The 117,439-nt window shown below is 36.5% G+C and overlaps 22 protein-coding genes, 1 long non-coding RNA gene, 2 other non-coding genes and 1 pseudogene across 37 annotated transcripts; 16 read left to right on the forward strand and 10 right to left on the reverse strand.

Moving 5' to 3' along the window:
- The first annotated feature begins 4,516 nt into the window (after window positions 1-4,516).
- BAM2 (beta-amylase 2) lies at window positions 4,517-7,765 on the forward strand. The gene is made up of 9 exons (XM_048102805.2): window positions 4,517-4,853; window positions 5,209-5,265; window positions 5,421-5,624; window positions 5,697-5,891; window positions 6,149-6,313; window positions 6,433-6,693; window positions 6,768-6,986; window positions 7,081-7,300; window positions 7,399-7,765. Exons 1-9 carry the CDS (start codon window positions 4,611-4,613, stop codon window positions 7,464-7,466), a joined length of 1,632 nt encoding a protein of 543 aa, XP_047958762.1. The 5' UTR covers window positions 4,517-4,610; the 3' UTR covers window positions 7,467-7,765.
- A 391-nt stretch (window positions 7,766-8,156) lies between these two features.
- Window positions 8,157-13,017, reverse strand: LOC125207695 (alpha/beta-Hydrolases superfamily protein). 4 transcript variants are annotated; one of them, XM_048107147.2, is made up of 6 exons: window positions 12,888-13,017; window positions 11,594-12,304; window positions 11,156-11,214; window positions 9,166-9,294; window positions 8,760-8,895; window positions 8,157-8,559 (listed from the first exon to the last, which is right to left on the reverse strand). In XM_048107147.2, exons 2-6 carry the CDS (start codon window positions 12,296-12,298, stop codon window positions 8,347-8,349), a joined length of 1,242 nt encoding a protein of 413 aa, XP_047963104.1. In that variant the 5' UTR covers window positions 12,299-12,304; window positions 12,888-13,017; the 3' UTR covers window positions 8,157-8,346. The 4 variants fall into 4 exon arrangements, with proteins under 4 accessions (XP_047963104.1, XP_047963103.1, XP_047963102.1 ...); XM_048107146.2 differs by having other exon boundaries at window positions 11,594-12,412; XM_048107145.2 differs by having other exon boundaries at window positions 11,594-12,471; window positions 12,888-13,015.
- Window positions 13,018-16,428: 3,411 nt separating this feature from the next.
- On the forward strand, window positions 16,429-20,108 carry LOC125208156 (serine/threonine-protein kinase VIK-like). 2 transcript variants are annotated; one of them, XM_089060698.1, is made up of 12 exons: window positions 16,429-17,057; window positions 17,254-17,519; window positions 17,692-17,766; window positions 18,032-18,107; window positions 18,314-18,408; window positions 18,596-18,719; window positions 18,793-18,872; window positions 18,975-19,037; window positions 19,124-19,233; window positions 19,321-19,406; window positions 19,501-19,619; window positions 19,720-20,108. In XM_089060698.1, the coding sequence occupies exons 1-12, from the start codon at window positions 17,022-17,024 to the stop codon at window positions 19,853-19,855; spliced, it is 1,266 nt and encodes a 421-aa protein (XP_088916824.1). In that variant the 5' UTR covers window positions 16,429-17,021; the 3' UTR covers window positions 19,856-20,108. The 2 variants fall into 2 exon arrangements, with proteins under 2 accessions (XP_088916824.1, XP_047963689.1); XM_048107732.2 differs by having other exon boundaries at window positions 16,436-17,057; window positions 17,254-17,493; window positions 18,032-18,112.
- Window positions 20,109-20,394: 286 nt separating this feature from the next.
- On the forward strand, window positions 20,395-20,468 carry TRNAV-CAC (transfer RNA valine (anticodon CAC)). Its single transcript has one exon. It is a non-coding gene; the product is annotated as a tRNA-Val (tRNA).
- Window positions 20,469-21,069: 601 nt separating this feature from the next.
- Window positions 21,070-23,467, forward strand: LOC125204202 (uncharacterized). The gene is made up of 3 exons (XM_048102776.2): window positions 21,070-21,248; window positions 22,417-22,471; window positions 22,944-23,467. Exons 1-3 carry the CDS (start codon window positions 21,129-21,131, stop codon window positions 23,237-23,239), a joined length of 471 nt encoding a protein of 156 aa, XP_047958733.1. The 5' UTR covers window positions 21,070-21,128; the 3' UTR covers window positions 23,240-23,467.
- An 862-nt stretch (window positions 23,468-24,329) lies between these two features.
- TRNAC-GCA (transfer RNA cysteine (anticodon GCA)) lies at window positions 24,330-24,401 on the forward strand. The gene has a single exon. It is a non-coding gene; the product is annotated as a tRNA-Cys (tRNA).
- Window positions 24,402-25,062: 661 nt separating this feature from the next.
- On the reverse strand, window positions 25,063-30,321 carry LOC125208532 (protein pleiotropic regulatory locus 1-like). Its single transcript, XM_048108167.2, has 17 exons — window positions 30,048-30,321; window positions 29,890-29,914; window positions 29,255-29,366; window positions 28,866-28,947; window positions 28,587-28,649; window positions 28,207-28,291; window positions 28,024-28,116; window positions 27,157-27,220; window positions 26,991-27,076; window positions 26,809-26,910; window positions 26,647-26,730; window positions 26,470-26,530; window positions 26,317-26,383; window positions 26,163-26,240; window positions 25,761-25,825; window positions 25,528-25,605; window positions 25,063-25,446 (listed from the first exon to the last, which is right to left on the reverse strand). Exons 1-17 carry the CDS (start codon window positions 30,167-30,169, stop codon window positions 25,274-25,276), a joined length of 1,440 nt encoding a protein of 479 aa, XP_047964124.1. The 5' UTR covers window positions 30,170-30,321; the 3' UTR covers window positions 25,063-25,273.
- Window positions 30,322-32,935: 2,614 nt separating this feature from the next.
- On the forward strand, window positions 32,936-33,805 carry LOC125207981 (uncharacterized). Its single transcript, XM_048107511.2, has 3 exons — window positions 32,936-33,070; window positions 33,164-33,225; window positions 33,398-33,805. Exons 1-3 carry the CDS (start codon window positions 33,013-33,015, stop codon window positions 33,521-33,523), a joined length of 246 nt encoding a protein of 81 aa, XP_047963468.1. The 5' UTR covers window positions 32,936-33,012; the 3' UTR covers window positions 33,524-33,805.
- Window positions 33,806-35,231: 1,426 nt separating this feature from the next.
- Window positions 35,232-38,323, forward strand: LOC125207919 (AT-hook motif nuclear-localized protein 11-like). Of its 2 annotated transcripts, none has more exons than XM_048107440.2 (6): window positions 35,232-35,518; window positions 36,195-36,630; window positions 37,083-37,147; window positions 37,345-37,470; window positions 37,633-37,791; window positions 37,918-38,323. In XM_048107440.2, the coding sequence occupies exons 2-6, from the start codon at window positions 36,228-36,230 to the stop codon at window positions 38,080-38,082; spliced, it is 918 nt and encodes a 305-aa protein (XP_047963397.1). In that variant the 5' UTR covers window positions 35,232-35,518; window positions 36,195-36,227; the 3' UTR covers window positions 38,083-38,323. The 2 variants fall into 2 exon arrangements, with proteins under 2 accessions (XP_047963397.1, XP_047963398.1); XM_048107441.2 differs by lacking the exon at window positions 35,232-35,518 and adding an exon at window positions 35,538-35,709.
- Window positions 38,324-38,785: 462 nt separating this feature from the next.
- Window positions 38,786-39,468, reverse strand: LOC125207922 (kiwellin-1-like). Its single transcript, XM_048107443.2, has one exon. The coding sequence runs from the start codon at window positions 39,466-39,468 to the stop codon at window positions 38,905-38,907; it is 564 nt and encodes a 187-aa protein (XP_047963400.2). The 3' UTR covers window positions 38,786-38,904.
- A 1,269-nt stretch (window positions 39,469-40,737) lies between these two features.
- Window positions 40,738-42,262, reverse strand: LOC148923273 (kiwellin-1-like). Its single transcript, XM_089060945.1, has one exon. It carries the CDS (start codon window positions 41,554-41,556, stop codon window positions 40,993-40,995), a length of 564 nt encoding a protein of 187 aa, XP_088917071.1. The 5' UTR covers window positions 41,557-42,262; the 3' UTR covers window positions 40,738-40,992.
- LOC125207921 (kiwellin-1-like) lies at window positions 42,183-42,911 on the forward strand. Its single transcript, XM_048107442.2, has one exon. The coding sequence runs from the start codon at window positions 42,265-42,267 to the stop codon at window positions 42,823-42,825; it is 561 nt and encodes a 186-aa protein (XP_047963399.1). The 5' UTR covers window positions 42,183-42,264; the 3' UTR covers window positions 42,826-42,911.
- Window positions 42,912-43,272: 361 nt separating this feature from the next.
- Window positions 43,273-44,816, forward strand: LOC125207917 (UDP-glycosyltransferase 73C6 pseudogene; annotated as a pseudogene).
- Window positions 44,817-45,734: 918 nt separating this feature from the next.
- Window positions 45,735-48,080, reverse strand: LOC125207918 (putative ubiquitin-like-specific protease 2B). 5 transcript variants are annotated; one of them, XM_089061901.1, is made up of 8 exons: window positions 47,932-48,080; window positions 47,377-47,541; window positions 47,125-47,296; window positions 46,836-47,003; window positions 46,581-46,712; window positions 46,419-46,500; window positions 46,227-46,340; window positions 45,735-46,126 (listed from the first exon to the last, which is right to left on the reverse strand). In XM_089061901.1, exons 1-8 carry the CDS (start codon window positions 47,987-47,989, stop codon window positions 46,049-46,051), a joined length of 969 nt encoding a protein of 322 aa, XP_088918027.1. In that variant the 5' UTR covers window positions 47,990-48,080; the 3' UTR covers window positions 45,735-46,048. The 5 variants fall into 5 exon arrangements, with proteins under 5 accessions (XP_088918027.1, XP_047963391.1, XP_047963395.1 ...); XM_048107434.2 differs by having other exon boundaries at window positions 47,092-47,296; XM_048107438.2 differs by having other exon boundaries at window positions 45,735-46,153; window positions 47,092-47,296.
- A 3,887-nt stretch (window positions 48,081-51,967) lies between these two features.
- Window positions 51,968-53,266, forward strand: LOC125207548 (actin-depolymerizing factor 10-like). The gene is made up of 3 exons (XM_048106939.2): window positions 51,968-52,102; window positions 52,467-52,732; window positions 52,827-53,266. Exons 1-3 carry the CDS (start codon window positions 52,100-52,102, stop codon window positions 52,975-52,977), a joined length of 420 nt encoding a protein of 139 aa, XP_047962896.1. The 5' UTR covers window positions 51,968-52,099; the 3' UTR covers window positions 52,978-53,266.
- Window positions 53,267-53,507: 241 nt separating this feature from the next.
- On the reverse strand, window positions 53,508-55,684 carry LOC125208006 (uncharacterized). The gene is made up of 6 exons (XM_048107546.2): window positions 55,481-55,684; window positions 54,877-55,403; window positions 54,590-54,782; window positions 54,438-54,502; window positions 54,113-54,323; window positions 53,508-54,035 (listed from the first exon to the last, which is right to left on the reverse strand). The coding sequence occupies exons 1-6, from the start codon at window positions 55,592-55,594 to the stop codon at window positions 53,685-53,687; spliced, it is 1,461 nt and encodes a 486-aa protein (XP_047963503.1). The 5' UTR covers window positions 55,595-55,684; the 3' UTR covers window positions 53,508-53,684.
- Window positions 55,685-55,976: 292 nt separating this feature from the next.
- LOC125207461 (uncharacterized) lies at window positions 55,977-61,105 on the reverse strand. 4 transcript variants are annotated; one of them, XM_048106819.2, is made up of 8 exons: window positions 61,076-61,105; window positions 60,847-60,951; window positions 59,636-59,696; window positions 57,317-57,837; window positions 57,054-57,246; window positions 56,914-56,978; window positions 56,618-56,828; window positions 55,977-56,544 (listed from the first exon to the last, which is right to left on the reverse strand). In XM_048106819.2, exons 3-8 carry the CDS (start codon window positions 59,684-59,686, stop codon window positions 56,173-56,175), a joined length of 1,413 nt encoding a protein of 470 aa, XP_047962776.1. In that variant the 5' UTR covers window positions 59,687-59,696; window positions 60,847-60,951; window positions 61,076-61,105; the 3' UTR covers window positions 55,977-56,172. The 4 variants fall into 4 exon arrangements, with proteins under 4 accessions (XP_047962776.1, XP_047962774.1, XP_047962775.1 ...); XM_048106817.2 differs by lacking the exon at window positions 61,076-61,105 and adding an exon at window positions 58,752-58,933 and having other exon boundaries at window positions 60,847-60,924; XM_048106818.2 differs by lacking the exon at window positions 61,076-61,105 and adding an exon at window positions 58,752-58,933 and having other exon boundaries at window positions 59,636-59,693; window positions 60,847-60,915.
- A 526-nt stretch (window positions 61,106-61,631) lies between these two features.
- On the reverse strand, window positions 61,632-62,294 carry LOC148923274 (uncharacterized). Its single transcript, XM_089061220.1, has one exon. It carries the CDS (start codon window positions 62,106-62,108, stop codon window positions 61,809-61,811), a length of 300 nt encoding a protein of 99 aa, XP_088917346.1. The 5' UTR covers window positions 62,109-62,294; the 3' UTR covers window positions 61,632-61,808.
- A 4,325-nt stretch (window positions 62,295-66,619) lies between these two features.
- On the forward strand, window positions 66,620-68,689 carry LOC125207463 (remorin 1.4-like). Its single transcript, XM_048106824.2, has 5 exons — window positions 66,620-66,996; window positions 67,565-67,615; window positions 67,869-67,956; window positions 68,123-68,204; window positions 68,300-68,689. Exons 1-5 carry the CDS (start codon window positions 66,864-66,866, stop codon window positions 68,498-68,500), a joined length of 555 nt encoding a protein of 184 aa, XP_047962781.1. The 5' UTR covers window positions 66,620-66,863; the 3' UTR covers window positions 68,501-68,689.
- Window positions 68,690-68,791: 102 nt separating this feature from the next.
- LOC125207462 (transcription factor MYB17-like) lies at window positions 68,792-71,101 on the reverse strand. Its single transcript, XM_048106823.2, has 3 exons — window positions 69,771-71,101; window positions 69,551-69,680; window positions 68,792-69,480 (listed from the first exon to the last, which is right to left on the reverse strand). The coding sequence occupies exons 1-3, from the start codon at window positions 69,901-69,903 to the stop codon at window positions 68,871-68,873; spliced, it is 873 nt and encodes a 290-aa protein (XP_047962780.1). The 5' UTR covers window positions 69,904-71,101; the 3' UTR covers window positions 68,792-68,870.
- Window positions 71,102-74,693: 3,592 nt separating this feature from the next.
- Window positions 74,694-77,813, forward strand: LOC148923275 (uncharacterized). Its single transcript, XR_016132806.1, has 3 exons — window positions 74,694-75,900; window positions 76,330-76,420; window positions 77,159-77,813. It is a non-coding gene; the product is annotated as an uncharacterized LOC148923275 (long non-coding RNA).
- A 3,081-nt stretch (window positions 77,814-80,894) lies between these two features.
- On the forward strand, window positions 80,895-83,216 carry LOC125198106 (protein FAR1-RELATED SEQUENCE 6-like). The gene has a single exon (XM_048096547.2). It carries the CDS (start codon window positions 80,895-80,897, stop codon window positions 83,214-83,216), a length of 2,322 nt encoding a protein of 773 aa, XP_047952504.2.
- A 5,770-nt stretch (window positions 83,217-88,986) lies between these two features.
- LOC125208073 (LIM domain-containing protein PLIM2b-like) lies at window positions 88,987-90,394 on the forward strand. Its single transcript, XM_048107624.2, has 5 exons — window positions 88,987-89,235; window positions 89,304-89,403; window positions 89,523-89,545; window positions 89,651-89,740; window positions 89,817-90,394. The coding sequence occupies exons 1-5, from the start codon at window positions 89,095-89,097 to the stop codon at window positions 90,162-90,164; spliced, it is 702 nt and encodes a 233-aa protein (XP_047963581.2). The 5' UTR covers window positions 88,987-89,094; the 3' UTR covers window positions 90,165-90,394.
- Window positions 90,395-92,186: 1,792 nt separating this feature from the next.
- Window positions 92,187-100,714, forward strand: KEA2 (K+ efflux antiporter 2). Its single transcript, XM_048104358.2, has 21 exons — window positions 92,187-92,354; window positions 92,866-94,429; window positions 94,614-94,785; window positions 94,886-94,976; window positions 95,323-95,459; window positions 95,551-95,610; window positions 95,718-95,837; window positions 95,982-96,050; window positions 96,189-96,254; window positions 96,492-96,581; window positions 96,767-96,871; window positions 96,982-97,110; window positions 97,415-97,624; window positions 98,100-98,249; window positions 98,654-98,707; window positions 98,829-98,887; window positions 99,128-99,194; window positions 99,349-99,525; window positions 99,673-99,729; window positions 100,152-100,226; window positions 100,319-100,714. The coding sequence occupies exons 2-21, from the start codon at window positions 92,871-92,873 to the stop codon at window positions 100,436-100,438; spliced, it is 3,567 nt and encodes a 1,188-aa protein (XP_047960315.1). The 5' UTR covers window positions 92,187-92,354; window positions 92,866-92,870; the 3' UTR covers window positions 100,439-100,714.
- Window positions 100,715-108,221: 7,507 nt separating this feature from the next.
- Window positions 108,222-110,836, forward strand: LOC125203222 (bifunctional protein FolD 4, chloroplastic). Its single transcript, XM_048101531.2, has 5 exons — window positions 108,222-108,573; window positions 109,421-109,746; window positions 109,829-110,065; window positions 110,154-110,321; window positions 110,388-110,836. Exons 1-5 carry the CDS (start codon window positions 108,381-108,383, stop codon window positions 110,556-110,558), a joined length of 1,095 nt encoding a protein of 364 aa, XP_047957488.2. The 5' UTR covers window positions 108,222-108,380; the 3' UTR covers window positions 110,559-110,836.
- Window positions 110,837-113,005: 2,169 nt separating this feature from the next.
- On the reverse strand, window positions 113,006-116,572 carry LOC125204096 (N-terminal nucleophile aminohydrolases (Ntn hydrolases) superfamily protein). The gene is made up of 11 exons (XM_048102651.2): window positions 116,308-116,572; window positions 115,969-116,019; window positions 115,580-115,700; window positions 115,402-115,486; window positions 115,115-115,196; window positions 114,881-114,953; window positions 114,417-114,580; window positions 113,830-113,993; window positions 113,604-113,724; window positions 113,427-113,531; window positions 113,006-113,324 (listed from the first exon to the last, which is right to left on the reverse strand). Exons 1-11 carry the CDS (start codon window positions 116,440-116,442, stop codon window positions 113,211-113,213), a joined length of 1,215 nt encoding a protein of 404 aa, XP_047958608.1. The 5' UTR covers window positions 116,443-116,572; the 3' UTR covers window positions 113,006-113,210.
- Between the last annotated feature and the right edge of the window lie 867 nt (window positions 116,573-117,439).

Here is a 117,439-nt window from a genome sequence, read left to right on the forward strand (position 1 = left end):
TTCTCCATTTTTTTGTGTTTAGGCGTATGTATTGGGTTGTGTAGGTGTTTATATTGGTTGATAATGTAGGGTTCAATAAGTTCAATGAGTTCGTTGGAAGTTGGATGATTTGAATGCATATTTGGATGATCACTGGGTACTGATCGAATTAGACATATCATATACAATACCAATATCAGTTCGAAACTAATATCATATTTGGTTTGGAAAATAATATCATCTTTATTAACTAATATCATATTTGGTTTTGAAAATAGTATCATCTATAGTACAAAGGGAAATTGTAATATCAGATTCTCGGTCACATTCATTTCAGAGAATAATATCATCTTTGGTACTAATATTAGAAGATTGCAAACACTACTACACAAAATAATATCATACTGCATACTAGTAGTAATCTGGCCATAGTGGATGCCACAAAAAGATATTAGTTTTAATATACGAAGGTTTAAGTACATCAGTACTCCTAAGTTATGCATGCAATCCTACATAAATGCATACCAAAATCATCATCGATCTGCACATCCCTTTCTATTCTATGGGCAAAAACAAACAAAAAGGAGTTGCAACCCAAATAGTGAAGGTTAGAAACACAGATTGTATGTGATTTACACCAACAAAATCATAAAGTTTCAGTATTTGTAATGCCATTCACCAAATACACCATTTGCAAGGCCAATTCAATCAGCCGTCTTGCGACGACCAAATTATATATAGAATTTTTATTAATATAATAATTGATAAATAAATTGAAAACTTCAAATTCACTAAAAAAATATTTAAATTTCTAAAACATGCATTTAAATTCTACGAAATATCTCAAATATTAGTATTTGATCATGTTTATGATTGAGTTAAAGCACGTATCTCAAAAATATCACAATTAAATGTTTTACATTGTATGAATATTAGTAATTTTATTGGATTGATCGCATGTTAATATTATCGGTAGCAATCCGATTAACCAGCTGGGCTAGCCTGAAACTCGAGCTTTTAGGGTTAGGGTTGAACTTTAATAACCCGAAAGAAATCACAACTCGATTAGCCCGTATCTGATTGGCCCGAAACCCGATTGTCCGGCCCGATTGACATCCCTATCTACTAGGGACTGCAATTGATATTTCTTCAAACCCAATATGATATTAAATTTGGGACTACACCGGATACAACTATCAGGTATCAAATATGATATTATTTCTTCCTTGTTGTCCTAGTACTTCATATGATAATATTTGTGTTGATTAAGTCGAGTACTACATCCGATATTATTTCAACAAGATTCATTTCAGTAACATCTCCAGCCCATTCTCTAACTAGTGAACTGCTTTTTTTTCGATGAGTACATGTCGTATCCATTTCATACCCATTGAAGAAAAAACCATTCACTCATGCCATGATTAATTTCATTACTCAATTTAGAAATATCTGAAACAAATTTGAAACTTCAAAAATTAAGACTTAAGATTCGGTACTTAGAGCACATAAATCAAAATCAAATTACATTGATTTGAACACTATAATTCTTCCCCAACTTTCACGCACTACTTCACCAAATTTTTTTCCCACAAATTGCAATCTACGGGTGAAAACCTACTTCATCAAACTCACCATAATGGCTACAAACGAAACAAACAACGAAAACCCAACAAATAACACCAAAATACAATCTTTAACTTTACTTCCACCTTCAACACGATTTGGAGATAATTCAGAATCAACTCCATCTTGTCTTCCAACTTTGTCTTCACGCCTACCATGCTCAACCAAGTAATTGCAGCCTTCAAAATCCACACACTTGGGATGACACCACCGAAAATACTTGCTGCCTCCAATCTTCCCCTTTTTCTCGCAAACGAAATACAACATTCCATTAGATTCCTTTATTGGGTCGACAACGATTTTGAGAATCGCTCTTTGCTGGCACAAACAATTTTCGTACTCAAATCGGAGCCACCTACAACCAGTCCCGCCTCCTCCATCACTCGATTTTGTATCAGACAACGAAGACATTTTTATTTCTTTCTTGAGTCGAGATGTTTTCTCGACTTTTGCAGAAGGAAGGAAGGAAGGGGAGGAAGAAGAAGGGAAGAGAAGAGAGATAGAGGAGAGAAGGTGAGAGAGAGAGAATGAGAGAGAGTTATTAATATAGGGAGACAACCTGACCTGCACAATTATTAAATGCCCTGACAACTAAAAAAGTGAATTATTTGAACTTCCGAAAATGCCCAAACCCCTAAAAGGATAGTTTCGGTACGAAACAGTGAAAAATGACCAATTTTGAGATAAACGCTTAGTCCAGGGTTGTCTGGGGATATTTTTAAAGTCCAGGGTTGTCTGGCGAGATAAATGCATAGTCCAGGGACTATTTTTGTAGTTCACTCTAGTTTATATTGTAATATTATTCCAGCTTGCAATCTCTCTCACTAAGATTTGATGCGTTTCATATGTAAATGGATGCGTTTTAACCCACCGCAGGGCCTGCTGTGTTATTAAACACAGCAGGGGATCCTCCCCCCTTAATTTATTACACACTCCACTATCTCACTTCATTTATTACACACTCCATCTCACTCATCCATATCACTTCATTAATTACACACTCCACCAATTCCTTAAAACCTGTGCCCTAACTAAATGTGACTATAAATCTGGGACGGAGAGAGTAATTTTTTTTAGGATGTAACTTTTTTTAATTTATATAAAATTATTGCATTTTTATTGCATTTTTTAATGTATTTTTTTAAAAAATTAGTGAGGAGTAGAGTGCGGCGGGGGCTCGTGCGTGGAAGCTCGGTTTTTTTTAATTATGCAATTTTTTTTAATTAATGTACTTTTTAAAAAAAATTAAATTAATGAATTTTTCCGTATATGTGTCGTAAATTTAATTCTGTATTTTTTGTTTAATTCTGTAAATTTAGTTGTTTTTTTTAATAGTGTTGGTGATGTGGCTAGCCTATTGCTTGTCCAGTTGCTGATAAATTTAATTTCGTAAATTAATATGTCTTGTAAATTTTGTGTTTAATTCCGTAAATTAATATGTCTCGTAAATTTAATTCCGTAAATGTAGTTGTCTTTTAATTATTTTTATTGCGGCTAGGCTTAGGCTAGCCTAGCCTATTTGCTTAAAATGATGATGTGGCAGGTGGAATTTTAGTGCTGATGACGTGGCAGGGAGAGAGAGTGGCTATCTTGTGGCTGGCCTAAGCCCACAGTAAGAACCATGTTTGGATTATTATTATTATTATTATTATTATTAGTATTATTATTCAGAATTAAATATCAAAATAATTTAACAGATTCTTTCCAAGTTGAGAAATTATGTATGCATATAAGAGATAAGACTCATAATTTGTTCGAGTTGAGATCCCCCACGGCATCCCCCCCCCTCCACCCCCGCGCTCCAGCCATCATCCCCATCAACTGATTCCAAGAGACGTTAAATCCTGGGCCCATCTGCCCGCCCATCTGGCCTCATCCAGATCCCACACTCGTCGCTGGACTGGACTCGTTGTGATCCATCGCTCGATGATGCTCTTGTACAGAAATTTAGAGAGAGAGAAAACTCGTTAAAACAAGTGGTGCAAATGAAAATGAAATTAAAATCGCGTTTATATAGGTTTTCAAAAATTTAAAAAAAAAAACGAAAAAGGGCGCTGGCCGATCGGCACGCCACAATGGCGGCCAGCGCCAGCCAACCAGCTAGCCCACGCCGATTTTCTCGCCGATTTCGGGCTGGCCGCTTGTAGTGGTTCGGCTAGCCGGCTAGCCGGCATTGTGAATGCTCTAACGACCCAAAATGTTGATGTCCAACCAGCGCTAATATTTCCTTCGGTCTTTTTTAAAAATATACTACGTTCGTCCCTGAAAGTTTGTCTCAGTTTTCTATTTCTATCCGTTCCATAAAGTTTGTCTCATTTCAATTTTTACCATTTTTTATAGTGGACCCTATATTCCACTAACTCATTTCTACTCACATTTTATTATAAAACTAATATATAAAAGTAGGACTCACATTCTATTATTTTTTTCAAACTCACTTTTCATTACATTTTTTAAAAACTCGTGCCGGAACAAAAAGTGGGATAATATTTGGGGAACTTACGGAGTACTAATTAAAAAGATGAAGTAGTAGGAGTATTATTTTTCATTTATCTTACTATACATTCTTAAAAGAATAAACAAAAGATGGTAAATAAAAAGGTATACATATAAACAATGACTTAATCATAATGGAGGTCGGGACATGAAAATAATTGAAATGAACATGAGCAAGGACTGAATGTCAACATGTTATTAAAAATATATTTTGAAGTGATTTAGATTATTAATAAAGGATTTTAATATTTACTAAAATATAGATAAATTTTAAAATTTTGTTTTTAAAAAAAAGATTAACCTGAATATTGATTGGCGAGTCTTTAATTTCTGTTGGACCTGAAAATAAAAACCTTATCATACGGTTTTACTGATTTCTAAAATGAATCTTGATTGTTTGAAGTTTGAAGTAAGAGGGGTCCTCGGATCCCTCAAAGCTCCTTCCGTATATATATGTCACTCGCTAATGCAAAATCTTAATAAACTACAGACACATATATAACTAATTAAGAATGGCTATTAATCTTTCACGCACCTCTACGCTATTCCGCGCAGCGAATTCTGCTCCGTCAGTGGCGCTTCCGCATCTCTCTCCGATTGTAATTCGCAGTGACCGGAAAGTAGTTCAACCCTGTTCCGGAAAATTGAGAAGCGCTACTCTGAAATCTGCCCTTCTCTGTCGCGCAATAGTCGGACAAGCTGCGGAGGAAATCAAGGAAGATGATCCGCCGTCTGCTTCTCCCAAGAACCACCAGGTTAATCTTTTTGTTCTGATGGAGGAGGACATGAAAATTTATATTCTTTGCTGAGACTTACAATGCCTTGATTTTTTCCGATACTCATTTTCGAAATTTAAGTTGCAGTGGTGTTTAGTTTCAACTTTTATGTTTTTATGAATAGCATTGTGTAAAAATCAGTTAACGGAGCTTATCTTAAATTAACTTCTGAAAAGCAAATGTGGAACTTGCATTCCACTTTGTTTATAATTTCAATTAGCTTTCGTCCATCTATTTAAGTTAGAACTTCTATCAGAAATCAGTTCCTGAAATAGTAGTATTTTGCTGGTTTTGCTCATCTTTGATGTCACCAATGACCATCGTTGTTCCACAGGTTCAGGAGCGAGACTATACTGGCACGCCTTATGTTCCTATCTTCGTGATGCTACCTGTGAGTTGCAAATCACCTCTTATATGTTACATCACTTTCATTAATTAACTTTTGCTTAAATGTATGCAATGACTTCATCTTTTCTTCTTTTTTTTTCCGTTTAATCTTCTTTAATATTGAACTTAAGTAGTAACACTGATTCATTTCTGAAATAGTTGGGACTCATCAATATGGAGTGTGAGTTGGTTGATCCTGATAACTTGATAAACCAACTGAGAATCCTCAAATCGAGTAATGTTGATGGTGTTATGGTTGATTGCTGGTGGGGCATAGTTGAAGCACATACCCCTCACAAGTATAACTGGTCCGGCTATAGGAAGCTGTTTCAGATTGTACGAGATCTCGATCTCAAGCTGCAAGTGAGTGATTTATATAGCATAGTGGCATTCTTTTAGGCTACTTTGGTTTTTACTGTGTATATGTTCACATAGGTGGTTATGTCTTTTCATGAATGTGGAGGCAATGTTGGCGATGATGTTCATATTCCGCTTCCAAAATGGATCATGGAAATTGGTAGTAAAAATCCCGATATTTTCTTCACAGATATAGAGGGAAGACGCAACCATGAATGCCTCACTTGGGGAATTGACAAACAACGGGTTTTGGAAGGTAGAAATGCTATTGAGGTAAGAACTTCATTTAGCAGCTCAACCCTATTGACATATTTGTATGCTCTTACTGTGACATTTGGCTTAATTTTACAATATTTTAGTCCATTATGCTAATTCCTTTTCCAACTGGAACGATGTTCTCTCATAGGTAAAGTTGTTCATAAGTTCACAAGCCACTGATATTTTTCTTACTCTTGCACTTTTGGATTAGCTGTCTGAATTTGAAATTAATATTATAGAACTATTAACTTGTAAATGATGACAATTTGTAGGTTTATTTTGATTATATGAGAAGCTTCCGAGTAGAGTTCAATGAGTTCTTTGAGGATGGATTTATCTCTGAAATTGAAATAGGGCTTGGAGCATGTGGGGAGCTGCGGTATCCATCTTATCCGGCGAACCATGGCTGGGAATATCCTGGTATTGGTGAATTTCAGGTAGTTTTTGGTTGCACTGTCTTGAATATCATATCAGGATTGTTCGTGTCGTCGATCCTTTAGATTTAGCATATTACTATAATGCAGTTTGTGAAATGGACTTTTCTTTTTTCTCCTAGTGCTATGATAAATACTTGATGGAGAGTTTAGTAAAGGCAGCAGAGGCAAGGGGACACTTGATTTGGGGTAGAGCACCTAATAATGCAGGTTCCTATAACTCCAAACCACAAGATACACGATTCTTTTGTGATGGAGGTGAATACAATAGTCTCTATGGTCGGTTCTTTCTAAAATGGTATTCCGGAGTCTTGGTTGACCATGCTGATCGAGTTCTAGCCATGGCAAATATTGCCTTTGAAGAGACGCCTATTGCAGTGAAGGTCAGTGAACTATTTCTTTATGATCTCTGATATGAACATCACCGTTAATCACTGCTGTTTTTGTTGGTTATCAGCTCTCTGGCATCCACTGGTGGTACAAAACTGCTAGTCACGCTGCAGAGTTAACTGCGGGTTTCTACAATCCTGCCAATCGCGATGGTTATGCTACTATAGCATCAGTACTAAAAAAGCACGAGGCTACTCTTAATTTTACATGTGTTGAGCTACGAACATTGGATCAACACGAAGACTTTCCAGAGGCACTAGCAGATCCAGAAGGACTGGTGTGGCAGGTTAGCATCAGAAATTGAACTTTGGTATGTGCAGATATGTATATGTCTGTGTTCGAGAACAAGGTCTGAAATGAATTATGTATAAACATTTTAGGTGCTAAATGCTGCTTGGGATGCCGACATACCAGTTGCAAGTGAAAATGCTCTTCCATGCTACGACAAAGAAGGCTACAACAAAATACTTGACATTGCAAAACCTTTTGGGGACTTAGATGGAAGACATTTATCTGCATTTACCTACCTCAGGCTAACACCGCAGTTGATGGAGGAACAAAATTTCATGGAGTTCGAGAGATTTGTCAAAAGATTGCATGGTACTTAAGTCCCTCTACATATGATGTTGCTTTGATTATGCAACGACATTTTTTCACTCATCCAAATCTCCCATCCCCGAATTTTGTGATATTTGCAGGGGAATTTGTTGAAAACGTGCAACCTCATCATGAAGAGGAGACGGAAGAGGCAGTAACTGTAGATTAGTAAGTCACTCGATCCACAATCAAAACGAATAAAGATGATCATATCAAAATATCAGGAGCTGTTGAAAGCCTGGAGCAGAAGCAAGGAAAATGGTTGTAGCTGATATTTTATGCAATCTCTTGGATGTAGTAGGCTAGTGATATTATAACTGTTGTTAGTATAGTGAATTAAGCAGTATAGATAATTAGATATCATTACTAGCTATAGGATTGTATTTTCTTATGTATGTATGTAAACGTGTGAATTTGTGATAATTTTACATTATTTATATTTTAAAGAAATTTTTAAATTTTAAATCAGATTCACCCTAATCTCAATTTTGTCTAATCTGATATTCTTAGTTTCAAAAAAAAAAATGTACTAAGTATCATTTATTAATTTCTTATTTGTGTTCCACTACTAATTGTCTTTAGTTAATTTTGTGTGGTACTTGAGTTTAATTTTGCATTTATCATTTAGAATTAAACAATTTAGAGCTTATAGCATTTGAATAAATTATACTAAGAAATGGGTGTTTTGGTGCATACATGCAAGAGTATAAATTATTGGTGAAGATTACTTTGGGGCCGACATAGTTATAAATTAAAATAACTCAGAATTAATTCATTTTAATAAATCCAATTCTATTGATTTTAGTATTAGTCAAAACTTATTATGAGAAACAAATAAGGATACTATAGCATAGAAACATAAAAGAATAATTTTCCTTTTTATTGGTTTTGGTCGCCGGAAAACTCAGGTGATAATCCCTTGCACGAACTGCGTGGGTTATTACACAGATACATGAAAATTACCCACTGAATATGATCAAAGAATGAATCATCATTCGATTTTTCTCACACGCATTTTCTGCAACAAATTTACCAACTGAATCCAAAAGCTATGAATAATCACTGGGAATGCTCGAATTCTGACCTTCCTCCATGTCTCTGAACGTTCCGTAAGAAGGTGAGTGTGCGCGGGGAATATCCAGAGCAACGGCCCTCTCCAAGGCCGCCCTGTACTCGTCCCTATGTTCTTTGGCAAGCGACACCTGCCGCTCCATCCTCTGCTCTGCTGGAATGCTCATCACGCGCTCCTTTTCCATCATACACTGCACTAAGAGAAGTCAAAATCATTGGATCGGAGAAGCAATCACTACGTTCTTCGCCTTAATTGCCACAAAAAACACAACACAACCTTTACCAGAATTTGCAATTGCCACCTACTTTTACAACGTTGCGTTTATAGCATCACTAGTTACATTTGCAACAATTTAAAACTAGTGTGGCAATTACAAATGACAAAACTTACGTCGAGTGCTTTTTCTGATTCCTGTAGAATCCAAATGATAGCATGATCTGATGTTATGTTGCAGGAGAGAACCATGTGCTCAAACCGCCCATCCACAGGAACTGCTGTTCTTACAAGGGGCGTGATTCTTTTGCATCTGCTCATACGATGAAGAAATCATGATATTCAATTTACTATGTTTCCGTAATCACTTAGGACATGTTGATTAAGCCTTATAATATGATATGTACGTTCATATTCTAGTTGCACGAACAAATTTTGAGGAAGATATATATCAAAGGGTGGAAAAAGCATCTGCTTTCGTGTTGTTTTAGATGGGTATAGAGTTATTTTTCTTGGTCTTCCAGTTCCTTGAATACAAATTTTAAAGAAGAAAAAAGTAGATTTTATGCATGTTGAGACAAACCTGAAGGGTTTTCTCACAATTATGTGATAGAGACGACCGGGAGCGTACAGTCTCCTCGGGTCTTGCAGCATCTTCTCCTCGACTGTGCACGTATCTTTTAAACACGTTATGCACAACAAGCACGGGAAACTACCAAAGAGAACATCAGATTGTGTGATTAATAGAAATCCTACTTTTTGTGCAATCTGAAATTACCTTATTATGTAGCAGTAATTAAAACCCAGATCACGTATGGATAAGTTATTCTCTTATGGGGCGTCTACCATATAGATTGCATCGACAATAGTACAATACACGCAGTAGTTAAAACTTAAAACCAAGATCACATGTGGAAGTTATTCTCCTATGGGGCGTCTACCATATAGATTACTACATCGACAATACACGTGATTGAGTATTTAAACGATAGATGATCAGACAAGCTCAAAATTATCCAATCTGTCAAAAGTATGCAGTGAGCACCCTCTTCAAGGAGCCTAATGACAGTTATTTTTTTTTTTTTTATCAAACTCCAATACCAGTAGTTTTCAATATAGAAATACGAATGAAGTTAACTGCAAAACACTACACAAACCTTAGAGCAGTTTGGAGTTCAAATCAGAACTTCAAATTTTTGCATTTTCAAGTATGAACACTTTACTATTGCAAATTAGTACACAAAGACAGTGCGTGCCATCAAACCTAAAAGTGTTGCATCGGATTGAGGCTGCCGACTGCTGGGTGGCAGCCATGACCAGACTCCATGACCTCCAACTTTTACCAAGACCAGTTTCAGTCTCTAGCATTGTTCGAGATAAAATTACAAACCTAAATTTATCCTAGCCTCCTATATTTCTTTTTCCTGAAATTACCTAATGCAGTTTTTACAATTAACCCTTCTGAATATGAGGATGCTAGAGAATTCAATAAATCATCTTGACTATGGGTGACATACATAAGAATTGGTTGTTTCCTTTATTGCATTAAAACGGCGAACTGAGAAGAAACCAAAAGGAGGAAATTTAAGATACAAGTAGTGTCAAAAAGATTTTCTGGCATTTACAATTAAAACAACTTCTGTGATTGATAGAAATTCTACTTTTGTGGAATTTGAAATTACCTTATTATGTAGCAGTAATTAAAACCAAGATAAGTATGGATAAGTTATTCTGCAATGAGGCGTCCACTATATAGATTATATCGACAACACACGTGATTGAGTACTTAAAGGATAGATGATCAACCAAGCTCAAAATTATCCAATCCGTCAAAAGTATGCAGTAAGCACCCTCTTCAAAGAGCCTAATGAGAATTTTTTTTTATCAAACTCCAATATCAGTAGTTTCCAATATAGAAATACGAACGAAGTTAACTGCAAAACCCTACACAAACCTTAAAGCAGTTTGTAGTTAAAATTAGAACTTTTAAGTATTTTACATCTTCAAGCATAAACTTTAACTATTGCAAATTGGTACACAAAGTTTGCGTGCATTGGATTGAGGCTACCGACTGCTGGGCGTCAGCCATGACCAGACTACATGACCTCCAATTTTTATCTCAGACCGGTATAATTGTGTTGCGTTGTTTGAGCTAAAATTTCAAACCCTAATGTATTCTAGTCCCTTATATTCCTAGTTGCCTGAGAATACTTATAGAGTCTGTGTGCAAAATTGCAAATAACATAATGCAGTTTTTACGATGAAACGTTTTGAATATGAGGATGCTACAGGATTCAATAAATCATCTTGACCATGGTTGACAATTGACATGCATAAGAATTGGTTGTTTCCTCTATTGCATTAAAACGTCGAACAAAGAAGGAACCAAAAGGAGGAATTTTAAGATAAAAGTGTAAAAAGTTATGATTTTGTGATTTAAAAAGTTATACTACTAGTATTAAAGATATCGTCTAGCAAATCAAATTAATTAAAGATCACCACCTCATACAGTAAAACTCGTCTTGAGAAAGATAAACTAATGCTAAAATCAGGCAAGAACTGAGATCTTTTACCAAAAAAGTGATTTGTATACATGTTCCAGCGCAACTGTTGTCCGTGGAAGGAAATCATCCTGAACAAGAAAGGTGAAATTGGATTTATATTATTATACAAAAATGTGCAGGCAGAGTATGCTTAGAAATTTGAGGAGTATATAAGCCGTAGTTCGGCCATTCATATCATCTTGGAGGAGTAAGGGGATGAGTAATCCTAAATAATCCCTTATTAAAAGAATGCACTCAAAATAAACTTACAAGTCATCCCATTCCGTAATCTTTTAGTTTGTGGGCAAGCAGAAATTTAACGAGGCACCTAAAAGGCCACCAGCTATAGTTCATCTAAACTCAATCACTTAATTATAACCATGTGCTCATGTTGATTAACACATTATCATTGTGACCTTAATGAAGCAATACAACAAAATTAAATCACAGGAATGTAACATTCGTTACCTGCAGCACAACTGCATTTATGACATCTGCGTATCTAACTGCTAAGTTCAGAGAGATACACCTTGCAGGAGCAATAGCAAAGCACCTAATCCTCTTCCTCTCAATGTACCCCAATTTATCCCTACTCTTAACTGCCAGCATTGTCAGCAACGTCACGACCCCTGCTCCCAGCGAATGCCCAGCAAACGTCAAACTATAATCTGGATACTTCTTAACTAGCTCCCTCAACACCTCACACTCCTCCTCCAAAACGTACTGAGCCGCCTTCAACAGCCCGTTGTGCACATACCCCCCATCAAATGTCGTCTGCCCCAGCTTGTTATCCAGTAACATAAGAATATCACTCTCCTTCCCCATATTAAGACCCCTGATCGCCAAAACTATATCCTCATTGTCATGATCGAGGTAGATCATGTAGGGAGACACTTTCCCCTCAGTGTCCGCGTAGTCTTTCTTCTTCAACATCCAGTCAGGGTTCATCCCATACCCTCCATGGGGGGCCCACATGGGGTTCCTGAGATCATCCTCGTAGACAGATAGAATGTACTTACAAAGCCGAGGGACGGGCTCGAATTCGCTGGCCGTTGCCAGCCCCCAATTCTCACTTTCCTTGCCAGCAGTGTAGAGGAATTTCTTCCACACCCAACGAATGCAGGCTAAACAGGACACACATTCAACTAGAGGTACACAGCAGGCAACAGACATTGATGCCTATGATTCCAATCACACCAACACAAATTTCTTCACATCGAAAAATTAAGAAAATTGCATAGGATGAACAAATGGAGTGTATTATCCCTTTGGGAAGGGAGATAGCATCTGTAAGACAAAATCCAAAAAGGGGCAATATTCTAATCTGTTTACTATACTAAACAACACTGCAAGAAAATGGAAACAAGCAAACAGTAAGGATCAAAACCCAACTCTAACAAACGGTTGAAAAAAAGTAGACAACGTCCAAACTCAACCAAAGCTACTTGAAATAGTAAAGTTTTAATTTTCAGATCAAGTTGCTACCAAAAATATTCAGCAACAAAGCGTAGATACAAGCAATTACGCTTTGGAAAAAACTAGAACTTTATGGTAAAGAGCAAGTCTTTATAGCATTCTCAAAACAAAATCAAGCAAACTAGCTGGGTAAAAATCTAATAGAAAAAAAAAAAAGAAAAAAAAAAAAAAAACATTAACTTCCGCAAAAACAATAGTAGTTAATTTTGAGAGGGCCACATAACTAAAAACAAAAACAAAAGGATAAAATGGCCAAGGATAAAAATCTTTGAAAGACGTAGCATACCTGCTACCTCCAAGCTTTTAAGTCAATGCCATAGTTGAACCATGGGTCTCGTTCGAGTTCTTTTATTTCTTTTTTATTTCTTTTTTGTTTCTCGAATCTGCTTCTTAATTATGCGTTGTGCCTTCTAAGATTCTAGTTTATGTCTATGTTTTTATTTCTATTTATTTCGAAATGTATAAGAAGCACGCAGCCCACGTGCTTAAGCGAGGTGCAATAATTTCGAACCACCTACATATTCATTCATTACATTTAATTTTTTAAAACTGTATTTTGAGAGGTGTAATAATTGTTTTTTTTTTTTAGTTTCGAGATGTAAAATTATTGCATATATCGAACTCCATTTGACAATGTTAACGAACTTGTGGAATTCTGAAATTATTTTTACTATATTATTTAAATCTAATTAGCTAATAGACATAATAATTAGATGAATATTTTCTAATTAAATTATAAGATAGTACTACAGAAAATTTAATTCATATTTTTAAAAATTATTAAAATTTATTACTAGGAATAATTATTGTTAAAATGATTAAGTATGTTAATATTAATAATTATTATTATTTTATTATTTTATTCTAATAAGATAGTATTAAAACTTAAATATGAAAGAATCTAAGTAATGAAAAATACTCCCTCCGTCCGCAATTAGGAGTCTCATTTTCATCTGGCACGGGTTTTAAAAAATGTTAAGAAAAGTGGGTGGAAGAAAGTTAGTGGAATATGGATCACACCTGTATATATTAGTTTTAAATGATACTCCCTCATTCCGTGAATAGAAGTCCCATTTGTTTTCGGCACGAATTTTAAAAAATGTTAAGAAAAGCGGGCGGAAGAAAGTTAGTGGAATAAGTGTCTCACTTGTATATATTAGTTTTAAATGATGTGTGAGTGGAATGAGTTAGTTGAACGTGAGGTCTCTTTACCATTTATGGTAATTATGAATCAAGACTCCTATTTGCGGACGGACTAAAATGGAAAAACGAGACTCCTATTCGCGGACGGAGGGAGTACCTGGGAAAATAGAAACAAGAATGCTAGAAAATTGTACAAATTTCCTTTTTTTCAATATTTTTATTACTTTTCTTGTCAGGTAAAAAAGTTAAACAAATACTCTCCCGTTCGCAAATAGAAGTCCCGTTTTTCTATTTTAGACCATCCATAAATAATAGTTCTGGTTCATATTTAGTATAAATGGTAATAGGGCTTCATATTCCACTGACTCATTACATTTCATTAAAAACTAATATATACTACAAGTGAGACCCGTATTCTACTTTTTTTTTTCCATCCACTTTTCTTAATATTCCTTAAAATTTATGCATGAAAAAAATGGGACTCCTAATGACCGACTTAAATTAGGAATCTAAGTTATTTTTTCGGATTTGAATCCTGACAAACAAATTAGATTTTCCTTGATTAATTTTTCAAATCAAATCTTGACAAAGAAACAAACTCTTCGTGTATAATATTTCATAGTATGATGTAATTTAATATAGACCATGGGTTAAAGTGGTTGACAGAACAATTACGACACACGAAAACAATATCAAATAGATGGACGAATTAAATTGTAATCGCAAGCTAGCAATTCTTAATTACGTTAATAAATCCCTCTTCTTATTCCATCTCTCAACATTCTCTTTTTTCTCGTATAAGAGATATAGTAATATTTTTATAAGGTGGTGCAATTTCACTCCATGCCATATTCCTCTTTTCTAACAGAATAAATGTTAGTATTAATTCATTAAAGTACTACTCCATGTTTTATGATAGGGTAAGTAACTAACATAAATCCAATAAATGTTAGTAATAATTCATTGAAGTACTACACCATGTTTTATGTTAGGGTAAGTAACGACTCCCTCCTTCCTCCGTTCCACAATAAAAGTCATATTTGATGTGGGCACGAGTTTAAGAAATGTAAAGAATAGTGAATTGAAAAAGTCAGTGAAATATGAGGTCCATTTTTATATTAGTTTTACAATAGAATGCAAGCGAAGTGAGTTAGTGGAATGCAAGACCTACTTACCATTTATAGTAAAAGTGAAACGTGTGACTCTTATTATGGGACAGAGGGAGTAATAAAAACCGTAAATTTGGCCAAGTTTTGATATTTCCTATGAACTTTAAAATTGGTCTATAATATCATAAACTTTACATTTTATTTGTTAATTTCTGTCGCGGCTCAATCACCATATCCGACTAACTTACGTGCATTTTTTAATCCTACTTGGCACTACTAAATCAAAGTGCTTTTCTACGTGACTCTTTATCCTACTTACCACGAACTTAAAAATAGTCTAAAATAATATACTCCCCCCATCCCACTTTAAGAGTCCCGGTTGAGTTCGGCACGAGTTTTAAGAAATATAAAAGAAAGTTGGTGAAAAAAGATAGTGGAATATAGGGCTTATTACCAATTAAGGAATATTCTAACCGGGACTCCTAAAGTGGAACACCCAAAAGTAGTAAATTGGGACTCCTAAAGTAGAACGGAGGGAGTAATTATTTCATGGTTGCACACATAGAACAAATAAACAAATACACCATTCATTGGAAGAGTAGAATAACAAAAATTAGGATTGAATTTTGGAATTTATATAACTTTTTGATTGAAAATATAATTTTATAAATATTAACTATTACGAGAAACCAATCTCTGAAAAGTTATATCTATGCGCTTAAATTATTGGTGATACACTAAATGGGGTAGTTAATGTTTTATTTTATTTTTGGAGGGTAATTGTGAAGAGTGGGTGATAAGATATTGTTGAAAGCGTCACATGATTTCGTCATTGATTATTTAGTGGGGCGCGAATATATTTTGGAATTTTATTTTACGTGTTAGGTTGGCTTCAGGCATAATTAATAGATTACGACTTTCATATAATGATTCATGTGGGCATATTTGAAACTTGGCGTGCCTGCAGATCTCCTGCTGGCTCTAATACTAGTATACTACTATGAGGATCACTTTGATAATTGAGTCTACATCTTTTATTTTCTGCTTTAAGATGCTAAAATGTCGTCGAATATGATCCCTCAAGAGTCAAGTCGGACATGGCAGCCGGCTGAAGCTAACATGAATGTTGGTGTGGTCCGCCAGTTGTGCTAGATGATATCTTAGACTAACAATTTATTTTTAACTTTGAACTTTAATATAATATCACGAACTTAAATAGTTATTGAATTTTTTCCACCGACAACAAAAGTCGACTACATTAAAATGATGAGATTGATAATCATATATATCTTGATTCTAAGAACTTTGTAATCACGTTACTATCATTTTCAAATTATATTATATAATAAGTAACACTAAAATATCGACAAATATGATGCCTCAAGTCTGTCAAAATTGACTACATTAAATAAGATCGATAGCCATATTATTTTGTAGGTTATTGATAACCATATCTTATGTGAATAATAAATGAAATATAATCGTATTTTGTCATCGGTTAAAAATTCTACAACTATCTAAGTTTTGTAATATTACGAGCTAAATTTCAAATTTGTGGAAAAAAATAAAATTTCGTCATATATAGATGTTAGTGTTGATAGAGAATTGTGGATACAAATTATATATTTCTCTCGTCTCTCCCGTTGCCTCTTCTATTTAATTTATTTTTTTCTTTATCACTTTTACATTATAGAAGAAGGTGAGCAAAAATTAGTTAGTTGAACCTTGGTTGAGAATACGAAGGTGTGTGAAGAAGTAATGCAAATGTTGTGTTGAAGAACCATCTGTGTTTGATAAATGTCCTCGAGGTTTCATGCATGGAAAATGTTACTATTCTTCATGAATTATTCATGGCAGAGATAGCAATTAGCAAAAACTCCAATTGCAGGGAAAAGAAGATGAATTTTCGTCCAATTATTTTCACAAAACAGTCAACGACGATGAATCCAAAGTTTCCTGATTTGATTTACAGTTGGAATTCATCGCAGCCAAAAGCAATCACGAACTTGTCCCTTGGATAAGCCGACCTCTGACTACGACTCTTTGGACTGTACCTGCGCGCTACAGTCAGTCATGATCAAACTCTATTAAGCAATGCTTCGTATCTTTCAAGCTGTTCCACCAACTGTTCGTGGAATTGTCTCTTTGACTCTGTTTCTCTCGCACATATGGAAAATCATAGCCTTGAATCATCTCTTACTAAGGTAATACACTTGGCAATATGTATATTGTGATATCAGAATGGATAAATTGACAGAAATCTTCAAGAAAGAGGAATTTCAAAACCATAGTTTGCATTTGTATTAGTACTATATGAATATCCTTGTAAGATATCACTTGGCAATAGTTAGGGGAAAAATAAACTGAAGGTTTTGTTTTCTTCAATCATTTTTGCCCCAGCAACTGATGCCATCTCAAAGGAACGAGTGGAGGGGTCCGTATCGCCTTCTCTTTTGTTCGAGTAAGGGTGATAAAGCCGGTGTGATGGAGGAGCTCGCGAAAGGTGTAAGTGCTAATCTGGCTGACTATGACAGGAGAACAGCTCTTCATTTGGCATCGTGCGAGGGTTGCACAGAAATAGTTGTTCTCCTTCTTGAGAAAGGAGCTGACATAAACTCCTTGGATCGCTGGGGTCGAACTGTGAGTGCAAACCTCACATTCCTGCAGTAAAGTTTCATCTCCAGTAAATTGCATTATACTAGTATAATGTTGCAATACTTTTTGTTATGTTATCAATCCCGTCTTTATGTCAAATCATTGTTTTATTTGTTTTCAAAAACTTCAACTGTAAAAAATTATAGGCATACTAAATGAATCATGCATTGGAATACCTTGCAGCCACTCTCTGATGCTCGTAGATCTGGCCATCCTGATATTTGCGAAATTCTCGAGGCCAATGGGGGAAATGATCCGGTATATTTCTTCAGTAGCTCCTTGCCAGGATTTGGTTCTAATAATAAAATGAAAATTGACCTTTACCTGATTGTACTACTGAGATTTTCCAGCAGCTCTTTGTCAACATAGTGAGCTTTGATTTTAATAGCCCTTCCCATGTCATGGGATGAAAGTCTACTTTGTCATTGTTGTTAATTAACTCTGCTAAAATTTGCACAAAAAAATAACTGTTTCACTCTGGTTAAACAGTAGAAAGGGTCTCACTTCAACTTGCTTGTTACAGAATTTGGTCGATTCTCAAAGTCCATGTTTGGAAATTGATTCAGCTGAGGTCGACTGGGATGGAAAGACTCTCATTGGTGAAGTAATTTCTCTTACCTGATCACCGATTCAACCTCCTGTAGATCCATTCAAATTTATCATATGTTTATTGTATTTTTTTATCCCCTTTCTCCTTCCAAAAGTTACCCCCTAGCAGGATTAAAGCTTTCACCACATACTTGGCTATCTAGTTTCCTTTTAAAGTGACCTGTTAAGTGTTGTGTGTGCTCTCAATTAACGCCAGGGCGCTTATGGTGAAGTTTACTTAGTCAAGTGGCGTGGTACAGAAGTTGCTGCAAAAACAATCCGCTCTTCCATTGCTTCAAATAAAACAGTGAAGTGAGTTCTTGTGATATCTGTCCAATTATTTTGGATCAATATATGTAATGTAATAGAGATGTTTCTTTAAGTATGAAGTGAACTGTGGACGGTGTTCAATGTTATAGTTCACTCATAAATATGAGATGTGGGCAACTTTTATTTGTCCTTGATTATATGTTTTAATTTTGTCTGCTCTTTGCTCCAGGGACAACTTTCTTAAGGAATTCACGTTGTGGGCAAAACTGCGTCACCCTAACATAGTGCAGTTTCTTGGTGTTTTGAAGCAACCTGAAGGTCGCCTAGTGTTCCTCACCGAGTACCTACGAAATGTAAGTCCTTCTCAGTACTCGTGATAGTTCTCGGACATGTGTTCCTTAATGCTTACGTAAGTGGAAATTTTAGGGAAGTCTATACGATATACTTAGAAGGAAAGGAAAACTCGACTCACTAACTGCAGTTGCATATGCTTTGGATATAGCAAGGTACACGTTACTGACCCACACTATATCGCAAAATTATACTAGTATATATTGGCCATGTGCACTTAGGGTTGGGTTGATTTCCGTTTCTTGTATTTTCTTCAGAGGTATGAATTATCTGCATCAACATAAGCCACACGCCATAATCCATCGAGATTTAACACCAAGGTACAACTAGATTCAGTTTTGCTTTCGCAATGGCTTTCCTTCAACTTGCAGCAGACATGATTTTCGAGTTACATCACTTCTTGCAGAAACGTTTTGCAGAATGAGGCGGGGCGCCTTAAAGTTACAGATTTTGGATTGAGCAAAATTGCACACGGAAGAGATTTTGGCTACAAAATGACTGGGGGAACTGGATCATGTACCTTCTTTTTACTTGAGCAAAGAGATTAGTAGATTCAACCAATTTGCAAAAAAATGTTATAAAATGCTTGTGATATTTTACCAGACCGCTACATGGCTCCAGAAGTATTCCGCAGGGAGGCGTATGGTAAAAGTGTCGACGTTTTCTCCTATGCTCTAATAGTCCACGAGGTAATTTGACTGCATCTCATAATATAACTAAATTTTCATTGCATTTCTGAATCTAGAACCAAAAACTTATCAACCCGATTACATTTGTCTCTAGATGTTCCAAGGAGGGCCATCAAACAGGGAAGAAGAACCTGAAAAATTGGCAGATAAACGTGCATATGAAGACGAACGCCCATATCTACCCTCCATCGTCTATCCTGAACCAATTAAAGGGTGAGCTGATTCATAAACACAGCATAAAATTATTAGAGTCCAAAGCCTGAAATGGAAACTGTAAGTGAACCCTATTAGTAAATCTTGCTCATAACCGCAGGCTTCTACAAGATTGTTGGCACAAGAATCCAGAGCAACGACCCACTTTCGAAGAAATCATCATGCAACTGGAGATCATCCAAGAGGACATGCAACAGAAGGCCATAGGTAACTGCTGTAGCTGTGGTGTCTTGTAAAAGGGAGGCCTCTGCAATGTGCATATTTCATGCTGTGTTATTTCAGAAACACCATTTCTGCTTGTGTTGAATTTGTTCTTAAGACTGGGATATCAATGCCTTCACTCTCTGTAATTATTCATATATATACACTTAAAAGTTGATAGTGTAGAGGAAAACCAGAAGTGTTTTAGAAGCTTTTTAGTGGCTAAGTGCACTTTGTGACAATTCTGTTTCCTTGTAATAAGCTGAAAACTGTGGCAGACTTCATTTAGCTTACTTGCCTTCCTTATAACTTTGATGTTACGGTTGCATGGAACCTACAATTTATTTTTTATATATTTAGTACTCCCTCCAATCTAACTAAATGTGAAGCATTTGTTTTTCGACATGAGATTTTATGTTGTGTTATTTGTGAGTTAAGTGGAGAGGTAATTAAGTAGAGATGACGCTGTTTCAAACTTAGGAAATGCGTGATTGTAAATGGGATAACTTAAAAAGTTTGCATTTTCTGGAACGGAGAAAGTATAAAATAGGCATGTAGTTGAGCATGTCATACAGTCTGGGTGGTGTAGTCGGTTATCACGCTAGTCTCACACACTAGAGGTCCCCGGTTCGAACCCGGGCTCAGACATTTTTCAGCAAATGCACAAAAAGAGTATTCATTTTCCCTAAACACAAATTCACTTTTTCCCAACTTGACTATCCAATTTTACGGACATAATATCGAACCACGTATATCGTTGTCCTTGTGTTCTTCGTTATTCAATTTTGGTTGATTGATTGTTCATCGCAACTTGATCGATTCTTCACATTTTTCATCTAAGCATCTCACGTTTATCACTAATGTCTACTACGGGGGGGACACTTCATCAGCGCAAAAGGCTTAAATATACAGTAGCTTATAATTTATTCTCTTATGAATGCTTATGAGAAAAAGAGAGAGGGCATTATACTGGCTTTGGGCTACCAAAGAATTTTCTTCGGTTGATAGAATTAATTTGTTATGCTTAAAATTAAATAAAGAATTGAATATGTATCATCGATGAGTTTATTTGACATACAATCGCATTTAAAAATTTATAAATTAAAAAGAGGAAACTTTTATTTGTGAAATACTAGTACTAAGATAGTACTCTACAACTGTAACTGTCCCCAATTTTGACATGTGAGGGTCGAATTTGTGATTAAATACATTTTAGAGGGTCAATGTGAGAATTTAGCAAGTTTGGGCAAAATTCCCAATTTTATCACGGTTGGGACGTCAACTGAGTGAGAGAAACAGGGAGCTTCAATGGAGGAAGCCAAACCCGTGCCTCAGAGCAGAAAAAGGCATCTTCAACATGAGATTCAGGATTCTCCCTACTACAAGATGCGAGGACTTCTCAAAGACCTTCGGCCCCATTTCATTGAGGTGCGGTTTTTCCTGCCAATTTCTCTTTTTATTGTTTCGTCAGTTAACAGAATTCTGTTGCGATTTTTCTTTACCTGTCCTTTAGCTTTCCTGCACCTCCTCTATTATTGCAGAACCTTTTTTGTATAACCCAATGATTAAAGGGGGAATTAGCATAATAGCTTCACTAATTAGTTCCTGCGTAGCTCGATGTACTATGATTCCTTTTTAAGTTTCAATTTTCCGCGTTTATTAATTCATTAAGCTAGGATTTGTTGCTTAGAGTAAATTCTCAGTCTTGAATTTTGTTTTGTTTTTTTATTTCCTCAGCAGTATACCTAATAACTACTCCTAATTGACTATTATATGTATTTTCTGCGAAATTTCAGAAAGGGCGTTTTAGTTGAATTGAAATTCTCAATTTTCATGCAATGTAAAAACTGTGTCTTTGAAGAGTTGGAGCTTAATCTTCTTGAATGAGTAGACAAGTGTTACTACATTAAGCAAAGGGATCACTGAAGAACACTACAAGAATGTAGGAACTCCATTTTTTTTCATTTTCCTTTTCCAGATAAATATACAATAGTGCTTGTTGTCTGCAATGCCTCGGTGATTTGGGAACAGGCTGATCAGTAAAACTAATTTTTCGGCAAGTATGTTTTTTTCTTTTGACATGGCTTCTTTTGCTGAAGTTTCTTAAGCTTTTGAAGAGATGCATGTTTGAGAGTTTTATCTTTATGCGTGAGCATTACAGCAATTCTTATTAATAAACTCGGTTATATGGTAATGTGATCTCTAATCTCTACGCATGAGTACGCCACCAAATGGTTGGTTCATTAAATTTTATTGGTTTGAAAATTTGAAAGTTCCTGTCAAGAGGGTATTTATTCCATTCAGCCATTTTCTTTGGTCAATATTCCTGCAGTAGTTCCAACTTCCAAGTGATATGGTAACTGCTTGTTATATGAGAAAAAAATCTGAAGTCAAAGTTCTGATGAGCACAACTTAATAGAAAATTTGCTGGCTATGCTTTGCAGCGTTTCAAATTAAGAAATAAGAAGTGCACATTAAGTTTGTTGTTAATTAAGCTATTTAACTCCATTGCTAGTGATATCTCTAAATGTTCTTGTAGAGTGTGAGTTAATAAAGTGCATTGTCTGATAATTTTGTGATGCTTGCAATCTTGCAGGTGCTCAAGACCCCTGACTTTCGAAATTGCAAAGCAGCTGATGATATTCGTCAAGGTATGGTTTGTCTTCCACAAATTATCTCTATGGTTCTCTTTTCAATGGGTGGACTATTTGACAACACTTATCAAGTTATCATCTTGATTGGCTTTTATTTAACCAAATTGATCCCTTCCATTTTTTTGCATCCTTGCATTGATTTATTCAACTTGCACATGAAAGAGTTTTTTTTCCTTCAGGACCACGAGCTTACTTCCTAATCATTTTAAAGTTCACTTATCTTAATACTTGTTAGAGCGTATTTCTGTAATATCACAAAAATTCATTTTTCTACCATAACTTCTGCCTCTATATACCTTATTCCAGTCTAGTGCTAACACTGGTTTTATTTTCTTCATTAAGCTTGCCCAAAACATGCTACATTGCTAAAGAGACCACATCTATCTTTGTATTCATGCAATGATGAAAAAATGCAGATTTTATGCTGTTCTACAGTAGATCTCATAATCATCTAAAATATGCCCTTCAGGGATGAAGCTTCTGATGGAACTACACCAAGAAATGACAGAAAACTCCGTTAAGCTGAAAAAATGTAGCAACGGTGACGTTGGTGATGCCAAGAAAGCAGAGGAGCATCAACAAGATGCTGGCAATCCTTTGGTGGACGATGTTACATCTGTCCCGCCTCCAGATAGTCAGGTACAAGGATCTTACATTGTTGGGGGTTCTGCTTTCGGGTGGAACTTCATAACATACAATAGCAGCAAAGCTGTCTACTACGGTCTAACAAAGGAGGCTTTTCGAGTTCTAAATCCCCTAGTCTAACTGAATGAGGAACTCCCCCCCCCCCCCCTTGTCTGGTACTAGAACAAATGGATTTGGTTGTAGATGTGGAACATGTTTAAAGTTTAGGATGATGTACCAGTTTGTCAGACGCACTATTTTGCAGGTCTGCTATACATTAATGTAGAGAGCGTGAGAGAATTGTTGGACCAAATTTGTGGTGATGTATTTTGCGTTATTATATGCATTTCTTGTGGCAGTTATGCTTCATGTGTTGATGAGTGGTAATACTTGAAAAATACTCCCCATTTTTCATAAAAGTATGAGTTTTTTTGGCTCTATTTATAAAAGCGTGAGTTTTCTATACCATTTAAGTGGAGAAGACTAAGCTACCTCTGCTTTTAAGTTAAATGGGAAATGACTCCTTTTGGTTTGTCATCAACTGATCTCTTGTTATCATCTTATCGCAATCTCTCACATTTTGTTGATCATACAAACAAGAACACAAATAACCTTTTTATCTTACAAATGAAAGAGAATGAATCAAAGCCAAATAGAGAAGGTTAAGTTTTAACAACAGCTCGACAGAAATCGTAGTTAGCCTATTTACAGGTGTGCTTTCTATGTTTAGTTTGTTTTTATTCACCGACAAAGTTATGGAGTGTTCTTTTTAATGTGATTTTTCAAGAATGTTTATGATATCCTATGTGTACTGTGTACATTTAACCAAGTTGGTTGAAGTCTTTAAGTTTATATTCAATCTAGTTGAAGTTGATTGGAGTTTTAAAAATATCATTTAACCAAGTTGGTTGAAGTCTTTAAGTTCAAATTCAATTTAGTTGAACTTGATTAGAGTTTTTAAATTTTATCGTCGAAATTAAACACAGTGCTTTTGTTAGCTGATTTTTTCGATAAATTTTGTAATATTGTAAAGAATATTGAATACTATAATTTTTTTAAAAAAAGTTATTTTCTTTATCAGGCGAAACGAGAACTTCTCTTTTCTACCGAAAAGGTATGGAAATATAGAATACTCACATTTTTATGAATAAAAATGGTATTACTATGTTTAATAACTAGTTTCGAGTGTTGCATACTACTAGTTATACATATATAAGGATCTCACAGCAAAGGGTCCATAGCTCAGTGGTAGAGCAATTGACTGCAGATCAATAGGTCACCGGTTCGAATCCGGTTGGGCCCTTCTTTGAAAATAAGTTGAAAATTTATGTTAGTAGTATTTATATTTTTGGTGTAGCCCGTTTGGATTATTCCTGTTGTAAGCAAACAAATGGAGTACAATTTTTACGTAAGCAAGATACTTGTAACAAACTGATAATTGCATAATTTGCATGAGCTGAAAATTTAACAGAACGCTTAATGCTGGACAATTTTGGCACCAAATAAGTCTTGTTCCAATAATGTATTGAAGAACAAAAAATACTCAAATAGTTGTGTTGATTGGTTAATTGATCATATTTTATTCATGTAATGACTTGGATTGGTATATAGTCTAGAATCTAGATACGGCACAATCTTTCCATTAGATCGAATAAGTATAATCAACCTAATAACTAATAAGTAACCTTGTATCAGATTTTAGAAATTCTATGGCTCGATTCTTTAGTAGTCTCTTATTTATTACCTGTGTCTACTATTTAGGCTGAATACCGCCACCTCTTTTTACTAAGAAACTCAAAGAAAGTTCATTTGAGAATTGTGTTATGTTTTCACAGCAGCCAAGCCAAGCCAAGCCGTACAATTTCTAATGAATTAGCTGAATACTACTGTATGAAAATTTTTAGATTTTAAAAACTGCAGTAAATAATTTACATAAAGACGAAAAACTAAAATAAAAATCAAAATAGTAAAAAGTAAAAATTTAGAAGTAGGAGGGCAAAAGTTATACATAAACTTAAATATACAAAAAAACTACAGATCGAAAATGAAGCTGCCGAGCAAATTGAAGAGCCCATAAAAATATTAAGCCGAATTTTACAACATAGATCAAGCCTCCAAAGAAGATGAGACATGAAAGTGAACAAGCAAGTCAGAAAATCTGTGTAGGAAACACGATCAGAAGCGTCGCATGTCTCTGGGTGGCTTGAAGTGCAGGGGATGAGTTTCTGGGGTTGCTGTCTCATCTTCTTTCCACATTTTGATTGTTTTGTCTGCCTCACAAGTGATAAGCCTCGACCCAGTCAGATCATACATAATGGAATAGATACCAGCTTCGCTCTCCAGCGACCCTGAAATAATATCCGGGTTAGGTTTGATGCTTCTCAAGCAGATTTAATAGATAAACAAATGTCTACTTTATAAATGCATACCAGGTTGAACAATTGTTTGTGCTTGTTGAAAATTGTGACCACTTGTCCAGTCCCAGAACCATAGACTTCCATTATCCCCTAAGATAAATCAAATGGAAGGAAACGGAAGTAAAAAATCGTGTCTAGTATTATCGATTAATTGTAGAAAACAGGAAAGGTGGAATGAGCTGAGCACAAAAAGGAAACCCTTTGAGAAGGGGGAAAGACATTTTTTCATGTTTGCTGTAACTCACCAGCTGTGGCCAGTACACCTTCCTCGTTGACTGCTGCGGCATTAATAATGGTTTTCTGTTGGGAGCTGCATGAAGAAAAAATGTAATTAGGTACTCAACTATGAGTTTGGAATACATTTAGATTCACGTGAATCGGGAGAGAATTTCAATTGAAGAAAATTATCATCTATACGCAACCATATATACTCCAAGCATGAAATGACTTTGGATGGTATTAGTCTGGATACATCAAATAATTCATTCTCTTAGATCACTTAAGTATATTCGATCGAATAAGCACCTTGTATCAGAATTGAGATATTATATGGCTCGGATCTTTGGTCTTCTCTTATATAGTATTAGTACTTATTTGTGACAACTATTTAGAAAGAAACCATCCTCCCTTTTAACTAAGAAACTTACAGCATGTTGTGCATGAATTCTCCTCTTGGAAGCCTAAACTTCTTGATATTCTCAGCGGATGCAGATACAAAAGCATCCCTGGAAAAGGAAATGTGAACTTAGGCCATATGGGCAAAAAGGTAGTACAAGTTAACTCCCATATATAAATGCTTACTCTGTAGGATGTGGAGCCATAGCTCGTACAGATTTCTTATGGTGTGTCAGGGTTGACATTGTTTTACCTGAGACAACAAGGACCTTGACTTTAGAAAAGAGAGATGAAATAATTACAGTATCAAATTGCACAAGTACTTTAAAAAACAAATACCAGTTCTAAGATCCCACAACTTTATTGTTGAATCATGGGAACCTGTAATGACTTGTGGATCCTGCAAGAACAAGTCATGCCATGAGTTATAACTGAAAGAGTAATTGTTAGCTTACGCCTTACAGCAGATACTTTTGATAGTAATGCTACTTTCCAAGGTACAAAATAAGCACTTGCCGTAGGTCTCGTGAATACTGAACAAACAGTATTATCATGCCCAGGAAGTGTACGAATTTGTGCTTTGCTACGGATATCCCATACCTAAAACCATCACTGAAACTAGATTACTACATAGTCAGCGAAAAGAAGTACCATGCGAGTGTAAAATGTAATACATACCCGACACACAGAATCTCGACCTCCCGTAAGCAAAATGTCAATAGTAGGATGAAGCGCCAAGCAATAAACACCACTAAGGTGACCGTGATAAGAACGGATAACCTAAAAATAAAAAGTGAGCAGCATTACAATTATCCAATAGATGTACTCAGCTGAAGAAGCTGTAAGATTGCATGACCTACCTTATTTTGCTCTAGGTCCCAACATTTTACTAATTTATCATCACCGGCAGAAAACATATATGTATGCTTGTTGCTAACAGCCAAACCTGTGAGAAAATTTTGTTCTTATATTCATATCACCAACTGATTAAAAAATTGAACAACACAAAAAGAAAAACTAAACTACCTCGTACTTGGTCAATGTGACCAGTAAGTGTTAGTTTCAATCGGCCACTTGCTAGGTCCCATATCTTGCCACAACAGAAGAAAGAAAATTTAATGAACGGAAAGAATACAGCAGAAAGGAATTGAGGACATGACTTGCACACATATCAATAAAAAAGAAAAGAAAAAGAAATGCTTGAATATGGGAACAAAATGTGTTGAATTTTCTGGATGATGACATATTAGCTCATGACAAATATAACCAACTACAAATAGGAAGACGGGCAAGAGGCATTCGCAAATCATATGGACCTGAAGTATTAGCATGTACGAGGTCTCTTTCCTTCGAAGTAAGATAGTATCTATGTATCTGTGTGACTAAACTGAATACACAGGTATTGTTGTTTATGTTACTCCTGCTCTTTTATGTGACTGGTTTTATGGGAACATAAACAGAACATGAATGTCAAATCTTCAATCACTAACAAATACTTAGCCCATTCAATTCAGATTCAACAGCAAAATGCCCAGCAAATAGAAATAGACAGTTGATTTTCCAACAAGAACAATTATATAATGGCATTAATTGTCCATGGATGCGTGGCCAGATTCATTCAAAATATTCCCAACTCTCAAGTACCAAATGATATGAAAACGAACTTCAATATCTCTCTTACTATTTGTGTTAGGCTCTGTATTATGTAAGCAATATCTTATCCAATCACAACTTCAAGAGCGGAAAAAAAGGGAACTGTTCGCACCAAGTCTTTAGAGTGTAACCAGGTCCTTAAATATTCACATCACTTAACTTATCATCTCCATTCAGTAAAAATTTCTCAGGGCGCGGAGGTGAACAGTTTTAAAGAAAAACAAGATATGTAAATCTAACCTTGATTGTCCGATCAGCAGATCCTGTGCAAAACCAAGTGTTACTTGGGTCAATGGCAACAGACCGCACCCATCCCAAATGGCCACTGATTACCTAGAGAGATCAAAGCTTGTTTAAGACATGTTGAAAGATCAAAAGGAATCGCTACCAGTGTATCAGTGAGACATGGAAATAGAATCTCACTCTGTAATTCTTCCAGGGTGCATGCCAAACAGGACGAGGCCATCTGCTTGGAATCCTTTCCATGATGGCAGAAGTTGACATGTTCCTGTTCATCCAACAGAACAAAATATTAATCGCAGGGATGATGGTGCCTTCTGCCTTCCCAAATGCGACAAAGGTGAAGCTTAACGCTTCTTCATTTAAAACTAATGATAGATTATAGTATTCATTATTCAGCTCAAGCAAAGTCCTTGTAGCTAGCTAGTGATCCTTCCGAAGTGTACAATTTGAATGTTGAGACATTATCCCGTGACCATTAAGCATGTGTGTTCAATACTTCATATATAATAAATCTGTATATTTAACATTATAGAAAAAAGTAAAAGATACAAATAGAAGACCTTTCAGATGAGATATGGGAAGAAACTATAGCTGAGCTCCTTCCTTGACCACCAACATCCGCTCTGCACCAAACATCCACAATTTCAATAGCTGTATGTTACAGAAAGATGCAGTGTGCAGTGAGTGTACATTTTTAATATGGTGCTTTGAGAAATACACCATAATTATTTTTTTTAAATCCTAAATTTCTGCACTAGTAACTAGTAAGTGATGAAGGTATATAGGGGTGTAGACAAAAGTAATATTCAGTAGGAAAAGAAGTCCTAAAAGTTACATACGAGCCCCTGGGTTGCCCTGTTGAACTAGACACCAGATCCTTCGGTGGCCCTCCCATCTGGGTATTATTTGATTGTTCAGGACCTGCAGATATGTTTACAGATCAATACCAGGTATAGACCAAAACAAAGACGGGACATGGGAAATAATAATGGAAGCGTTAATGTGAAAAAGCCCGTGTAACTGCTGCAGGTCTTAACAGATAAAATCTGACATGTAGCTAACCCTTCGGCTTATCTATATCGAGTAGAAAGATAGTGATGGTAATTGTGTTTCAGTGAAATTCCCAATTCAATAATTTTGTGTGATCGCTTTAGATAGATGAAAATAAAAGATGCCAATCAACAAACTAACGGCTATAAGGGTTGAAAATTGGCAGTGGTTGCAATACCTGGAAGTGCAAGGGCATTGGAGGGAGTAGGTGCTTGCTGTGCTTGACTCTTTGCAGCATTAGCAGCATGTTCAGATGACGAGGTCTTCACTTGTACATACTCGGAATTCAGCTACAGCACAAAACACCATAAAAATGAGAATCGAAACTCTCTAAAGTAACCAGTATAGTTGTATTTATGCAACGGCGAGAGGGAGATAGCTGTAGACGTTTCAGAAAATAATGTTCAGCTGTCTCTACAGGGGCCTAACTCGTATAGCCACATCACAGTTGAGCCACTAAACGGAACTCATCCAATTACTAAACGGAACTCATCCAATTCTTGACATCTACACCAATACAAACAAGTTCCCAGTAAAAGGCACTTCTTTCCCTTTCAAATTAAAATATTTGGTAGGGTTTTGCCTCCAAAGCAATATTTAGCATCAAGAAAGGGCTTGATCACCCGAATAGAAGCGAAATCCAAGTAATTCGTAATGGGGGAGAGTGGTTTGTGGGGTCGTAAAGCCAGGTACACTTCGCCTATACTCTTAATAGAAAATGTACAACACCCAACTTTTCGAAAGACACATTTGATACACATCTAAGCATGGGTTATTCAGCACTGGAAAAAACATGAGTTATTCAGCACTCACCTTATGACTTATTCGAATCCTGGCGCTGCAGACGGAGAAAAGAAAAACTAGTTATTTATTCAAATTAGGGATACATTGCCCCATTATCTAATGAAACTCCAAAAATACTATTCAAACGGCAATAATCGATGAAGTTTAAATTTGAGGTTCCCACAAACCTTTGGGCATCGGGTGGCGGAATTTGAGCGTGGGTAGGAGAGAATAGATCGAGCGAACGCTTTAGGGATTTGAAGCTTAGCTTCTTCAGCGACTGCGGCTCTATGGGCAGCTCGGTTTCCATCACTTCTCCCGCCGGGAGTCAGAACTGACTGTAAAGTCTGATCAACGGCAGCTACTCGACGACTAATCGGTAAACCAAGGCGGCGGCGCCACGACGGAGCACGACGGTGGATGGGTGTAAGGGCTTCGGGGTTTAATTTATGGAGTATTTATTTCTTGTATTACTATTATTGAAAAATTAAAACATTTATAAGTTGATGGAGTAATACACAATATTAATAAAAAAATTCATTTCCAATAATTTTTAGCAATATGGCAACTAAATTAATTGTAAAATATACTACTAGAAAAACTATTTTAACTAAATCAAGATATATTAATTAAATAGTGAACTCTATTAAATATAGATCCAAACAAATTAAAAATAAAAGTATATAAATCTTTTAAATTAAAGTCCATTATTATAAAGACACAATGAAATAAAAAATGTAAAATAATTTAATAAAATAAAATTATATTTGCACAAGGATCTTATTATTTTTCTTAAAATGACCTAATGAAACAAAACGTATTTAGTACAAGACCTTGTTTGTCTAAAAATTTAAAATTGGACAATATTGAATTTTTTTATATTAAACATAAGATTTATTATATAAATCTCTGTATAAATAGACTTAATTTTTTTTTCCGTTCATCCTATAAGAAATACTCCGTTCATATATATTTATAAAAATTAACTTATTTTATCATTTACGTATCAAATTTTGTACCATTTATAAATGGCCTATTTATATGCAACCGAGGAAGCATTTTATATTAGTTTGATTTAAATTTAGAGATCTAAGAAAGTTTGGAATTTGATGGATCATAATTACCATGACTTTCAGGACTTCGGAGGCTTCAGAAGACTGAAAAGAACTTTGAGGGCTTAGAGCATCTTCAATGGCGGCTAGCGGGCCGGCTAGCCGACCATTGTAACCGGCAAGGACGAAATCGGCGAGCTCACGCCGATTCCCGACCGCTAGCCGGTCGCCTCGCCGCCATTGTGGCGACCTGGTCGGCTAGCCCTTTTTAAAAAAATAAAATAAAATAAAATTCAAAACTCTATATATACGCGATTTTAACGTCATTTTCATTCGCACCACTTGTTTTTACGAGTTTCTCTCTTTCTTAATTTCTGTACAAGATCAATATCGCGAAATGAGTAGTGGTGGTGGTAATGATGGTGGAAGTGGTGGGGATGGTGAGGAGTTCAAACGACGATTGAACGAAGAGTTCGACACCTATATGTCCCGCGAGGTAAATCGGCTGATACAAAGGGCCTTGCAGCAGCAGCAGCCGGCGGTACCTCGACCCATTGTCCACCGCCGAGCTGTGGTTGATCGGGATCACGTCGCTGCACATCAACGGCTATATGAAGACTACTTCGCTCCGGAGCCGCGGTTTGGGGCCAACCTTTTTAGGCGGCGTTTTAGGATGAGTAGGGAGCTGTTTATGCGCATCGTTGACGCTTTAGAGCGTCGATACATGTGTTTCCGATTCAGGTACGACGCGGCGGGCAGACCCGACCACACAGCTATACAAAAGTGCACTGCGGCAATTAGACAGTTGGCCTATGGAGGCGCGGTAGACATGTAGGACGAGTACCTCCACATCGGCAAGACGGCTGCCCTAGATTTTTTGAAGTATTTCTGTCAGGGCGTAATTGAAATATTACGTGAGCAGTATCTTCGAAGCCCTACCCCCGAAGACTGCCAGGATTTGATGCAGATGCACTGGGAGAAGCATGGGTTCCCGAGGATGTTGGGCAGCATAGATTGTATGCATTGGGAGTGGAAAAACTGTCCCGCCGCCTGGAAAGGGTTCTACACGACCGGCTACATGAGAAAGAATCCCACGATGATCCTCGAGGTCGTAGTTGATTACCGACTGTGGATTTAGCATGCGTATTTTGGGGTAGCCGGGTCGAACAACGACCGCAACATCCTCAATTCATCTCCCATTTTCAATGAGCAGTGCCAGGGTTCAGTCCGACCATCAGTTTTGTCACCAACGGCAATCAGCATGATATGGGCTACAACTTGGCGGATGGGATATACCCTAGGTGGTCCGTCTTTGTGAAGACGATCAGATGCGCAGCTGATGAAATGAAGACCTACTTTGCGGAACGGCAGGAGTCGGCCGCAAGGACGTGGAGCGGGCATTTGGTGTGCTCCAGTCCCGATGGGCGGCAATTAGGGGTCCGCGTTTGTGGCATATCGACTGTATTGCTGATATAATGTACGCTTGTATTATCATGCACAACATGATAGTCGAAGATGAAGGCGTGCAACTGACTAGTTGGGCCAATGACGATAAAGCCGGTCCAAGCCACGACGTGGCCACCCCCAATGTACGAAGGGGGTACCTCACGATGAAGCCGGCCGCCTCAAGGCATATACCGACCTTCGCCAAGTGGATGTTCATATTCGACTCCAAAAGGATTTAATTAAAGAGTGGTGGTCGCGGAAGACTGCACGACGATAGTTTTTTTTTATGTAATTTTTTAAATTTTGTAACCTTTTTTTGTACTTTTTTTAATTTAAATAAAATTCTCGCATCTGTGTCGTAAATTTAATTCCGTATTTTGCGTGATTGTAAATTTATTTGTTTTTTTATAATTTTGCTGGCTTATGGCTAGGCTATTATTTGTCCAGTTTCTTGTCCTGATAACGTGACAGGAGAGGTTTCTTGTCCTGATGATGTGTCAGGAGAAGTTTTTGACAAAAAAGAAAAAGTACAAAAGTACAATAAAAAGAACTTTGAGGGCTTAAGACAAAAAAAAAAATAAAGTACTGCCTGTACCTCAACTGTCCTAAATTGAGAAATTGAAATCCTAGGTTTTGTAATCGTACCCACTGGGCAATGTCGAAGAAGAACGATTTAGGTCGGAGAAAAAGGCTGTATGATTTCGATCTTAAAAGTAATGCCTTTATATTACGTTGAACTACTTTGCTTGTTTATTTAGTAATTCCGCTAAAATCAATTCTCTTTGTTGATTATCAATTGGAAACAGGAGAAAAAGAAGCCAAGGAAAAGAGAGAAAAGAAGCTAAATGCGAAGAAAAATAAGATGAAAGTATGAAATTATTCTTCAATACAAAAGCGATTATTGTCAATTTCGAATACAATATGTGACTATTTTGATTATCTGCATATTACTATAATTTCAGCTAGATTAGTTCTGTTTTTCATGATTTAGCATGCTAGATTAGCCATATATCTGATTATTTCCTGATGAAAATGCTTAGGTTGATGGTAGCAGCAGTAAGAAGAAGGGTGGGAATGGATTTCAAGTAGGAAAGAAAAACTTGAAAACGAGGATCACACCATTTGCCAAAGCTAAAGCTGCCCAAGCCATGGAGGTCGACAAGTAAGGTTACCGTGGGAATTGAATTAATTGACTCCAACAGAAAAAAGGAAATTTTGTCGAATCTCATAGATTGTAGCTTAGTAATCTGGAATGTTTGCACACTTCCTTCATCTATCATTGATGCTTTTTGTGTTCTTAAATTTTGGATTGTCCCGCTTATGTGGGAACATTGTGTAGATATTCTTGGGTGTCCCATAGTTGAGGGAACTCTACAAAAGGGATTATGACTTGTAGTTGACTGTGCGAATCTGGTTGAGAGTGCAGGAATAGTGTGACCTTATGTTTATGTCTTACGGCAGTTCCTTGAGGTCAAGAAAATCCCCCGTCTCACATGCTTGACGTTGTTGTTCTATTACTATTGCCTGTTGCTGTGTCCTATTGTAATTAACCATCTGTCTATGAAATTGTGAGAGCGATGATAGGAGGTTGTGCTCGTGCGATGGTTCTGATAACCTAACCTGAGCTGATGGTCTCTTCCCAGGGTAGCTAATGTTAGGACTATATTTCTTAGCAATATAGATGATGCTTAGGTGTAGCTGTAATCCCTCTGAAGTGGAATCTATGCTGCCTTGTTATCACCATTTCTGATGGTTAACATGTTTATGGTTGAATGCCACTCGTTCAATCTTAGCATAGAGAAGCCTAAGATGTGTATTTGTTGAACCGTCTCATCCCCTCATAGGATAGCACTTTTAAAATCCTAATTTTCCTCTACTTTGTGGGTGCCTAACGAGTAAGATACAAATATTATAACTAAAGTATGTCCTGGATTCATCAAGCATTTATTCATTTCAACTGCTATAGCTTAATCTCATTTTCTGCACTTGTTTAGCCTTAAAAGGGGGTGTTGTTTCGTGCTGGTAGAATTTGTGTGTGATAGAGAGTGAGAGAGGCAAGATGACACTCTCATTCATGGCAATTATTGTTACTTTCCTGCAAATGCTTCACACATGCCCATTTTAGTAGGAGTTCAATAATTTGTGAATCTAACTAAACAAGTTGGGACTCTAGTGCAATAATTCATTAATTATTCTTGCATTTCTCTAAACAAGAGTAGTTGTGTGGGGGAGTGGAGAGAGCGTTATCAAATGGGACCTGACCCTGGCCCGCTCGAACCCAGGTCCCCGATGAGGTCGTTTCAAACGTCTCACCTGTCACCTTCTATTTTCCCAATATGTAAGGGTGAGCGTGTATATTGTTGAGAATGCGTTGAACATAAAGCAAATCAGGCAAACTATTGATTTAATTTTATTAATTGGATTTTTTTTATTTAGATTTTTACTATTTTGATGCATAATTTTGTGTGCAGGTCCGACTTTGAAAAGGTTGATGAATTAAACCGTTGTTAAAATTGAAAGTTTTGTGTTTAAATTATAAAATGTCTAAAAACGTCAATGATTTTAATTGTGCTGCAAAATTAGGCCGAAATTGCCGAATAAATATGAATACAAAAGTCTCTCTATCTTGAAATGGAAGACGATTAAAGTCTACGGCCCACGCAAGCGAGTGGGCTTAAAGGTGTTAGTGATTGAATTGAAGTGTGACAATCACATTCACAATCACATTGGCATGACGATATTAAGATGAGAATTATGGACCAAGCACTCTCTTTTGTCCCGTTTCTCTCTCTACTCCAATCCTCTTTCCAACCATCTTCACAATCTCAACTATGTTTCATTTTTTATTACACCAATACAAAGATGAAGTAATAAAAAAACAAACACAATTTACATTATAGAAAGTCGGCGTGAAGTGTTGAAAATAATTCTCTAAATTTGTATCGATATCATTATTTTCACATGGAAATTATTACACAAGATTTGATTCGTGAAATGTAAATAGGTTTCAAATAGATATTTACAAAAAATAAATAGCTATATCTGACATGGAATTCATATATGTATTGCGGCAAAATATCTATTGGTGTTCTCAACCGGCATTTAGTCAGAAAAAAAAGAAGCAGTGCATATCTTAAGATAAGAACGCTTTCAAAGTTATGGTGAGTTCATCCATGCTTATTTTCTTCTTACTTTCACTGTTTATCTCTGCCAACCCTTTTCCATTTTTCAAGACCATGGCTTCCTTTTGCATTCATTCCTCAAGTTTCAATCTTTCCAAACCATTGTACATGTTTAGTATGTTTGCAAAGCAATGACGTTTTTGTCTGCAAAAGGGCTTCTGTTTCTTGAGGTTCTGCTTAAACATAGTTAGTGAATTGACAAGAATATGAGGATATATTGTTTTCAGTTTTAGTTTGTATGTGTGCCTTCAACTATAAGCATATTTCACTTTCTTTTTTTTGGTTTGGTAGGATGTGAATTTTCTTAATTATTTCCCCTTCATTTTCTTGATTCAAGACCTTGTAGTAATGAGTTCCTCTTATGAATGAAGTTCTTTTCATTTTCTCTGCTCATTGATTATGCCTGGGTTATTTCTTGAATCTTTTAAGTCCTTTATGTAAGTAGATTTTTTCGATGTTTTGCACGTTTGTTTGTTAACTTGTCTGCCCTTTTCATCTTCTTTGTCCATCTTTAAGGATTGTCAAAGGTTTTAATTGATGTGTTTGTGATTATCTGCTGAAATTCTGTGTTTTGATAAAGTGTTGTAAAATTGAGAGCTCGGTATCTAGATTTGATATGATTCTTAAAACTTTTTGACGGTTGGTGTTGTTGTAGTTGTACTAGGAGTAGAAGCCCCAAAGTAAATGCATGGATCAAAGGGATGCTATGACATTAGCAGGCTCGGGTTCGTATTACATGCAGGCCGAGTCTGTCACGGGGCTGCAGAGCTCACCTAGCTTGAGTCCAATGTCCAATGCTGCCGTGCACTTCCAATCCAACACCGGTGGCAGCATGAATGTCTCGTCTTTACCTTTAGATACTTCATCAGCAATGTCTGCTCATGGGGTTAGTGTAGGCCCACATGCTATGCAGCAACAAGGTGAACCCGTACGCAGGAAACGTGGAAGGCCACGCAAGTATGGCCATGATGGTGCAGTTTCACTAGGACTGTCACCCTCTATTTCTAATCCTACACCGATGGCAAGAGCAACTCAAAAGTGGAGAGGGAGACCACCGGGGGTTGGACGTAAGCAGCAGCTCTCGCCTCTAGGTCGGTTTTTCCCATCCTTTTTTAGAGTATTGCACTGGATTACTTATTACTTCCAACAATATAGCTAATTTATTTCAATCTTACAAACTATTGGTTTTTTTTTTTTTTTTTTTTGTCATGAATGAATCTGTACCTTGTATTTGTTGCACTATGCACTTGCTAGTATGGTTTTTATATAAATTCTTTTGGACTCCACATATTTCTGATACTTGGCTATCGAATCACTTGAGATCGCTACTATCTGGAGATCGATGCCTTCTTCTAGTGTGTGTTAAGTCAGTCTGGCTAGAATTTTTCTTGATGAATGTAATGCTGTTGTTTGACAAACCCTCTAGATATCATATCGACCTTTTAAGTGTTTCTGTATTTTACGATAACAATTCGGTTCACAAGATTTAAATGGAATATTTACTATTTCGCTGATTTTTCGAAGAACTAATTACCTTTTTCAGGTGGATCTGCTTTCAGTGGAGCTGGAACAATGACTCCACATATCATCAACGTTGCAGTTGGAGAAGTAAGTATGATTCTTTGCAATTTATGTCAAGAAATTATAGCCTTTTGCACTTGTCTTTATCATCCAGCCAAGACACTCCAACTGCATCTAGGTGTTATATTTGGAGAAAAATAATTTTTTTTATCATTACTGGTTAGTAAGATGTCTTTGCCTTTTCAATTTAAACAAAATGGTGATTCATAGCTATTCTGTTGCAGGATATCAAAAGAAAGGTAATATCTCTTCTACAGGGACGAAGAGGCATAGTTATCTTGTCGGGCGTTGGTTCCATCTCTGCGGCAAATATCAAGATTTCAAATTCTAGTGGAAGTGTCACGTACGAGGTGAGGTGTTAACTGAGCCGTAGGAAATTATATGGGGGAAGAATGTCTGATATCTTCATTAAAGGCTTGATAATACATATAGATTTGCCATTCTTTCTGTAGCTTGTATTCCAGGAATGGGTTCTTTGTCTGAAAGAAACCGTGCTTTTCATCCATCTGTAGGGGCATTTTGATATGGTAAATCTATCAGGCTCTTACATCAACGACATTGATGGTCCTCACGGTCCGACTGGTGGTCTTAATGTCACGTTTGCTGGTCCTGATGGTCGTCTCATAGGCGGCCCAGTCGAGGGACTTCTCATTGCTGGAAGCCCTGTTCAGGTGCCCTTAAAATGCTCTCTCGTGTTGAATTCAAACAACAAGCAGTTGATAAGTTAAAGATATGCTATCTTTCTCCTCTTTTGTTTTCCTTTTCCATTTTGTTTCATTGGTGATGAACTGATCCAGGTGATTGCTGGAAGCATGGTTGCTTTCACTAAGCCCAAAAACAAGGTGCCCGAAGATCTGGAACCTTCTGGAGACCCTCATCGTAGCACTCTTGGAAACTCGATAAATCCAGCCAATGTTAGTCAGAATCTCAACCAGATGCACGCATGGGCGAATTCAAGATGATGGATGTATATGAAACCGTTGTGTTGACATTAACTGAAGCCGGAATGAAAAGAGCAGTTTGGCTCAATGCATTTGTTTTTCTTACATGACATAGGCTGTCCTAAAATGTACATCCCTCCATTAAAAGATTTTCCTTGTACCTGCTGTATGAACAACAATAGTTGTAATTCATCTTGAGAGTACAGCTCAAGAAACATTTGTATACTCGGTTTTTACTATCAAATTGGGAGCCTTTTCTGAATCTTGATGAGTGCATTAATACATTTCTACACTCATGCATATATCACATTTATTACAGAAATATGTGTGAGGATCAGAGTCAGACCAAGTGACATTAAAGAGTAAGTATGTGTTGCTATCATTTCCCTTCTCCGCAGCATTCAGAGTCGTTGGACTTGTGGCATTTGTCTTTTGGTAGCTTCTTCCGGTTGATCTTGCCACCTGATTTAGAGGGTTTGGTCCTCAATTTACAGGATGAATGACACGACGAGAGCAGAGAAGACGATGAAGAGGAAGAACAAGAGAGACTGATTCATTTTTCTCACTAGTAAGCCTCATGATTTGAGCTATTTTTCATGAATGCAGACATTTTATAGAGATTGGAGGATACTGTTTATTATGATTTATGATGCCAAGGTGAATTTTTTTTGTTTGTGAAAAAAACAGAAGCATACATTTCATCACCCATGCCATGATAAAACTGTGACTGAAGTAAAACAAGGAATAACATATACTGTGTAGGGATCTTAACATGGTTTAATATATAGAGATAGTCATATTCTTGCATAATTTTAACAAATCATCAAGAATCAAATGATGTTACTAAGCATCAGACCATGTGATATCCAAGCCGCCCCATTCGCCTTGAGGAACCCCCAAGGCTTTCCAGACAGCCTTTGAGGCATCGACGATGTTGTTAGGACACGGAGGCTGATAGTCGTGAACTTCGTCACATCCCATGGTGGAATCACACTCATCCACCACCATTGCTGTCACACTCCGGCCATTGCCACTTATAGTCACATTGTTTAGGCATCTGCTCCCTCCGCTGTACCAACCAGTTGATAGCGCGACGACTGGAGTGTCATCAGAGTGATACTGATTGTCACATTCTGATGGACCGCCTCCATCTCCACCCTTCTGGAAGCTGTTGATGGTGAGAACTGCTTTCGTGCTTCCAGAGACGGGGGGAGAACATTTGTAAGTGGTGTAGAGCTTCCCTTGTTTACAGCAATCAGAGTCGTTTTCCTGGTTGCATTGCCCCGGAGGTGGTTTCTTTCCTCTGATTTTGCCACTCGGGTTGCAAGATTGAAGACGGCCCTCCAATGCCTGAGCAGTAAGGATGATTAGCAAAGCAAAGATGGCTACTTTCTTGAGGTTCTTCATATTTCTTTTAAGATTAGTATTGAAACACTAAATATTGGATGCAGAATGAGATGAAGTTGAGAAGTATATATAGTTTTATTTTTTGTAGAAACGCCAAGAAAGTACTCAAGGTATGTGACTATCTTGTGTACAAGATGACAGAGATACAGTCTCATGCTCAACTGAAATACCGTCGCAGTTGATCCTTTTTTCACTGTTGTCAAGACTCATGCATTGGCCTATCTCCTATTATTCGACCCCAAAACTTTGAACGAGGAGTTATGATTCCTATCATCTCTTCATTAACCTGGAGCAAAAATTTAATGTAAAACTTTAAGAAGATTTTATAGGTTTCAGCCATTTTGCTCATTTTTGTTTGTAGAATCCAGAAGCTAACCATCCATTAAATGATAAATCCGAGTTTTATTACCACAATCTTACTTTTTTCACTGCCTTGTATACTAGGAGTGTATTTTGAGATCAACCAATGTGATGAAGTCTTGTAACTTTCTATAAATAGTACCAATAGTAGTCTATATTTATTGCATGTATATACCTTGATAAGCTTATGAGGCTACATGGTTAGATTTTTTTGGACCAAAACAGCCAAACCTTTATGCGGTATGCATCAGTCTATACCTGCAATTCAATTCTGGGTCTGGTTATCAGGCCACTTTATTTCCGTTTCACCCCAGGCACTTCCAGAGCTTCCACACAACTTTAGAAGCATCAACAATGTTGTTGGGGCATGGCGGCTGATAGTTGAATCACACTCGTCCACTTCCATGGAAGCCACACTCTTCTCACTGCCATGAATGATGAATCGATTGGGGTGTTGTCTGAGTGATACTTGCTGACGGCTCTCCAGCGTCGTCATTGGTAGTCAGGACTGCTTTAGCCTGGCTAGTGACCAGAGGTGAGAATTTGTAGGTGGTCTGGTACTTCCACTTTCACAGCCATCAGAGCCGTGCTCCTGGTTGCATTAGTCTTTAGGCTGCTTCCTGCCACTTGGTTTGCAGGTTTTGGCTTCAGCGTCGACATGATCAGAACAGAGAAGACCAACAGTGCTAAATGCATATTTGTAGTGCTTGATAAGGTTAAAACATGGTCTGCTAAAAACTGAGCTAATGATGCGTTCGAGGATTTTCCTTGGTGGCATAAACAAGCTAATGATGCTAAATGGAATAGGTTGATTTTTTAACATGTTTGAATCTTGTAAGTTGTAAGATGTGAAAAAGACTGTAATATATTGAGTTTTTTTATTGGAAAAATATAAATGGAGAAACCATTTTCTCAAAGCTCGGACCAGTAGGAAAAGATTCATAAAAATGAACAAGAACTAGAATCACAGTGATTAATCCCATAGCATTTCAATCAATTGTGCTTCTTAAGAATTTTGATATACCCTTTTCACCATGGATGCAATGCAAAAATTAGTAGTAGTAAAAACTGAGATTGACAGAATATTCATAATATGATTTGCTAAGTACATTACACAATACTTTTACACATTTTACACAAGTTATAGAAAATTATCAGATAATATTAAGAATCCGACCAGGTGATATCCAAGCCACCCCAGTCTCCTTGGGGAACCCCCAAGGCTTTCCAGACAGCCTTTGAGGCGTCAACAATGTTGTTAGGACAGGGTGGCTGATAGTCGTGAACCTCATCACATCCCATTGTGGAATCACACTCATCCACCACCATTGCTGTCACGCTCCGGCCATTGCCACTTATAGTTACGTTTTTGAGGCATCTGCTCCCTCCGCTGTACCATCCAGTTGACAGCGCGACGACTGGAGTGTCATCAGAGTGGTACTGATTGTCACATTCTGATGGACCGCCTCCGTCTCCACCCTTCTGGAAGCTGTTGATGGTGAGAACTGCTTTCGTGCTTCCAGAGACGGGGGGAGAGCATTTGTAAGTGGTGTAGAGCTTCCCTTGTTTACAGCAGTCGGAGTCGTTTTCCTGGTTGCATTGTCCCGGAGGTGGTTTCTTTCCTCTGATTTTGCCACTCGGATTGCACGATTGGAGTCGGCCCTCCAACGCCTGAGCAGCGAGGACGATTAGCAAAGCAAAGAAGGCTAGTTTCTTGAGGTTCATCATCTTGTACTAGATTGCTGTATGTTTGATGCTGAAATGGGGCCATGTGATCTGTTTATATAAGCAACTTTAAAGTAAAAATTCCAAAAAAGTGCTCAGGGCATTCAACTTCCAACCAGATCATCAGTGCATAATGTGACATACTTAGAGTCATCATTTGTTACATTCTAGAGTTCAGAACTACTATTTGCATATAGCTTACAATTACATTATCAGTCAAAGTATATGCTGCTGTAGAAAATCAATATTTTCATCATCACGCCACAGACTGATAATTTGACCTAATTCATGAAAGTTTAAGCTTGGTTTTAAAAAAACTTGCCATAAAACTGTTGAAACAAGACAAACGTCCAAGAACCAACAAAGATTCTTTTCTTTTGATATTAAATAAAGAAACCAACGTTAATGGTAGTAGTACTTAATTTTATCACTGTTAAGTAAAAGAGTATCATTATTGTAATGATAAGATAGGTAAACAGGAGTTTGGAGAAACTTGTCTGAACATTGGTTTTTAGTGGCAGCTGGAGATCCAATCAAGGCCTTTTCCTATATGCAAAAGACAGAATATCACCATCTAAAAATATCAAATTTATTTCAGTTTTGACAACAACAATGGCTTCTTCCTTGTGATAAAACTGTATATAATAAACTCATGTATTTCACATCCAATATCAAGAAACTCTGATAAACACAACTAAAACTAGTGCCTTGATGATGAGGAACTGGAGCTTGGGAGCACTTTTTCTTGCACTAATATTCTCCCCTCACTTGTTAGAAGCTCGGCATCAAACCTGCAAGCCGAGTGGCAAAGTGAAGGGCAAGAAGCCGCCTCCAGATTACTGCAACGAAGAGGACGACATCTGCTGCATAAAGGGGAAATACTACACTACTTACAAATGTTCTCCACCAGTGTCTGCAGCCACGAAGGCATATCTCTACATCACCGGTTTTGAGAAAGGTGGAGATGGATACAAGCCGTCAAAATGCGAGCACAAGTACTACTCAGACGACACACCGGTTGTATCTCTGCCTACGGGATGGTACAGTGGAGGGAGAAGGTGCCTGGACAACATCACCATAAGTGGTAATGGGCGGAGCGTGGAGGCTATGGTGGTTGATGAGTGTGATTCCTCAAAGGGATGTGATGCAGACAGCGACTATCTCCCTCCGTGCTCCAACAACGTTATTGGCGCGTCTCCTGCTGTCTGGAGAGCGTTGAAGGTGCCCGTGCAAGACTGGGGTGAACTCGACATCACCTGGTTGGATGCCTAATGAGGACTTGTGCTATCACTTCTTTTTGTTGCATTCTCAATGTATGGTTTGATGTTTTTCATAATTCTAAGTAATATTAATCTTAATGAGGGATATTGGTTCCTACAGTTATAAAATTTTAAAATTGGTTAAAAATATCACAAACTTTACATTTCTTTTGTTATTTTTCATAGGTCAATCACCATATCCAACTAACTTAGATGAATAAATATGGCTTTCCACTTAATTTTTTATCCTACTTGTCACGATTTTAATAAAGTGGTGTAAAATATTATAAGTGTTTCACCGGCCATGTAGAATAAGTTTTTGCCGAAAATATCTTATTCGGATAAGTTTGAGAAATACTAATAAAATGTAAAATTTGTGATATTTTAGATCAATTTTAAAGCTGATAGTTGATAGTAATACCTGATTTTGGGCAAAGTTTTAGAGACCAATATCAGTTTCAAGTGTTTAAAAGGATCAAAGACTTGAGATTGAATACATCCATACAACAAAGTCAAGATGGCCGCTGAAATCCACGTTGTGTTGTTCCCAATGGTAGCGCCCGGCCACATGAACCCCATCATCGACATCGCCAAACTCCTCGCCCACCGCGGCCTCATCGTCTCCATCATCACCACCCCAGCTAACGCCGCCCGGATCAGTTCCACCATCTCACCCGCTCTGCAAATCCATCTCATCCAAATCCCTTTCCCCGCCGCCCAAGCCGGACTGCCCCACGCCTGCGAGAATATGGACTCTCTCCCATCGCTGGACACGAGCTACAAGTTCTTAATCGCATTCGACATGATGCAGAACGACGTCGTGCGGGCCTTCGAGCAGCTGCAGCCGCCCCCGAGCTGCCTCATCTCCGACATGGGCCTGCCCTGGACGGCCCAGCTCGCCGAGCAGTTCAACATCCCCAGAATGGTCTTCCACGGCACCAGCTGCACATCCCTCCTCGCTTCGCATCACAAAAAGGTCGTTCGCGCTGAGGCTCCCGACGCCGCAGAAGATGCAAAATCAGCCGTGATGAAGAAAGTGTGGGAACAAGTGAGGGCGGCGGAGAAGACTTCCTACGGCGTAGTAGTGAACAGCTTCGAGGAGTTGGAGGCGGAGAGCGTGAAGGAATACAGCGAGGCGAAAGGCGGGAGAGTGTGGTGCATCGGCCCTGTTTCCTTGTGCAATGTGGAGACCACGGACATGGCAAAGAGGGGGAACATCTCGGCCGTTGATGTGCGCGACTGCATGCAATGGCTCGATCTGCACGAGCCGGGGTCCGTGATCTATGCGGCTCTGGGCTCGTTAGCGCGCCCGACGCCTGAGCAGATGATGGAGCTGGCACTCGCTCTCGAAGAGACGAATAGGCCTTTCATTTGGGGATTAGGAGGAGCTTCGTCTCCTGCATTAGAGGGATTGTTTGTGGAGAGCGGATTCGCGCAGAGGACTAGAGACAGGGGCTTCCTGATTCGTGGTTGGGCGCCCCAGCTCGTGATCCTATCACACCCTGCGGTTGGGGGATTCTTGACGCACTGTGGATGGAACTCGACGCTGGAAGGGATAACGGCGGGGGTGCCGCTTGCGACATGGCCATTTGTGGGGGATCAGTTTGCAAATGAGAAATTGGTGGTGGAAATACTTGGAATTGGAGTGAGTGTGGGAAATAAAGTTCGTGTTATGTGGGGAGAGGAGGAGAAGGCTGGGGTGTTTGTGGCGAAGGATGCTATCAAGAGAGCTTTGGTGGTGTTGATGGAGGAAGGTGCAGAAATGAGAACAAGGGCAGGAGAGCTCAGGGACAAGGCCAAAATTGCAGTTGCACAAGGAGGTTCTTCTTATGTAGGACTCACTTTGCTTATTGAAGAAATTAAGGCTAGATTTTAATGTTGTACACCTCTCTTTCAATTCCAGTTTGTATTTGCTGATTTGCAAGGGTAAGAGAAAATCGATTGTAACCCATGATTATATATGTGTAGTGCGTTTGATATATAAGATTGAATCACATAACTGAATCATAGATGAATAATTATGTGATAATTAACCATTGTCACTCCTCTCTAACTAAAATAATCTCACAACTCAATACTAAATTACATCTCATAATTATTTTGTCTAATAAACCAAACAACCACTAGGAGTACATATTAATTACTTTGACTTGTTATAACCACCACAACGCTGTATAGTGTAAAATTACATTTGAAGTAAGTTTATTCGTTTGCTCTTTTCTTTTCGCCTAGCAGAGCACAATACAAAGTTTAAGATGTCTGTTGAATTAAACCAAACAAAAGATTACAGATCAAAATAAGAGAGAGAGAGAGAGGGAGAGAGAGTATTCATGCATTATTCATTTATAACTTAAAGTGCAAGCATATAATGTTAACATATAGTGTGCCAATTCTGAAAACCATATTGGTTCATCCGTCAAAACCATGTCTCCTTTACCTCACATTTTTTGCAGGTAAAGAGACAAGTAACCACATTCAAGTACCCATTCCATTTATAAAAAATATCATAGTAAATCAAAGGGCCACAAACAAGTAAACAAACAAGAAAACCCGGTGTTAACTCAAGAGAATATACTGACCGTCGGCTTAAAGAGAGCAGGGGATCTTCAAACGCGCCTTTTGCATATGATACGGCCAATACTTTCACAGTGATAAACATATCAGTATAACATATTGAAAATGATAACAGTATGAAATCAAACAGCTTTTCTCAAACAGTATGAAAAAATGAATATAAAGTACTACTCTATTTCTGCTACCATTGCTGCTAAGCTTTGCTCAAAGTTACTGTTGTAGCAGATAAAATTGACAAGTAACTAATAGAGAGAAGCAGACAATCAAATTCCAAAGATACGGATAGTAAGATCTGCATCTTTGTTGTCAAAAATCACTCGTAAAGATGTCAAGATAAGTAGCACAAGATTAGATACTACAATGTTTATAATATATACTATAATACTAGAAACAAGGCTATTTCTGTTCATAGTCTTACAATAATCTACATCATTATAGAAAATGGAAACAGTCATCCAAATCTTACTCCTAAAATTAGTTAGCCAAAATTAAAAAGACAATCATCATATACCTTCTTATTGCTAAATTTGACTGATTTTCAATACATCATTTACGAAAAGAACTAATATACTGATATCCTATCATTCAGAAAATTCGGTCATTGGGTCCAGTGATTTGGTAAAGCACTCCACATCTTTCTGAGTAAACCAGTGCTCTTTCATCTATACATCACAGATCATTGGGTTTAGTGATTTGGTAAAGCACTCCACATCTTCGTGAGTAAACCAGTTCTCTTTCATCTATACATCGCAGGTTAGAAAGTAACCCTGCATGAGACCTTGAATCCAAAGAGCTGCTTTAAAAAAAATGATAGGATGATGAAATAATAGGAATACTTACAAAGTGTGTGCAGCCTTTCGAGAAGCTAACATTATCATAGGCACTCTTTAGGAATTTATATATGTAGTAGAGAACAAAAAATCCACACTCCTCGCTGTTTTTCTGTTGGGGCACCTGGAATCATGCACTCATTCGAGTGAGTCTACATACTGAATATTGAATATTAGGTACGTGGTAGATGAGTAATGTGACCTTAGGACTTAAAAGCGGGAGTTTCCTAATTAGTTCCTTATTCTCCGGCCGTTCTTCTGTTTTAAATATGTCAAAGACGAAGCTGTAGAGAAAAGGGAGATTAAAAAAGCATGACTACATATCCTAGAAAAGAACTTCACTTTGACCAAAAGAAAAATTTACTTTCTGATTCCAGATTCTAGCTGCTTCGAATGTGCATTTTGCAGGGAATCTAGCAACAGCATGCAGCGGCGTTTAGATTTTGCCTCTGAATTTTCACCAAAGTGGCAGAAAATCAAAAGAAACCAATGACCCCTGCACAATACAACGCCAGTAAGTGAGCCTCAGTGAAATGAGTATATGCAACAGCATAGCCTTTAACTGAACGGTAATACATTCATAATTATAGTGGTTTCATCACAACAACGCAATACATACCACTGAACAATCGGAACAAATACATATTTTTTCGAGAATATATCCTTTCTTTTGATCCAACTCAACACTTTTGATTTGTGAGGTCCTTTAGCATGCAAGGAAAACCACAAAGAGTCAAGATAAGTAAACTCAGTCTTCTCCTCTTCTGAGAGCTTTCTCCACATATTCCTACATCATCCAAAGCAACAGGTAAAGATAATAAATATATACTCCGTACAAAAATATAACAATCATACAAAAAATATGACAATCATACTCTATGTAGATTTCAAACATTTGAGAGCCTAACTTTCCAGTCTCCTGACCCTTGGTGGTGCTGCCACACAGCCTCCTCGATACTCTACCATTACAAACAGATGTGTATACAATGACACAATCACTTTCCTCTATTTCTGCCTTCGATTTATTTCTCTCATCCCTAGATCTTCTGCTTGCCTTGGCAACACATCCAACCAATTTCCCTAATCAAACATTAAGCCTACAATATTTTTCAAATATCCAAAGCAAGAAGCCTATAAGAAAGCCAGATTGTGCAACATACCAGCATTTAGCACGGCTGTTTTCTTCTCCCTCCTGAATACCCTAATTGACCTCTGGCGACGAGGAATCTTATTGAAATTGAATACTCCATCTACATGGATAGTGGACATATAAATTGGATGTAACTTATAATTACTCCCCAATTTTTCTATACTTCCAAGTTCTTCTGCAAAATCAAATTCAATCATCAGTATATACAAGACGATTCGGAAAACAATACATGAACAAGAGATACTATTACATCTAGCATCTCACACACCGTTCACACACATAGATTGGAAATTTTTCGACTGCTAAATCGAGCACAGTTCATCACATATAACGATACAACACCTATAAAATCAGTTGCTAGTCTTCGCGGAAACGAAGACAAGCGACAATCCGTACAAACAAAATATCAGCAATAACGAAACATTGACGTTATTAAACAGAAGCATATTGAGAGAAACCGATCAAAAAAAAAACCTAGCATTTTATGAAACTAAGCTAATCGATCGATTTGTGCATGCTATCTCAAAATTCAACAAATAAAGTTGTTCATGCTGGCGTGAAGTACCAGAAACGTCGTCGTCTGAATAATCTGCGGCGAGTTGGGGCTGCTTTCGCTTCGTCATTTCCGTGGTTCAGTGTTCTTTACTATGGAGTGTTAGTATTTTGGACTCGAAGATTAAAAAATTGGGTTGAATAGTAGGAGAGATAGGAATAAAGTAAGAAAGATAAAAAAAAATTAAAATAGATAGTGGTTAAGAGTGATTGAATGCTTGATTTTAAAAAAATGAAATAATTCAAATTAATTGGAAATTACGAAGAAGAATATGATTCAATTTAGTTGGAATGAACGGAGTATAATTTTGCACCAAAAATGTCCTAAAAAAAAGGTGTAATAATATTTATGGTACTTTTTCACTATTCATTAGTACAATTTTATAATAAAAATGTCCTCAAGACAATATCATGTGTAACATCCCTAACCTAAAATTTGCATCATATTATATAGTAACTGTACCAAATAGTTTTTCTAATAGAATAAACATACAAAATAAATTAATTAAAATATATCAATATGTGTAGTTATGCACGGAAATGTTAGATAAATATATAGTATCTATATATATTTGTATTCAAATGGAAATGAATTAAAGTTTGTATATAATATTTTTTTAATATAGGTTATATGTTTTAATCATCATCAATTAGAGATTCCTATTATTATGCCACGTGCTCTATTTTCCTATGCATGCAAGCATATATGTGTATGCGTGTAGTGTTATTAGTAGGCCACTTTTCACCATTAGTTGTGTAGCAGAGAAATAAGGCGGCTAAGAGAAATAAGTCTTCAATTTCTACAATTCGAAGTATAAAACACAAGTATGGTGGACTAAAGCAGTAAGGAGAGAGCAAAAAGTAGTCCAAATAAATTTCTCTGAATTTCTTGGATTAGGGAAGCAACAAGAATCGTAGATCGTGAAGCAAGGACTAAGTGTTCAAACTAGATTATCTGTCAGATGTGTATAAATTACACTTTTAATTTTTCATGCATTACGTGGTTAATTGCTATGTGTTGACTTAAAGTGAATATTTGGACTATATGATATGAACATGATATAATTATGTGTTATTAGATATTGATTGTGAAAGATGATATGAATATGTAATTTGTGCAATGGATATATAATTATAATGGTATTATTGGATGAAATATGATAGAAATATGTAATTGATGTAATTGATATGTTTGCACATGGTTTGGAATTATTTGAATCACTGAATTAAAGAGGATCTGTGACAATTATGCCCTGGGTCTGATATCAATGACAATGGACCTACGGATCATATACAATTGCAATGGACCTACGGGTCATATATACAATGGCAATGGACCTTCGGGTCATATATATATGTATACAATGACAAAGAGACCTACGGGTCATATATACAATGGCAATGGACCTTCAGGTCATATATATATGTACAATAGCAATGAGACCTTTGGGTCAGATACAATGGAATCCCGGGCAGATGTCAGGCTTGATCTGTCACAAAATAATAAACTGAACACAATGGCATATGCTTATCTATATGGAATCATCTTTTATTTTGTTGAACATATGTTATATATATATATATATATATATATATATATACCTAGGGGGTGCGTTAGGCTCCTTTGCACCCTAAGTATCCTATTTTCTTCTTAATCTCAGCCCTTGGATCCTTAAATTGGATGGTTGTGATCAATGCATTATTAGTCTATAATGTTGCATTATTAGCCGTTGTGCATTATTAGAATGAAAATGTGCATTATTAGTCTATAATGTTGCATTATTAGCCGCTGTGCATTATTAGAATGAAAATGTGCATTATTAAATGACACGTGGCATTAATCTAACCGTCAGATGACAAAATCGTGGGTCTAGGATTAAAAGGAAAAAGGACAAAAGATATGAAATGGATTTGAATACATCCCTATATACCTATATGTATATATATATATATATATATATATATATATATATATATTGGTTAAAGAATATAATTGATTGCTTAGGCTGTGGAATTAAAGGTAAGATTTATATACACTGTGTTGTGGCTCATATAAACCACTAATTTTTTTAGGAATAAGATATAAGTGAACTTTTGGGTTAACGTGAGTCATAGGAACTCCACATGTTATCAGGGTCGGCGGCTGACGCGTTTTGACAACTTTCTCCTCCTCATCATTTTTGCATGTAGATAAATGTGTAGTATATAGAGTGGTGAGAGGGTCCACTACGGTTTAGAATGTTTTGAAATATGTACTTGATAAATGTTGGATTTTGAAATTATATAATACGTGCGGATTGTTTATTCTAAATTTTGAATTTATTTATAGTAAGTGTTAATTAATCCAAATTTTTTAATTTTTAATATTAAAAATAATTAAATCACAATCAAAATTAAATTTAGCTACAAGTTATAAAATTATATTTATAATTTTAATTTTTATAAATAAATTATTTAAGAATTTTATAATACGGAGTATTTTTTATTTAAATTTTTTACTTTTAAAGTTTTAGAGAAAGAGGATCGGACATAAAATAATTGAAAAAGTGAAATAAAAAATATCATTTCAGGTACTCAAATTATAAGAAAATATCATATTCAATACTCAAAAGAGAGAGAGAAAATATCATATCTAGGAGTACTACTATTTAGATATGAAAGTCTAAAAATACTCTCCATGTCAGGGCATTTTTGGTGCAAAATTGTACTAATGAATAGTGAAAAAGTACCATAAACGTAATTACACCTTCATGGACTACCATGATGTCACACCTCAACCCTTATGCCATATAAATTAAAAATTTAGGGCTAATTAAATTTTTTTAATTTTTAATATTAAAAAAATAATTAAATTCATAATTTTAATTTTTTTACTTTATACTATATTTAAAAATTAGTATTTATATTTAAATTTTTTACTTTTAAAGTTTTAGAGAAAGAGAAAAGATGATTTGACAATTGAAAAAGTGAAATAATATCATTTTAGGTATTCAGACTTTTAAACTATAAGGAAAAATATCATATCCAATACTCAAGATAGATATAGTGAAATTATTATATCTAGTATCTATATGAAAGTTTAAAAATGTCCTTTATGACCTGAGAGTATTTTTTGTGCAAAATTGTGATGAATAGTGAAAAAGTAGCATAAACGTGATTACACCTTAATTGTGTGTGTGGGGGTGTTGAGATAAGAACTGTATAGCTGAAAGTCAAGAAATTACTTTATTTTTATGTGACCAATATAGATTTTGTTGGAGCGAAGATGAATTAAATCTGGTTATCTCTTATATACTTCGAAAAGCATATACTTTCCCTATCCTACTCGTTTTGTTCCATAATAGTAGAGTGATTTCATTTTCTACATTCATTTTTAAAAAATGATAAAAAGAATAAAGTAAGAAAAAGAATAATATAGAGAAGAGTCTTATATACAATATTCTCTATATTACTTTACTCTTTCTCCACTTTAACTATTTATAATTATTTTTTCAAAATGAGAGAAAAAATGAAATGACTCCACTACTGTAGAACGAGGGAGTATTAAATAAGAAACATTTATTTTTTCAGCACAAGATTATATTTAGTGTGTTACGTAAGTTAAGTTAAAAAAGAATAGAGTAAAAGAGAGAAAAAGTAAAAATGGGGACAATTTACATTTTAAAAAATATTTCATTTTAATAGAACAAATAAAGTATGCTTCATAGAAAAAGCTAGATAAAAGCGATTAATTCATGAGAAATTAGTAATTTATTTTAGCACCTTTATAAAAAAATCCCATAAAAATCAAACTAACGTTTCGTCCTTGATTACAAATAAACTCATACGTGCGATTGCTAAATTGTTTTATTAAAAAATCATCCAATATTTTTTAAATAAAAAAAAAAATATTTGATAGTAAGAATTTTGAGGCTGTTAGAAAATAAAATGTAGTAATAAAATAAAATTGTTGGATGTGATAAATGATGATCCTAAAAAAGGCAAATGTGATATGTGCCTTTAATTTTCCTAAAAACACACCTAAAAAATCTCCCCTCCTTTTGAATATTTCGTCAACTTCTTTTACCAAAAAACAAGGATCGGTTTGCATTATCTATTCATCTCTCTTTTCCCATTGGATCACTTCCATCTCCATTTTCCATATTTTGAAGTCCCTTTCTCTCATTAGATAGAGACAAAACATGGTATGTTTCTATCTTGCAACTAAGTCTTGAATTTGTTCATGTTCATCTTCACTTTCTATTCTTATTTGCCATAATAGAACATGAATCTTGACATGATATATCATGTAACCTATCAAATTAATAAGTTCTTATCACATTTTGTAGTTGTGATTGTATTCTATCATTATGTTCCAATGTCATGATCATTTGATTGATAAAAAAAGTGTCACCAAAAGTTGCAAAATTCAGACATGGAAAATCCATATGCATGAAATGAACATGAAGAACAGGCCTGATGTGCCATTTTGCTGGTCAAGATTTGAACATTTTATGCTAGAGATGAAACTGTCACACCTTGTTTTCTTTCCTGCAATCTCCATTGCAGGCGAATTCAGCCTCCGGAGTTGCAGTGCACGACGAATGCAAACTGACATTCTTGGAGCTAAAAGCCAGAAGAAACCACAGATATCTGACCTTCAAGCTTGATGATGGCCACCAACAAGTGGTGGTAGACAAGATCGGGGGGCAGGGCGAAAGCTACGAGGATTTCTGCAAGAGCTTGCCTGATGACGACTGTCGCTATGCTGTCTTCGACTATGACTTCACAACAAATGAAAACTGCCACAAGAGCAAGATCTTCTTCTTTGCATGGTAAAAATGTGTTTGTTTTCTTCTTTTTCTTTTTGTTAGTGCTTTCCTTTTGTACGAAAAATGAGAGTTTTTTTCTTCAAATATTGTATTGTAGGTCACCAGATGTTGCAAAGGTGAGGACTAAGATGTTGTATGCAAGCTCCAAAGATAGGTTCAAGAGAGAGTTGGATGGGATTCAGGTTGAGTTGCAAGTAACTGATCCTAGTGAGATGAGCTGGGATATCCTCAAGGCGCGTGCTTATTGAATGCGTTGCACCATCCACCTAGTGCCTCGCGTCTTATTACCAGCTTCTCTATAAAATGTCCGACTTCTTATGGCGGCTCTTTCGACTACATCTGAACAGGGCTTAATTATTTAGTAGTAGTATTATAAGAGGGATAAAACCATAAAACCATCTGTGTGTTTTTCTTATTCAGATTTGTTTATGTTTGTTGTGTTTTTTCTTTGCGACAGTGTTATGGTTATTGATGTATTAGCTGCATCTTTTCTGTGGCTACCTCTTTTTATCTGATATAAACAGTAGTACTTTTCTAGACTGAGTTTTACTTTCCATAGCCAGATTATAATATGCTTGTGTGGAAACAAAAAACAGTAAACAAAGTGAAATTTTCAATAAGATTTTTAAAAACTTAGCTTGATTTTTTTCCAACTTGAGATCGCATTTCAGCAGAATGTTCATTCCTTGCCTTCTTCGTCTGATTGAGGCTTGTAACTGAGAAGTTTTGAATTTTCAGTTCCTTCACAAACATATTATGAAAACCGTAACAACATCTGTTGCGAAAGAGTTGGACATGAAACAAATTATGTATTGAGATTGTACACTTGATAGTATAACATATCAAAACTTGGCAAATCATTTCTGTTGCATTTTACACAGAAAAGGAGTCTGATTTTTTTTTCCAAGGTAGCCTAAAACTCCTATCAAATAGTCCTATCTCAGAATATTCTGCTTCAGTTACCATGAATTTCATTTCTTTCCCACAAAATAACCTGGTTTGTTAGATTCGCTTTCCTCTCAAGGAAAACGCTAACATCTTCTGGCTCAAACGAAGGAGGCATATTGCAAGGAGGTGAATCCGACATGCTTTTCACCATAGAATGTATTCTGTATCGCTTCTTCTGTCCTCTAACTGAGCACACCAGCGCCTCTGAGCATGTCTCCTCGGCCCCTTCAGGGACAGTCGGCTTGTACTTCAAGAGTTTTGCATACTCGTTTAGGAGGTGGAAAGAGTAATCATAAACATAATCCATCACAAGATTTTCTAGAACAAAGTTGCTTCCGGCTCTTCCAATCTCCTGAGCCTGATACAACGACAAACATCGAGTTAAAAATACATCTATTTATATTCAGTCCAAAACTTTCACATGTTCTCAATCACCTTGTCTGTGTAATTGTTGCCCCACTCAACTGCAAATTTGATTGACTCACACTTGTTGTTAGTGTTGATAGGCCAGTAATGGATCGATGGCAGCAGACTTCTTGTGAAGAAGTCGTAGAATTGTGGTTTTATGATCAAAGCCATGGAATCACAAGCTAAGATATACTTCTGGCTAACAGACCAGCTAACTCCTTCAACATAAATCTTGTATCTTCCTTACATCAATCCCAAATATACATCAGAAAAAAGGAGCCAAAAACATGGAAAAATGATCTAAAAACTGCCATAGTTTTATATACTACTATCAAAGTTGTGATCCATATACCTGTAAGTACACTGATTTGCCACATCAGAACTCTTGAAACCTTGCTTCTTCTCTTCATTCCAATCCTACAATGATGAAGCATAACTTAAACCACCCTAAAAAATCTTCGCTTAAAAGGGATATTGCAGAAAGGTACGGCTTTTTTTCTTTACCATTCCAAAGATCCTAGCTTTCCAATCATCTTGATCAGAGGCATTACATTTCGCCAAGTCGCGACGTGCAGCTCCCACCCTTGTGTTCCCTTTCCAGTAAGCGTAAGGCTCTCTATCCTTCCACTTGATTCTTGCGTTGCCTTCGTGAATCTCCTGCTTCAGCACTTCCCATGGCTTGATATTCAGCTCTGGCCTGCAAAGTCCAGAGATGGAATAAATCACCTTTTGCCAATATTGAGGCTAAATTAGAGGAAACATCAAAAAATGAAGAAACAAAAAACAATTACCAACCCCAGAAGGACCAATCAGGGAAAACAATGTCATAACTAGATTCATCTCCAGAGTAGTGGAACAATGGTGGAGGCATGGAAGCTTCTAGACCTCCATAGTCGCGTTTCTTGATCACTGGCCTGTCCCCACACTCTAGCATTAGGTCCAAATCTGGCAGCCTGCCCGGGTAGAGCCTAAGAAGCTGCAAAATCCCCCATATGGTCACAATATCTCTGGTTTGGAAGACTTTCTTGTACCTCAACGTATATAGTCTTCCGTTCACTACAACGATCCTAATATGCGCGACTTTCTTAGCCTCTTCGACCATCTTTTTTGAGATCCCGGTTTCCTTCCAAGGCCTTAGATCTTCATGGATCCACTTGAAGTAGTCTGGACATGCCAAAGCTGATGAACTCTCTACATTATCATTTTTTACAGGTGATGGAATGTTTGAGCAATTGAGATAGCAATCAAATTCTTCTGAATATATATAGGATGAATCTTGGAAACCGAATTTCTTCTGCAGTGATCCTGTGATGATTGACTGGAAAAGGGCCAAAACCTAAGTGTGGCTAATGATAATGATCAAATTACAATAATCACATGAAAAAAAGAACTCACGATGTCAAGCCATTGAGTGATCAGGCCAATGACGATGAGGATTGCAAGGAAGAATACAGCAGTGGATTGAGCCCTCCTAGGCTGTTGTTGCCTGTCTAACATATTCTTGATCATCCAGACAAAACAAAGGTTTGTTTTGATCAATATTTGATCTTTAACACATCAGATTAGATGTGTTTGTGTGCAACAACTGGTTTAGTAGAGTCTTTGACTTGTTCCTCACCTAAAACGCACACTGTGAGAATAATTGTATAATTAACCAGAAGTGGCTGTCGTTAGTGTTTATACCAATTCTAATCAAATTAGTGGCTGTGGTTTGGTGTGTTAATTGTAAGTTCTAATTAAAGAAACAAGTGAAACTTTGCTGATTCAATTTTTTCAAGTGGTTTGTATTTATTTATTCTATTCTATATTTGTTCAATTCAAATGCACCACGTTTTTCACGCATGATATTTTTTTGATATGGACTTGGAAATATATTTAGGATTCAAACTCGTGTCTTCTTCACCTCTGTTGAATCATTTTCATCAACATCAATGTCTGAATCATGGCACCCTCATTTACAAAATCCTAAAAATTATGCTCTTATTCAACATAACTTTAAAAGAGAATAAGACAATAAAAAAAAGACTGCAACTTCTACCTTAAAACAGTATGTGACAAAGTTATAAAAGTCACTGAAAACAGTTTGCTTATAATCGCTGCTTCTTCCTCTTCTGTCTGCCCCAATACTCATTCTCCCACGCCTCCACTTGTTTAGTCCTCTTGATCTTCCCTTCATTGAAGGCTAGGATTTCTTGAGGATTGTAAGGCGGTTGCATCGTGCACGGATCGGACTCACTAGGCCCCTTCTCCAAGGATTCCTCCATGAACTTCCGCCAGATCCCTCGAGCAGCGCAGGCCACTGACTCCGGGCACAGCTCAACTGCACCAGCAGGAACAGAGGGGTTGTACTTCATCAGCTTCCCGTACTCGTTGAGAAGATGGAACATATAGTCGTAGACGTACTCCATCTTTAGATCCTCGTGGATGAAGCGGCTCCCGGCTTCACCAATGGACTTGGCCTAACAATCAAGATTGTGAACTCGTTTAGCTAGGACACTTATTGAGGTTTATACAAGAAGGACAGGGGTTTACAATTTTCGTATGGTTGTTTCCCCATTCGACTGCGAATTTGAGAGACCTGCATTTGTCATCATCCCTCACGGGCCAGTAGTGGTGCTGAGGAACCATGCCTCTTATGAAGAAATCATGCCAACGCAGCGTATTGAGCAAGACGGGGGAGTCGCAGGCGAAGATGTACTTCTCGCTCACCGACCAGGCCCACCCTTCTATGTAGATTTTGTACCTAAATTTGAACAACTTTTTTCTTTTGAGGATTTTGCATAGCAATAGAATCTTGTTAGAGATAAGTATATACTACAATTTGTCACCTGTGAGTGCATTGGTTTCCAAGATTAGATTGCTTGTATCCTTGTTGGGACTCTGCAATCCAGTCCTGAAATGCAAGCAAGCAACAATAAGAACAATGGTAGTTGAGGTTGAGGGATTATGATATCAGATGATTGCATGCCTGAACATAAAGACGAGCGTTCCAGTCAGTTTGAGGGGTGGCATTGCACTTCATAAGGTCAGCCCTCCATGGGCACACATCGGGGTTTCCCTTCCAATACGCATACGGCTCTCTGTCCTCCCATTTTGCCTTCTTGTTTCCTTCTTTTATATCCTTCAACACACTTCTCCATGGCTTTATGTTCGTCTCCGCCCTACACCAACCATTCCTTATGATCAAAAAAAAAGAAATCACATTGGATTGGATTTAAAAACAAACATTACCATCCCCAGAACGACCAGTCAGGGAAGACGATATCCAAGCTGCGCCAATCCGAACAGTAGCGGAACAACGGGGGCGGGGCAGACTCCGGCAGCCCGAAGCGCTCGGCCTCCACTACGGGGCGATCATCGCAGTCGAACATTAGCTCCAGGTCCGGCAATCTCCCCGGATAGGTCTGGGCGAGCTGCGCGATCCCCCACACCGTGAACAGAGCCCGCGTCTGAATGGACTGCCGGAAATTCTCCACGTAGACTTTCCCGTCGAGGATGGTGAGGCGGAAATGTGCCGTCTCCCGCGCTTTCTCCACCATCTCTTTCGTGACTCCGGTCTGTCTCCAGTGGCGGAGGTCCTCGTGGATCCATCGGAAATAGTCCGGGCAGGTCGGAGGCGGATTTGCAGACGGTTGGCGTCTGACCGGGTAGTATCTCGGGCAGGACTTGGTATAGTTCCACGCCGCGCAGTCCAGTCCATCGATGCTATTTTCGCGCGAGCTCCTTAGGTAAGAATAACTTACATAGTTTCCCTTCAAGATTTTGCTTATTCAAATCAATAACATCATTTCTAATTTTATAGTATCCTCTATTCCTTTATCTTACTAATTTTTTCTTTTTTAAAAAAGTTTTCTCCCATTAATATTTTAAATTATATTTTCTCTTCACTTAATACACACCCAAGAATTGATGTATTGTTGCTATTCAGATGGTGGCATATCTAAGTATATCGGTTTTCAGTTATACCAACATAAAACAGAAATGCGGAGAAGCTTTCAAAATTTATGCCTAGATAAACCGCAGAAAATCTCTTCACGGTTCACGCCTTATATTTAGGAAACCGTAATAAGTTAAATTGAACGATTCAATAGTTATAGTCGACAATGTGGACTAGTTCATTTAGGCTGCCAAATTATGAGGAGTTAGTAGTAGTAACTATTAATTAATGTTGACAATTTTTCATGTTAGTCTCGGTGCACACGTACAAGATCCTCGAATTAATACTTGAAATATTTCTTGATCTCCAAATTAAATGTTTTAATGAAGGGCTGCCGGTTGATTTACCCTAGTTGAATGGAATCGACCAATTTAATCTATCCCACTAACTTTTTATAGTAAAAAATCTAAAATAGCAATCCTTTTTTCAATATCGATATTGTTCACTCAATTTAAGTCCACTAATTCTTTGTGCCTGATTAAATTTAGTATGCGAAGAAAACAATCAGACACAATGTGATTGTCCCATTGAGATAAATTGTTTTTCCAGATTTTGTATGAACATAATGAGTTAAAGAAGAGGAAACAAAATTTATTCCGAAAAAAGTAAATCATTTAACAATCATGATATCATGTTCTTATTTCCCAATGCATTAATCTTATGAGGAAAACCAAAAATGATAAATTAAACACAACATATGCATTGATGAGAAGTTTGAAGGAGACTTACGAGGTCGACCTGGCCGGTGAAGACGAGAACAGCAACAATGAGGATGAAGAAGACGAAGAATGGGAGAAGTGAATATGATGAACAGAGTGCCTTGTTAAAGGATGCGCACGAGGGCGACCTCAGAGAATATCTCTTGAAAGCAGGCCTTAGCCAAAATATATTCATCAACTTCTCTTCATGCCCTTTCATGTTTTCCCTCAATGATTAGTGCTTAATCAAAACTCATCACTCAATATTCTACAATAGTGTGTGTGTGAGGAAAGAGAGAGAGAGAGAATTTGAAAGAGGTTTCTGCTCTAAATTCTAAAACAGAGGAAGGAATGTGAATAATTCTTTGCGGTCATTGTACAGAAAACAAGACTGATTTGTAGAATTATGTATGGGTTGAAAAATGAAAATGGAATAGTAATGAGAAGTAAATTTATCTTCCCTTTAGAGGGTAATTCATTGGTTGCTGGTGGACGTCAATTGACTCTCCTAAAATCATGCCTTGTAGATAGGCCGCCGAAGGAAAAATCGGTTATTTGTTAGATGTGATATCTATGTTATGGGCGCGACCTTAATAATCATAGTAACATTTAGTACTATAGATTTTTACTGCTATTAAACAAATAGTAGCCTATCAATTGATTCAAAAAACACTATTTTATAAATTGGGAAAACTCGAAAGGCACCACTAAATTGAGCAAAGTAGGATTTATAACTAGGTGTTTATCGTGAAGGATCATACATTTCTTGGTAGCATGGACAGCATGAAAATGCAATTATGTGGAAGTGAAAAAGCGTGATACTGCGAATTAAACATGTGACTAAGCCCACAATTTCTTCACCTCAAAACACATGCAAACTCATGCTATAGAAAACAATCAAGAAGAATGGATTACCTGGAAATGTGACACTAACACATGATGGCCATTTCCACACTCATTTTCCATCAACGACCTGCTGAACAAAGAGAAATTATAAAAAAAAAATTAGTAAGATGCAAGTTTAATTGTAGATATATACTATGATGCATGCATGTATAGTATATTATTAGAGAAATGATAGTTTAGTTGAAGCAATCTGGTCATGCAAAACCAGACAACTAGTAAGTATTAAGGTAAGGGACAACCAGACAAACATATATTAGTAGGAACATGGAGCATGCTCGAATCAGAAGCAGCTAGAAAGCCATAAATTCTCAGCATAAACTCCAAATATAATTTGAGTTGAAACACAGCATGTCAGAAAAGCTATTTGCACATAAGAATGCCGATCCTCGTCAAATATGAATTTCATTATTGGCGAAACGAAGCACGCAAGTAAGGAAATCGTTTTCCTTGACCATAGTATACTGCATAGCCACTTTAGTTACACAATAAGTTTGACTAAAGCACGATTTGCTGCAGGGAATTTACAGAGAAAAGGATAATAGGGTGCAGTTATAAAATGAATAAATAGAACATTATAAACAACATTGTCATTTACACCCTGTTTCTTGTTATAACGCCTCTAGCAAAGGGGACTTAAAGTTTTGGGGTTTAACCAGCCAGTTTCTAAAATGTGGGCTAGCTTTTAGGGTCTTTGATGCTGCCCTATATTCCTCGCACATTCCTTCAATAGAGAAAGCATGTGCTTCCTCAAACTCTTTAAACTCAAGAAGATGCATATGTTTTGAATATATCATAGGAATCAACTTCTAGATTATAATTCATACAGTATATCATTAGATCTTCTTGGAAACTACATCCAAGTTACACAAACTATATGGCTGGAACCATATAACATGATGCACTTGGTTGTCTAGTAAGGGAACTATACAGAAACATGCTAAAGACCCGATAACACATTTATGTACAGCACAGTGAGTAGGAATATGGAGCAGGGTCGAATCAGAAGAAGCTAATGTATTACCATACTTGACAACTTTCAGGCTTTAATCTTATGAGTAAAACTCATATAAGGGATTTTCTAATTAACTTCTAGCTCATAATAACCAATTAGTTAGAGATTAAACCAAGGGGGAAAATTCTTCATTCTTTTTACAGGTTCAGCTAGTATAATAGTGATTACCTACATGCTATTTGGATTAACATTTAGGCGGTCACATTACCTAGAAGAGATCGCCTGGCGATTAATTCAGCATGCGAATCGTTCATGACATCGCCGCCTCAACTCCACCGCGATCTCCCCGTGCCCAACGCCACCACTTGTAATCCTTCATATCAACGGAAGCATCAGTCAATTATAAAAAATAACTAATGGAAAATATCCAGAGTCGTTATCACCAAATTAAATTGGGAAATCATCAATTTAATGCGGAAAAATATGAATCCACTAACCTTGAGGAAGATTGGAGAGGAGAGAGGCGGCTAAAACGGTGACCTCGCGGCCTTGAGGCTCCCCTTTCTTGGCGACAAAATTGTACATCGACGTCACTGTTTCTGAAACGTTGTCTGCCCATGGCTTCTCCGCTATGTTATCCGATTCCGGCGATGACGTCATTGTCGCCGGTGACGCGTGAAAGTGGAACAATTTCTGAGCGGGAACATAAACTTTGTACGACGTCGTTTCAGTTGTGCTTAACCGCTAAACAAAGGCCGGCTGGCTGCTAAGTGGGTTATAAAATTGATCCAATTATGATATAGACCACACAGTAAGCCCAATTAGTGAAGCCCGATTAGTACGCCCAAATAGAATTGAAACATTTGATTTGTTCTCCTTTCACCTATAACACAATAATTCAAATTATTATTTTTATTTTTTTTGTGTTTTCCTTATGTTAGTTTCTATCTGTTTTTTTATGTTATATTTTCTGTTTCCATATTTTTATTGGTGTTTGGTAGACATATTAAGTTATCATAAGATAACTACGTCTGATGGGCTTTAAGATAAGAATTGAGATTAAATCTAAGATAATTTATTTAGCATTCTTGTTTGGTAGCAATGACAAAAATTAAGATCAAGAACTAATTTAACCCAAAAAAATTAATCTTCTCCCAAATCTGTCCCTAGCCATTTCATCGTTCATTTCTTCCCCATTTTCTCTTAAACCCAAATACATTATACTCCAACTCAACAAGCAACTTCATCAACATAATTGTCTTCTTCAGCTTCAACATCCGTCAACGGGAACGGAGAATCGGTGATCCGTAGCTGCCTCACCAGCGGGCTCGCCCCGAACCCGGGAAGCGCAGGCGACGCCACCGCGCTGCTGAATATCTCGACGGCGGCAGCCATCGCGTCTCTGTCAAACGCCGCGTGAGAGGTCTTGCGCTTGGTGAGGTGGAAGGGGAGGCGGAATCTGTGGTGGTGGTGGTGGAACATGAGATTATGTATGGCGGCTTTGCTGGCGATTTTGCTGCGCTTCATCATCACAGTCTGCACGGCGGCGAGCTTACGTTCTAATCCATCGAGGAGAGTTGATCGGCAGCGCCGTCGGAGAGAGCTTTCTCGGAAATTAGGGCTAGAAGAAATGGGGATTTTAGAATTGGGGTTTTTTTTTCATAAATTAGGGCTACAAATCGGATGAAAGAGGAGGGTATTTTAGTCATTTTATATTTTATCTGGATATGGATATGGATATGGATATGGGCCTGATAAATCAACACACCTGTTTTGGGCTGATAACATAGATAAGAAAATGAACTAATTTTTTCCGCGCCGTGACGGGCCTAGGTCTTAATCATGGGCCATATAAATAGTTTATCTTAACCTACCAAACAGTAGATTAATCAAGATAAAATAAGATAACTTATCTAATCAAGGTTTATCTAAGCTACCAAACACCCTTAGTATTTTCTTTCTGTTTTTCATAATGATAACTCCGTTTATAAAAATAGCTTCATGTTTTTATTTTGTTCGTTTACCAAAATTATAAAGTTATTCGTAACAAAACACAAGTATATTAAATATATAGGTCTCACTTTTATTCAAAACTTGATTCATTTTTTTCTTTTTTTTTTCATACTTTAACAATAATTGTTTGTAGGAGTAAGAGATAATTTGAAACTTCAAAAACCTTTGAACAGAAAAGAAAACAGTACGCCCGGCTCTTTAATTTCGGCGTAATAGTTGGACTTGGATCATCGGAACCACACATGGGATACTGATATAGCTAGGCCCCACTCAATCATCTTGAATTAACAAATTTCATAGAGAAATTAAAATAACGTGGAAAAGAATAGTGTATATCGACAAAATTAAGAGGGCCCCTACCGACAATAATTTATTCAATACGACCAAGAATTGCTGGCAGCAGAAAATCATTTACAAATATTTTCCAAAACTTGTGTATTCTCATATTAATAACGAGCATCGGATCCTCTATTTATAACTAATTTATTTTATTTGTCTCGTTAATAATGTTTTTTTTTTCATATTCCTTACGAAATTAGACCCATTGTCCTAGAGGGAACACTTGCCTCCCTCCTACTTTTTGGTTAAAGCATTTCTTTACATTTTTTACTTATACTTTTAATTGAATTCTAAGTAAGTTATCATTTAGTTTAGACATGCTCTTCTTAATTTCAGCGTTCAATTTTATCTTAGATGTTTAGTATTTTCTTTATGGGCAAATAAACATAATTTAAAGGTTGCATTATGGTGGATTCGAATCCGTGACTTTTACTCCAACATCAACCACTCTACCACTTGGGTCAGCAATTGTTGTAGTACAAATTTCTTTATTTGAGCGACATTTTTTTAAAAGGGATCAATAATGGTTCTCTATCTACCCTTGTGATGACTCGAACTCTCGACCTATTAGTTGGAGTGGAGGCGTCTTACCAACAGAAGTGTGCTTGGTTTGAGCGACAATTATTATCAAACCAGAGAACGAACCAATAAATATTTTACTGAACCTCTTATGGTTCTCTAGGAATTATACATCAGACCACTGAAACGTGGCTCATCGGACCACCAAGGCTCTTATGTCTCTCGGTTAATCCATTATCAGTAGTAGTGTTGTTTATGCACACACCCGATCAACACTCTAAGGGGGTATCTTCCCTCATATTGGATTTAGTATGAACCACGATTCCTTCTAGGTCTATTGAATTGATTTTGCTCTGGTTCGGGTGATTTAGGTTGTTCAATACAAGTATAATGTTTGATTATATTACTCGTCCATCCCACTCTAGGAGTCCTATTTGATCCCGGCACAAGTTTAAAGAAAAGAAAGTTTGAAGAAAAAAATAGTGAAATATGGGTCTGACTTTTATATATTAGTTTTATACTCCCTCCGTCCTAGATAATTTGAGACACTTTGACTCAGTACGAGTTTTAAGAAATGTAATGGAAAGTGAGTTGAAAAAGTTGGTGGGATGTGGGTCCTACTTTTAAAGTATTAGTTTTATAATAAAATGTGAGTAGAAATGAGTTAGTGGAATATGGGGTCCACTACAAAAAAATGGTAAAAGTGAAGTGGGACAAATTATGTGGGACGACCCGAAATGGGATACAGGGTCGAATTATCTGGGACGGGGGGAGTACTCAATAAAATGTGAGTTGAATGGGTAGTGGAATGTGGGGCATATTATCATTTCTTAAATATTCTAATTGAGACTTCTAAAATGGAACGGTATAAAATGGAAAGTCGGGATTGCTAAAGTGAGACGGAGTGAGTATGTTTTTATCAAAATAAGTTATTCATATCACACCCATAAATATAATTGCCGACGCCCTGAAACTAAACCCAAAAATCTTACTAGTACGTGGCTGTTGTGATGGGAAATTGGACATGTAGAGTATGTTTTTATCAAATTAACGTATTCATATCACAACCATAAAGATAATTGCCGACGTCCTAAAACTAGGTAAGAGTTCAACCAAAAAATCTCAATTGTTGGTACGTGGCTGCAGTGATGGAAGTTTGGACTTTAGTGAAAAAGAATTAATTCGTCAAAAATCAAAATATCGTGTCACGCACTTGAGTTGAAAGCTCAAGTCATGGGATTCTATTATTCATCAACATGTCACATTCGACAATAAATAATACTACAATCTTCTTTCGATCTCCAATTTTCTAAAGCATCAATGATCATAAATATTGGCCCAATTTATATTGTAAAATAAAACAATATGAATATTTGAGTGAAAACATATAGTCGAATGACAATGAAGTATTGCATATTGCACATGCCGCGTAGGGGTCTTTTTTGAAGAATCAAGTGAAAAATATAAACCAATGTGCATATTCTGTTAAATTTTTTCATTAATACTCTTACTGTATTCACGTTATTCTTATGCGTTAAAACTTAAAAGCAAACATTACTCTAACAATTTTGAATTATTTTTCGTTACAACACTAACAATTTTTTCAACATTTTGTCGTAAAATAATCTAATTGTGATGGCCCATATGGGACACGATGTTACGCTTATTTTGTATTCACTGTATTGTTTTTTTGGCTGAATTAGTGAATTTCCTATTAATTCGTTAAAAATAATAAATATAAAAAGGAAACAAAGGAATTAAGTCATTATATAAAAAAACAACTCACCTAAATTAAGATGCTAGAAGGATCTATTCTCTGGGGTCGTCCTGAACTGAAAGATGGCAGTGCCATTTGTTTAAATTTGGGTACATTGAAAGTAACCGTAGTTATCACTTATCACTTATCTGCGATGTTACGTGTTTTCTATCCTATCGGATTAGTTTAATTTAATGCAATCACACTATATAAATTGGGCAGGTGGTTAAACGCAATCTCTAATTAATGGAGACTATTCTTTAGATCTATATGTAGAATTGGATACCAATTTTAAGTTTCATTTCAAATCAAATCTACAGTTTTAAAACTCACATTTTCATTACATGCAATGTTATTATTATTAGTATTTTTTTTATTATAGTTATATATGGCAAAATGAATCGATTTAATTATTAATAACATATAGACTACATTTGTTTGCTGAGATAAATAGACTACAAAACTAGTACTCTGTTCTGTTCGATAGTATTAGAGTTATTTTGCCATCTTGGTATGTTGCATAGTAATGAAGTCATTTCTTTTTTTTTTAAGTAAAAGTCAACACATTTCTTTTTCACTTACTTTTTTCTCTCTTTAAATTTCTCATCTCTACTTTCTCATCTCTCATACTCTCTCCGTTGGCTTATAGTTGAGTCATTTTTTCATTTCGTGAAGTTTGCTCATAGTTGAGTCATTTTCATATATAGTACTCCCTCCGTCCCATAAAAGTTGAGTCGTATTCTTTTTTAGTCTATCCCAACAAAGTTGAGTCATTTCCTTTTCTAACAAAAGACAAAACATCTAATCACTCTTACTTTATTCAACTCTCTCTTATCTTTCTTACTTTTTTTCATTTCTCCTATTTATTTAATATAAATTCTTAATCTCCGTGCCCAAAAGTTTTATATCAACTTTTATGGGACGGAGGGAGTAACTTTTTTTCTCTCTTAATTTACTCTCTCTTACTTTATTATCTCTACATTATTCACTTTCTACTTTATTCTCTCTACCTTTTTCTCTCTCTTACTTTTTTATCTATTTATTTAACACACTCAACATTCATTTCTTAAACCCCGTGCCGAAAAGTTTCGCCTCAACTATGAGGGAACGGAGAGAGTAGTACTTTATTACTCCATCCGTCCACGAAAAATAGGGCACATTCAAAAAAGGAAAGTTGTCAACAACTTTTTCCTTCTCTCTTACTAATAATATGGACCCCACATTTCACTAACACAACTTCGCTCTTACTTTTTCCCCTGCTATCTTATTTTATTAATTCTAAATTAAAACTCGTGTTATTGACAAAGTGCCCTATTTGTCGTGGACTGAAAGAGTATTTTTTATTTAATACTATATTACTCACCTTTTCTTTAATCTCAACGCCGAAAAAGAAGGTATGTTGTTCATTTCTTTGTTTTGGGATATAACATCGCACCCACACAGACTTCATCCGCACCCTATATCTAGCCGATCGTAATTGTTTCAACGGTCCAGAAAAAGCGTTTTCCTACTACCATGAGGCACAGTGCAGAGTATCGCAACTCTTAGCATACGCAGTTTGCGTTGTCGTTTTAAATCCCCCACAAAATACAGTCATATATCATCGAATTCTCTTCAACGCCAACCGTTTCTACTTGTTTCTCTGTTATTGGAGAAGAATGGCTGCAGCGGCGGAGGAAGTCGTTCCAAAGAAAGCTGAAGCGGAGGAGGCACCACCAGCTGTGGCCGTGACGGAGAAGTCCAACGAGCCTGCTGTCCCGCCACCTCTCGACGACTCCAAAGCTCTTGCAAGTAAATCCTTTCTTCAATTCTCTCACTCTCACTTAAGCTACAGCTCATCTATTCAAGACTCTGTTGTGAACAAAGTCATTATCCCTGCTTTTGTTTCAATATTTTTGTTAAAGAAGATGCTAAAGATTGAATTTTGGTTGCTGGGAATTCATCACTTGTTGCTGTAATTGAGCTGAACTAATTCACACTAGCTATATTAATTACTGGCTAGCTACATTGAATAAATTGATCACTTCTTAGAATGATTCATCAACCTTTTTATTCAAATCTGCGATGAACTGGGATATTTTCTAATGTGTATGATACTTGTGACAATTCTTTTTCAATATGTTATTGAAGGTTTTCTATGTTAATATTGATGAAATGTTTATCTTGATAGTATATAGTAAACAGATTATCTGGTGATGATTAATTGGTTGCTTCTCCTTGCATATCAAGATTGAACAATACACACACATAATTACAAGTCATGGCTCATAAAAAACATTCGATGATGTCAAAACAAGAGCCATTAGCTCTGTAAGTTCTGATTGAAATTGAAGTGTGCGACTGTTTTTGTGTGCTGCAGAGATCCCTGAACCCGTTGTCAAGAGCAGCTCGAAAGGGTCCCTCGATAGAGGTGAGTTTCTTGCTCGAATTGATACTTCTATAGAAGGGTGATTCGGTTTAGATGCAGTAAAACTTGTGTTTAGTCTTAGAATTTGGATTTTGCTCTCTGTACTAGTAGCAGGAGTTGATTATATCAGAAAATGAAAATGAAAATGAAAATGAAATGTGGATAAGCAGATATGTTTTGTAGGGAATGGGATTGAAATTTGAAATGATTGGAGCAAATTAATTTATGAAGAAGTTGGACTGTCTGAATTTTGTAGATGTTGCTCTTGCAAAGCTCGAAGATGAGAAGAGGTTGTCATATATCAAGGCATGGGAAGAAAGTGAAAAAACCAAAGTCGAAAACAAGTAGGGCTTATCTACATCTCTTCTCTTTTCTCTTCTTCCAACATGTTCTTGTATGAATCCGGTTCATCCTTACCATGCTTTTCGCCTCAACGATGGCACGTTGAAGTTCATAGCAATTTCTCACTATAATCGAGAGTGGTAGTAATTCTTTCCTATGATGAGGCAGGGCACAGAAGAAGCTCTCAGACGTTGCATCGTGGGAGAACACAAAGAAGGCCGCCCTTGAGAGTGAGCTGAAGAGCATTGAGGTAATACCCACATTCTTAAACTGATGAAGCTTCATTATGATTACAAGTTATTTACAAAACCGAGCAATGAGACAAACCACATATACTTGTCAAAGGAAAAAATTGAGAAGAAGAAGGGAGAATACGCGGAGAAGATCAAGAACAAGGTGGGACTAGTACACAAGCAAGCAGAGGAGAAGAAGGCCATGGTTGAATCCAAACGCGGAGAGGAACTGCTCAAAACTGAGGAGACAGCTGAAAAACTCCGTGCAACGAAGCAAGCTCCACCAAAGGCTTGTGGATGCCTCGGAGGCTAAAACACTAGTGAATCTATCACCTATCTCCACCAACAAAATGGTTGAATATTGAAGCTTAGTTTTTAAATTTTTCTTATGTATAGATAGTGTCTTCTGTTGTGTGATTCTACTACTATGTTATGCCATATATTTGTATTGTAAACAAGAAGACAATGATCTTGAATAAATCCACTGCAAATTGTTCGAATCTTCCTACATTCTCCTATTACATCTGGCGTTTCACTATCACATGTATTGCAACACAAAATGTTAAAAAGTTGATGCAGGAAATGAAAGTGGGAATAGCTCAGATTTGTGCAACTTCTTCCATTGCAAAGCTACCAAAGTTTGCAGCTCAAAAACACACAAAACAGAGCTTCCAATTTTGTAACTAGACAAAGCCATGTTGAGGGGAGGAATGGAACAAACTATCAGTATTAAAATCTGGATACAAGTTGTAGCAATCAGCATCTCCCAAGAAGCTCATATCATTGTTGCATGGAAAATCCAGCAGCAGCTGCAGTGTAGATTCAGAGGAGTCTTCCACATCAGATTTGATCCTCTTGCAGTCCCTCGAACCGCTGTGTTTACTGCTTGGATCCTCCACCAACGGGCGTGCAACCTTGAGCTCGACTTCAGTGGTCGTGCCTGATATCGAGCAGCACTTGTTGGAAGCAGAGGAGGATGGGCTCGAGGATTGATTATTCTTGATCTTGAACTTCCGGAAGGTCTCTCCAACCTCGGAGTTCCAGAGGCGGAGGAAGTGGTCACCTCCCCCGTGCGACTCCCTGGAGAGACGGGCCTCGGCTTCAACCCTGGCCCCCTCCCACTGCGCCATGTGGCGCGTGGAAGGCAAGCCTCCCCCGTCCAACGACGGGGAGGGCTCGTGGGTCTGAGGGTCGATGCCCATGAGCATTAGCCGCTTCTTGAGATGCGTGTTCCATAGGTTCTTGATCTCGTTGTCTGTTCTGCCCGGGAGCTGGGAGGCGATGGCGGCCCATCTGAAGCCGTAGATTTTGAAACATTTATCAACAAGATCAAGGGTTGAGATTTGGTGAGATTGAGGTGTACCTGTTGCCGAGAATGGCGTGGAGCTGGATGACGAGCTTCTCGTCCTCGGGGGTGAAGGGCCCCCGTTTTATGTCTGGACGAAGGTAGTTCGTCCAGCGCAGCCGACAGCTCTTCCCGCAGCGGAGAAGACCTGTGCAATATAGCATATAGAGAGTTAAGTTGTGTTGAAGTTGAATGAGATCAAGTCATTCAGTAATTGAAAAGAGAAGAGGAAATAAACCTGCAAGCTTGGGGAGGGATCTCCAGCTGCCATGGCCATGCTTGTCAATGTACTCCACCAACTTGTCATCTTCCTCAGGAGTCCAAGGCCCCTTCTTCAGCCCCTTCTTCTCACAGCATGGCGCTCTCCCCATCACCACCAAACCACACACTCTAAACACAACCAAATGCACACAAAAACACACACAAGTGTCTCTCTCTCACTTTCTCTCAAGAAAAGGTGAGTGTGAAATGAAACAGAAAAGAAGGAGAGTGGAGTTTGAGAGATGAGAGCGCCGGAAACGGCATTGAATGCTTGGACTTAGGGTGGTATCATAGAAATGCAGCAGCAGATAGATACACATACACTATATCTGGAGAGACTTCTCTTCTTTGTTAATCTATAAATGGTGCAAGATTGTTCAACAACATGGACGAGGATATTGAATGATTGATTTCAATGGAATAAAGCAATTCTTTTTATTTATTGCTCTGTCTTGACCTCCCTTCATTTATTTCTGACACCACTACTATTTCATTTCATACACATTATTATATATATGTGCATAGACTTAGACAGAGCCTTCACACATAGAAATATGGATATATATGTGGCGGATCAATCAAGTCAGTAGCATAACATGAGTAGTAACACTAATTAATTACATACATAGAACTGAGATGGTGTATGTATGATCATCACACTTATTTATATTTAATCTTTTAATGCCCACAACAATAAATGGAGAAACAATGATTTAGGTGTGCTACTATAACAAGGAAAAAGTTAAAGGAAATGATACTATTAGACTTTTGGCGTTGAATGTTTGGTATATACTATAGTAAAATAAGTGGAAATTGAACTTTGAAGATTTGTGGCAACAGTTGCTACTGTTTTTCCAGTGTGTGTGTGTGTGTAGAGAGAGCATGCCATGAGGTGAGGAGTAAATGCAAGATAACACAGGAAATGGGATGAGAGAGAGAGAGCAGTGAAGAGCAAAGCATTTAATAGGGTTTTCTTCAATGGTGAAAGGACATACTTTGCATTGAATGAAAAATCCCATTCTCTCTCTCATTCCACCAAGCACATGACTGCACATTTTGAAGAGAGAGTAAGCATTGATGGGTGGGACAGAGATTCATGCAGGAGGACAGGGGTTACAAGCTGTGGGAAAAATATCAATTAAGAGGGATCCATATTTTCTTGTGAAACCTCATAAATTATCAAAAAAATCTTGTCTGGCTCAGAGCCTCAATTTCAAGTTTGAAACTTTGAAACTCTATTGCAATTACTGATTTTGCAACATTTGCTTGTTATGGACTGGATGGAGAAACTAGAAAGGAAGAAGAAAAATAAGCATTGAAGAAATGGAGATAGATATTGTTGAAAGAATAAAGATTTAGACAAGATTGTCGTGTCTTGGAATATGTGAGGTCGATTCTATTCACGCACATGCATGTTTTCTGCCATGTATATTACTCTATCCTATTCCGTGCAAATACTGCCTCCGCTCAAAATCATGAAAACAGAAATTTCTATTTTTCCATCAAATTAAATGATCCTAGAATTAATTGCTACTATTGTTTTTTAATTTCGAATACATTCAATTAAATTTTCTTGAAACAAATTAAGGGAAAATGGGTGTGTTTATGTGGAACTTAACAGAGTATTCAGCATATGGAGTTACTATATACTACTTGCGTTATAAGAGCATCCGCAATGGTTAATAGGCCAGCCATAGGCCAGCCATTCTCTCCCCTGCCACGTCAGCAACACTCAAAAAACCACCTGCCACATCAGATTTAGGCCAGCCATAGGCCAGCCGCAATAAAAATAATTCAAAATACACTACATTTACGGAATTAAAATACGGAATTAAATTTACGACACATATACGGGAAAATTCATTAAATGCATTTAAAAAAAGTTACATAGATTAAAAAAAAATTTACAAAAATAATAAAGAAAAAAAACTATCGCCGAGTCCTCCGTGCCCACAACTCTTCAATTATATCCTTTTGGAGTTGAATATGAGCTTCAACTTGGCGCATGTTGGCAAATTCCTTGAGGCGGCCGGCTTCATCGAGAGGTACCCCCTGGCGTACACTAGGGGTGGCCGTTCCGTGGCTTGGACCGGCTTCATCGTCACTGACCCAACTAGTCAGTTGTACGCTTTCGTCTTCGACAATCATGTTGTGCATGATAATGCAGGCGTACATTATTTCGGAAACGCATCCGACATCCCACAAACGCGTGGGACCCTTAATTGCCGCCCATCGAGACTGGAGCACACCAAATGCGCGCTCCACGTCCTTGCGCGCCGACTCCTGTCGTTGCGCAAAGTAGGCCTTCCTTTCATCGCTTGTTTGTCGGATCGTCTTCACAAAGACCGGCCACCGAGGGTATATCCCATCCGCCAAGTAGTAGCCCATATCATGCCGGTTGCCGTTGGCAACAAAAGAGACGGCTGGACCGACGCCCTGGCACTTCTCGTTGAAGAGGGGAGACGAGTTCAGGACGTTGAGGTCGTTGTTCGACCCGGCTACCCCAAAATACGCGTGCCAAATCCACAGCCGGTAATCAGCTACGGCCTCGAGGATTATCGTGGGGTTCTTTGACTTGTAGCCGGTCGTGTAGGCCCCCTTCCAAGCAGTCGGACAGTTCTTCCACTCCCAGTGCATACAGTCTATGCTGCCTAACATCCCGGGGAACCCATGCTTCTCCCCGTGCATCTGCATCAAACTCTGACAATCTTCGGGAGTAGGGCTTCGAAGGTACTGCTCACCGAAAACGGCAATCACGCCCCCACATAACTCCTTCAGACATTTCAGGGCTGACGACTCGCCGATGTGGAGGTACTCATCCCACATGTCTGCCGCGCCTCCGTAGGCCAACTGCCTGATTGCCGCCGTGCACTTTTGAATAGGTGTGTGGCCGGGTCTGCCAGCCGCATCGTGCCTGAAGCGGAAACACATATAGCGACGCTCTAATGCGCCAACGATGCGCATAAACAACTCCCTGCGCATTCGAAAACGCCGTCGAAACATGTTGGCGGGAAAGCGCGGGTGCTCTGAAAAGTAGTCGTCGAACAGCCGCTGGTGTGCAGCAACGTGATCCCGCTCAATCACTGCTCGGTGGTGGATAACCGGTGGAGGGCGAGGTATCCCCTGCTGTTCCACCATACGCATGTACCGCTCCATCTCGCGGTCCATGTAGGCATTCATAGCCTCGTTCATCCTCCGTTCGTACTCCTCAGCATCCCAACCACTACCACCACCACCGCTACTACCCGCGTTACTCATCGCTCGATAATGCTCTTGTACAGAAAGTTAGAGAGAGAGAAAACTCGTTAAAACAAGTGGTGCAAATGAAAATGAAACGAAAATCGCGTTTATATAGGTTTAAAAAAAAAAAAAAAAAAATCGAAAATTGCCGCTGGCCGATCGCTGGCCGATGGGGCCTCTGCAATGGCGGCTAGCCGGTCGGCCAGCGCATCGGCTAGCGACGAGCGATCGGCCAGCCCACGCCGATGCGCTCGCCGATTTGCCGCTGGCCGACTGCAATGGTTCGGCTAGCCGATCGGCTAGCGCGACGAATCGGCTAGCCGGTCGCTAGCCGACCATTGCGGATGCTCTAATAAAATTAATTTCCAATCCATAATGTAGAATTTTCAATATTGTATATATACTAAGATTATCAACATAAAGACATGACTTTAAATATCAACATAAAGACATAACTTAAAATAGAACATGTTAATTTAAATATCAATTATCAACAGTCTTATGTTGAGGGTAGTGATAAAATACAAACTCGTATATTGTACAAACTCCAAACTTTTCAATATAGTATCAACATAATGCCAACACTGTGTAAAATTTCAAGATTTTGATGTCAACACAATTTCACAACATCAACCGTTGACATTGTGTTGACATTTTTTGTTGCTATTATTTCATCATCTGTTGCTATTTTCTAACAGTCCAAATTATAGTTTGAAGTTTGTACAATATCTTGAGTTTGCATTTGATCACATTACCTTGTGTTAATATATCTTATATTTTCTTGTTTGATAATATAGACATACAAAACTGAAAATATACTGTGTTCCGAGCATTTGATCACATCCATATTAACGATAAAGTACGATAAAGTATAAATGAGTGAACTACAAATTTAGGACTTATACTTTTTCTCATGTATATTTGTTATACTTTCAAATATCATTTCCGGCCTATATACTATACTTAATGCATGTTTCAAGTTCCTATTGATTTTTTCTCATTATTTTTTGACTAAAGCACCCTTAAATAGGTAAAGGCAATATTTGTACATTGAATATGCAATACAAATTGAATTTATCTCGACTAATTCTAATTTGCGTGCCTTAGAATGTTTGATATCAAGTAATGGTGCTTAAGCCGACTATCTAGTTCTTGTGGATACGATAATTTCACTTGCAGTAGTTTCTTGAGCTAAAAATAGTTTGAGTCACTAGTTTAACATGTTTTAAAGATGAATTAATTATCAATCGAATATAACACGACTTTCAATCTTTCATCTTCTCATATATGTATACGTCAGTTTTTTGAATACTTTTTTTTATCGTTATTGGTTTGTTTGGTTATGTTCTTTATTATTTCTATATGATTATTTTTTTTTATAATAAAGGTTCAATATGTATATTGTATTTTTAACTATCTCATTTAGTTACAAGTCATTTAAATAATTTAATTTTGAATTTTTAATACTAAAAAATTATCAAATCTCAATCAAAATTAAATTTAGCTAAGTCATTTTGATAATTAAGTTTATAATTTTATTTTTGATAAATATATTTAATATTTTTATAACTAAGAAACTTCCCTGTAAATCAAAAGATCATATGAATCCGAAATACAGCCCGCCAAAACTCATGATTGAGCAAAGGTCGCTAACCTGAGTTAGTTGACGTGGCGAGACCTAATTCGGTAACCACCCTCCCCGTCCTCTCCCGCATACTCATCAATCCGTCTCCGGTGCTGAGCTCCAACGCAAGCGTCAGATTTTGGTCGTAACATTTCAATAACAATATTGTTTACCAACTTTTATTTGTTTCAATTATTTTCAAATTCCCGAATTTGGTCATCTTCCCCTCCCCCAAATAGCTTTAGATCTTTTCTCCTTCTCTCCTGTCAATATTTGATTCCAAAATGTGAGATTTTTCTTGCACTGTTATGGATTTGAAAATCCTTGTTGGTAAAGTGCATATCAATTTGATCAATGTATTAGTTTCTTTATTCGAATTTGACTACTTATCTCATAGTGCTGCATGCTCTACATAATTCACAAGTTGCTGAAATAATTAGGACGTTTCTAGGAATGGTTTTATTTTGTTTACTCACCTCACCATCACATCAGTGAACCTGGAATTTCAGTTTTCAGTCACCTTGTTTCCTAGATTAGCAAGCTCTGTTTTATTATATGTTCATTACATATATTAGGACATGTATATGATTTATAAAATGCTTATTTTCACAGATGAAACATTTGAGATACGGATTTGGTAGAAATATGAATTATAATTCATATTCTTGTTTTGAAATTTATGTACGGAGTATGTTTTTTTATTTTTTTAATTTCTCTATGTCAGTGAGTGTTTTCTAAATCCTTTTGAGTGGCAGAGAAATAACTCAGCAAGGATAGCTTAAACATGGTTTGCTGCTTCTCAATAACTCGGCTTAGTTAGCTGCTCTTATTAATTCATCCGGCTTGGCATAATGTCAACTTGTCACCAGTGATGATAGCCCAACCGCAGCAGCAGGGTTTTGTTTCAAAAGATCTATCAAACATCTCAGAGCAGGCTCAGAGTTTTGATTTGATTGTTGCTCTGTGACTGCTCCCTTATTTCTATTTTTAATAAAGACTTCTTTTGGTTTTGGTGTTCTAGATTAGACTCCAGATAAATGTTTGTTACCTCTACCGTCAAATATTTCCATTGTATTGTTTTGAATATGCTCCTCTATCTTTTGGACCTGTATGTGATCACTCTTTACAAGTGTTTATTTGGACTGGTTATGTCATGATCTCCATAAACATGAGTCTAATTTCATTCTGATATTATTTTGTTATGGCAGGTTTCGAGGGTTTTTATGGGAAGCTGCTAGAATAGGTAGAATCTTACAAATGCTAACTTGTAATGCTAATTGTATAGGACTTGGTTATTTAGGGTGGAATAAGATATTTTGAAAATCATTTATCTGCGAATATATCTTCTGGAACAAGTCTTCCCAATATAAAAAGCACCGGGATTCAACAAGTTTTAAATCACAAATTTTTTTTCGTAAAAACCCAAGACCATGGATCTTTTGAGAATATTGCTTTATGAGGAATGTGACCATCTTTATGAGGACATATCTCATGTGAAGTGTGAAACTAATATGATAATCGATTAATTTTTTAAATATAAGGATCTTGTGGTTCCCTGTTCTATCATACTCTGTTGAACTAGATATTCTGTCATAACTTGAGATTTTAGTGATGCTTGTCAAATGTACTTGTAACTTGTGCTCCAACTTAGTGACAATTGACCTGCTTACAGGTGAGAGGCTCAGTCCTTGGGTGGCCGTGGGGAGCTTTGCAAGGGGGGTTTCAATAATTTTCTTCTGAACAGACATCTCAGTGTGTTAGACGTAAGCTTCATTATTACTGATTCTATCATGTAGCTGAGTGATTTGATATTCACTTTTGAGCCAATGGTTATTGATGGTGGTTTTTCTACTACTATGAGTTGAATCATGGCCGCTTAGTTGTATGATAACTATATGGAAGATGTTTGTACTTTTTCTGGTGTTTCTTTTAAAACCCAACTTTTCTAAGGTGTAGATGCTTTTTTATTAGAAGTCCACTTAGAAAAACAGTATCCAGCATGATGCACATTGTTTTGGGGGGAACATAATCGCGCTAGTTCAATGCTACAGCCTGAGTAGCATTGGTGTATATGGGCTTGGTGTTTTCACATTCTTGTCTAAGTTAATTTGTTAAGCATCAGCATAATCTTCATCCTCCTCTAATTCATAGGGCTTGCTGCCTAAGAAAGTGTACTAGTATTCGTATAATAGTACCCTGTGTTATGAGAACACTTACAGTCCCATTTTCTGGTTAGGAAAATGAGCCCCCGGGCAAGGGTGGACACTGTACAAGTTGATATATTTGGTTTGGTTCTAATATCTCCTTTACATTTTCTATAAAAGAATGAACACTCTATATTTGCAAGTATTCAAGGCTCAATACTCAATAGCAAATGTAAAATCAGCAGCTGTTTTAAAAGATTTATCTAACTGATATCAGTGCAGTAGGTAGTTTGAACGGACAGGCACACAATTAACAACATAAATAGTGATCTTATGCTTGAACCTTCTGAATACTAGGATCCTCTCCTCTCCCCAGTGGACAACTGCAAGGACTATCTTCTTCATCGGCCCTTTCCCATTGTTTCTTTGTGCAACTTTTGCAGGTTCTTCTTTGCCGCGTTCAATTGCCGCTTCAGCGCTTTCTTCGACTTCAGATTGTGTACCCCAGCGAAGTGGATAACTCCTCAGGAACACCCTTCTCGTGTTGTAGTCTTCGTCCCTGAAACTTTTTGCTCTCAGTCCATCTTCTTCCATGCTGTTGATATCTTATTTTTACTTGCTCCTAGTACCAGCCTCCGATGCGTGAGTGAGTATGTGTTGTATTTATTCTGGGGTAGGGTCAAAAGATTACAAAATACGTATAGCAATCCCTTTCGAGATCCTATTGTGTTTTTATTTGTATACTGCATTTGTCGTTTCTTTTCTGCGCAGCAGAATCGATTTCAGGTGTGAATATTTTAGAAGGAGTATTTGCTTTGTGGCAGCGCATGACAGGCAAAGATGGTGCATTCTATACTGCTGCACTTCCTAGGTGATATATTAATCTTTGATGAGAGCCATTTCATGATTGTGCTTTTTTTGGAATCTCTGGGTCTGCCAATTTATTGATCTTGTTAGCTGTAAGTATTTTTTTATTATTTTCAAGGATATACCTCCTTTTCCTCTTTTTTATAATAAACCCTTGTGGCATTTTTCCTTCGTTATTGTCTTTCTTTATTGTTTTTTCTTCTATGTTTGCTAGTGTGTTTGACGTAGAAGGTGTTCAATGAATTTGGAACTATCACACTTGAGTGGCCGGAATTCTATTTTGGAAGCTTTTTACCATTGGCCTTTCGGATACTTTTTTAAAGTGTGAGAGACGTATAAACCTCACGTGTCTGGCTTATAGTATGAAAATGTATGTCTCTTATGCGTCTCTTCTATTGGACTCAATTCAAGTAAAAGACACATGAATCTCATAAATAGTTGTGAATGACGCATGAGGCTGATGCATTGTTCACATGTGTTTCATTAAAGTGAAAGACGCATGAGCTTCATGTGTCTCTCACAAACTTGGCTTTTGAAAAAGAGCTTCTCAAATCGGGAAGCTCAATGATAGATCTCTCCTGAATTAGAATTTTGCTAGTGTTAAAGATTATTCAAGAACTCAATTATCCAATTCGGGGAAAAAAACTCAATTATCTATAAGATTTTAAGTAAGGGCCGAACTAGACATATATTTTGATTGAATAAATAGACAAAATATGTGGCAGGATCATTTGGAAATTCAAGATGTAAAAAGATGTCCCTCTCAACGTGGCCTGCCCAACTTTACATGGTTGGTTACATTGATATTAGTGTCGTCAATGGCAGGTTGATTTGTCTTTGGGCAACCTCGATCTTCTTATAAGCAAATTATGAAATCTTGTTACAATTTTTTAATCAACGTTTCAAATACTAGTTCTAATTAAATGTAGTAATATTCCAAGATTAAAGAACATAATATACGTTTCTTTATAGAGCGACGGACGGGGCTCGAATCAATTGAAACTTTATTATGTACTGTAGTTCTTATACTACTACGCTACAGTCTACGTATGTATTGACTGCTTTATGCTATGGAGTACGGACCAAAGAAAGAATGCTAAGAAAATATATTTTGCGATCATCAAGGTAAGTAGGGTTTATATTTTACTACAAGCCTACTTCTAAGACGGTTGAGGAGGGTCAACCGCCACCTCATTATACATTTTAAAAAAATATTGATTGCAAGGATCAGTCTCTCTCCTTGAGCTCGATCGGTTTGGATACAACCTCTAACTGCTTGGTTGGTCAACTTATTTAATGATTCAGCCAATGAGATTGTGCCAAATAGCACATTCTCATTGTTTGATAGTTTTCTTTTATAAAATTTATATATTTCAAATATAATACTATTAAAAATTTAAAAAATTATATCAAAATTCACAATTTTTCGTCCTTTAGGAATAGAGACTACATTTGCTATAGTTTTACACAAAAAAAATTCACTTTTCTTCTTATATAATCCTTCTTTGGTAAAATAAAAATCTCATATTTTATCCTCTATAAATATTGTAATTTATGTTTTCTATTTGTTTGTTGTTATAATTTTTAGTTTGTCATTTATTGTTTTTTTTAATTATTGTGCAGTAATAAATATTTCATGTATAAAAATATTATTAAAAAATACTAATATAAAATAATATATAATGATGTGGTTGGGTGGTCATTAATAAACTATTAAAAAGAGTAGGCTTGAGTTGAATGAATATTGATGATATGGAAGATAATGTGGAGGACATAGAAATTAATTAAATATTAAAAAAGTGGATGATTGGGTTGGGTTGGATTGAGTTGGGTTGGGTGGTTGCCGTTAAACATGGTCTAATTGCAAATCAAACCGATAACTATTTTACAAGCCTCGTAAACTTTTTAGTAGCAATGTATTTAGATTAACGGAAATGCTTTATTAAGTTGTTATGAATCAAGATCAACTGAAGATGATGGGATTTTTTTTTAGGGTAGTGATTTAGAGACATAATGTCTCCAAGCCATAAGGGTATTATGTCACTTTGCCATAATCTAAATTATTATATGGACTATTATACCCTTATTTTAAATTAAATAATAATTAAATAAATGAATATTATATCAATTAATATAAAAGGAAAGATAATCATATCAAATTAATATCTTTTATCTAAATATAAAAGTCAAACACATATCAAATTACAATCTTTTTCTTTAAATGTATGCAATCACAAATAATATTGCCACGGCAGAATATCTTCATTCCTCCCTCCGTCGACCAGCCTCCGCCGCCTCCGTCGACCAGCCTCCGCCGTCTCCGTCGACCAGCCTCCACCGTCCGGCTCTCCGCGTCACAGGTTGCGGCATCTTCAGCCTCGTTCATCCAAATCATTGCTGCCACGATATAAAAAACATCAAAGGTACCACTCTTTTCTCTTATTTATATGTGTTTTAGGCCTCCTATACATGTTCATTAAAATATACATGGGGTTTTTGTGAGATTTTTGGGATGTTGTACATTTTTCACATATAACTAGATTATCACATCTCAAGATTTTTGCATTTTGGGACTACATAGATATTAAGCAAATTATATTGCAAGTGGAGAAAATGCCCATTTTGTTAGGTATAGTGTGTTGAAAGTGTCGTGCATAATAAATTTGTAAATATCTGAAAACTTTTTTATTAGGTATGGTGTGTGGAAACTTAAAAATGGTGGGTCATGCATAAAAAAAATGTAAATATCTGGAGAAACTGTGAATAAAGAATTGGTCTCAAACGAGTGTATGTTAATTTATTTGAATACTCCAAACAAAAATTTTTATGAGAGCAAATATGAAATATGATTAAATAAGGGATCGTAGTAGTATCCAATGTTAGACCGTGTTAGGTACGATGATGGATTTAAAACTGAGGCCGTTTAACTATGCAAATACTGAATAATGAATTAGACAATTAGGCACTGTTAATTCCAAATGGAAGATAGCTGTAATGCTTTAAACAATTGGCTGTGGGAGTTGAATTTTTAGATCCATACTTTTCAGTCAACTATCATATTGTCCTTGCTTCCATTGAATTTTTGAATTTCGCGAATGCAATTATTTTTAGTTACATTTCTCATTTTTCTGCAATTAGCTGAAAACTAATTAAGTCCCATTTTTCTGCAATTATTTTTAGTTACATTTCCATCCTGTGTTCGTGTATGATGAATACACATACGTCTATGATGAACGAGATATTTGAGGAAGTTTTTGGCGACAATCATGAGTTATCGGAAGAGAGTAACAACAATGGTGAAGAAGTATATGATGTGACAGTGGAAGAGGAAGATAACAACAATGATGAAGAAGGAGATGATTGGATAGAAGAAGAGGAGGATGAAAATAACAACAGAGAGGAAACAGCTAATGAGATCCTAGATTCTAATGGTGTAGACGGCGACGATGATAATGATGTTTCGGGTGAAGATCGTATAGCCAATATGGCTCCTATGAAGGGAATGGAATATGATTCAAAAGAGAGCCTTAAGACAGCCTATCGAGATTATGCGAAGCTAGCAGGGTTTTCTATTGCAACACGTAACTCGTCGTCTAAGTATTACATGCTTGCATGCTCCAAAGGGCGAAATCCTAAGGATGCAATTAAGAAGTTTACCAGACAAACGCAATGTCCAGCTCGTCTTAGTTGCATTGTAAAGACTAATGGTAAAGTGATTGTGTCGAATGTTAAGTTGAATCACAATCACAGTCTTGAGCCGGAATTGTCAATGTTTATGGCGGGTAATCGAGAGTTAACTTTGCACATGAAACGCCTACTGGAAAATCGAGATATTGCAGGCTATAGGACTTGTAAAAACGTGAGGACTCTAGAAGTTATGGCCGGAGGTCCTCAGAATTTAGGTGTTAATCAACGAGACTGTAGGAACTACATAGATAAAAGGAGAAGGTTGAGACTTGGAGAGGGGGATGCTGAAGCTATACACAGGCTGTTTTTGAGGATGCAATTGCAAGATAAAAACTTTTTTCACATTATGGATGTTGACGATGAAGGACGTCTACGTAATGTGATGTGGGTACATCCTCGTAGTATAGCTGCGTACGAAGAGTTCCACGATGTTGTGAGTTTTGATACAACTTACCTTGTAAACAAATACAAGATGCCGTTGGCGACGGTTGTCGGAGTTAACCAACATAACCAATCAATATTATTGGGATGTGGTCTATTAAGTCATGAGCAGTCCGAATCATTTAAATGGTTCTTTAGCAACTGGTTACTGGCCATGAAAGGTGTTCAACCTACAGCAATGCTGACAGATCAATGTGAGAGTATAAAGATTGCCGTGAAGGCAGTTTTTCCAATGACTATACATAGACTTTGTCTATGGCATATTGCCTGTAAAATTCCACAAAAGTTCAAAGGTGTTGCTGACTTTCGTAGCTGTTCGTCTGATTTCTACTCAACGATATATGACAGTCTCAGTATTGCGGAATTCGAGTCAAGGTGGACAGATTTTCTATCTAAACACAGTCTTCATAACAATAGGTGGCTGAAAGATTTATTTGATGAAAAGGAGAATTGGGCACCCATCTATTTGAATCATACTTTTTGGGCTGGTATGGTATCGACCCAACGAAATGAATCTATGCACGCATTCTTTGATGGTTTTGTGAACTCAAGGAGCACATTGAAACTATTTGTGGAACAATACGAGGTCGCTATTCAAGACAAACTTCAGAAGGAGATGAACGCTGATTACAAGTCAAAGTGCGTGATGTTGATACCTGTGACAACTTTTCAATGGGAAAAACAATTGCTAGGTGAATACACTTATAACATCGGCCTCTTGTTGCAAGTGGAAATCAAGAAAATTAGCAGTTGTAATGTGGAAGATGTCGCAATTGGTGAAGATGGTGTGCATCGTTGCAAGATAAAGGAGATGCGATTAGTGCAGAATGTTTTTCACAAGGAATACACTTACACCGTCGAGTATCGTCCTTTTGGGGAATATATAAGCTGCAACTGCCGTAGGTATGAATTTAAAGGCATATTTTGTGTTCATATCTTAAAAGTCTTGGTGTACAAAGATATCAATCATGTACACGATCGTTATATCATGAAAAGATGGCGGGCAAGAGAGTATAGACCGCACTCTAGTATTGTTTTTGCAGGTGGTTATCCTCACATGAGTGAAGAGTTCAAAGCGTTTCAAGATATGGAAAGAAGCTTTGTAAAATGTGCGGATGCAGCTATAACTGACCCACGTGCGATAAAGATGGTGAAAGAAGCCCACGAAAAGTTATTGGTGGATATAATGAATATTCGTGGTGGGTTAATTTCGAATCCAAGTTCCAATGGTGAGAATGCACGCATTTCTACTGATCCGCCTGCTATACTAGATCCGCTGGTGAGTATTCCTCGCGGATGGCCGAGAGCAGACACGAGGCTTCGATCAAATTTTGATATTAACACAACTCGTAATAGGCGTGGTGGTGGACGAACAGGTGCTCGTGGACGAGGTACGAATCGTGGTCAAGGAGTTGCTTGATCATGTGATCTGGTTTATGTTTATTGGAATTTCTCTCTTTTCGTAATAAAACGTTTGTGGATCTTGAGTTTTATTGGAATTACTGTTAAACTTAATTATATTGGCAAGGGAGATCACGTTTTAATTTTTATTAGTTTTGTGTGTGTTGAATTGTGCATTATACTAATGCATTTAAAAGTTTAGAGTTTTCTTCAATTCTTCTCATTTCCAAGAATACAATTATGATAGTATTACCTTTTAAAATTCGTGAGAGAATTATATTAATATTTCTTCTATATATGTTTAAAAGTTTCAAGAATACCAATACTGCAGCTAATGTATTGAATCTTGGTATTGTGGTGTATTATCGTATTTATATTTTAGTTACTAATTTAACAGTTTATTTTCTAAACTCTTAACTATCAAATTAATGTGTTTTGTATGAGTATGGGTAGATAGTGTTTTGTATTGATCAATAATACATGGAATGATATCAATCTAATTATGATGGTATCAATCTATTTCTTAATTGAATCAATCTATTCCTGGAGGATTATTGTGAGTGATCAATCAATCTATTCCTGGAGGATTATTGAATCAATCTATTCCTGGAGGATTATTGTGAGTGATCAATCTATTCTTGGAGGATTATTGTGAGTGATCAATCTCAACTTGTTTGACAAGTAGTCTGCCCACCAATTGTTTGACAAATAGTCTGCCCACCAACTGTTCGACAAATTGCTGTCGTTAACAACGCTGACGTTTATATTGAATCAATATGGGCGGCGATACTCTTTTGTGTAAAGATTAAGAACGGAATAATATTACTGTTTTTTGTCAAAAATTAAACTATTAGTCACTTGTTAAGGTTAAGGAGAGGTTATGCGAAGTCGCAGAAATAGCGAATCAAAAGGAATAAATAAAAGCTGTTATAAAAATTTCATTCAAATAAAGATAAAGACCAAAATAATACTATATCTTGGTCAACAACAAAACATTAACTTAAACCAACAAAAACATAGAAATAAAACAAACGATAAGCAGAAAATCGTCATATCTAAGATGAACACTAGTTCAATCTATGGTAATTAGTTCCACTTTTCGAACTTAGTCCCCATCTCCATGTGGCCCTTCATCACCTATCTTTGAGTCACAGAACATGGCATATAGTTTCTTCAGAGGCTGGTTATCAAGCAACATAGATTGTATGTCACGAGGCTCCATAAGTCCTGCCATTCTCACGAACATTTCTCGTACCTCTTTTTTTAGGTCATTAGTTTCGACCCTCTCACATAGGTACAGATTTTCTAATTTATGTTTAGAAGGGGAATGCATCCCCAAGGATAGCCTTCGCCGCAGTGGCTGGTTTTTCGACTGTGGGGTAGGAGTGGTGGTGCTAGACATTGGAGACTTCGGAGACATAATGTGTTTGGCTGTTGTGTGGAAAAATGAAATGTCAAAGTGTCATATATATAGTAGTTAAAAGTTTTAAAATAAGGAAAATTAATTTAACTTTACTCAAATTTACGCGCTATTACCGTAAAGATTGATAAAGGTCTATGATTTTATTCACCATTTTTCGGATGGTAAGATTTATAAAGATATGAAAATTTTCGGATGGTAAGATTTATAAAGATGTGAACTTTTCAAATAAATGCACTAATTTTGCAATAATTTAGAAAGATACTCCATATCATAAATTATTTCTTAGTAGTATTAAAAAATTATTAAAATCATAAGTCATAAAAACAATAATATGTATATATATATACTTAATTTCTAAGTGTTATCGTCCAACGAAATAGTAATAGCATTAGCATCAAATTATTGTAGTATTATTTTTAAATAATTATTAAAATTATAAGTCATAAAAATGAATCACAAAAATTACTCAGATCAATTTTTTTTCTATAATAATGTTTAATTTAAAATTCTAAATTGTAAAATAGTACTCCAGTAGTATACATATGTTATATGGAGTACTTAATTTCTACTTGTATCATCTAATGAAAGGATAATAGTCATTTGCATCAAATTATTTTATTAGTAATTACTAAAATTCAAAATCATAAGTAAAAATTATTGCATGTACATATACACTTAATTTCTTAGTGTTATCGTTCAACGAAATAGTAATAGTTACTCAGATCAATTTTTTTTCTATAATAATGTTTAATTTAAAATTCTAAATTGTAAAATAGTACTCCAGTAGTATACATATGTTATATGGAGTACTTAATTTCTACTTGTATCATCTAATGAAAGGATAATAGTCATTTGCATCAAATTATTTTATTAGTAATTATTAAAATTCAAAGTCATAAAAACAACTACATGTGTATACATACTTAATTTCTTAGTGTTATTGTCTAACAAATACTAATAGTCATTCGCATCTAATTGTTTTATTAGTATTAAAAATTTATTAAAATTCTAAGTCATAAAAATGACTACATGCAAATACATACTTAATTTCTTAGTGTTATTGTCCAACGGAATAGTTATAGTCATTCGCATCAAATTATTTTATTAGTATTAAATAATGATTAATCTTCTAAGTCAAAAAAACGAATACATGCATTTATATACTTAATTTCTTAGTGTTATCGTCAAACAAAATAGTATAGTTATTCACATCAAATTATTTTTTTATTAAATAATATTTAAAATTCTAAATTGTAAAATACCGTACTTGTTATCATTCTAAATTATTTTTAGTGTTATTACCCAATTAAATAGTAGTATTTGTTCGCATCCAATTATTTTATTCTTAAATAATCGTTAAAGTTCTAAATCGTTAAAGTCAAATCTTAATTTTGATGCTCTAAGAACTCATGCAATTAAATTGATTTGTTACTTTTATAAATATAAATTCCAGATTCAATAATATTTTGTAAATATAAAATTAAGATTGACTATTAAATCAACTATAAGTTTAGAATTTTAAAAATATTGTATAGTATTATTTAAATAAAGGTTAATTCATTATATTAAATTATATTTAAATAAACTAATATTACGTGATTGAAGTCTATGTACACTTCCTAGACAAAAAATAAAGATAATTCAAAATTTAGCATTATTGGAGTAATTAAAATTTTGAAATTTCTGTACACTTCATAAATAAAAATTAAAATTAAAGTCAATATTTTTGTTTGAAGATTTGAGTATATATTTACTTAAATTAATTGTACTTTGAATTTGAATGCATATATTGACACGGTAGTTACTTAAAGCTCATCTAGTCCACATATTCAACACTATTCACAGAGGAAACTTTTACATTAAAATAATATTATATTATTAATTTTATTTAAAAAGAGCGTCTTGTCCTTCCTTCAAACAAGCAGCTATTTTTTTTTTCTGTAATTTCACCTCTGCAATTTTTTTATTCCAAAGTTCAGCCCCTTCTACCATTCTAATTCTGATGATTTACTCTTCAATAATATCAACTTGGGAAGGGCTAAAGAGTGTTTGCGAATTTTTTTTCAAAAAATTGAAGTAGGAAAAAAACACAAAAAAAGTTCTTGGGAAGGGCTTAAGCCAGTGGCGGACGCAGAAATAAATTTTGGCAGGAGCTTCACTAAAAATGTTTCATACTCTCGTCATCCTCAAAAAATAGAAATTCTTTTGTTTTTGGTGTTCCATGAAAATAGAAACTTTCCATTTTAGGAAATTTCTTTCTCTCGAACGAGGTGAGATTCATTTTCCAATAACATATTTTTCTTCTTATCTCTCTTATTTTACCAATTTTGCTCTAAAATCAGAGACGGTCAACAATGGGACATTTATTCTTGAATGAATATAATATATTAACAAAAAGAATAATAAAATTATTGTATTTGTTTTGCTAAAATAATAAATATCTAATACATAAAAATGCGTAATTATCTAATATAGTTGTGAAGGATAATTTTCATGTAAATACATTAACTTTAAGTTTTACTTTTATTTTTTCCCTAAAACTTTAAAATTTGAATATAAATATATGAATTTTTGATTTTTCTCATTTTTTCCCTAGATCTAAAATTAAAACATAGGTGGCAAAGTAAAATATGTGCCAATCAAAACTATACACATATGGTTATATTAATTAAAAAATACTAATGAATTTGAAGTTGTGAACTATGACAAAAGAAAAGTAAAAAAGGCCTAACCCATTAAAAGTTATATACTAGTAAAAAAGCAAGTTTAATCTCGTTTGCAATTTTAGAAGTGTTAGTATAAGTAATAACGTTAAAATGTAGTTACAGTTTTCAATGTTTTCATAATTGTGTAAAGCAAAATCGTGCCACCGTTTTAGGGAATAGGAATTGACTTTTTCAACTATTATTATAATTATTATATTCATTTAAATTTAACACTTTTATTTATTTCTATCTTCTTCCTCGTCTCACTCTATGCTGCTGCCATTGTTCAAAGAAGTTTTCTCTGTAATTTTATTTTTCAGCCCCTCCTTCCCATTAAATCTCCTTCTCATTAAACCCCAAAGATATTAACTTGGGAAGGGCTAAAGCTAGTTTATAAGAATGTTGAAAATTTTTATAGTAGAATCTTATTAAAAAAAAGTTTGGGAGGGGCTTAAGCCCCTCACCCCCTCTACTCCATGTCTCCATTGAAATCCGAATTCAAAAGCTGCAAAATATGATAGAGATGGAAAAAAGAAACGAATGAGATCTAGAGCATCAATTTTGTAAAGAGAAATGGTAGAGATGAGAGAGAAATAATGAAGTTAGAGTATGAGAAAGAAAGATGGGCGATGGAATGTGGAGGAGGGAGAAATCACAATCACAATATTTGCTTAAATCAAGCCTTCCATAAATATACATACAATTTCCCTAAATAATTAATTCTTAAATATAAATAAATATTTTATATGCATGAGGGTAGTATGGTATATGTATAAAACATAAATTTAAATAAAAATATAAAATGACTATTTTAGCCTCAATATGGCATTATGGCTTGGAGACATTATGTCTCTAAAACATTTTCCTTTTTTTTATTCATTTAGTACAATATTATAAATAGAATGCTATATATGACCCCAAAATAAAAGGATTTATAGCAGTCATTAGCCACCTAATGCTCTTGACAATCACTTCAATGTTCCTGGGCTTCAAGCTTTCACAATCTCTAGCTTTTTAGAGTTTTATGATACTTCAACTTTAATACTTAAGTTATGCCTAGTTAACAAAACAATAATCCATTCATTCTCTAATCAACAATATTATCACTGCCATCATATAAACAAAATGCACAACATAAATTCCATAATATCATACATAGGGGAGATCTTACATCGTGTACGACAAATTGCCTTATATAAAATAATTGTACTAGTATATTATTTGAATGCTTTGTATTTTGTAAAAATAATTAATGGTCATTAGTTAATTTTTAGATGCTCAAAACAGGCACATCCTCGTAGTTTTTTTTTTTTTTTTTGCATATGTGTGTGTATATATCAAGCAAGCCATGTAACTGTGAATTGTTAACATAACATAACTACCATGATCAAATAATAAAGAGAAAAAAATTAAAAAAATAATCTTCCCTCCAAAAAAATGTAGACCCTTATTCACGTATGTGTAATGGAACAAGCGAAAAAAACATGGCCCTATTTACCTCCAATTTAGGCGGATTTTCCATCAAATTTTTATGGCAGCATTGATGATCCTCCATTGTTTTCAAAAGACTGGGATATATATATATCCAACCACGTGTCAGTTTAATAATAGGATTAAATCATTGCCATTTTAGAGCATGAAAAAATTGTGGCAAATTTGCTGACACAAACAGAAGAAGAAGCAAATCGTGCATATTTATAAGTCAGACAAATAATTCGATTTCCCTTTTGGATTAGATCATTCTTGAAAAAAAAAGTGAGAGGAGGAAAATGGCATCATCGTTCACAGGAACTCTGGATAAATGCAGTGCTTGCGACAAGACTGTTTATTTCGTGGATTTGTTGTCTGCCGATGGGCAAACTTATCACAAATCCTGCTTCAAATGCAGCCACTGCAAAGGCACTCTTGTGGTATTTGAACATCTATACTTTATTTAACGTTAAATTTTGTTAGTAATTAATCTTTTATATATGTGCAGATGAGTAACTACTCTTCCATGGATGGAGTTCTCTACTGCAAGACACATTTTGAACAGCTTTTTAAGGAGTCCGGAAATTTCAGCAAGAATTTCCATTCTGGTGATCATTCAATTCTATATATGTATATAATGGATTTTGGTGCATTTTTTTTTTTTTGTGGTGGCCATTGATAGTAATTCTTTTTCTTTTTTTTATGTTTGTAATGAATGTGTATACAGGAAAGCATGAGAGCAAGGATCTTGTAAGTACTTCAAATGTTTGATTTTCTTATGCACTTATCAAATCTATCAGAAAAAATAAGATTAAAAGAAAAATCATAGTTCTAATTTCAGTATTTGACATGTAGACAAGGGCACCGAGCAAAATGTCTAGTATGTTCTGTGGGACCCAAGAGAAATGCCCTGCATGCGGCAAAACTGTGTATCCACTCGAGAAGGTGATCTTAATTCCAGTTCTAGCTAGGGCTTATTTCCCCTCTTTGGAAACCCTAATTTGATTTCATTGAAATGCAGATAGGGCTGGAGGGAGAGTCGTTCCACAAATCGTGCTTCAAGTGCGCGCACGGCGGGTGCGCGCTGACGCACTCGTCGTACGCTGCTCTGGACGGAATCCTCTACTGCAAGCACCACTTCCACCAGCTCTTCATGGAGAAGGGAAACTACCAGCACGTTATCGACGCTGGTAGGAAGAGCTCCGCCGAGAATGACGAAGAGCACCGCGCTGCCGCTGCTGCTGCCGCTGCTGCCGAAAACGAGGAGGGAGGGGACGCTGCTGCGGAAGATGACGACGAGCCCAAGGCGGATCCGGACAACGAGGAGGGAGGGGACGATGAGTCTAAGGAGAAGCCAGAAGAAGACTAGTCCTATAATGAGACTCGTTTCATCACTCTTTTTGTTTTTTTCTTATACACCAAGATTTGCCTATTGTTTTTCGACATTTGGGTTTTCTAGTTATGTTGTTTGTGTCTTGTAATTCGAATTTTCCAATTTTTTGCAGGTATATAATTATGTATAGTAGTACTATGCTTTATTCATTAAGGTCCGATGAAGTTGGGCATGCTTAACCTTCCTATAGTAGTATTAGACTCGAAGCCCGTGTTTGAATTGAAGTTTATCTTTCATTTTGATAAGAACACAATCATTTTGTAGAAATGTTTTTCTTGGTTTTTCATTTCTATTTATGGTGTTTGAATTGATGGTATGTTATCTACGGTCCTTAATATCACATGTTTGTTTTGTTTTTTTAAAGCCACACTATAGTAGGATATTCCAAAACTATCCTCTGACTTTTTCTATATTTCTAAGGCCGAGGTCTATATTAGTAAATTCCATGTAATTTAATATTGATGCAGTGTTGCATATATTACTATCATTCAATTTTCCATGATAATAAAACACCATTTTTCAGCCTTAATTCAACGGGGCCTTATCCATTAAACGGGCCACACAGAAAAGTTAACCAACATATCAAACACTATATTGGGCCATTAAATGCACTTTAAATGTGTTTATCTACCAATTCAGAAACTAGGGCTTATTTATTATATAAATCACATATGGATTAAATTGTTTTTTGAGAAATAAGCACAATATAAAGGCATTATACATACGTTTATAACTTGCATATGTATGGATCCCACAATATTAAGATATCTCAAAGTAAATATAACTAACGCTGTGTTTTACACCAAAATAAGTTGCATGAAAAAACTAAGGATTTTGTTTGACCAAAATTTTGTTATTTAATCTTATATGCCATTCCATGGTTCCATCTTTGAAAGTGTATTGCTTACTGAATATTGAGTACTACTACTCTGCCACTTTCCAGTGTTATTTTGAGAGAAAAATAATTGGAACCAAGTCAACCAACCTATAAAAAATGTTGAAACCATCACCACCTACCAAGTGATATGTTTTTATATCATCACCGCCTACCAAATATTGATCTCAAGCAATACAATAATAAGTTGGTTCTAATAAGAGCGGTATGTAGTCTATATGCAAATTAATATCATCTCATTTATTCGTATACACGGAGTATGTAATTTACATACTATATTTTCCAAAACACTAGTATTATTGGAGTTCGTATTGCATTGAAACTGAATTAAATAATCTACCACTACCAGTATGTATAGGTTAGATGAAGACCCATCTTAGTTGCAAACCTACAAGCAAAAAAGGCCGGTGTTTTCGTTTTATTGTGTTTTCTTCCTCGAATGAATAATCTGAAACTGAATTAGAACGTTTAATTTCTTTTTATTTTGAATATAACTTCGTGAATGAATAAATTATTCAAGAAAAATGAGAAAAGGAACAATTCTGCCACCCTAGAATATACTTTTTAACAAGACATAATTGGAATTTTGGAATTACTTGAGAATCCACTCCGTTCACACAATCTCGCTTTCATAAAAATTGACTACAATACTTTGTATCACAAGATATTTTACCTTTATACGTGAAATAGACATTGGAAATGTTTTTCTCTCAACCCCAAATGTCTAAAAAATACGAAGCGGAGTATAAAATTAAATCTCTTTTTCGTTATTTGTTTGGAGAAGGAAATATAGTAGTACTATATCATTAATTCATAATGAATGCCAGTTGAACTGTTGCCCCAAAAGAAACATCAGAAGTCAAAACTTCAAGAGTGTAATTTATATTTAGAGAATGAGTAGATTTGGAAGTTGTAGTACTATATCATAATTTGTGGTTGTTGAGATATGTTTCATTGCATCGATAAAATGCAAGAGTCTTTACATGAATAGCAAAGGCCAATATTCAAGAAAATGTTGAATATCACGGGCTCCACGCCCAATATTTCTTTATTTATCCACCTATTGTAATATTTCAATAATAAACTTGTATTTCCAATTTTCCACTTTATTTTTGAGTAAAGCAAAGAAGGCGGACGGCAAATATATCTACCGTCAAACTGGCCCTCCTGCCGTTATCACTTCCGTCACTTTCTCTGCCTGCCTTAATATTTCCGCCTCCATTTTTCGCCATTTCCACGCACCAGTTTTCGCTCTCCTCCGCTCTCCACTGGTTAGCTTCTCACTACTCTCTCTCTCTCTCTCGGTTGCGTGTTCAGGACTCTGCCTTGTCAATTGTGGATTGTATGGAGATTGATGATTATGCTTTTTAATTAAATTAGCTCGGGAAAACGTACCTTTGATTTGATTGTTCATGCTTAATTTTTCGACATTTTTTTTGTTTCGATGCAAGTTCTGTGATGGTGTGAGGTCGATGAGAGATAAATGAGCTGTGCGGGCCGTACGACTGTGTTTGACTGGGATTGTAGTTATGATAATCAGCTAAATGCGTAGCATTTTGCACAATATTGTCGGGTATTTCCAGTATATTTAGAAAATGATCTGGTATTGATGCGTCGTATTTGAATTACACACAGAATGAACATGAAATGCTGTTTAGAAGAAATGCTTATGTTTCGTTTTGCATAGGATTTGCACCTTTTTTTTCAGATTGATCTGAAGCTATATTAGTTGCCAGAATTGTATAATAGAATTTGTTGATGAATTTGTTATTCCTGAAACAGGAGTGATGGATGCCGCTTGTAGTTTGTCTCGGTCAAATGTGCTATATGGAGGTGAAATCACTGGTTGCAGGGCCCCGGAAACATTGAATTTGGGGACTAGTTTGAAGTATAAGCGTATATGCCGTAACTTTTTTGGGGATTCAAGACTTTATGCGGGAACAAATTCACCAAAGAAGTTGAAGAAGAACTGCTCGCGCTATGTTATTTCAGCCAGTGGTCGAACTCTCAATGACGGCAGTTTCTGGCAGTGGCATAACAGTTCTAGTGGTTCTGCCTTATACAACTCTAGAAATCTTAATAGTATTTCAAAGCGTGTGATTCTGTCACGATGTCAGGGAAGTGAATCAGTAGCTTATCTAAATGGAAATGGCAGAGATGCGGAGGTCATTAAGACTGGCGAGGAAGAGGCCGGCCTTGAATCTATTGTGTCTGGGGACATTGGTGAGGAAGAAGGAGACGAGGCTCCTAGTTTGGATGAACTAAAGGAAGCGTTGTTGAAGGCACTGAAAGATTTAGATGTTGCACGATTAAGCAGTACAATGTTTGAGGAGAAAGCTCAGACATTGTCAGAAACTGCTATAGCACTTAAGGATGAAGCTAAAAATGCATGGGATGATGTCAATAGGGCCCTTGGTGACATTGAAGATGTCATAAACGAAGAGACTATTGTCAAAGAAGAAGTTCAGAAAGCAACATTGGCTCTTTCTTCAGCGGAGGCAAGACTCAATGTGGCTATTGACTCATTGAAGATTGCAAATGAAAGGAATGGATTTTCAAATGCTTCTAAAGAAAGTGATCCTGAGGACGATATTGAAAAGGATGATTCAAGTGATGATGAAGTACTCTTGGCTTCTCAGGAGGATGTAAAAAAATGTCAAGATCATCTAGAGAAATGTGAGGATGAGCTCAGAAGGGTGCAAAGCAGAAAAGAGGAATTACAAAAGGAAGTAGACCGCTTGAATGTAGCCGCTGAGCAAGCACAGATTAAGGCTTCTAAAGCAGAAGAAGATGTGGCAAACATTATGCTTTTAGCGGAGCAAGCTGTAGCTAACGAACTTGAGGCTGCGCAACATGCTGATGAAGCTGAGGTTGCATTGCAGAGGGCAGAAAAAAAACTTGCCCTGTCTAGCATTGAGAATACGGAGTCTACTGCAGAGGGAATCAACAATTTAGAAGTATCTCAAGGAAGTAGTGCAGATGGTGTTGTTGAGGTTGCAGAGTTACATGGACAATCGGAGGAGTCAAGTTTGTCATATGAGAGTGACAAAGAGAATGGAAAGTTGACCGTGGAAGTCCTCAAGGACAGTGAAACAGATAAAGAGAAGTTAAAATCTATTCAAAGTAAGGTACAGGAGATGCAGAAAGAATCCACAAAGGAGATTTCTCCGTTAAGTGCTCCAAAAGCATTACTGAAGAAATCATCCCGATTCTTTTCTGCATCTTTTTTTTCTTCTACGGCAGATGAGGAAGAGTTCACACCAGGTTCCATTTTCCATGGCCTTGTGGAGTCTGCAAAGAAGCAATTGCCTAAGCTGGTTTTTGGATCATTACTTGTAGGAGCAGGGTAACGTTAACATTATACTGGACATTTCTAGTACCTTCTACCTCCGAAAAACAACTTGAATTGATGCTTTGAATTCACGAATGAATTTTAAAATATTTCACCCAATATGCAAGATTTGCTTATTCAGCTTTCCATGTGTAAGAGAAGATGCTAATATTTCCAATGCTGCTGAAATTGATTGCAGAGCTATGATTTATATCAATCGAGGTGAAAGGATTAAACAGTTATATCAACAGCCGGACATCATCACCACTGGGGTTGATGAAGTGTCAACTACTGCAAAGCCTCTGGTCCGAGAAATAAAGAAACTTCCAACTAAACTGAAGAAATTAATGGAGATGATTCCCCATCAAGAGGCATGATTCCAGTTCATACTACTTGGTCTAATTTGATATGAGCACATGTCAGTTTTCAACTAACCGATCTGTCATTTTTTCCTTTCCTTTGATTTACCAGATAAACGAGGAAGAAGCTTCCCTCTTTGACATGTTATGGCTACTACTTGCAAGTGTCATATTTGTGCCTCTTTTCCAGAAAATCCCTGGAGGTATGAGTAACAAGTGTTTCTTCTAACAGCACTTCCAGATTTCTTTGAAAAGTGAGCGGATCTTAGCAGCATTGAAGTACTTCTGACCTACTTGTAATCAATTGATTCCATCTTACACAAAACTTTGTTTTATTACAGCGTGTGGTTTCCTTGATAGTATCTTTTCTCTCTATTTGGGTTGCTCATATTGATTGGTAGCATATTATTCAGCCAGATCTTATAGTAGTTTTGATTTTATTTACATTGTTCTCTAAATAACCTACATATTTCTTTCAGAAAGATTTTATTTTGATTTTGTGTCATATTAGCATTTACTGATTATACTCTTCCCTGCTGGAAAATATAGGTAGTCCCGTTCTTGGATACTTGGCTGCTGGGATCTTAATTGGACCTTATGGTCTCTCTATTATTCGCAATGTACATGCAACTAAGGCCATTGCTGAGTTTGGGGTTGTCTTCTTGCTATTTAATATTGGCCTTGAGGTAGAGCTTTGTCTAATTTGGTCTGTGTTTGACAATTCACCTTCTAGTTATATGCTCATTTTGTTACATTCAAACTATTATTTTGTGACAGCTCTCTGTTGAAAGACTAAGCTCAATGAAGAAATATGTGTTTGGATTGGGCTCAGCTCAGGTGACCAAACTACATAATCCTATTTTATTTTTTATTTAGAGCATTGTCATGAGCATGGATGAAGCTTAAGATCTTTATACATGTTTCTAATTTTTGGTGAAATTTAGGTGCTGGTGACTGCTGTAGTTGTTGGCCTAATTGCTCATCATACCGCTGGTCTGGCTGGTCCTGCTGCAATTGTCATCGGGAATGGCCTTGCATTATCCTCAACTGCTGTTGTCCTTCAGGTGAACATTTTCAACAGTTAGTCAGAGACTTTGGGGTTTTTATATAAATCTTTCTCTTACTTCTGCATTCGATATTTACTTTCTCAGTTTGCTTAATTTTCCTTGTTCTTCTTTAAGTTCATAATCTCTGTGTGGTGTCTGTAGGTATTGCAAGAGCGTGGCGAGAGCACATCACGCCATGGACGAGCTACATTCTCCGTGTTACTTTTCCAGGTATCTGACTATCTGTTCTCACATTATTTGATAATATTCTATTCCATCCCCCTTCCTTCCAGGGATGTCAGTTTTGGGGTCATCTTTATTACTTTTAACTATATGCATTCCTTTTTCAAATATCTGTGTTTGTTACAGGATTTGGCAGTGGTGGTTTTGCTCATACTGATACCCCTTGTTTCACCTAGTTCGTCTAAAGGAGGGGTAATGATCTTGTATTTATTTTTTACTCAACAGACTGAAGGAAAATTTCTTGTGACATGATAACCTATCTCTTACCCTCCATATTTTCATATTCAGCCATATGATGCTAATTGAAATGGATTGTACCATGATAAATTGCTAAGTGGATCTCTGAATACTTCCATAATTACCAAGCACAAAGTTTCTGCAGCTTTGGTTGGCACTGTTTTATTCACCACTGTTTCAATGGTTTTCCAGATTGGTTTTCAAGCAATTGCTGAAGCGCTTGGATTGGCTGCCGTGAAGGCAGTTGTTGCCATCTCGGCCATTATTGCAGGTGGACGCTTGGTAAGAATTCAACTCTTTCATGCATTTATCTAGTCATCGCCATTCTTTCCTTTCTGTGGAGCCAACAAGAGTTTGTTGACAATTATTATCTTTGTTTAAGAGTAGAACACTCATGAATCAAGTAAATGCATTTTTGCAGTTGCTCTGTCCATTAAAAATTGTTTGGTGTTTTCTGCCTTTCGCAGCTGCTTCGCCCAATTTATAAGCAAATTGCTGAGAACAAAAATGCAGAAATATTTTCTGCATGTACTTTGCTTGTTATCTTAGGCACTAGTCTCCTTACTGCGAGGGTACGTAAATTCTTTTTATGGTGGTTATTTCTTGTTTTCATGTGCCTGGTAGTAGTTCTTTTGAGTCGTCACAATAATGCTGTTATTTCTCATTCTTGATCTTAAAACAGGCTGGCCTTTCCATGGCTTTAGGGGCATTTTTGGCTGGATTGCTTCTAGCCGAAACTGAATTCTCCTTGCAGGTCGAATCTGATATTGCTCCCTACCGCGGGCTTCTATTGGGACTTTTCTTCATGACGGTATGGTCATATATGAGTGGTGTTGTAAACCTGCAGTTATTGGATTGAAATTTTAAGCCTTTGCCATTTTCCCCATGAACCTTATATAAGATGATTCAAGATTGATACTTGGGCTGTGTATTCCTTGGCTTTACAATTTTCCATTCTCTTTAACTGCATCTTTCCAGCACATGTTTTTGTTGATTGCTTTGTTCCTTCATAATGCTTTGGTTGTTCAGGATCAGATTGATTGGCAACTTTCTAGTGAGTTTTTTTAAAACTTTTTAGTTATGGTGTTTCACATGAAACATGTTATTATTCGCAGGTTGGAATGTCCATTGATCCAAAACTTCTAGCTTCAAATTTCCCAGTTATTACAGGAACACTCGCCCTTCTAATTGCTGGCAAGACCATCTTGGTTGCCCTTGTTGGAAAACTTTTTGGTGTTTCAATTATATCAGCAATAAGAGTTGGACTTCTACTTGCACCGGGTGGAGAATTTGCTTTTGTAGCTTTTGGTGAAGCTGTTAACCAGGTATAACTAACAAGTTATTCCTGTTTGCACCATTGGACTGCTTGCCCTTATTTGTTGCATGCCTCAAGTTCCTTGAAGCTATTGTGCATATAACGGCTCTAGATTTCTTACAAACAAAAAATACTGTCGACAGTTAATTCAGATGTGTAATGCTCGTGGTTTGAAAATGATGTTGCATTTCATGCAAGCTCAAGAACCAAAACTAAGTTGCTACTTTATGACTTAAAAGATACTCCATTTGAGGATATAGCTTTCTCCAGTTCCACAGAAAATGTATCCCCTTTATTTCACTGTCTATGACAGATGAGATTTTGTTGCCCACTGCCCTTATAATTTTGTTGACATGCATTTCTAATTTAAGGTGCTTATTGTTCACGTGTATGAGGTTCAAGTGATTGTTTCAAGCTATTATATTGCTCAAGATGATTAAATAGTGAACTTTTGAAGTACTATTCATGAATTTTCTTCTTTGCAGGGAATAATGTCCTCACAGATGTCGTCACTACTTTTTCTTGTGGTTGGAATTTCAATGGCATTGACTCCTTGGTTAGCTGCTGGAGGCCAATTGATAGCATCACGCTTTGAGCTGCATGATGTTCGAAATCTATTGCCTGATGAGAGTGAGGTTAGCTGGAAAAAAGATTTGATCTAACTAAATAATGTGTTTTCATGACCACAATATGCACTGTTTTCTCATCTTAGTTTCTAGTTCTCTGCTAAATAGTATTTGACCCTCAAGCTGATCCATTAAGATTAAAAACAAGTTCTGATACTCTTACCTATCATATTTCCTTCTGTTTCTTCTGACCTCCATTTCTAATATTAAAGTTGTGATCCAATTGTCTTCGTACTTGGATTTTTGGTTGGTACTTACCACTGAAAGGCTGATTTTTCTTATCAGGGGGTTCTGAAATTGTAATTTGGTAAAATAAACCAGCTTTTGTGTGACCATGTTCATCTTTTAGTCAGTTCATGTTCCTAAGGTATCTTCTATGAAAGGTTATAATATTGTTTCCTTGTGTTCTTCAGACGGATGATTTGCAAGATCATATAATCATATGTGGTTTTGGACGTGTTGGCCAGGTAACTATACAGTCTTGGGTCATGTTCCATAAAGTCCACTAACACCACTCTGGATATGTCAACATTAACGTAGTCACTATATCTTAAAGCTATTTATCTGATTTCCATTTTAATTTTACAGATTATTGCCCAGCTTCTCTCTGAACGATTAATTCCATTTGTTGCGCTTGATGTCAGGAGGTACGACTGCTTCCTACATTTTGGCATATTGTCATCATTTGGAAGACGTGACTTTTAGGAAATTTAAGCCTTATAAGGCTATATTTGATATGCATACTGTGTAAAGCATCTAAAGTTCTGTTGTGATTGATGTATAAAAGAAGACTGGCCAGCCAGATCTCTGGAAAGAGCAGTGAGCTCGAATAGGCTGGCATTCTGTTCAACCAGTAAGATGCTGATCTTTAATATTCATAATTTCAGTGATAGAGTTGCTGTTGGGCGTGCACTTGACCTTCCAGTATACTTTGGTGATGCTGGTAGTCGAGAGGTAAAAAAATCATCATGACCTGCATACGGTTTATTAAGACTCAAAGGCATTTGGTAGTTGGTACCCATTGTTTTTTTAACTGTCCAAGATCCGCTTATGGCTATCTAAACTTAAAAGTCATTTGGTACCTAATCTTTTATAACCTGGTACTCAGGTCCTCCACAAAGTGGGTGCTGAAAGAGCCTGTGCAGCAGCAATAACTTTGGATAGTCCTGGAGCTAATTACAGAACTGTTTGGGCTTTAAGCAAGTACTTTCCTAATGTCAAAACATTTGTCCGCGCTCATGATGTTGATCACGGCCTAAATCTAGAAAAAGCTGGTGCAACGGCGGTATGTTTCTACTGTTGCTTTTCCTAAATTTTATTGAGGTTTCTCCATAATAAAAGTAGCCCATGCTTTGAGTTATCGATAATATGGTTTATCATTCTTGTTACATATTGTCTTTGAATTTCCCAATTTGTATGGAAATTGTAACAGGTTGTCCCTGAGACTTTGGAACCGAGTTTGCAGTTAGCTGCGGCTGTTCTTTCACAAGTAAGTAGAATGGCTCATAAAATATGGTTACCCATGTTAAATGTTTGTAAGAGTTTTAAAGTAAAATTTGTTGAACTAAAATTCTCACTGAAAGTCTGCTGATTATTTTTCATTCCCACCCTAGTGAATTCTATACCTGCTCAACTAAGAGCAGAAGCTATAGTGGGTGCTGAAAGTTATTCTTGTGCATGGCAAGCTGAATACAACTTGCATTCAGTAAATTTCACATTAGTTTTCAGTGAGATGAGGTGGATAAAAGTTCCCCCCAGATGGCTAGAAAGAAAGTTGTTATTACCATGTAATAATGATCCCACATAGCTGCATAAACATCTATTGGAATCAATCAAGCTTCTAACCGATTGCTTTGTACATTTTCATTAGCTATTTGACTGTATTCATGCAAATGTTGTGTATTGTTTCAGGCTAAATTGCCTATGTCAGAGATAGTTACCACAATCAATGAGTTCAGATCGCGCCACCTCTCAGAGCTTACAGAGGTATGCAAATTCTAAACAAATATACTCCTATAAATTTTGCACATCTCATCACTTGATCTTGTAAACATGGCACAACACTTCTCCCCATGCAGCTCTCAGAAACCAGTGGAAGCTCTCTTGGGTACGGATTTTCTCAGACTATGAGCAAACCTAAACTCCAGGCAGATGCTCCAGATGAAAACCAACTGGCCGAAGGATCACTGGCGATATGATCAATTAGGTACGTTAAATAGGAAGAAAGAGTAGAAAGAAGGGGTTTTTGTTCTCCCATAGAAAACAAGGAAAGAGGCACGAACGACTGTATAGCATTTTTACCCCTTTGGCAAAAGTTTGTATAGAAACACAGCAGCTGATCTAAATGCTGCTGCATCAAACTTACAAGACTCATGGAAGAATGATGGATTTTCATTCTTTCTGCTTCATAAAATTTTGGTGTCTTTTGGCCAATATTTCGGCGCCTAATGCAAAAACCACCTAATTTTGGTCGAGAGGCTATCGTGTTGGTATGTTTCGTTTATGGTCTTTTCAGTGTTGCATGACATGAGACACTGCAGTGATAGTATTATATTTATAGGTGGTCCATGTTTGTTTGAATACTTTCTTCGTCCAAAAAAATAGTGTTATTTGTAAACAATTTTTTTTTAAATGAGAAATTGGTGAAGTAAGAGAGAAAAGAAAAGTAAGTAGTAGAGGAAAAGAGAAAAAATAAGAATGAGAAAGAAAAAAGGTGGGTAAAGTATGAGAAAAAAGTTTTTATTTTTATATGAGATTTTTTTTGTGGACATTCAAAATAGCAAAATGATAATTACGGAGTACTATTTTAAGATAAATTGCATAAATTTTTTTCAAGTTTAATCATTATTCAGTCAATCTCACAACTTTTAAAAATACTGGATTATATCATAGTAGTATTTGATAACCTTTTCAATTCTCTCAACCAAAAAAATCTAGCGTCCTACATCTTTATTTTTTGATGCATGGTATTTATTATGTGTTTGATAATTTGCATAAAATTTTTTCAAGTTTAATCACTGTTCAGTCAATCTCACAACTTTTAAAAATACTGGATTTTATCATAGTATTTGATAATTTTTTCAATTCTCTCAACCAAAAAAATCTGGCATCCTACATCTTTATTTTTTTGATGCATGGTATTATGTCTTTTGATAATTTTTATTTTGTAAGTCTATTTTTGGGTATTTTTGAAAAATTGCCCAAAGATGGAGTATTCATAAAAAATTGAAAATATTTAGGCAGTGAAATATCACTATGTTATAAGGTAGATGTCACATTTTCCTTCGTAGTTCATACCACAAAAGATGTTATATTCTCTTTCCATTTAACTTGTTAAACAACATTTCCTAAAGTCTTGTGTTATTACTCAAATATGATATTTAACTTGGGACAGAGAAAGTATTGGCCGTGAGATAATTAATTATTTTCTTAAGTTGTGTAGTGATTTTTTTTTACTATTTGTTCTTATATACATATATATAGGGGAGCACTAGGGTGTCCCCTTATTTAGAGTCACAACGTACATCCAATCTGGTGCTGCCATGTGGCACAAAACATGCAATACTTTAAACACAAAAATGCAATCTAGATGTATATGCATTTCCGCAGATTGCATTTTAGTTGTAGGTAAAGTTGCATTTTATAGTATTGAGTTTTGCATTTTCACATAAATTGCATTTTACATTGTTAAGTTTTGCATTTTCACATATATAAATGCAATCCGTCTATATATAAAATGCAAATTAAGCAGTCAATATCTAAAATGCAAAACTTAACAATAAAAAATGCAATCTGCATAAAACAAAAATGCAATCTGCCGAAATTCATTTATAGCTTCTACAAATATATATTGCATTTTAGTGTTTACAATATTGCATTTTTTGTGCCACATGACAGCACCAGATTGGATGTACGTTATAACCTTAAAATTAGTTGTTATACTAGTACATCCCTATATAGGTATATATACAGTTTGATGGTACTAAAAGTGGATTGAATAATGTTCTCTAGGACATACTACTAGTATAATAAGAATAAGTTACTCCCTCCGTCCTATAATAATTGTCACTTTTATTGTGAGCACGAGTTTTAAGAAATATAAAGAAAAGTTTGAAAGTTAGTGGAATGTAGGACCCACTAACTTATATTGGTTTTATAATAAAATGTGAGTGGAGTGAGTTAGTGGAATATGAGACCTACTTACCATTTATGGTAAAAATGTAGTGTGACAATTATTGTGGAATGGACCGAAATACTCCCTCAGTCCCAAGTTACTTAGTCGTATTCCATTTTGGGTTGTCCCAAGTTATTTGAGTCATTTTTCTTTTTTGGCTAAAAACAAAACATCTAATTACACTTACTTTATTCTTTTTTTTTACTTTAACCCTCTCTTACTATATTATCTGTTCTACTTTATTTAACTCATTAAACACAACTTTCTTAAATCTCGTGCCGAAAAGAAACGCCTCAAATAACGTGGGACCGAAGGAGTAGAAAAGAGTGACAATTATTGTGGGAATGAGGGAGTAATAGACAATGTTAAACATCAAAAACGATAAAGCGCAATTCAATTAGAAGACTATTCCCTCTCTAAACAATAAGTTGGAGGTTCAAATTGGGGGTAAAGAAAACGACCGGGGATTATATAGTTTAATGTACTTTTACTTTTTTTTTTGTTGGACCAAAGGTGTATGAACCCTATCGAATCCGCCTTTGGCGAAATTCGATTAATCCTGCTTAATTAGGTCACCATAATTCTGCATTGTCAATTGTGCTACGACCCGTTGATTAATGTACTTTTATTGAGTAATCTCTTAAATGGAATTTAGATTCGATTAAAAAATGGACTTTGGTATAATCTCGTGAAATGTAATAAGCTTGTTTAGGTAAAAAAAATTCAGAGCTGTGCTCTGGGTTCACCATTTAAAAAATCATTTTGCCATTTTGGATTGCCCACGATTTATAGAACCATTTACTTTCAATTTTAGTATGCGGACCTCACATTTCACCAACTTTTCACACTCACAATTCAATATAAAATTAATACTTTAAATGAGTCCCACATTCCACAAACTTTCTCCCTTAGAGCATATCTGCAATAGCTCTGAACTAGCAAGCAATAGCCTAGCAATATCCTAGCCAAAAACTCCTCGTGCCACATCATCATGCCCTTCTCACAGCCTAGCGACTGCTCTAGTCAAGCAATAGCCTAGTCAATGCCCTAACCCAGCAAATAAATTGATAAATACGATTAATTCATTTTAACTGTTGTGTTTATCAAATATAAAAAAAATGAAGTGCAATGAGTTGTAAATATAGAGTATAAATAAAAAAATTTCGGCAAGGTGATAGCTCGCCGCGCAATAGGCGGCGAGCGATCGGCTAGCCGGTTAGTCCACGCCCGACCTCTCGGGCTTTGATTTTTCGCCATTCGGTTTGCCTATCGCAGTAGTGGACTAGCTGAGCTCCCTAGCCGCTGGAGCTCGCCAGCGGCTAGAGCGCCGCCGGCTAGTCCACTATGTTGGGGTTTGTATACTAAAAGATGCTTCGAGCGTACATGCCTTTGTACAGTCAGCTTGTGCATGTATACGAGAAACGCCACGTCCACTTGTTTACCTAATTATGAGAATAAATAATATAATATAATGGTTTATTATTGAAATATGATAAACAAGTCTAAGGCTTTTTACTAAGAAGGTCAAGTAGGGAAATTCGATGAATCTCCTCATGAGTTTTCCAGTAGGGGACTTGGCCAGATCTAGTAAGAAGAAAAACGTATTCACAACCTAGATAGGCTTTGGCTACCTATTAGTACGGTTGCGGTGTTTGTGATAATTCTCTCTTACCTAAGAAGAGATTAGTAACACCGGTGTGGTAAAGCACTGAAAGGATCTAATCGGAAATGTATTCTTTATTGCTATCTACTGAAAGAATATATTTCAGAAAGTTTAGTATTTTCTAGTCTATGATATATTTATTCAATCAAACGCCACTTTGACTTATCAATATGTGAGAGTTTGTACGTAACTCAAGTTCATAATATCTTGGGTGGTAGTAATTGAATTACATGAAGGTATTGGAATATTATTTCATAGAATTCGCGTACCCAGTGTGGTATGATTAAATCCCTAAGGGGTGATCCCCAAGAGGTGTTTGAAAAAGGAATTTATTATTCAGAAATCTGCGCAGTTGGAATTTATTCCACGAATAATAAATAAAGTTTCAAACTAGAAAAACTCTTTGGAGAATTAATTTAATTCTAGTCACATAGCAGACAAAAGAATTAAATTGATGGATCAAGATAATCTTAAACGCGGGAAATATTATAAAATAAAATGGACCCAAGTTATTTGTAATTTGGTGATTTAAGTGGGAGTGCAATATTATTCTTTAGTGGAATAAAATAATATTCCATTGATAATATATTAAATCATGGGTCATTTGATTTAATTAGTAATTTATCTAATGGGTGAGCCCAACACTTAAGTCATTCCATGGATCCCCTTACTAGCCCAATAAGGTCCACTATAAATAATGAATGAAAGGGAAACCCTAACACACAATCCAAGACAACACAAAAACCCTAACCCTAGCCTTGAAATCGGCGCCTCCTTCCTTCTCTCTCTTGGTCTCGATTTTCGTGCCTAGCACGAGAGAGAATTAGGGTTTTGATTATTGTTCTTGATCCATCCTAATTCATAGGATTAGATCTAGACAATTTGGTGTTTGTATTGGGTTTCCCTAGATCCATTCAAAGTTATTTAATTGGTTTTCTAAGATCCGCCCACACAGATGGAGAATCAAGGACGAGGGAATAGTACGGAAGATTCGTGGTCGATAAACCAAGGATCTCCGGGTGGTGCAGCTAGCAACGTCAATCCAACGATGGATTATGAGGTAACAATCGAATCTATATCAAATATGCATGATTATGTGTTTATTTGATGTTATATCTATAGATCTATGTAAATTGCATGAAATTGGAGTCGAATGCATAATCACCTAAATAGATCCGGTCAAGGACCTGTTTGGTTTCCGTGTCTTCCGCTGCGGTAGTCCCAACACACTATTGTGGCTAGGGATGTCAGTGTAGCCCGCAACCCGTGAGCTGGCTCGAAGAGCCTGCCAAATTATAGAGTTAGGGCTGGAAATTTCTAGTCCGATAAAATTAAAACCCGATTGGCCCGTAACTCGTTAGGGTCAGACCCAAAAACCTGGTAAAATTTCTATTATTCAATTTTCTTACTCCTAATTCGAAACTTCATTGATTAATTTTATAATATAGATAATTAAAAAAATAACTTTCAATTTCATATTAAATATACAAATTATATATTGAAATTTTATTAATATAAAATTAATATATAAATTATAAACTTCAAATTATACTAAAAAAATATTTATATTTCTAAAACATACATTAAAATTTCACGATATATCTCAAATATTGGTATTTGATCATATTTATATGATTGTGTTTAAGCATATATCTCAAATTTATCATATTTAAATATTTTACATTTTATAAATAAACTAATTTCCATCATTATTTATTAGTGATTGCATGTTAATCTTATCGGTAGCAACCCGATTAACCCGTTGGGCTAGCCCGAAACCCGAGCTTTTAGGGTTAGGGTTGAACTTTTATAACCCGAAAGAAATCACAACCTGATTAGCTAGGGCTGACAATTTTTGGTACGATACGATAACACGACACGAATCCGCACGAAATTTTTGGGTCAAGGTTTATTGGGTTCATGTCCTTATCCGGTTTATTAGGGTTTATTTTAGCTGTTATCTTGTTGTTATTATATTCTTACCGTGTTATCAGGTCGTGTAATTATAATGCCGTTATCGTGTCTTGTTGATCCAAGAAGGTTCGTGTCGTTATCGTGTTCGTGTTCGTGTTAGAGATTTTCCCTACGGGCCGTGTTCGTGTTTATCCTTATTGGGTCGTGTCGTTATCGTGTTGACACGATAACGATCCAATACACACGATTTGCCACCTTTATGATTAGCCTGCATCTGATTGACCCGCAACCTGAGTAGGGTTGTTGGCCCGAAACCCGATGGGTCGACCTTAGAGCTGCCCAAGGTTTATCGAACCGGCGGTTAAAACCGAAATCGTAACCGCCGGTTACGGTTCCAAACCGAAACCGTGAAAAATATTCCGAACCGAAACCGTGAAATTTAGATCCGTGGTTCGGTTCAGGTTCCAAATTTTTTAAACCGAAACCGCGACCGAACCGCCGGTTCCGGACCGTCGGTTAACCGGCGGTTTCACGGTTCCAACATGAATTAATATTGATTTGATATTGATTTGATTTCTACCAAAATTAAGAAGGGAACATGATTTATATTTGAACTTTTAAATGTGAACATTAGACTTGTGTGAATATTTATAGTTGTTTCTGTATATCATGTTGCTTTTCTCTCTCACAATTATAATTTAATTACATATAGGAATAACTATTCATTGGAATGGATTCAAAATGACTGAAATGATTCAAAATAACTAATCACGTTTAATACATTTTGATAGTTATTCCACATCTATTTTGCTAAAAATTGAAAAGGGGTGCTTTGTTGCAATAATGCACAAAATGTCACAGAAACCAAAATGAGATCAAAATTTGTAATTATCAAAAGTAGCATTAATGTTGCACTGTTTTCGTTTATAAAAGCATTATATATGCAATCTCACTGTTTTTTAAGTATGATTATGTAGTATTCAGAATATGAATATACATTCTTCAAAATTGATTGGTTCATTGGCAATGTTGATCATACATGATTTAGTTTTAGTTAATCAAGATCAATTAAATTCAATTAATTTAGTTAATGCAATCTCACCATTTTTTACGTATGATTATGTAGTCTTCAAAATATGAATATGCATTCTTCAAAATTGATTGATTCATTAGTTGGTGGTGTGTGATGGTTGCACTCTTCAAAAATGATGGCACAAAACAATATTTTTTTTTTAATTTTATTTATTTATTATTTAAATGTTGATTTTAAATCCAAATTGGATCTCATGTCCCTCCATTTTTATCTATAAATATTCCCCTCTATTCTTACTTACATTCATCTCATTCTTGTTCAAGAATTTCTCTCTTCAATCTCTCAATTCTCTCTATTTGCCTCATATTTCTCATTTGTTTCAATTTAAACTATTCATTTCCTTGTTTCAATTTGTTTTATAATTTCAAACTACATGACAAAAAAATAAAGGAAAAAAACCGCGAAACCACGAAACCGAACCTAAACCGCTACGAACCGTCCAAAAATCGGCGGTTTGGAACCGAAACCGAAACCGCCGGTTTTTGAACCGAAACCGAAACCGTGAAATAGCCTCACGGTTCGGTTCCGATTCCGATTCCATATTTTCCAAAACCGAAACCGCCGGTTTATGAACCGTGGGCAGGTCTAGCCGACCTGATTGCCATCCCTAATTGTGCGCAATGCTCTTATTTATTTTTACAAAGTCAAACAATTCTTTAAAACACCCGCGGAAGGGATCTTTAAATAGTGGACGGAGGAGTAAATAAGTACTCCCTCTGTCCCTGTTTAGGAGTTAGAATTAGTTATGACACGAGTTTTAAGAAATTTGTGGAGTGTGTAATAAATGAAGTGAGATAGTGGAGTGTTTAATAAATGAAGTGAGATCGTGGAGTGTGTAATAAATGAAGTGAGTTGGTAGAAATTGAGATAGTTTGACTTTTTGGTTTTTCTATTTTTTTTTGGTTTATTTTTGTGAAGATAATGGCATTTGGATGTAATTTTGGTGAATAATGGGGTAAATTTTATGTCCAAATATCAAATATGGAATATTCTAAATGTGACTCTTAAACTACGGACTTTTATGGCAAAATGTGACTAAACTGGGACGGAGGGAGTAATACTCATCCGCAGAAGGGAAGTTCAACGTGAAACGGCGTCGTCGTCTGCAAAATCTTCTTCGTTTCCACCTGATTGCAAGTGGTAAAAATATCAGAAAAAATTCAAGCAGAATACCCTACTTTTGCCTTTTCCGCTTTATATTCACTTCTAGAACCCTAATTCACATTCATTCCTTCATATTTCAAATAAAGAGCAAGGATAGGGCTGAGATTCCGGCTCCAATTCCTCCTTCCGAAGATGGCATCCTCCGCCGCCACCTCCTCCGCCGCCGCTCTATTCGGAACCACCGCCGCCTCAGATAGCTGCTCACGCCGAGTTTTCGTAACGACCACCGTCCAGGTGCGCGCCTTGCGGAGCTCTCCCGCCTTCCTGAGAACGAGTAGAGCTATTAACACTTACGCCTCCTGCAACAATTCGACCGTCATCAATGGTGAGGGCATGCTTTCACGTATTGGTTTGTTTTCTGAATTGGTTGTATTTGAGTGCCTTTGTATCTGGATTGTAGTGTGCATACAGCATACTGATGAGCTTTATGCATGCGTATTGAGAAGTTGTCGTGTGACCAATTTATGAGCAGTTATGGAATTTTTCTTGCTTTGTGTTTGTGTATGTGTGTGTGGGTCGGGTGATAGTTTGAGATATGATGATTTCTATTGGGCAGAGGGTGCTGGTGAATGGAACACAAGCTTCGGAATTTGATTTCTTCTCGGAGACTCAATGGTTGAGCCATAGTTTGTGTTCAGACCTCTAGTTGGCTTTTGTTTTTTTGATTTTACTAGTATATCTATAATTTTGTATATATACATCGAGAATAAGTAGCCATGATAGTGAATTTAGTTTTTATGCGATAAAACTCAAACAAGTGAAGCAATGTCTTTTGTAATAACTCTAGGATGATTGATCTTTGCTTGTATGAGTGGTGAGATTGAGCTTGGCATGCCATTGGAAAATGAGCTGAGCTCAGTACCAATCTTCGTTTTTCTTGAATTCTTAAGAGGCTTACTGATATCTGAATCTATTTAGACCTTTTTTCATTGTAGTCTAACATCACTGACAGCAACGTGTTAGAGGTTATTGTTTGATTTACTACCTGAATCAGGGTTTAGGAACAAGTAACTTGGAAGTTTTTAGCCCCAATGTGTAAGTTGGATTCAAACTGTGTATGTCCGTTTATATTTGGGGCTGTTGTGGCAGTGACTGGTGACTGATCTTCACTTATGGCCTTATGGCAGTTGTTCTTCTGAATACATTCTTATTTCACATGTGATGTTATACAGCTGCATTGGTCACTGAGTCGTCTGCTAAGGTGATTGATGGAAAAGCAACTGCCAAAGAGATCAGAGAGGAAATAGCTGCTGAAATATCAAAAATGAAGGAATCTAGTGGGGTTGTTCCTGGACTGGCTGTTATTCTTGTTGGAGAGAGAAAGGATTCTGCAACTTATGTACGCAACAAGAAAAAAGCCTGTGAATCAGTTGGGATTAAGTCATATGAAGTTAACTTAGCTGAAGACTCCTCGGAACAAGAAGTGCTTAAGCATATTTCATGCTTCAATGATGATCCTGCAGTTAATGGTATCCTTGTTCAGTTGCCTCTACCTTCCGTAAGCCTCCAAATCTGAATATTATGTTTCATGTAGATATTGCAATATACTAATGATCTCTTATGTTTTTTTTTTCTGCCAGCATATGAATGAGCAAAATATCTTGAATGCTGTCTGTATCGAGAAAGATGTTGATGGATTCAGCCCCCTGAATATCGGCCGCCTGGCTATGAGAGATAGAGAACCATTGTTTGTTCCGTGTACGCCCAAAGGATGCATAGAGTTATTGCATAGATATGGTGTACCAATCAAGGGAAAGAGAGCTGTTGTAATCGGCAGGAGTAATATTGTTGGAATGCCAGCTGCCCTTCTCTTGCAAGTAATATTATACTCTCATAGTCATTTACTCAGGATCAACTAAACAAACATTTCCAATTCCATCAAATCTAATGTCTCTTGCTTGGCAGAGAGAGGATGCAACTGTCACGGTCGTCCACTCAAGGACAAAGAATCCCGAGGAGATCACTAGAGAAGCAGACATTGTAATCACCGCTGTGGGGCAGCCAAACATGGTCAGAGGTAGCTGGATCAAGCCTGGTGCTGTTGTCATCGATGTTGGAATCAATCCGGTTGAGGTATGCCTTCCTTGTTGCCACCTAGTTATACGTTTTTTGCTAAACTAGTGTTTTTTTGCACAACAGGACATGAGCTGCAGCCGTGGATATCGGCTTGTTGGAGACGTATGCTATGAGGAGGCTAGCAAGATTGCTTCAGCCATCACTCCGGTTCCTGGAGGAGTTGGACCCATGACCATAGCAATGCTTCTCTCCAACACTCTCACCGCAGCTAAGCGAGCCTACAATTTGGAATGATATTCTGAGTCAGTGCGTAGTTTTGGCGAATCAGTGCGTAGTTTTGGCGAATAAGTAGCAAAATTTTGGGTTGAAATTTGAGAAGGATAAAATGGTTTCCCTGTATTCACTTGCTGGCTTGGAAGCTTGCCTCCTTTTAATACCCCCCCCCCCCCCTCTATAATTGTCGAGTATAAATGATGCTGAGTAACATATTCTGATTCTGGATTAGTTGCTAACTTACGTTTCTTGTTGATGTAAAAAAAACAGTTGCTCCAGAATAATCAAGGGTTTAATTAGTACTCCTAGTTAATTTATGATTCACATTTCATAATATAATAATGGGTCCTATTCTAATGCTTTTAGCACCCTAATCCAAAATCAAGACTAAATCTCCACCCTTGGATTTTAAAATGAGTGGATGAGATTAAAGCTTACAAAATCTCAATAAATAGTAGACAAAATATCAACAAAAGGGTAATATCGTCATTATGTTATCATATGACAATTTTCGTGAGTGTTTTTTTATATCAACATTGTGTATTACAAATATCAACACAAGGACAAGAAAATATCAACACATTTTTATTGAGATTGGACATGCATAATATTGAGATTTTGCCTACAATATATTGAGATTTTTTGTTGCATTTGTTGAAAATAGCTGCTTATCAACATGTACGAAAATTGAAATATAATTTATTAAATTTCATCACCCGAACATCGTCGGAACATATGCAATTGAGATCTCGTTGGAATTCTTATTAAATTATCTTTAATTTGATATATTTTTTGCGAAAAAATAATTTAAATTGAGAGAGTTACGTAAATTTAAAGATTTGAGATGATTTTGAGAAGAGAGAAAGTAGTTAGTTATAATTACTACATATAAGATTTGACATTAATACTCTTTTAATTTAATTAATAATTATTTAAATTTAAAATATATTACGCTTGGCATTATATTAACCACAAAATTTTCTAATCTAATGGTTGAAAATTGGTCTCAATTTGAGATTAGTAATTAGTTAGAAATTGATTACATCCCATATAATAATTATCTCTTATAATTCAATTAAAAATCCTAAATATAGAATTTTGACTATAGTATTATTTTCTTTATTCTAGTTCTGATTCATTAGTTCTCGGTTTTAACTTGTGAATTTGCTAGTTAGACTTCATTATTTTTCAATAAGAATTTAATAATTTGATCAAATTTATCTAAAAGAGACATCTGATTTATTTCATAAAATTAAAAATAAAAAGGGATAACTGCTTCAAAAGTCATTAACTTTCATCAAATTTCGATTTTTCCCATCAACTTTGAAAGGTTAGTTTAATGTCATGAACTTTATATTTGGTTGCCGTTTTCCCATAACGGGTTTTTCGGCTATGAAGCAAGCTGACCTGTCTTTTTAAGCTGACGTGGCTGCTAAGTGTATGTTGAGTGGATGACGTGGATGACAAATTTTAAGCTGGCGTGTCTTATCATCCTCCACCACTCACTCCCATCACTGCCACTACCGTGCCTCCACCACTCCTCTTCCTCACCGCCCACCGCCGCCGCCGAGGACTCCGATCAGCGACCACCATCACCGGAATGCAGCGACTCCACCATCACCGGAATTAGTTGACTGAGCTGACCTACTCTCTCTCTGTATAAACCCAAAACCCCCAAATCTCCACCACCGCCGGAAGCAATGGGAAGTTGTACAATTGGCCCTTCCCCATCTCCCCCACATGATCCACATGGCCTTCTACTCCACCCTTCCTTCTCCCACAGCAAAGTGTAGTGACTCAATTCAGCCCACGCTTGAATCCGACCGCTCCAATTTCCGGCGCCGTCGGAGGCGCATAGAAGTTATTGAGAAACCACTCCGTGTTGGAAAGGCCTCCATCCGTTTTCAGTGTCTGAAACTAGATTGCTGCATTGGAGCTCAGCGATTCAATCGAGGTCGCCAGATTGCTGCGTTGATCCTGAAACTCTAAATTCTCCCCTTGCTTGAGCGGTAAAGCAAACCTTAATCGAGAGGGATCGAGGTTAAAGCATGGCTGCTGTCAAATCGCAGGCAATAAATTGGCGAAATTAGAAGCGAATTGGTGGTGAAAAACGCTGGTCTTTGATGATTTGTTGAGCTGGGAATCCTTGGCGGGGGGGGGGGGGGGAGGCGTTGGGGAGGGATTGATCTTCTTGTTCTTACGGCCGCCGCCGCCGCCTCCTCTTCCTTCGCGCCGTCGCCGGAGAAGGAGCTTCCAGAAGAGAGAGCAACTCACCGTCAGTGAGTTCTACCGACGACATCGTTTTGTCTATGGAAAACGACATCGTTTCATGAATTTCCGGCATTCTCCACATCAGATTTCAGGCTTGCCACGTTCACACAATTTCAACCGGAAAAAACCCGGGTCGGGTCAGATGGAAAAATGGCAACGCCCGATAAAGCTCATGACATTACACGAACCTTTCAAAGTTGATGGGACAAAACCAAAATTTGATTAAAGTTAATGACTTTTGAAGCAGTTATCCCAAATAAAAACGGAGAGGAATGGCTTCAATTACAATTTGTTGATCCTTACTGTATAATTCTAAATTAACATAAATTAATTTATTAATAAAAATAAATAAACTAAAAGGGAATGCACCCCCGACCCCGAGTCCAAAGTCGAGAAAAAACATTAATCATCCAAAGCTGGGAACCACTGTATTTTATCAGAATCAAGATGTACTCTTGCCACAAACTGATCAACCCCATTTTGATTTTGCAGTCTTGAACTTCTTAGAATGGATACCTGGTAAGAAGCACATCATCATCACCATCATCATCCATAAATATTATATCACCAACACAGAATACAATATCTACTTGAGAGGGAAAAATATGTGTTCGATACCTTGGGCCGCTCCATCGAGCTCCCAAAATAACCTACTCCGAAAGACGAAGCAGTGAACGCAGCTGCTATCTCGACGGCTTTAAGCTCTGCGCGAGCACCATGGCCCTGATGCAACGACCCAACAATCAACCCAAGTGTCTACATAATTTCTTGATATGTTCAAGTATTTTATCTCACCAGAGGAGAAGTATCGGCTTGGACAAGTAAAACTCCAGCACTTTTCTCACTCGTGCATTTGCCACTTTCAAGAACAGATCTCAATACTTTCGAGCAGGCATTAACTGGACCAGCCTGAGACCTGCAATAGGATATTGTTCATGTGATCACTTTGAGCTACACCGGAAGCTTCAATTCTCCACATACGGTTCAAAGTTTAGGTGAAATAACCCATGGAAGGACGTACAATGATGAAGATATGCAGGATTCACGAGCAGCCAATCCTTTCATTAGGTACTCTCCGGCACCACTAACACAACAACCGACAATAAAAGGAGCCCCAGAAGGGCCTTTTGAGGATGCCCAACAACCAGCACCATACATTGCTGCTAGTCCAACACGGCCTCTGACCTGTGAAGTAGTTCCAAGATGCAAACGCGTTTAATTATTATTATTATTATTATTATTATTATTATTATTATTATTATTATTATTATTATTATTATTATCATCATCATCATCATCATCTCAGCCTGAATAGGAGTCAACTCACCGGAAAACATGATTATGGTAAGCTCAATTGAGTTATATAGTAGTATGATAAAAAAAAAAAAAAAAATCTTACAGAATAAGGAGAATTTTAATGCCATCTTCACTCATTTCATGTTTCTCACTGGATAAGAGTATAATTAAACTGGCACACAAAAGCAATGCCACATCATGAAATTAATCGGAAAGCACATATTTAGCAACAGAAATTATTTTTGGATCCAAGCGTAACGCAAACAGAAAATTTATTTAGCAACATACAGATTTTAGACATCAAGAATTCACCTTAAGGGCAATGCCACCACTTGAGGCTCCGGAAGCAATATGTCCCTCAGAATCGACACAAATTACTCCAACCGTGTCTGATATAGCATCCTCTTCTAGTGTACTTAATGAATGAGACTGAGTCCCACTTCCCTTTACCTCTGAAAGATCATGTGATTGGGCCTCTATATATGAAAAATCAATATTGCAAATCAGTACCTAAAGTGAATAGTTCCAAAATTTACAACAAAGTTACCTTCCCAAAACACAAATATGTTACTGTTAATTAGCAATGGGAGAATATTCTGGACCCAATCATCTTTTTAAGGAAAAATCATGTTGTAGGGTTGCATAAAGGCTGTCATATTGGTAGAGAACTCTTGTAAATGAAAGAAATATATATACTCCTTGAAGTATATAGAAGTAAATTGAAAAAAAACATTTGATACAGCAAGGTATCAACTATCAAGAACTATGAAAGATACCTCTAGCTTTGGCATCATCAAGCATTTCCCTATATCTTTTCCATTGAGTTCGAGCCCTTTCAGTCACCAACCACTGCACCATGAAATGCATAAGCTACGGAAAATGAAAAATGCAAATACAGCTCACATGTCTTGATAATAGAACAGTAGGTTTCAGAAGCAGAGGTGGCAGGCAGAAGTATTAGATGCCACCATATTTAGAGTTTAGACAGAGAAGAAAGAAGTAAAAGCTACCTCATCAGCCTCCACTAAACCTCTATCAGAAACCATACCCTTGGACTTCAACCACATATGGGCCCCTTCACCGACCAAGAACCTGAGCAGATAATCTTTCTAATTAACAGATGATTTTCCAATAGACCCCCAACCACGAAGCATGATCGAGTGGCAGGGCATGGAAACACAATACACTACAGAGGCCAACCAGTTCTCACAAAGATAAGGATGCATTTGAACACATACTGTATAACTTCTAAGATAACAATATTGTTGAAGCACAAAAAGGAGGAGGATAACCGTACATAGGACTAATTCGACCCAGAAGTGATGAACCTGAAATCTGTTCTTTGGTTAGCAACACAGCAATCTGGATGGGATTTCTAACACCTGTTGACCATTAACTTAAGAAGAATGAAATTAGTCCGTAATTAAAACCCCACCAGTTTTGTAGGAGAAAAGGTTCAATAATTTGCAAACTACCTGGCGTCGCTCCAACAGCACCAAAAGCTCCAGAGTCACCATCCATTACACTGGCATCACATTCTACGCGACCGTCCTCAGTCAAGTTTGATCCCCTCCCAGCATTCGTGCAAGGATCATCCTACATATGAAAACATAGTTCCATGTAAATCCAAAATCAAGGGGCTCACATCACATTCAGAGAGGAAATTTAACATGATTTAACATGGAGGCGCCTAATGCTGCTAATAGAATATGGTTACATGCTATTACATTCATCACATTTCAATTTGCCCATCCAAGACTTGTTCTAAAGGTCTAATTTTCCCCTTAACCGACCTCCCATTCGATTCCCCAAAAGCGTGACAGAAGTGTCATAGCATTTACAGCAAGAAGATATAGCAAAATACCTCCAAAACTTGAATTGCAGCTCCAACAGCATCAATACATACACCAGAACCCTACATTAAACAAGAATAATTCAGATACTGAACTGGAAAAATATAGAACTAACTTCAAATTGAGAAAGTTTTGACTATCTTCAACCACCAAACTCAACGCCATCCAACTCAAAATTCTAATCTTCCCAAAGTATCACTCACAAAATCCAATCTTTTCGATTCTCGGTTGAGGAAATAGCCAATTTAATTCTGTAATAATCGCGATTCTTTTGATTGAATTTGGAAAAGCAAGTGAAGAATATAGGCTACTCAATCACGGAAAAGAAGAAAAGAGAGAAGAAGAAAGACCTTCCGGAGAAGCGAAGCGGCAGCCAGACAGGCGCGTTTCATGGCGGAGCGGAGGGCCTTTTCGTTCGACGGCGCGTGGAAACCCGCGCCAACGTGCACCGCGACGAAGAATCGATCACCTGCTTCGCGCTCCATTGATATGATTTCAAGATTTTTCCCAAATTACACGATGCAACCCTTTACTCATACATACAGTCAAACTATTACTATTACTACTACTGTGAATGTCTCCATTAACTTGATTTCTGATAAGTGCCAAACATTTTTGTGGGCACTACAATTATGACCAAATTTGATAAGTGAAAGGTGGATTATTTTATTGCAATTGTGAGGGGTGGAGTGGAGAAGTGGATTAGCATATACTTTGTAAAAATGTTGTCCAAATTTACTGATACAAGTTTTAAGTAATGAAAAAAAATTAAATGGAAAATATTAGAATAGCATGGATGCTTTTGGATAGTCATACTAAAAATAAAATAATTTTAAAAATAAAAACAACATTATCTATATTTTTATCTCTTTATTAGTACTCCCTTTGTCCTTCTTAGTAGTTTTCAGCACTTATTTTTTAAAAAATGATATACAATACTACCTCCGTCCCCCAAATATTGACACACTTTGACTAGGTACGAGTTTTAAAAAATGTAATGAAAAGTGAATTGAAAAAGTTGGTGGGATGTGGATCTTACTTTTAAAGTATTAGTTTTATAATAAAATGTGAGTATGAATAAGTTAGTGAAATATGAGGTTCACTACCAAAAATAGTAAAAAGTGAAGTATGTTAAATTTTGAGGGACGGACCGAAATGATAAACCGTGTCAAACTTTCAGGGACAGAGGTAGTAGTAGTTAAAGTAGAGAGAAAGTAAAGTAACAGAGAAAATAACATAGGGAAGAGTAGTACTTTATTGTCACCGTATTAACTTATAAAATAACATTACATAAAATCATATGTAAAATTTAAATGTTTCATGTTTATAGTGGAATGTGAGTGTAATGATGTTAGATGGTTGAATGTGAGTGTAATGATGTTAGTTGAGTGCGGAGTCTACTTACCTGAAATGAAAAATTTAACGTGGACAATGTTTAGTGGAGCGACGGTCCGAATAAAAATATGGACAATTTTTCGTGGA

Source organism: Salvia hispanica, chromosome 6, assembly GCF_029641045.1.
Source record: "Salvia hispanica isolate PSC_SH4W2 chromosome 6, Shi_PSC_v1, whole genome shotgun sequence".
In the NCBI taxonomy this organism is placed as follows: domain Eukaryota; kingdom Viridiplantae; phylum Streptophyta; class Magnoliopsida; order Lamiales; family Lamiaceae; genus Salvia; species Salvia hispanica.

Bases quoted from the DNA above. Each gene is read 5' to 3' on its own strand.
- LOC125198106 (XM_048096547.2), top strand. From the start codon at position 80,895: ATGATGAACGAGATATTTGAGGAAGTTTTTGGCGACAATCATGAGTTA.
- LOC125207548 (XM_048106939.2), top strand. The intron at 52,733-52,826 runs GTAAAAATGTGT...ATTGTATTGTAG, and splicing joins AAGATCTTCTTCTTTGCATG to GTCACCAGATGTTGCAAAGG.
- LOC125208073 (XM_048107624.2), top strand. From the start codon at position 89,095: ATGGCATCATCGTTCACAGGAACTCTGGATAAATGCAGTGCTTGCGAC. The intron at 89,236-89,303 runs GTATTTGAACAT...ATATATGTGCAG, and splicing joins ACTGCAAAGGCACTCTTGTG to ATGAGTAACTACTCTTCCAT. The intron at 89,741-89,816 runs GTGATCTTAATT...ATTGAAATGCAG, and splicing joins CTGTGTATCCACTCGAGAAG to ATAGGGCTGGAGGGAGAGTC.
- BAM2 (XM_048102805.2), top strand. From the start codon at position 4,611: ATGGCTATTAATCTTTCACGCACCTCTACGCTATTCCGCGCAGCGAAT. The intron at 5,892-6,148 runs GTAAGAACTTCA...GACAATTTGTAG, and splicing joins AAGGTAGAAATGCTATTGAG to GTTTATTTTGATTATATGAG. The intron at 6,987-7,080 runs GTTAGCATCAGA...TAAACATTTTAG, and splicing joins CAGAAGGACTGGTGTGGCAG to GTGCTAAATGCTGCTTGGGA.
- LOC125207462 (XM_048106823.2), bottom strand. From the start codon at position 69,903: ATGGGGAGAGCGCCATGCTGTGAGAAGAAGGGGCTGAAGAAGGGGCCT. The intron at 69,681-69,770 runs GTTTATTTCCTC...TATATTGCACAG, and splicing joins ATCCCTCCCCAAGCTTGCAG to GTCTTCTCCGCTGCGGGAAG. The intron at 69,481-69,550 runs GTACACCTCAAT...CTACGGCTTCAG, and splicing joins CACGCCATTCTCGGCAACAG to ATGGGCCGCCATCGCCTCCC.
- LOC125207918 (XM_048107434.2), bottom strand. From the start codon at position 47,989: ATGACGAAGCGAAAGCAGCCCCAACTCGCCGCAGATTATTCAGACGAC. The intron at 47,004-47,091 runs GTATGATTGTCA...TGGATGATGTAG, and splicing joins ATGTTTGAAATCTACATAGA to GAATATGTGGAGAAAGCTCT. The intron at 46,501-46,580 runs GTAAATTTTTCT...TTTTCTCTACAG, and splicing joins CTAGAATCTGGAATCAGAAA to CTTCGTCTTTGACATATTTA.
- LOC125207981 (XM_048107511.2), top strand. From the start codon at position 33,013: ATGTCGAAGAAGAACGATTTAGGTCGGAGAAAAAGGCTGTATGATTTC. The intron at 33,071-33,163 runs GTAATGCCTTTA...AATTGGAAACAG, and splicing joins GTATGATTTCGATCTTAAAA to GAGAAAAAGAAGCCAAGGAA. The intron at 33,226-33,397 runs GTATGAAATTAT...GAAAATGCTTAG, and splicing joins CGAAGAAAAATAAGATGAAA to GTTGATGGTAGCAGCAGTAA.
- LOC125208006 (XM_048107546.2), bottom strand. From the start codon at position 55,594: ATGATCAAGAATATGTTAGACAGGCAACAACAGCCTAGGAGGGCTCAA. The intron at 54,783-54,876 runs GTAATTGTTTTT...TGGACTTTGCAG, and splicing joins GATTGGTCCTTCTGGGGTTG to GCCAGAGCTGAATATCAAGC. The intron at 54,036-54,112 runs GTGATTGAGAAC...TCGTTGTATCAG, and splicing joins GCAACAATTACACAGACAAG to GCTCAGGAGATTGGAAGAGC.
- LOC148923274 (XM_089061220.1), bottom strand. From the start codon at position 62,108: ATGATGAAGCGCAGCAAAATCGCCAGCAAAGCCGCCATACATAATCTC.
- LOC125207921 (XM_048107442.2), top strand. From the start codon at position 42,265: ATGATGAGGAACTGGAGCTTGGGAGCACTTTTTCTTGCACTAATATTC.
- LOC125207919 (XM_048107440.2), top strand. From the start codon at position 36,228: ATGGATCAAAGGGATGCTATGACATTAGCAGGCTCGGGTTCGTATTAC. The intron at 37,148-37,344 runs GTAAGTATGATT...ATTCTGTTGCAG, and splicing joins TCAACGTTGCAGTTGGAGAA to GATATCAAAAGAAAGGTAAT. The intron at 37,792-37,917 runs GTGCCCTTAAAA...GAACTGATCCAG, and splicing joins TTGCTGGAAGCCCTGTTCAG to GTGATTGCTGGAAGCATGGT.
- LOC125203222 (XM_048101531.2), top strand. From the start codon at position 108,381: ATGGCATCCTCCGCCGCCACCTCCTCCGCCGCCGCTCTATTCGGAACC. The intron at 108,574-109,420 runs GTGAGGGCATGC...GATGTTATACAG, and splicing joins CAATTCGACCGTCATCAATG to CTGCATTGGTCACTGAGTCG. The intron at 110,066-110,153 runs GTAATATTATAC...CTTGCTTGGCAG, and splicing joins CAGCTGCCCTTCTCTTGCAA to AGAGAGGATGCAACTGTCAC.
- LOC125204202 (XM_048102776.2), top strand. From the start codon at position 21,129: ATGGAGGAAGCCAAACCCGTGCCTCAGAGCAGAAAAAGGCATCTTCAA. The intron at 21,249-22,416 runs GTGCGGTTTTTC...GCAATCTTGCAG, and splicing joins TTCGGCCCCATTTCATTGAG to GTGCTCAAGACCCCTGACTT. The intron at 22,472-22,943 runs GTATGGTTTGTC...TATGCCCTTCAG, and splicing joins AGCTGATGATATTCGTCAAG to GGATGAAGCTTCTGATGGAA.
- LOC125207922 (XM_048107443.2), bottom strand. From the start codon at position 39,468: ATGAAGAACCTCAAGAAAGTAGCCATCTTTGCTTTGCTAATCATCCTT.
- LOC125204096 (XM_048102651.2), bottom strand. From the start codon at position 116,442: ATGGAGCGCGAAGCAGGTGATCGATTCTTCGTCGCGGTGCACGTTGGC. The intron at 114,954-115,114 runs GTAGCTTTTACT...TTCATGGTGCAG, and splicing joins GTTTAGTGGAGGCTGATGAG to TGGTTGGTGACTGAAAGGGC. The intron at 113,325-113,426 runs GTATCGAACACA...GCTTCTTACCAG, and splicing joins GCTCGATGGAGCGGCCCAAG to GTATCCATTCTAAGAAGTTC.
- LOC148923273 (XM_089060945.1), bottom strand. From the start codon at position 41,556: ATGATGAACCTCAAGAAACTAGCCTTCTTTGCTTTGCTAATCGTCCTC.
- LOC125207461 (XM_048106816.2), bottom strand. From the start codon at position 58,940: ATGAAAGGGCATGAAGAGAAGTTGATGAATATATTTTGGCTAAGGCCT. The intron at 57,838-58,751 runs GTAAGTCTCCTT...AAAATCTTGAAG, and splicing joins TCACCGGCCAGGTCGACCTC to GGAAACTATGTAAGTTATTC. The intron at 56,979-57,053 runs GCATGCAATCAT...CTTGCATTTCAG, and splicing joins ACGCTCGTCTTTATGTTCAG to GACTGGATTGCAGAGTCCCA.
- LOC125208532 (XM_048108167.2), bottom strand. From the start codon at position 30,169: ATGGAAACCGAGCTGCCCATAGAGCCGCAGTCGCTGAAGAAGCTAAGC. The intron at 26,531-26,646 runs GCAAGTGCTTAT...TTGTTCTTGCAG, and splicing joins CAGTATTCACGAGACCTACG to GATCCACAAGTCATTACAGG. The intron at 26,384-26,469 runs GTATTTGTTTTT...TTGTTGTCTCAG, and splicing joins GTTGTGGGATCTTAGAACTG to GTAAAACAATGTCAACCCTG.
- LOC125207463 (XM_048106824.2), top strand. From the start codon at position 66,864: ATGGCTGCAGCGGCGGAGGAAGTCGTTCCAAAGAAAGCTGAAGCGGAG. The intron at 66,997-67,564 runs GTAAATCCTTTC...TGTGTGCTGCAG, and splicing joins CGACTCCAAAGCTCTTGCAA to AGATCCCTGAACCCGTTGTC. The intron at 67,616-67,868 runs GTGAGTTTCTTG...TGAATTTTGTAG, and splicing joins GAAAGGGTCCCTCGATAGAG to ATGTTGCTCTTGCAAAGCTC.
- LOC125208156 (XM_089060698.1), top strand. From the start codon at position 17,022: ATGGAAAATCATAGCCTTGAATCATCTCTTACTAAG. The intron at 17,520-17,691 runs GTAAAGTTTCAT...AATACCTTGCAG, and splicing joins GCAAACCTCACATTCCTGCA to CCACTCTCTGATGCTCGTAG. The intron at 19,407-19,500 runs GTAATTTGACTG...ATTTGTCTCTAG, and splicing joins ATGCTCTAATAGTCCACGAG to ATGTTCCAAGGAGGGCCATC.
- KEA2 (XM_048104358.2), top strand. From the start codon at position 92,871: ATGGATGCCGCTTGTAGTTTGTCTCGGTCAAATGTGCTATATGGAGGT. The intron at 95,611-95,717 runs GTGACCAAACTA...GGTGAAATTTAG, and splicing joins TTGGATTGGGCTCAGCTCAG to GTGCTGGTGACTGCTGTAGT. The intron at 96,872-96,981 runs GTACGTAAATTC...ATCTTAAAACAG, and splicing joins CTAGTCTCCTTACTGCGAGG to GCTGGCCTTTCCATGGCTTT.
- LOC125207695 (XM_048107147.2), bottom strand. From the start codon at position 12,298: ATGTCTGTTGCCTGCTGTGTACCTCTAGTTGAATGTGTGTCCTGTTTA. The intron at 8,896-9,165 runs GTTTGTCTCAAC...TCGTATGAGCAG, and splicing joins ATTGTGAGAAAACCCTTCAG to ATGCAAAAGAATCACGCCCC. The intron at 8,560-8,759 runs GTAAGTTTTGTC...CTCTTAGTGCAG, and splicing joins AATCAGAAAAAGCACTCGAC to TGTATGATGGAAAAGGAGCG.